The sequence below is a fragment of the Malus sylvestris genome, chromosome 1 (assembly GCF_916048215.2).
Source record: "Malus sylvestris chromosome 1, drMalSylv7.2, whole genome shotgun sequence".
Taxonomy (NCBI): domain Eukaryota; kingdom Viridiplantae; phylum Streptophyta; class Magnoliopsida; order Rosales; family Rosaceae; genus Malus; species Malus sylvestris.
The window spans coordinates 2684826-2829004 of record NC_062260.1 but is presented as its reverse complement, the minus strand read 5'-3'; the positions used below and the strand labels follow the sequence as shown (position 1 = coordinate 2829004).

Below are 144179 nucleotides of genomic sequence, written 5' to 3'. Positions count from 1 at the left end.
ATATATAGCTATCCTCGTTGCCTACACTCACCTCATCATATGTATATGGATTCCTCCTGAGTATAAGCATGCACTTTGTACTCCCCCATGATAGGGTGAAGCCGGTGTACAAGTCATAAACGATTGGATCCCACCACGGTGGAAGGCCACGAAGAGATATTCTAAACATCTCTCGCTTATCAACTTAATATTGGTTTGGTTGAGGGTTTTTAGGTCTCATCACATTTCAATATACATTTTAATCTCTATTAAAACAATTTTGGTCCTATTACAACTATTGGTCCATATGATTGTTTTAGTTGTACATAATACTCCCACTATACTTTTAAAACGGTTTTTAAAGCAAGAGTATATGTTACTACTAACATTAGGTTTGCATTCATTTGATGGACTATATAGTTGCCTTAGGGCCTTAGGATGACTATTAACCTTTGTTTAGATTCAACACGAGCCTTGTGTTGAATCTCGGTCTAGGGATGGAGATTGATTTTAGTTACGCGTTTAATCACATTAAGGCGTGTTGTCTTAGGGGCGTTGGACCCAATTACTTCATTTTCATGCATATCATATAAAGCAAGAAAGAAATACTTCAAAGTAAAGGATGAGCTTATGCTCATTACAACATTTGCATAAAACAAATTACCTTAAAGTAAAGAAGGACTTATGCCCTTTTACAACATTTGATCAAATCAAATTACAACTAAAATCTAATCTACACATTCCCATGGTTCAAACAAATTTGAAACGCCTTTCACATAGCTCAATTATATTAGGCTTAGGTTCATAATCATCCTTTAATTAATTAACGCTTTAACTAATTAATTGAATGCAACATTTTCATTTGGTTTTTGTATCCATAAAATTGATTTAAGTGGAGCTAAACAAAATGAAAATCCAATTCTCATTTAAAGAGACAAAACAATTTTGTTCTCATCCTATTTGGGCCATCATGCAATAACCACAACTTTTTGGGCCATATTGCGAAAACATAAACTTTTGGGGTCACTTTGTAAAAACACAAAAGTCACTACTTCATGTAAATACAACTAGAACCCAAAATTTAAATAAATTCAAAAACTTCATTAAAGGAGCAAAACAATTTGTCCTTTAGCGTTTTTAGGCCTTAACGTCAAAACGTAAACTTTCGGGTCAAAGTACAAATACACAAAAGTATCAAAACTTTATGTAATTGCATAAAAGCCCCAAAAATACCCTATTTTATTAGGGTGGCCGGTTTTTAGGGATAAAAAGGAGTGGTGGGTGTTTTGATTTATTAGTTTTGTCAAAAAACAATCAAGTAGTGCTTTCACCTTTCATAAAAATAATATATTTTTGATGATTGATATTTCTTTCATCATTTATACAAATATTTAACACTTTAAATACTTTCATAAAAATAATATATGTTTTGATGATTGATGTTTCCATCATCATTTATACAAATATTTAACACTTTAAATACATGATAAATCATTTGAAAAACATATATCATAAACTTTATGAAATAAATCAAAACTTTGAATCAAAACACAAACCTTTGTGTTCTTGGCAAGAACATCAAGAACATATGAAGAACATCCATGAAAACCCATAAGAGCTCCATGAATGTTTTCAAGCCAAAAAACTCAAATTTTCATCATTCAAAATGAGGCTAACATCCTAGGGTACTTAGGGGTTCCAAAAGTCACCTTAAAACCATTTTAACAAGACAAACATGAACCCAAAAAATCACCCTTTGGATTTGGCCGAAAATTCCCAAAATCATGGCACCAAATTTTAGCTCCAATATTCATGCTCATATGAACTACATCTACAACATTTGAGATGGCAAATTTTCAAACAAAATTTACATTCAAAGAAGCAAGAATAAAGCTTGTAACAATTACAACTTTTAAATCATAAACTTATGAACTACAAAACCCAAAAGGATTCACCAACTACTAGACCTAGGCTCTGATACCACTTGAAGGATTTATTTTGAAAAACATGTTCATTTGAGCAACATCATATAGCATGCAATTAACAATTAAAGGCGGAATCATGCTTGTATGCACTCAAAAACAAAACATGACCATGAAATTCAAAGCCTAGTAGATTGGTGAACCAATAATCAACTCAAAACAAAGTGAGTTGAAATTAATACCTTTGTAGATTCCTCTTTGCATAAGCAAAGGCTAATCACCCAAAGAGATAGGGCCTTCATTCCTTGCTTCTTAGATCCATGGATTTGGATGGAAGAATAGGTTCTCCAAGTTCCCAAAATTGAGAACCTCTAAGTCTCTTCACCAAGGTTAGATTGTAGAAGAAATGAGTGACCTTGGAGTAGTAGGATTGCTAGATGTACCCTCCAAGGTGTTGGCCTTTTTAGAGAGAAAATGGAGAGACAATTCTCACCAATTTTCCCCCAAAATAAACCCTTAATTTTTCCTTAATGAATTTTGGCTATAAAGTCATTTATATAGTCACTTCTTTAAGTAACCTAAACAACCAAAACCCTAATTCATCTAATATGGCCGGCCATTTAGGGATGTTTGGGCTTTTGGGCTTTAATGAATCTTTATTCATTAAATTGTCATACAATTTAAGTTAATGGGCTTGACGTTCGAAGCCCATTGGGCCTTAAGGTCCAAAACTATCCCGAAGTCTTTAACGAACTTATTCGTTTGATTAATTAACATATTAATTAATCCTTGCCATAATTAAATGATTAAACCATTTAATCATTCTTACTCATTTCCGTTTAATCTCCAATCTCTACCTTTTACGGTGTGCGATCCATTAGGTTCCTTTTAGCGAGGTAGTGGGCGATTAAAACCATTTTACATCGATTGTGAATTGAAACTATTTTCAATTCTCCCTTTAGTGATTACACACGTTTAGGGCTTCCACAAACCATGAGTGACACCTAGCAGCATATCATGGTTACCCAAGCTAATCAGAAGAGGTGGAGAACCTATTCAGTTCGGGATTACAAATGCAATACGGTCCTTCTCTAATCTAATACTCTTGACCACATTGTTTGGTATGATAGTTTATTTACTCATGTCTACTATCCAATGTGAATCGTTTGCTTATATGATTTCCTTGAATGTGATTTGGAACGCATTCCCCAATCTCATTCATACTCTGGCCAGAGATTCCAAATCATATCATAGAGTATTCTCCCTCAACTGTTTGAAGGTTAGAGATCCCTTGTTGCGCATTCACTTGTCTCCATAGCTAAGTGGCTTAACCCCAACGATGCCGTGACACCCCGAGGGGGTGAATTAGACATAATCAAAGATTAAGGACTTAACCATAAGACAACTGTGATGCCTCAGGTCAAAGGACTACTTTGCATTATCCCAACCATGAGTTCTCATGTGACATGGAATATATGAACTCTTCGTTGATCACGTTCAGTGAACTCATTCTCTTATTGAGCACCTACGTACTTGTCTTGATGTCACACACACCAATGACTCGAGACTAGTCACTCTCCCTGAGAGAAGACACAGTACGTACTGATCTTAACGGACTGTCAATGCCCAATTGGTAATCCTATGATCAGGAACATTTAGGATGTGTCTACGAAAGAATGGTCTCATTAATCTAACTTCATTAGATTGCATTCTCCCAATCACATATTCCTTGGACTTTATCGTTTAAGCATATAACATTTATATGAGATGGCTCAAACAATAATGTATGCCCTTTATATGTAAAACTAGATTAGTTTAACATGTGAAATGTCCGTAAAGTATCATCACATGATTGGCTTTAGGGCACATTTCCAACACCATTTGACCCGAAATAATGAAACCTTCATAAGCTAATTGGTAGCTTAAGGTAACTACAATCAAAAGGATGGTTGACTTTGTAGAAACCAATTTTGACGTAGTCTTGGTTTCAATTAATTCGAAGATAGCTAGCTACAACTAAATGGTGATTCAATGTTTGGACATAATATGGGTTTCCGAAACCATTATTAAGATAGTCTTAATAATATATGTCTAAAACTATGAATCACAAGACATATAAGTTGCAGAGATCCAACCATCATGAATCTTAGCAAGCTAGTGGGCTATATGCATCTTATGAGAGAAAGTTCAAATTGTTTGATTTCTCATAAAGATGTAAATGAATCTTTTGTTTACTAGGTTTACAAAAGATTAGTGGGAGTTAATCATGTTCCTAAAATTTAAATATATATATGACTTTGAAACATTATATGAAGATAGAATGTATATGGGAGATATAGTCTATATACATGGGATGGAAATCTATAATGATATATTTCATGATATAATTGGATTATATCAATCCCTAATAATAGACAATAGATGCTAGGAAGTTTCTCATATGATGATAAACTTCAATTAGAAGGACAGCTCTAGTGAGACTAAGAAGTTGCTCTTCTCAAAGAGAACGTACTCTTTGACTCCCAAAGAAATAATGCGTAAATAGAATCCTTTATGCATACATAAAAAGGTGATTTATGTATTTCATATTGTATGAAAAACATTGATATGAGTTGTACCTAGAACGGTACAAGACGATATCAGTGCAAGCCCAGGATCAGAACCATGGCAACTGTCAAGTGAATCCTTAAGTATTTAAAGAAATACTAAAGGATAGATTCCTCAAAGAATGAGGAAGAATTAGAGTAACGTAATGGAAGCGTAAATGTATTAGATTGTGAATCTAATCCATCATTGGATGTTTCTTCATTATGAATGAAGAGATAAACAGATATCTCTTTATTATGACTAAAGAGATATTTGGATGGAAACATTAAAGTAATGACTTTAGTGTGTTCCATTATGAATGCAAAATATATTGCCATATAGAAGCTTACAACAATGTTGTTTGGATGGGAAAGTTCATTTATGAACTCTCTATTCGGTTCCAACCAGAAAGTGTATCTAGTGTACTGACACTATGACACTAATGGGGCAATACCTCAAGCCAAGGAATCAAGGTCTCATCAAGGTCCGAACTCATATGAGAGACTGAACCACATGATTAAGAATCATGTAGAATGGTGACGTCGTTATTCTCAAGGTTGCTTCTATGGATAACATATAGATATCCATTGTCTAGGCCTACTATTCAGCCATTTATGAAATGACTACAGAAGAGGTATCATCACTGATGATCAAGCTGATTGGCTCTAGTGCAAGTGGGAGATTGTTGGAAATGTGCCCTAAAGCCAATCATATGATGATACTTTACGGACATTTCACATGTTAAACTAATCTAGTTTAATATCAAGGGCAAAGATTATTGTTTGAGCCGTCTCATATAAATGTTATATGCTTAAACGATAAAGTCCAAGGAATATGTGATTGGGAGAATATGATCTAAAGAAGTTAGATTCATGAGACCATTCTTTCGTATACACATCCTAAATGTTCTTGATCATAGGATTGCCAATTGGGCATTGATAGTCCGTTAAGATCAGTACGTACTGTGTCTTCTCTCAGGGAGAGTGACTAGTCTCGAGTCATTGGTATGTGTGACATCAAGTCAAGTACGTAGGTGCTCAATAGAAAATGAGTTCACTGAACACGATCAATGAAGAGTTCTCATATTCATGTCACATGAGAACTCATGGTTGGGATAATGCAAAGTAGTCATTTGAACTGAGGCATCACAGTTGTCTTGTGGTTAAGTCCTTGATCTTTGATTATGTCAAAGTCACCCCATCAGGGTGTCCACGGCATCATTGGGGTTAAGCCACTTAGTCATGGAGACAAGTGAATGCGCAACAAGGGATGTCTAACCTTCAAACCGTTTGAGGGAGAATACTCTATGATATGATTTAGAACCTCTAGCCAGAGTATGAATGAGATTTAGGAAAGCGTTCCAAATCACATTCAAGGTAATCATATAAGCACACGAATCACATTGGATAGTTGACATGAATAAATAAACTATCAAACCAAACAATGTGGTCAAGAGTATTGTATTAGAGAAAGACCGTATTGCATTTGTAATCCTAAACTGAATAGGTTCTCCACCTCTTCTGATTAGCTTGGGTAACCATGATATGCTGCTAGGTGTCACTCATGGTTTGTGGAAGCCCTAAACGTGTGTAATCACTAAAGGGAGAATTGAAAGTAAGTTTCAATTCACAATCGATGTAAAATGGTTTTAATCGCCCACTGCCTCGCTAAAAGGAACCTAATGGATTGTACACCGTGTAAGGTGGAGATTGATGAAACAATGGAGATGAGTAAGAATAATTAAATTGTTTAATTATTTATGGCAAGGATTAATTAATATGTTAATTAATCAAACGAATAAGTTCGTTAAAGACCTCGGGATAGTTTTGGACCTTAAGGCCCAATGGGCTTCGAACGTCAAGCCCATTGACTTAAGTTGTATGACAACTTAATGAATAATGATTCACAAAGGCCTAAAAGGCCCAAAGAAACCCCAAGGCCGGCCATGATGCTTTTGGAGTGGGTTTTGGACTTATTTACAAGTTTGCCACTCCAATGAATTAAGGTATAAATATGACTTTATAGCCAAAATTCATTTAGGGTTTGTTTTGGAGAAAATTGGAGAGAACATGTCTCTCCATTTCTCTCTAAAGAGGCCGGCCCCTTGGAGGGTGTATCTAGCCATACTACTACTCCAAGGTCACTCATTTTCTTCTCCAAACTCTCCTTGGTGTGGAGACTTAGAGGTTCTCAATTTTGGGAACTTGGAGAAACTTTTTCATCCATCCAAATCCATAGATTTTAGATGCAAGGAATGAAGGCCCTCTCTTTGGGTGATTAGCCTTTGCTTATGCAAAGAGGAATCTACAAAGGTACAATTTCAACTCACTTTGATTTGAGTTGAGTTTTGGTTCACCAATCTACTAGGCTTTGAATTTCTTGGTTAATGTTTTGTTTTGAAGTGCATGCAAGCATGGTTCCGCCTTTAATTGTTAATTGCATGCTTATAGATGTTGCTTAAATGAACATGTTTTCACAAAATAATCCTTCAAATACCATGGGGTTCCGATTAGTATTATTTTTGATCGGGATCCTAGGTTCACTTTTAAGTTTTGGGTGGCTTTTCAAGAAGCTCTTGGTTCGAGATTGCTTTATAGTATGATGAATCATCCGCAGACCGACGAGCAATTTGAGAGAACTATCCAGACGCTAGAAGATATGCTGAGATCTTTAGTACTGCAGTTTGGCGACGCTTGGCATAAGTGTTCGGATTTGATTGAGTTTGCCTACAATAACAGCTACCATTATAGCATCAGTATGTCACCTTTTGAGGCACTCTATGGTAAACCCTGTCGTACTCGTCTATGTTGGTCAGAAGTTGGCGAGAGGGTGTTAGTGGGCCCTAAGATTGTTGACCAAAATATTTAGGTAATTAAAGCTAACCTCAAAGTGGCCCAAGATCGACAAAAGAGCCTTGCCGGTAAACACACGACTAATAGAGTATATAAAGTTGGAGATTGGGTATTTTTGAAGCTATCTCCGTGGAAGGGCGTAGTACAGTTTGGTAAGAAAGGTAAGTTAAGTCCTTGCTACATTGGACCGCACCAGATCATTGAATGAATCGGTGAAGTCGCCTATAGACTTGAGTTACCTCCAGAGCTATCAAAGGTGAACGACGTTTTTCACGTCTTTATTCTTCGTCATTATGTCTCTATTCCATCACATGTAATACCTACTCAGCCACTAGAAATTAATCCAGACTTGACATATGACAAGGAGCCAGTGACGATCTTAGGTTGGAAGGATAAGGTTCTTCGAAACAAGACTGTGCGCATGGTGAAAGTTTTGTGGAGGAACCATTCAGTGGAGGAAGCCATTTAGGTGATAGAGGATTGTATGCAAGATTTGTCTCCACACCTATTTTTATAGATATTGATATGTTATTGTGCTCGAGTACAGAAATTTCAGGGATGAAATTTTCTTAAGGGGGTAGGTTGTGATAACCCGTCCCAAATTATTGTATATATTTCCTCCCTGAGAGTCTAAAGTGATGATAATGCCCTCGAGGTTTAGTGACGTGGATGTATGCATATAGTTTTAAATTATTTTTCTCACTAACGTAATTAAATTGTAAGCGTCGTCACGAGCGTGTTGACGCGAGTTAGGGCCGAATTAGGTTCGTAAAAAAACTGTTACGGATGAATAAGTGAGATTGGGTTGGTTTTATTCCTACTTGGACTCTTTTGTGTAAGCCCTATATTCTATAGCCCAATTAGGGCTTGAGACCATTTTAAATTGGCCAACCCATGACCACACACACACACATACACATGTGCAACCCTCACCTTCTCCTTTCTTCTCAAACTCTCTTTGTCCGTATGACTTGAGCCCTCCAACCTTCAAACATCATTTGTTAAGTGAGTTGATCTCGAAAACCTCAAAATTCAGAAACTCAGGCGAAGAGCTAAAATAGCTTCGACGTGATCGTGGGTGATTCACTTGGTTTTGAGGCTTAACAAGAGTTACCCGGTTTTTCAAATAATTTTTCCGACCGTTTTCTATCAGTTTTAGGACTTCAAATAGAATCTGGCGTTGCAGATGGAGGCTGGCGGCGGCTCAGGCGAAGACCACCGAAGAAGACAAAGAATATTTCGTCAACTTTTATGGAATATACTAACGGCGTCAGGTGAGACGTTTCCGGAGGACGATCGTAGCCAGGCAAGACTCGGGGGTTTCGACCCATCTACATACCAGTGAGTGGGCTTTTGTTTTCTATATATATGTATATATGCTTTACGATCCCAGAAACTACTTTTAATTGAATTTACGTTTTAAATGCCATGTGATGGATGCATTACATTTTAGTATTTGCTTTAGTATAGTTATGTATAATATTGAATGATGCTGCGAAGGCCTAGGTAAGCTTCAAGTGAGTATTGTATGATGGCAGTGGTTGCATTGTGTATGGTTATACGTAGATGCATTTAGAGCTCATTATCCTTCACCCTGGTGTTAGTGCTCTCGCTCAAGGCCAAGGCATAGCTTTCACGTGATCGTTCACCTCCCGCACCGTACACTCACCATGGATCCAAGTTTGGTGCCAGCCTGTCGTATAGACCATATTAGGTGGTTCCGACTCGTAGGTGACCCGCGATTCATCGCATAGCCTTCACATGATCGTAGCACTTAAGCGTACTTATTTACACCCAGCCTGTCGTACAGACCACATTAGGTGGTTCCGACTCGTGTGCAGGAATTGGTTTATGAGTTATGAGTTCAGCCGTATAGGTCACGTTAGGTGGCTCCAGCTGACATATCATTTTATATTGATTCACATCACCTGGCTTACATATTTATTACTGAGATACTTGACATGGCATATACTTGGTTTCATTGCTCTCAAGCATGATTTCTACATAGTATAAACTGGTTAGTTTGGTTTTTATTTACCCACATCTTCATATCACTATCACTTCCGCATTGCTCACATGGCTACGTCATCCTCACGTGATGGTCAGCACGCCTCAATTCAGGTCGGGGTGTGTCATGATAGCTTATGTGGTAATTTGACATTTTGTACAATATTTTGCTCCACCTGATATGTTAAATAAGAATGTCATTTAATAAATTTTTTTATCTTTGTGTGGAGTCCAATGATTAAGGCAACCAATCAAATATTTCAAAAATATAACAACATTTATTATATATTATATGAATTTATTAAAAAATAATTTAATGAATTTGAATGACTTAGCACCATGTAAGAAATTAAAGGTTCGGTTGGAGAGAATTTGCTGCCATTTTTTTTACTGTTGTATGCCTACGTGGCAATTTTGACATCTCCTTTGGAGATACTCTAAGTGACACACCCCGACCCGAATCAGGGCATGCTGGCCATCACGTGAGGGTGACGAAGCCATGTGCATAGTGCAAAAGCAATAATGATAATAGAGAATACGAATAAATGAAAACCAACTCATAAGAGTACTAGTTAAGACAAGTGCTAGAATATGTGTGAACACACAATCAGAGCGTAAGTAGCCTAAGTTCAGTCCAGAAAACAAGTACTAATTAAACGACACCCAAAGATGCCCTACATTTGTGGAAGTCTGTCAGAAGCTCCAATAAATCCTTGTGAGCCACCAACGAACAAGCTTATCTAAAACCTGGAGTGGCGCAAAACAGAAAGTGTGAGCGGGCAAAAACAAAGCTTTTCAAAACCATTTCATTTGTCAAATGCTCTAACTCCTTACCGTAAAACATGTATAATTTTCCCAGAAATAGAATATAAATGTATATATATATATATATATATTCAAATCATGCTTCACATATCCATATTCATAAATATGCCATGCCAAAAATATAAAACAGAATAAGTAACTCAGGTGAAAATAAATTCATGGAAAATAACATATTAGCCGAAACCCCTGCAGAGGTCTGTACGGTTGAATTCATAGCTCATTAGTCAATCTAGCCGGAGTCACCATAAGTGACCTATACGGCACTACATTGCACACGAGTCGGAACTACTGTAAGGATTTGTACGACAAGATTGGGTGTAATATAGTTATGCTCAATGCTACGCTCTCATGATAGCTGTGCGATAAATCCCTAGTCACCTACGAGTCGGAACCACCTATAATGGTCTATACGACAAGATTGTGCACCTAAATTGGATCCAATGTAAGCATATGGTGTGGGAGGTGACATCATAAACAGGCCTATACCATATCTCTGGCTAAATCACAATCACCCTGGTTGCAGGTTTATGAGCTCTCAATCACGTCTCCCATTATCAATATCTCATATAACAAAACATAACTCACCTGGTACTTACCTGAGCATCCACAACACCAATTCATATTATGCATCATATACTAATTCATATGTTGAATATAAATTTATATGCATGGCATTTCAAATCATACTTTCATTTAAACACATTTTCTAGGAAAATATCAAGTATATAAATATATACTGAAAACCAAAAGCCAACTCATTGGTATGTCGAAGGGTCATAGCCTTCGAGTCGCCCTTGACTGCGCTCATCCTCAGGATAGGTCTCACCTATATGCGAAATAACTGAATAAATGTTATTTAAAGCATATAGACAAAACTAGTTAATAACTTCGCATACATTGCTCAAATGGGATGTTTGAATATACCAACGTGATCTACACAACCTCATGAACATCCCCATATTTTTAGAAAAATTTTCCGACATCCCACGCGCCGGCAAGTGCATGGCAATATGCGCGGCAACGCACAGAGAATCCTAACAGAATCCCTAACCGCCATTAGGAATATTCTGTCAAAATAAAGGAATATTTCGTCCAAATTACCTAACGCCGTTACCCTCCGTTAGGAATATTCCCTCAATTTGATGGAATATTTTTCGTCTCTGACCTTGGGTCGCCGGAGCCGGCGCCGGTCACCGCTGTGTTTACCAGGAACTGGGAAAACACAAAAACCTTCATATCTCGTCCAATTCTTAACCAAAATCAGTAAAACTTGCACCAATTTGAAGCTTAGGACTAGTAGAACACAACCATACCTATTATGGGACCTATAATCCAACGAAATTTGTGGGAGAACCTTCGATAATCCAGCCAAACTTCAAATGCATTGATCTCGACTTCCCGACATCCAAATCATGTCATTTTTCTTCTCCGAGCTTCGTGGAGAGGTCCCTAAGCTCCCTATAAGCTTGAAATCCTCTAAAAACCATGCATTTACGACTGCATGAACAGTACTCTAATTGGAGATCTTTGGTTCTCGGGTTTTCCGAGCTTCCACGTCTAACCAAAGCTATGGTTGTGATCCAGAGCTTGCAAGGAATTTAAACCTGGTCTCATCCAGAGCTTGCAAGGAATTTAAACCTGGTCTCCAAAAGGTCGATTTGTGAAGAAAATTCTTAGTTGGATGTTTGTCCATACATTTGTACGGAAAAACTGAAAAATCCGAGAGAGAGTCAACGGGAGAGAGAGAGAAAGGGTATGGGTGTTTTTTGTGTGTGTGTGGTCCTAGTTAGTCACAAACCAAACAAAAACTAAGTCCTTTTTAGTTCCCTTAGTTCTAAAAACTTAGGAAAATAATGGATGGATCCAAAACCTAAGTACACAATACACACAACACACTTTAACGTCTAAGGGTATTTTAGTAACTTCCATGTTTGAGACCAATAATATTACAAAATTCCGAGACGGGCTGTCACACTAAGACCATCTTTAACCCTTGGGCTAAAAGCCAAATTTTTTAGCCTGGAAAATTTAGCTTTTAGCCCAGAAACAACTTTTCTGCTTCAATCATTTTGGCCTAAAACTTTAGCCCGGGATTATTAAAGCATGAACTTAGACCAATTTTTTTCTTAAATTAACTTTTTTTTTTAAAAAAAATTATGTAGACTATCATAAATTAATTTTATGAACATTTTAATCTAAAAATATTTAAATATTGAAAAATCACTAAATCTTTCCACAAAGCAAGCCTTCAACTTTCACCAAACTTTCAACTTTCACAAATCGTTCAACTTTCACCAAAAAAAAAATAGTGTAGATAATATTGTAGGAGAAATGGTAGAAAGAAAAATTGGAAGAATTGTAGGAGAAAAGCGAGTTTTGTGTGGATGTTTGAATAAATACATAGGTATTTATATAGTTTTTGGGTGAATTTTGAATTAAATACTTTTTTTAATTATTTTAGCCATTGGATTTAAATTTGGGCCATTAGATATATTTTTTTTTACCGTTAGATTTGAATCTTGACTGTTGGATCAACTAATGGTCCAAAAAGCCCAGTCGTTGGATGATAAAAAGAGCCGTTGGGTTGGGTTTGGTGGCCAACACACGCGCTGACAGCAGGGCCCACCTTGTCGGGCGCTGAAGGGCTTATCCCAAGTGGGGCGAGTTGGGCGCGTGATTGGGCTGAGAGTGGGCTGGGAAAGGGAGAGTCCACGCGCTTCTGGGCTATTTCTTTGGGGGAATTTGGCCCTCAATTGGCATTTGGCTTTTAGCCCAAAGATTTGGCCTGGTTGGGTTGGGTTGGGTTGGGTTTGGGGGGGGGAATAGGGGGAAATTTGGCATTTAGCCCAGGGTTGGAGAGAGTCTAAAAGGACCCTTTTAAGGTGAGACTCTTCATGGACTCTCTGCCACCTCATGTTTTTGGCATAATGTTTTATAATATTGATACGGAAATTAGTGTTAAACTATGATGTGGTTACTTAGTAGCTAAGATAGTTAGCTGCTATATATGGAAAGTTGTAATAGAAAGCTGATGTTGTTGTAAATGTTGAATATTGTAATAAATACATATTGTTACTGTTACACTGAGTAAAAAGTGAAGTAGGGGTTCTAACACGTTGTTTTAAAAACTTGTACACACCCTCCAAGGGATGAGACAAACATTATAGTATTTGTTTATATTTTGCTTATTTTTTTGAAAAAAACGATATTATTTATTTTAAATAAGTGGGGGAGTGAGTTAAGTCTCACAATGGACTAGTAATAAGGTGATTCAAATTTTCCTTTTGCTCATTTTAACAATTAAAAAGTATAATGTTGGAAATGTGCCATAAAACCAATCATATGATGATACTTTATGGACATTTCACAAGTTAAACTAACGTAGTTTAAATATAAAGGGCAAAGATTATTGTTTGAGCCGTCTCATATAAATGTTATATACTTAAACGATAAGTCCAAGGAATATGTGATTGGGAGAATGCAATCTAAAGAAGTTAGATTCATGAGACCATTCTTTCGTAGACACATCCTAAACGTTCCTAATCATAGGATTGCCAATTGGGCATTGACAGTCCGTTAAGATCAGTACGTGCTGTGTCTTCTCTCAGGGAGAATGACTAGTCTCGAGTCATTGGTGTGTGTGACATCAAGACAAGTACGTAGGTGCTCAATAGATAATGAGTTTACTGAACACGATCAACGAAGAGTTCTCATATTCATGTCACATGAGAACTCATGGTTGGGATAATGCAAAGTAGTCCTTTGACCTGAGGCATCATAGTTGTCTTGTGGTTAAGTCCTTGATCTTTGATTATGTCAAAGTCACTCCATCAGGAGGGTGTCCACGGCATAGTTGGGGTTAAGCCACTTAGTTATGGAGGCAAGTGAATGCGCAACAAGGGATCTCTAACCTTCAAATGGTTTGGGGGGGAATACTCTATGATATGATTGAAAATCTCTGATCAGAGTATGAATGAGATTTAGGAAGGCGTTCGAAATCACATTCAAGGTAATCATATAAGCACACGAATCACATTGGATAGTAGACATGAATAAACTATCAAACCAAACAATGTGGTCAAGAGTATTGTATTAGAGAAAGACCGTATTGCATTTGTAATCCTAAACTGAATAGGTTCTCCACCTCTTCTGATTAGCTTGGGTAACCATGATATGCTGCTAGGTGTCACTCATGGTTTGTGGAAGCCCTAAACGTGTATAATCACTAAAGGGAGAATTGAAAGTAAGTTTCAATTCACAATCGATTTGAAATGGTTTTAATCGCCCACTGCCTCACTAAAAGGAACCTAATGGATCGTACACCGTGTAAGGTGGAGATTGAAGAAACAATGGAGATGAGTAAGAATAATTAAATGGTTTAATTATTTAATAATTTATGGCAAGGACTAATTAATATGTTAATTAATCAAACGAATAAAGTTCGTTAAAAGACCAAGGGTTAGTTTTGGGCCTCAAGGCCCAATGGACTTCGAACGTCAAGCCCATTGACTTAAGTTGTATGACAACTTAATTCACAAAGGCCCAAAAGCCCAATAAAACCCTTATGGCCGGCCATGTTAGAGAGAATGGCTTTTTGGTTCTTTAGGTCACTTATTTGAAGGGACTATATAAAGGACTTTATAGCCTAAATTCATTAAAGGGTTTCTTTTGGAGAAAATTGGAGAGAACATGTCTCTCCCTTTCTCTCTAAAGAGGTCGGCCCCCTTGGAGGGATTAGCTAGCAATCCAACTCTTCCAAGGTCACTCATTTCTTCTCCAATCTAACCTTGGTGTAGAAACTTAGAGGTTCTCTATTTTGGGAACTTGGAGAATCCTATTCTTCCATCCAAATCCATAGATTTAAGAAGCAAGGAATGAAGGCCCTCTCTTTGGGTGATTAGCCTTTGCTTATGCAAAGAGGAATCTACAAAGGTATAAATCTCAACTCACTTTGTTTTGAGTTGAGTCTTGGTTCACCAATCTACTAGGCTTTGAATTTCATGGTTAATGTTTTGTTTTTAAGTGCATGCAAGCATGATTCGGCCTTTTAATTGTTAATAGCATGCTATATATGTTGCTTAAATGAACATGTTTTTACAAATATTTCCTTCATATAAAAGGTACGGGAGAGAGGGAGAGTGCAACATTTGTTTTTGACTACCCAATTCATTTCAATAAAAATCTTCTAGGCTTTTTTGCTTCAACAATTGCCTATTTCTTCAGATTAGTGTAAATTCGAATTTGCCGAAGCATTTGCCTAAGTTCCTAGTAAAAGAAAAATAAAATAAAGGATCATTTTGGTTCCAATCTCTAATTAACCTAATTGTTAGACTGAAACCTTATTTGTTTAAATATTTTGATCGAGGTCCTTAGCCTTGTTTAAGAGATTTAACTCATGCATTTATGCATTTAATGTCCCACAAATTATGAAATTTAAACAAATTCAAATAATATTTTTGAATATAATAAATACTTAAAAATCAATTTTACAGCAATATTGTTCTTCACAAAAACTTATAGCAAAAAAATAATGTACCCACATAATTATTAACATTGTAACGACCCGACCCTAAAAATTATAGTTTTATAAATTAAAAAATGAATTTACAAAAATGCCCTTCGAGGCAAATGCGTTGACTTTTGTTGACTGTCGTGTCGTGTCATGTAAGGATCATTTTCATGGCGTATTCTCGTAGCACACGTCACTATGAACTCGTGGGCGCAAACAGGGCCCAATTTGGAGTTATAACGGAAGAGTTATTAACATTTAAAGTTAGGGATAGTTTGCTAATTTTATTTAACTTGGAAGGCTCCAGATTTTTGGAGCAAAGATATGTGAAGCCATGTGTGTGGCTAGGATAAAAAGAAGAGGAGAGAAAAGCAGGGAAGAGGGATGGGATTGCCCAATCAGGAAGAAGGAAAGGAGGGGAAAGGAGAGAGGAAGAAAAGGAGAAAACGGGGCCGACTTGTATAACCTTCAGACCTTACCCGGATCTTCCCCTTCATGGCGATTTTTCGCCATTTTTCTGGCAATCTAAACCACCTAACCACCTAGGAAACACTCTAGGACCTTCCCTCTACCTATTCCACCCCAATTTTGAGGGAATTTAGCCTCGAAATAGTGTACACCCGTACGGGGTGCGATGGGCTCGTGGTGGCGATCCACCCAAATTCGAATGTAACTCTGATCACCACCACCACCAATAGGCTCCCCTCAACTCTAGGAACAAAGCCCAAGCAATGTTTGAGGCGTTGGAGTGAGATTGGATGTTGAATCGAACACACCCAAGTTTAGGGTTCTGTACGGTTCGAGCTAAATTGGGGTTTTTTCCGGCCAAATTGGCCTTAGTCATAGGTATGAAAGTTGCTCCACTCATTGAGATCTTCATTCCTGTAAAATTTGAGAATATTTATAAATAGTTGAATTTTTCAGCGAGTCGAGGCGGCCGACCGCCATCGGCGGGGCGCATGGCTGGTGGACCGCCGATGCTATTTTAAGCTAAATCGATATATTGATCTCATATTTGATATCCAAACTGATACACCCCGACCCGGAATGTCCACTAGGACTCCGAATCGAGCTGTGCTGGTCGACACCTGGAAGGTGACAAAGCCATAAAGTGTGATGATGTGTAAAATGTGAATAAATTTAAGCCTAAAAGTGCCTAAGTACACAAGTGCGTGGTGAGTGGGTATGGACCCATTTTACATGTGATTACAAAGCATAAGTAAAGTACAGTAAGGTAAGATAAGGATTATACCATCATAGGAAGCCACCTGTACTGGGATATGCCAAGAATCTACGTCGACACATAAACTTTGCTACTAGAACCTAGAGGGGTGCAAAACAGAAAACGTGAGTGGGCAAAAACAAAGATTTTTAAAACCATTTCTCTTTTCAAACATTATAACCCCTTACCGTAAAACCTGTATAATTTCCCAGAAAATAATCATACATATGTATATAGAAATCATGGTCGAAAGTAGTGAAAACCAAGTATATGCCATTTCAAGTATCTCAACAATGAACTAAGTAAGTCAGGTGAAATTAATCAATATAAAATGATATGTCAGCCAGAGTCACCTAACGTGACTTGTACGGCTAAGTCCATAGCTCATCAATCAAATCCTGCACACGAGTCAGAACCACCTAATGTGGTCTGTACGACAGGCTAGGTGTAAATAAATACTCTTAAGTGTTACGATCCCGTGAAGACTATGCGAAGTATCGCAAGTCACCTACGAGTCGGAACCACCTAATGTGGTCTGTAGAACAGGCTGGCATCTACCTTGGATCCATGGTGAACGTGTGGTGCGGGAGGTGAACGATCACGTGAAGGCTAGGCCCTAACCACAGGTGGAGCACTAACATTGGGGTGTAGGATATTAATCACTAAATTCAACTCATCATAATTATACACACTACCATCGCTACCATCACTATACTCACTTGAAGCTTACCTGAGCGTTCGTAGCATCATGCAACATTATGCATAATTACCCTAATACATATACAAAAATATAACGCAAGTATGAAATGGCATTTCAATCACATTTCATTTAAAACAGTTTCTCAGAAAAAACATAAAGCATACATACATATATATAGAAAACCAAAAGCTCACTCACCTGGAGTCCATGCTACAATTCCCTAGCACAAACTTCGAGACGTCACGAACAATCGGCGCCTAGAACAATTATCAAATCACATCTCAGAATCCTTACTGATAGAACACGTAATTTACATAAAACACATCCCTACGTAATTCGATCCGAAAGATCCGCATCACAGATTTCCGATCCCTTACTTCCAAAGATCCACATTATGCTTGTAGAACAATATCCTAAAGTTCCATTATGATCCAACAGTTGGATCTCCGCCAATTACAAATTCAAGTGGCGGCTAACGTTTTATTTTATGAACTTACAAATCCAATTTGGGAAGATCAATACGTCAGATTCCCGATCTGTAAGTTCCTATGATTCTCAAATATTACGTACTATAACATATTAAAGTTTGGTGACGATCCAACGGTTGGATCATCGATTCATATAATTATCAAGTAACGCACCATAATCAAACTAGGTTCACAATAATCAAATCACATCATATGTATATCGAATCTGAGATTAATATATCGATTTAGTGTAAAATAGCATCAGCGGTCCATTGGCCATGCACCGCCGCCGGTGGCGGTTGGCCGCCCCGACTCATTGGAAAATTTAACTATTTCTAAAAATTCTAAAATTTTACAAGAATGAAGATCTCAATGAGTGGACGAACTTTCATACCAGTGACTAAGGCCAATTTGTCTGGGAAAAGCCCCAATTTAGCTTGAACCGTACGGAACCCTAAACTTGGGTGTGTTCGATTCAACCTCCAAACTCACTCCAACGCCTCAAACATTTCTTGGGCATTGTTCTTGGAGTTGAGGGGAGCCTATTGATGGTGGTGGTGATCGGAGTTACATTCAAATTTGGTGGATTGCCACCACGAGCCCGTCGCACCTCGTACGGGTGCACACTATTTCGAGGTTAAATTCCTTCAAATTTGGGGTGGAATAGGTAGAGGGAAGGCCCTATAGTGTTTCCCAGGTGGTTTGGTGGTTTAGATTGCCAGAAAAATGGTGGAAAATCACCGAGAAGGGGAAGATCTGGGTTTGGTCCGAAGGTTATACGGGTCCGCCCTGCGTTTTCTCTTTTTCTTCCTCTCTCCTTTCCCCTCCTTTCCTTCTTCCTGATTGGGAAATTTCATCCCTCTTCCCTCCTTTTCTCTCCTCTTCTTTTTATCCTAGCCACACACATGGCTTCACATATCTTTGCTCCAAAAATCTGGAGCCTTCCAAGTTAAATAAAATTACGAAAATATCCCTAACTTTAAATGTTAATAACTATTCCGTCATAACTCCAAATCACGCCCTGTTTGCACCCACGCGTCCGTAGCGATGTGTACTACGAGGATACATCATGAAAATGATCCTTACATCACACGATACAACAGCCAACAAAATTCAACGCATTTGCCTCGAAGGGCATTTTCGTAAATTCATTTTTTAATTTATAAAAACTATAATTTTTAGGGACGGGTTGTAACATCCCACATCGCCCAGGGGAGTGATCCTTAAATGTATATTCTCATCCCTACCTAGCACGTGACCTTTTGGGAGCTCACTGGCTTCGGGTTCCGTCGGAACTTCGAAGTTAAGCGAGAAGGAGGTCAGAGCACTCCCAGGATGGGTGACCCACTAGGAAGTTGCTCATGAGTTCCCAAAAACAAAACCGTGAGGGAATGGTAAGCCCAAAGCGGACAATATCATGCTACGGTGGTGGAACGGGCCCGGGATGTGGTGGACCTGGGCCGAGATATGACAATGGTATCAAAGCCAATCACTGGCCGGAAGTATGCCGACGAGGACGTCGGGCCCCTAAGGGAGGTGGATTGTAACATCCCACATCACCTAGGGGAGTGATCCTTAAATGTATATTCTCATCCCTACCTAGCACGAGGCTTTTTGGGAGCTCATTGGCTTCGGGTTCCGTCAGAACTTCGAAGTTAAGCGAGAAGAAGGCCAGAGCACTCCCAGGATGGGTGACCCACTGGAAAGTTGCTCGTGAGTTCCCAAAAACAAAACCGTGAGGGAATGGTAAGCCCAAAGCGGACAATATCGTGCTACGGTGGTGGAACGGGCCCGGGATGTGGTGGACCCGGGTCGGGATGTGACACGGGTCGTTACAAACATATTTTAAGAAATAACTGTTGATATATTTTAAAACATAAATTAAATACATACAATTAGCATGGGTACATTTAGCAAAATAAAAAATGGGTACAAATACAAATAAGAGTTTAAAAAATATGGGTACAAAAATGAATTAATATATGGGTATAAATTAAAACTGAAAAGAAAATTAGTACAAATTAAAAAAATGGTTGCAAATTAAAAATGGATACAAACTAAAAGTAAAAATATATGATAAAAAATTTAGCCATGAATATAAATATAACAAATGTAACGTTTTTAATACCAAATGAATATATTTAGAAATAAAAATATTTTATTATTAAAATAATTAATAACGTTTATTAAAATCTAAGAACCTTGAGAAAAAAATTAAAAAGGAATAAAGTTTTAATCAATGAAGTTGGAAAAATAGGGATGCGAATCTAATTTTTCTGAAAATAAAATATAGGACCTAAAAATGAATACATTTATGATCTCTCAAGTTTCGAACCATATATATAATATAATACATGATGTATCAACTGAAATTTGCAAACCTAATCGACATTTATGTCAAACACATGCTATTTTAAGAAGCAAAATATCCACAAACAAATTAAAATAAGAAAAACCAACAAACAAACAAACAAACAATGACAGCCTAAAAGCTTTCCCCCATCCCTCTTTCGGGTAATGTTAGAGATACTAAATTTTGAAAATTAAACGATATAGAAGTTGATGATTAGTTTATTACTTAAGTATTGATAAACATGCTCATTTCTATTAGTGACACATTTTTAAGTTTGCAAATTTTATTTTAAAATTTAGTCTTTCTAACATTACCCACATCTTTTAGTTTGCAAATTTTATTTTAAAATTTAGACTCTCTCTCTCTCTCTCTCTCTCTCTCTCTCTCTCTCTCTCTCTCTCTCTCTCTCTCTCTCTCTCTCTCTGCGCCATGGACCATGCGCTTGGGGAGTACTAGGAAGCAGTGAACATCTCTTGTGCCGACTCTCTCTCACTGCCATGGACCATGCGCAATTTAGTCTTTCTAACATTACCCACATCTTTTAGTTTGCAAATTTTATTTTAAAATTTAGACTCTCTCTCTCTCTCTCTCTCTCTCTCTCTCTCTCTCTCTCTCTCTCTCTCTCTGCGCCATGGACCATGCGCTTGGGGAGTACTAGGAAGCAGTGAACATCTCTTGTGCCGACTCTCTCTCACTGCCATGGACCATGCGCAATTTAGTCTTTCTAACATTACCCACATCTTTTAGTTTGCAAATTTTATTTTAAAATTTAGACTCTCTCTCTCTCTCTCTCTCTCTCTCTCTCTCTCTCTCTCTCTCTCTCTCTCTCTCTCTCTCTCTCTCTCTCTCTCTCTCTCTCTCTCTCTCTGCGCCATGGACCATGCGCTTGGGGAGTACTAGGAAGCAGTGAACATCTCTTGTGCCGACTCTCTCTCACTGCCATGGACCATGCGCTTGAGGAGTACTAGGAAGCAGTGAACATCTCTTGTTCCGACGAGTCATTGGAAGATTCATGGCCACCGTGCTTGTTCACCAACTAATCCCAGCTTCCCATGCGATAACATTTCCACCAGTAGCTAGTCTTAGACCCACAAACATGTCGGCAGCTGCCCGTGTTTTGATCTCCACCGCGCATCAAAGCACGAGGTTTGGTGGGTTATGGCAGCCCACTTACACAGTGAGATCAGTTGCAGAAGAAAGTTCGAGCTCCAGCTCCAGCTTAGACGTTGGGGATGATGAGGTTATTAAGACAGAGCTTTTCCAAGCAATCAAGGGAATCAATAGAGGCATTTTCGGTGTCCCGTCTGCGAAGAAATCTCAGATTGAAGCTTTCGTCAACCAGTTCGAGTCTCGGAATCTTACTCCAGATCCTGTTCTTAATCTACAAAAGGTATCAAACAGAGTAGTTACTTCCGTATGAAGTTGCTAACTCTGTATTAAGTTGCTAACTCTGTATATAAATATATATTCTTTATTTTTGTATTTTGTTTAGGTTCAAAGAGGACAAGGCTGGGATTGAGGGACTTCATGTCCTTGGGTGATTTCTTCCAGAATATTAACATTGCTAAGGTACACACTACACAGAGTCTGTTAGTTCAAAAATTCAGATGGTCACAAACTAAGAAGCGATTTGAAAACCATTTCGTGTTATTTTATTTTATTTTTTATTTTTATTTTATTTTAATAACAAAAAACTTGTTTGGAAAACTACTTCGAATGCCAATTTAATAGTTTTCATGCTTTGGTTTTCATTAATTACTAATTGAGATTTTTGACACACCTCGACCCAGAATGTCCACTTGGACTCCGAACCGAGTCGTGCTAGCCAACACCTGGAAGGTGACGAAGCCATAAAGTGTAGTGATGTAGAAAATGTGTATAAAGTTAAACCTAAAAGTGCCTCAGTAATAGAGTGCATGATAAGTGGGAATGAACCATTTTCACATGTCTCGTAAGACTAAACTCATCATAAATATAAGTTAAGACATTAAGCTCATGAACCACAAATTTATACAAGTATTAAAATCACAATTCGATAAACACAATGACAAACTAACCCGTAAAAACAGTAGAGGAAGAAGCCAAAGCAGACTTCTAAACAGTGCACATTGTCCTCTATTACCAAACCAAAAGTACTCAAACTAACAATAGGTCTTAGTTCAATATTGAGCATATGTTTTGTAAGAGCAGTGGTCACTATTTATAATAGATTAATCCTAATAATTCACCTATTAGAATCACCATAGGATACCAACTATGAATCCAAACATTTATGAGTGCATCAGCAAAATAGACTTCCAGTCTCACAAGGGCTATGATAATCTGAATTAAATCCTACAAGAATTAGGATAGTTTTAAGCTTTCTAGCAAGACTGTTCAATGTCAATTGAAACACTACAACCGGCTATAATATTCAATTTCATACTCATATTCTAACATTATTCCACTTGAGTATGAAACATATTAATCACACAGCCTTTCATATTCATAGAAGTGATCACCAAATCTTTTGGATAACAAAAGCTTAACCTCACATACAACTTACCTATGTGCAACCTATATGCAAAATCAAAGAAACATTGTTGCAACCTATATGCAGATTCACATCACATACATTATATCTATACATTTCAAAATGCAGAATCAAAGAAACATTGCTGCAACCTATATGCAAACAGATTCCATGATCACATGCATCCGATTTGTATTTATAACAATGTGTTTTTACTTGACCAGAACAAACACATAAATTAGTTTGCTCCCACTATATTAAGTCAAGTTTAGTTCCAACCAATAGCACTAAACTTCTCATTACTTAAACTAAGTAAGTAATATAAATAATTCAACCAATTGCTTGAATAAAACCATAAATTGGTTTTCAAGCATCCAAATGAATTATAATGGCCGGCCTAAATACTCTTAGTCTTATGCTTACATTCGAACATATGATTCTCCCACATAAGCATAAGCAGAAAGTACTGCACAACCAATAAGAAACTAGAGATATGAACCAATTGGTTCCCGATTCCTCACTAGCATAATCTCAGTTTAGTCATATACACCTAAACCATTATGCAAATAGTCTATGTATCAAAAGATAGTCACAATCCATGCAGAAAAAAACTTATCTCACATAAACCCAAAATCACCAGTTTCAACAACGATCAAAATCAGAATCGCAAGCACAATATTTTTACATTCAATTTGATCCTAACCAGTTCAATATCTATTTAGCAAGATCAACCAAATCTTGATAATTTCTGGATATATATATCACAACAATATGTCTTGATTAAAACGAGATAATCAAGACCACTATTTCTTCTGGAGAACTCAAAATTCATCTTCCTCCCTATTTGCAATTTCAATCAAAACATAATAGTAGAAGCATGCATCATAAATGAAATCACAAATAAAACCCAAAATTACACCAATGTATACAGATCCACCATATATGCACAATAACGATTCTAGACAATTTCACACATATATATGTTCATTCATCTGTTCATATATTTTCTTGTATGCATGCATCAATATACAGAGAAACTTATGCAAGTTCTATTTGATATAGATATGTTGGAAGGTCTAGGTTATGTTTTGTTCTGTTTTGTTCTTTGTTTTGCTCGAGGACTAGCGAAAGCTAAGTGTGGGGGAATTTGATAGAAGCATATTTATGCGACTTAGTTAGCTTGTTTTCTTGCATTTATGTTGTTAGTTCTTACTTATTAGAGTGTTTTAAGCTATTTTCGTGTGTTTGTAGGTCCAAATGACAAAGTTGGCAAGAAAGTGCAATTTGGAGCATTTTGGAGCAGTTTTGGGCCAAGAATGGATAGCTTATGTGGGGAGCACTTTGGATGGACATTTTTGAAGTTCAAAAGGCGAGGAATATGCTAAAGAGATGAAGAAAATAAATTCCAGACAAAGAAGATAAGGAATCAGCTCAAAAGAAGGAACCAGAACCTTATCCAACCTTATCTTATCCAAACTAACCTTATCTTATCGTATCCTATCCTAATCTTATCATACCTTAAATCCAGCTGTAAGGGGACCTAAATATCTATTTCTAGAAGCATTCCCTTCTTGAAGTCCCAATTTCTGCCACAAAACATATTGCTTCTAGAAACCCTAAAAACATGGTGCCTCCTTCCTTCTAGAAGGCCTTTGCCTTGCCTTGCGCTCCATTCCCTTTCCTTCCAATTCCTGTTGCACCTCTTTACCCTTTTTCCCTCTTGGATTCTGATTTAATTAGCCTTTTTCCTTGTGGATTTGGATTGTGTAAAGCCCTTTTTCAGAAATTAATTAGGCTGTGAACCTTTTCTTGAGGCCCAAGCTTTGTGCCGCACCCTAAGGCCCTAATCCTTTGTTTATGCTGATTTCTAACCCTAGTCTGATTTCCCTAGGGTTTGCCGTGCCTATATATACATATTTTCAGCCACAATTTTGAACCACCATCTCCCACATAATTCTACACCACAATTCACACCAATTCCCCATAAATTCATCAAGTGCCGCAGCAAAGAAGGGAAGGAGAAGAGGAGATTTGTGCCGTGCCACCATCCAAGGGTTGTGCCGTAAGTCACCTGCAACCATTGGAGATTTTCAGAGTTCTTCCTTCCCTCGTTTCGTTTCCATGTTTATTTTACTTTGCTTTTCAATTATTATGAACATGTGGAACTAATTTCTTTTTAGTTAGAGGTGAATTCGAAGCCATGATTATATGTTTTATATGAATTGATTACATCCAGTTATTGTTTCTTGAGTCTTGAATGTGATTTGCTTATTTGAGTTATCAAAACTTGTTTATGTATGTTGATTGAGGATGCATACTTAATTTGCATGCATGAATTTGATGCTAGAGTATAATGGAGTTTCACCTAATCGTTATGAACTTATATTCACAAGTAGTAAAAGTCACTAGTCATGATTGTGTTAAGTAAATCCTAGGCAGGAGTATCATGCTTTTCATAGTTACAAATGCCTCGTCAATGGTTATGGTTTTCAAAGAACTTAATGACCTTTGATATGTCTTCCTATCATGCTTTTCATAGTTAGGGAACTTGATAAGGATAATTTGGTTGCGATGCGTATTCCATCCAATTCAATGAATTAAGGATAATCTGATGGTTAATTTGTGCTATCACGGTTAACTTGGGGTGTTGTCATTCATAGTCTAAAGGAATAATAATTGGAAATTGGTTTATGTTGCATATGTCATGTGTGGAGAAGGATCCTCTGGCTAAGCTTTCATAATTCAAATCACCTAATTTACTTTTGTTGATACACAAAATCAGTGAGGACTTTGGTACAATAGAAAATGTTAAGTTTGTGACCTTCGCTAGATTGCTTCGGTCACTAGTGTGCATAAGTATGTAAATGGATAGAGACAGGGAAGCAAACACAAGATGTATGTGGTTCACCCAGATTGGCTACGTCCACGGAGTAGAGGAGCTCTCATTAATTATGAAGGGTTTACACAAGTACATAGGTTCAAGCTCTCATTTAGTGAGTACAAGTGAATGATTTAGTGCAAATGACATTCGGAAATATTGTGAGAGAATGATCTCTATTTATAGAAGAGAGTTTCTAGTTTCACTCTGACATTGACACGTGTCGTGTTGTGATTGACTTCTGATGTTGACACGTGTCGCTCTATGATTGGCTTCTGATGTCGACATGTGTCCCGCTATGATTGGCCTCTTGGTTGGAGGGAAACTCTTCTGGGTCCTTGACGGTATAACGTTGACCGGTGCTCAGTAGTTTCGGGATTGGTCAAGTATGGTACAAACAGTGCTCCCCTAAGTTCCCGAGTGAGGGAAGCTCCTCAGTTGAGGACTTGCAAGATCCAAGCCATTGAGTAATCACGAAACTTCTAAGTACCGAAGTGTGGTATCATTTTCACTTTCCTTATCTGTCTCATACGTAGATTGGCATCTTCTCTGGAAGTACTTTTCTTCCATCCAGGGGTGGTATCTTTAACCGATGAAGATGCACAAGGTAACGTATCAATTTCACTTGAAGCTTACTTGTAGTTTCAGCTTGGTCAAATGCGATAAAAAACCCTATAGTAGGAGTCCCCTAAGTCGCTGAGCTAAGAGATTTGCCGAAAAAGGTAACAGACAAGGTAATCAATCAGACTTCCAAGCAAGCAACTTGGATCAGAGGTTCGACTTCGACTTCCGGTTGATTGTTCTCCTTCTCATTGTGTCGTAAACAGCAACAAGGATAAGGAGAAGCAAATGGAGAAGAGATGATATGAGCTACTTTTGCTTTTGAAGAAGTAACTTTCCATAGGCTTATTCTTGAACTGAGCTGGAGGGTTTTCTGGTTTCCTCCAGAGTATAAAGCCTACTCAAGAATTTAAGGGTTAAAACAAGTCTATCAAATCAAGAGTCCATTCGACCTTAATGATATGGGATACTTTTGCTATTGATGAAGTAATAGATGAATCGGCACGTGTTCTGTTGCGTTTGTCTCCACATGCTTCCTTGTATCCTTCTCACTTGCCCTATCTGTTCCTGAGGCAAATGTGGTATCTTTTTTGGAAGCATAAGATGTTGAAGATGAGTACTCAAGAGCAATGCCAGGTAAGTAATCAGGCAAGGGGTTCCAGGCAGTCAGTTTCTGACTGGAAGCTTGATTCCAAGTGCTGACTGATTGCTCTCTTTCTTATTATCTTGCAGGTAAGAACAAGGGAAAAGGAAAAGACAGGGAAAAAGCATGATATGGGATACTTTTGCTTTTGACCCTGATGACACGAGATACTTTTGCTCTGGTGTGGCTGGTTTGCATAGGTATTATTAGGGGGAAGAAAGATGAGTATTTTGAGAGGCTTCGTTGGGAGTGCCTTCTCAGATATAAGGAAGGGTTGAGCATTTTTGTAGGTCTGCCTGTCCGTGGAGGATGGAGGTCGACATATATAGTAGTCTCCCTAACAACAAGTAGTAATGTTATTCCTTTACCCTTCTTGGTCGTAGCAATGTAGTGGGAGCTGCAAGCTTCACGTGTTTTAACTTTGTCAGAGCGCTTTGAAAAAGTGGTATGTAGTATCTGGAACGCTGATGTTGCGTGTGAAGATTGCAGACAAGCTTTATCCAAGGAAATCTGACTCTCGAAGTTCGGAGAACGATGCCTCTTCGATTTTCGAACAAGCAATCCTGTCAGGGATCTGGCTCTCGAGATTCGGAGAACGGTGCCTCTTCGATTTTTGAGAAAGTAATCATGTTGGGAGTCTGCCTCTTGATATTCGGAGAGTGGTGCCTCTTCAATTTTTGAGAAAGTAATCCTGTTGGGAGTTTGGCTCTCGAGTTTCCAAGGGCGGTGCCTCTTCGATTTTTAAGCAAGTAATAATGCTATTCCTTTACCCTTCTTGGTCATGGTAATGTAGTGGGAGCTGTAACCTTCACATGTTTTAACTTTGTCAGAGCGCTTTGAAAAAGTGGTCTGTGGTATCTGGAAAGCTGTGTTACGTGTGAAGATTGCAGACAAGCTTTATCTAAGGAAATCTGGCTCTCGAAGTTCAGAGAGCGGTGCCTCTTCGATTTTCGAACAAGCAATCCTGTCGGGGATCTGGCTCTTGAGATTCAGAGAACGATGCCTCTTCGATTTTTGAGAAAGCAATCCTGTTGGAAGTCTGGTTCTTGAGATTCGGAGAGCAATGTCTCTTTGATTTTTTTAGAAAGTAATCCTGTTGGGAATTTGGCTCTCGAGATTCGGAGAGTGGTTCTTCTTTGATTTTTAAGCAAACAATATTGTTGGGAGTGTTTTCTTGAATGTTAGTAAAGGTTGGGCATTTTTACCAGTCTGCCTTACCATGAAGCACGGTGGTTGACACACATTGGGACTTTCTAGTTATCAAGCAATGGTGTTGTTCCTTTACCCTTGTGGGTAATAGTAAGGTAGCTGGACCTTCAAAATTTATGTGTCTAAACTTTGTCAGAGATCTTTGGCAAAGTTATCTGTGGTACCCAAGGAGTTGATGTTACGTGTGGAAAGTGGTGCCTCTTCGAAATCCGGAGAGTGGTGCCTCTTCGGAATTCGGATAGTGGTGCCTCTTCGATTTTTGAACCCAATGGCCCTGTTGCCCTTTCTTTTATAAGGGCACCAATTGTGTGCAAGGAGTACATTTAGAGAGTTATTGCTTGTAGGAATTTTCCCCTTACTTCAGAGATTTATTACACCTCATTTCTCCTTCATCATTTATGAGAATGTCTGGCCCATCCGACCGTCATTTTGACTTGAACTTTGGTGAAGAGGCAGCCATGCCTTCTCAAGATAACATACGGCGCCCATCCTTCTTATCCCCTACTGGTCCTCTTACTGTTGGGGACTCTGTGATGAAGAATGATATGACCGCTGCGGTGGTGGCTAGGAACCTTCTCACTCCCAAAGATAACAGACTACTTTCCAAACGGTCTGATGAGTTGGCTGTTAAGGATTCTCTGGCTCTCAGTGTTCAGTGTGCAGGTTCTTTGTCTAATATGGCCCAACGCCTATTTTCTCGAACCCGCCAAGTTGAATCATTGGCGGATGAGGTGATAAGTCTCAAACAGGATATCAGAAGGGCTCAACCATGAGAATAAACAGTTGCACAGGCTCGCACATGACTATGCTACAAAAATGAAGAGGAAGCTCGACCAGCTGCAGGAATCTGATGGTCAGATTTTACTTCATCATCAGAGGTTTATGGGTTTGTTCCAAAGGCATTTATTGCCTTCGTCTTCTGGGGCTATACCACATCATGAAGCTCCAAATGATCAACCTTCGGTGCCTCTTCCTTCTGGGGTTCTGCCTAGTATTGAGGCTCCGGATAATCACCCTGTGGTGCCTCCTCTTTTTGGGGCTCTACCGATTGCTGAGACTTCTCTTGAACAACCTTTGTGAAGGCTCCCTCTTGTTTGTTTATTTTGATTCATGTATATGTACATATTTGTAACTTATCGGAGATATCAATAAACAAGCTTTGCTTCATTTCAACGTATTGTGTTAAATACACCAAGGCCTTCTTCACTAAGTTCTTTGAATTTTTTCTTTTGTTGAAGCTTGTATGTTGAAGCTTTGTGAGTGAAGCGTGTAGGTTGAGGTAGTGCTCCCTTAATTTCCCGAGTGTGGAAAACTTCTTGTTTTAAGACTTGAAAAATCCAAGTCACTGAGTGGTCGTGAGACTTCCGAGTATCAAGGTGCAGTAGCATATGGTAGGAGTCGCTCAAGTCTCCGGTCGAGGGAGTTGACGAATGAGGCATTTCCTTTCTAAGTGGTAGCCCAAAACTCCTTCATATATATTTGTTATGAAAGTTGTTAGGCCCAAAGAAAAGGAGGCCTAGGCAATTTTTGTTTTTCAAAATTTTTTTTTTCAATTTGTTTTTTTTTTCCAATTTTTGAATTTTTGAATTTTCGAATTTCCGAAAACAAAAAAAAAAAAATATATATATATATGTTTTAAAGCTTTGTAGGTGAAGCTTTGAGCTTGAAGCTTTGTTGGGCACCATAAATTGATTTTGCTTCACACTATCTTGATCAAGATAGTGTGAAGCTTTTGTGTTGAAGCTTTGTAGGTGAAGTGATAGGAGCATATTTATGCGACTGAGTTAGCTTGTTCTCATGCATTTATGTTGTTATTTCTTAGTTAATTATGTATTTTAAGCTATTTTCGTGTGTTTGTAGGTCCATAGGCCTCATGAAGCAATAAGATGCATTTTGGAGCAGTTTTTGGCTTGGAATGAATAGCACATGCATGGAGCAAGGTGGATGGACGAAACTGAAGACTAAAGAGGCTAGGAATGTGTTAAAGAGAAAGAAGAATTAATGTAAAAAGGACAAAGAGCTCAGCCACAAAGGGGTGTCACTCCACCATTCACCTTTCCAACATTGCCATGCACCACCATTGCACTCCCTTTCAATTCCTATGTCGTGCATCATCGTCCATGTTCCCTCCATTGACTCATTTGTTGCATCATTCCACCTCCCTTTCCTTTCTCTACCATGTGCACAATCATTCATGTTCCCTAGCTGCAACACTACTCAATTTTACCCCCGTGCTTTGCATCATCACTTCACTTTCACCTTTGAATCATTTCAAACACCACTCATCGCACTCAATTGCTACACCATTGATGCGATGAAAGTTAAGCACTCAAATTAAACCCTTTTGTTGTCAAATTGTAGTATAAATGCAAGTAGGAATCGTTCTAAACCGGGGATTAGGAGGGCTTGCTAAACCTCTAAACATACTCAAAAACATAAAAACAAAGTTAAAAACGTTTGAATAGACTCAAGGGACTCAAAACAGATTCTAAAGACTCAAAACAACTTAAAAACACTCAAAACTGCCTAAAAACACAAACTGGGCAGATTTGACTGTAACACAACTTTGGACGAATTTAGTGTTTTGACTTAAATCAAAACACTCTAAAACACAAACAAAACATATTTTAAACACTTTGGAACAAGAAAGTAAAATGGGGGTTTTGATTTGGATGAATTTGAAATAAACAAGCAAGTTATAAAACTAGGCAGATTATAAAATGAATTTGAGAAATAAAATGATGGAGGGATTAGTTAGAGGTCCGTTCTTCACACAGGACACACTTGTACATGAATCGATTTCCAATTGCTTTTCAATAAACTATGATACTCAACACCCCAGATTAACCGTGATGCACAAATTAACCCTCAGATTTTCCTTTACTCATTGAATTGGATGAATGCATGCGACAACCCAAATCATTCTCTAAAAGTCCCCTATATGAATGCATAATAGAGATACAATCAGAGATCATTATGTTCAATGAAAATCATAAGTGTTGACGAGACAATTATAACTATGAATGCATGATACAATTGCCAAGAATTCAATTAACGCGATTGTGATAGACAACCTTCACTACTCATGAATATAAACTTGTAACGATTAAGTGAAACTCATTTATATTCTAGCATCTAATTCATGCATGAAAATTAAGTATGCATCCTTAATAAACATCCAAGAATCAGTTATGAATAAAATAGATAATTGAATTGCAATCACAACTTATCAAATCACAATTAGAAGAAATCAATTCAAATCTCAAGCATGTTCATGGCTTCAAACTTCCCCCTAACTAAATAGGGGTTTAGCCACTCATAATTGCAACAAAATTAGAAAATAAAAAGTAGACATTGAAAGCAAGAACGGAGTACACCTAAAACGCTCCAAAGTTCCAAGCTTGAAACGTCAAGGACCTTTGTTTTCACCACCTTGTTGTAGCACAAGTGTCTAGGATTGTATGGATATATGGATGGAATGGATTTGCACGGCTAAGAGATGAAAGTGTATGGATTGGTGAGATGTAGTATGGCTAGATGAATGGATGGAGGTCACGACAAGGAAAATGTGTTTGTGAATGAAGTTGTGAGATGTGAAATGTAGTGTCTTTGGATGATGGCCCCCAAATTATGGTGAAGGGTGGATGTATTTATAGGCTAGGGAGAGGAGTGTATGGAGTTGTAATGAGTGGATGTAATGGGTGTAGTGGGTGAGTGTTGTGGTAATAAGTGGATGTAATGGGTGTAGTGGGTGGATGTTTGGTAATGAGTGGATGTAATGGGTGTAGTGGATGAATGTTTGGTAATGAGTGGATGTAATGGGTGTAGTGGATGAGTGTTTGGTAATGAGTGGATGTAATGGGTGTAATGGGTTGTGGTAATGAGTGGATGTAATGGGTGTAGTGGATGGATGTTTGGAGAATGGATGTGTTGGGTGAAATGAGTGGATGTAGTGGTAGGTGAATGTGTTGGGTGAAATGAGTGGATGTAGTGGTAGGTGAATGGATGTGTTGGGTGAAATGAGTGTGCTAAAATGGTTATTTATAGGGAGAGAATGATGCACAAACTTCAAATTTCGTCCATTCCTTTTGCTCCAAGCATATGCTATCCATTCCATGCCCAAAAATGCTCCAAAATGCTCCAAAATACACTTCTTTGCCACATTAACCCTTTGGACCTACAAACACACGAAAATAGCTTAAAATACTAAAATAACTACGAACTAACAACATAAATTCCAAGAAACAAGCTAACTAAGTCGTATAAATATGCTCCTATCAACCATTCCTTGTTCCCTCCATCATTTCAGATTTCATGCATCATTACATTGAATCATTGCACTCAATTGCTACACCATTCCTTGTTCCCTCCATCATTTCAGATTCATGCATCATTACGTTGAATCATTTCACTCAATTGCTACACCATTCCTTGTTCCTTCCATCATTTCAGATTTCATGCATCATTACATTGAATCATTGCACTAAATTGCTACACCATTCCTTGTTCCCTCCATCATTTTAGATTTCATGCATCATTGCACTCAATTGCTACACCACATCATGTTCCCCTCCATTGCCATGCACTTCCTCTATAAAAGGAAGTGTGTGTAACATAAATTTAGTTCATACTCTTTAGATTTCACTCCCATTTCAACACAACCTTCATCCAAACACATCCATTCATCTTCACATCAATTCCTCCATACAAACAAACCTTCAAACACTCACTAACACCTTGTGCCGTAGCAAAGGAAGGGAAGGAAAGTGCTTGAACGTGCTTGCTATCCAACTTGGATCGTTGGAGCGTTTAGATGTTTTCTTTCTTTTGTTTCTAATGTTTAAATTCATTTCCTTTCGTTTTTTTGTAAATATGAGTGGCTAAACCCCTCTTGGCTAGGGGTGATTTCAAAGCCATGATTATGTGTGCAATATAATTTGATAAATTCAAGTTATGAACTCTTGAATCGTGAATGCAATTGGCTTAACTATTTGATTGATAACTTATTTGTATTTGTTAATTAAGGGTCGACACTTAATTGGCATGCATAAATCCGTTGCTAGAATATAAGGAAGTTTCACTTAATCGTTACAAACTTATATTCACATGTAGTGAAGGTCGCTTATAAACAATCGCGTTAAGTTCAATTCCTAGCATGAGTGACATGATGTCATAGTTGCAAGTGCTTTGTCAATGCTTATGATTTTCATTAAACGTAATGATCTTTGATTGTATCTCTATTATGATGTCATGTAGGGAACTTTAGAAGAACGTTTTGGGTTGTCGAATGATGTCATCCAATCCAATAAAACAAGGAAAATATGAGAGTTAACTAGTGATGTCATGGTTGATTTGGGTCATTGTGATTCATAATTCAATGAAGTAGTAATTGGAAATTGAGTTGTTTGCATACATATCATGTGTGGAGAAAAAGCCTCTAGCTATCCCATCCATCATCTTATTTCTCAATTTTGTTTTACAATCTGTCTAGTTTTTCATACTTGTTTGTTTGTTTCAACTTCGTCCAAAACTCAATCCCCCTTTACTTTAGTATGTCTAATTAGTTATAATCTGTTTTAATTTGTGTTTTTAAATGTTTTGATTCAAGTAAAAGTTTTTTTTCGTCCAAAGTCATTCCTAGTGTCTATTTTAAGTTTATTTGGTTGTTTTGAGCTGTTTTGAGTATTTTAAGTTTGCTTTGAGTCTTGTAAATCTTGTTAAGTGTTTTTAAGTTTTGTTTTATGTTTCTGAGTCAGTTTAGAGGTTATTAGCAAGCCCTCCTAATCCCCAGTCCAGAACGATCCCTACTTATACTTATACTACAATTGTCAAACGAGGGTTAAATTTGTGTGTTAAGTTAATTTTCGCACCAAATTTTTGGCACCGTTGCCCGGGATTAGCAACTTTGCTAATCCCTTATTATTTCTTTTTGTTTATTTTCATGTGTTTTTGTTCCTAGTTGCTGATTTTACTTGTTTTCTTGTTTTAGATGGTTTATGACTCGAAGTTCTCAACCTGTTCATAAGCACATCTTTGACTTTGACGACGATTTTGAATGAACTTTGAGACGAGCAAGGAATCAACAAGATCCCCAACCATCTCAACCTGCACCAGATCTTGAAGAAGACAAAGTAGAAGAGAAAGAGGAGGCCACAGCAAGGACTTTTGAAGAAGTCCAAGATATGGTAGTAGACAATCGAACAATCAAGGAGCTTTCCGCTTCGGGATTGGACAATGCTCTGCCTTTATGCATTCAATATCTAAGGGCGGCCCAAAACAAGACCGACGAGTTCGAATTAAAGTCCAATTTATTGCATCATATTCCTAAGTTCCATGGGTTGTCCATGGAAGATCCTAATAAACATTTGAAAGAGTTCGAGGTTGTTTGTTTGAGCATGACCCCTGTGAATGTTGATGGGAGCATTCTAAAAATGAAGGGTTTTCCCTTTTCTCTCTTGGAAAAGGCTAAAGATTGGTTGTACAAGCTAGCCCTCGGCACTGTCACATCATGGGAGAGTATGAAACGGGCATTTTTGGAGAAGTTTTTCCCAACTTCTCGAGTCATTCTACTACGCAAAAGGATTAGTGGCATTCAGCAAAACCAAGGTGAATCCTTTCCCACTTACTATGAGCGTTTTAAAACCCTTGTTGCTTCATGTCCACATCACCAGATGAAGGAAGAGCTTCTTCTTCAATATTTCTACGAAGGGCTTCTACCAATTGAACGCCAAATGTTAGACGCCTCAGCGGGAGGAGCTTTGGTGGACAAAATACCCATGGCTACCAAGACCTTAATTGCTAACCGAGCATTGAATGCCCAACAATATGAAGGCGTTGGTCAAAGAGACAATGCACGGCAGCAACAAGTTAATGAGGTAAGTGCTATTTCCAAACTTCAAAATCAAATGGCTAATCTTACTACTCTTCTTTCACAGGTGGTTGAAAAACCAAAAGAACAAAGTGTAGCTGCTTGTGGCGTGTGCTCAATGAATGGACATCTCACAGATAAGTGCCCTCAATTGATTGAGAACGGAGGGTGGGAATCTGCCAATGCCGTGGGTTTTGGGAGTCAAAACCAACCACGTAAAGATCCATTCTCGAATACATACAATCCAGGTTGGAGAGATCATGCAAATTTCAAATGGAGGAAGCTCTAACAAACCCAACAACAAAGTGCATTCAGACAGCAACCTCCAGGATTCTATCAAATGACGTATGCACCCGCACAACTCCAAACACAACCTGCCCAAAATAACTCAGGTTCATCTTTTGATAATGTTCAAGTTATTCAGTTACTAACTACATTGGCGAAGGGTCAGGAAAATCAAGCCAAAGATATGCACAATTACGCCAAGGAAGTGCAAAATCAAGCTCGAGAGGTGACTGAATTGAAAAGACAAATGGGACAAATGGCTGAGTTTATGGGGCAATTTAGTAGAGAACCAGGTAAGTTACCTAGTTCGACGGATGTGAATCCAAAGGGAGGCTTCGAATCTGCCAAAGCCATCACCTTGCAAAGTGGAAAAGAAGCTGGATCTGATCCCAGCCCATCTAAATCCAATTAAGAGAAGGACGAAAAGAGGCAATCTGAGGAGAAGGAACAAGGCCTGCCCTCGGCAAGGATTGAGCAATCTTTGCCGCAACCACCTACACACCCTAATTCGACCACCAAAGGTAAGTTGGGTTCAAATTCCATGACTTCTAATTCCATTCCAACCAATGCACCCTTTCCTCGCAGGTTTATGCAATCAAAGAAGGATGAGAGTGACAAAGACATCCTTGACACATTCAGAAAGGTGCAAGTCAACATTCCACTTATAGATGCAATTAAACAAGTCCCCAAGTATGCTAAGTTCCTGAAAGAGCTGTGCACTACAAGGAAGAGGGTTTCGAACAAAGAGGTGGTAAGGGTAAGTGAGAATGTCTCAGCTGTGTTGCAACGAAAATTACCTCCTAAGTGCAAAGATCCAGGCAGTTTTACAATTCCTTGTGTTATAGGAAATACTCGCTTTGAATCTGCCATGTTAGATCTAGGTACATCAAGAAATGTCATGCCTTATTCAATATATGCATCTATGAACTTGGGAGAATTAAAAAATGATGGAGTGATCATTCAACTGGCCGATAGATCTAATGCGTATCCAAAAGGTGTTTTGGAAGATGTTTTAGAATAGGTGAATCACCTAGTTTTTCCGGCGGGCTTCTACGTGCTTGAAATGGAAGACTTGAACCATTCCCCTCAATTACCAATATTACTTGGCCAACCATTCATGAAGACTGCCCCTACAAAGATAGATGTATTCAAGGGAACATTGACCATGGAATTTGATGGGGAAGTTATTGATTTCAATATTTCTGATGTTATGAGATATCCTCATGATGCTCACTTTTGTTTCTCTATTGATGTGATTAACTCTTGGGCGCAGGAATTCCTTGATGATTTGAGTGAGGATGCACTTGAAAAGACTCTCATGCAAAGCATTGGACTCAAAAACGAAGGGTTAGCACTTAGGCATGCACACGGCAACAACAAGGAACATCTTACCGTGCTTATTCAAGAAGAATTGGTGGAGATGGTTGCTACCCTAGAGTCAAATCCAAGGCATATTGGTAAGTCTGCAAACCTAATTTCAATTCCCAATTCGACTAACAAGTTGCTTCCTTCTGTAATCCAGCCCCATTCCCTAGAGCTTAAACCATTGCCGAGCTATTTGAAATATGTGTTTTTGGGAGAACAAGAGGCGTTGCCCCTCATCATCTCTTCTTCACTCACTGCACAAGAGGAGGACAAGTTGGTGAGGGTGCTTCGGGAATACAAAACTGCCATTGGTTAGACATTGGCCGATATCAAGGGAATTAGCCCTACCACTTGCATGCATCAATACTCTTGGAAGAAGGAGCCAAACCATCTAGAGAAGCACAACGTCGGCTCAATCCACCCATGATGGACGTTGTGAAAAAAGAAATCATCAAGCTACTAGATTGTGGAGTGATTTACCCAATTTCTAATAGCCATTGGGTCTCGCCAGTCCAAGTTGTTCCTAAGAAGTCTGGAGTCACTGTGGTAAAAAATGAAGATAATGAGCTTGTGCCCACTTGAATCCAAACTGGATGGCGAGTTTGTATTGACTATCAGAAGGTCAACGCAACGACAAGAAAATATCACTTCCCGTTGCCCTTTATTGATCAAATGCTGGAAAGGTTAGCCGGTCATTCATTTTATTGTTTTCTTAATGGCTATTCGGGTTATAATCAGATTATGATAGCTCCCGATGACCAAGAAAAGACGACCTTCACATGTCCCTTTGGTACCTTTGCTTATCGACGCATGCCATTTGGGCTATGCAACGCACCAGCCACATTCCAAAGGTGTATGGTAAGTATTTTCTCAGAATTTGTGGAAAAGATCATTGAAGTGTTTATGGATGACTTTAGTGTTTTTGGTGACTCATTTGATGCATGCTTGAATAATCTTACTCTGATCTTACAACGATGCATCGAAACTAATCTTGTCTTGAATTGGGAAAAGTGCCATTTTATGGTAAAACAAGGTATAGTTTTGGGGCATATCATATCAGAAAAAGGGATTGAGGTTGATAAATCTAAAATAGATCTTGTACGTCACTTACCCTCTCCCACTTCGGTGAGGGAGGTTCATTCTTTTCTTGGCCATGCAGGATTTTATAGGAGATTCATCAAGGATTTCTCAAAAATCGCCCAACCCCTTTGCCATTTACTCCAAAAGGAAGTAGCCTTCGAGTTCAACAAGGAGTGTTAGACCGCTTTCAGAACCCTCAAGGACAAGTTGACTTCGGCCCCCATCATCATGCCGCCAGATTGGAGCCTTCCATTTGAGCTAATGTGTGATGTATCCGATTATGCCATTGGTGTTGTTTTAGGCCAAAGGAGGAACAAACAGCCCCACGTCATCCATTACGCTTCCCGGACACTAAATGATGCTCAATTGAATTATTCTACCACTGAGAAAGAACTTCTTGCAGTTGTATTTGCTTTATATAAATTTTGTTCATACTTACTTGGCACTAAAGTGATTGTATATTCTGACCATGCAGCATTGAAGTACCTCCTCACCAAGAAAGAGGCCAAACCAAGGCTGATTCGTTGGATGCTCCTACTTCAAGAGTTCAACATTGAAATAAGAGACAAAAAGGGGAGTGAAAACGTGGTGGCTGACCACCTAAGCCATTTGGTGCACGAGGAGGACCCCTTACCCATTCTAGAGACCTTCCCTGACGAGCAATTGTTGTCCCTAGAGGTAAGTGAGCCCTGGTATGCTGATTTGGTCAATTATTTGGTCACAAAACAAGTTCCTAGCACTCTAGATAAATACAAGCGTGATAAACTCAGAAATGATGCACCATTTTATGTGTGGGATGATCCATATTTGTGGAAGTATTGTCCTGACCAGATTATTTGTAGATGTGTGCACAATTTCGAGTTTAATTCAATTCTTGCATTTTGCCATAGTTATGCATGTGAGGGTCATTTTGGCACCCAAAGGACAACCTTTAAGGTTTTAGAGAGTGGTTTCTATTGGCCTACATTGTTTAAGGATGCTAGAACATTTTGTATAACTTGTGATAGATGCTAAAGAACAGGTACAATCAGTGCCAAAGACCAAATGCCGCCAACCCCCATCTTTAATGTGGAGATCTTTGATGTATGTGGTATGGATTTCATAGGACCCTTTTCGCCCTCATATGGTTTTACTTTTATTTTGCTAGCCGTTGATTATGTGTTGAAATGGGTGGAAGCCAAAGCCACCCATACTAACGATTCTAGAGTGGTGGCAGATTTTATCAAGGCTAACATCTTTTCCAAATTTGGCATGCCGAGGGTGTTCATAAGCGATGGAGGCTCCCACTTTTGCAATCGCACCATTGAGGCGCTGTTTAAAAAGTACAATGTGAAACATCGGGTTTCCACGCCATACCACCCTCAAACAAGTGGCCAAGCCGAAGTCTCGAATAAAGAAATCAAGCAAATTTTGGAGAAGACTGTTGGGCCAAACCGGAATGATTGGAGCTTGCATTTAGATGGGCATATTGCATTGCCTACAAAACACCTCTAGGTATGTCTCCATTTCGACTAATCTACGGCAAGTCGTGTCACCTACCTGTGGAACTGGAGCACAAAGCGCATTGGGTTGTGAAAACATTCAATTTGGACTTAGATGCTGCTGAAATGAATAGGAAGCTACAACTGAATGAACTTGAGGAGATACGGAACGAAGCCTATGAGAATGCACGAATTTACAAGGAGAAAACAAAGGCGTTTCATGACAAAATGAGTCGGGGAAAAACATTCTCAATTGGACAGAAAGTGCTACTATTCAATTCCCGTCTACGATTGTTCCGTGGTAAGTTACGGTCTAAGTGGATTGGGCCATTTGTTGTCACTAATGTTTTTCCCCATGGTGCAGTCCAAGTTAACAGCTTAAGGAACGGCGACAAACTCAAAGTGAACTGGCATCGCCTGAAGCTATACTATGAGAGTGATGTAGGGCAGATTATGGAAGAAATCCCACTCAGTGCCGTGGGCCCTATCAAAGCTTAGAAGGAAGTTTCATCTGGCTGCAAGATGTTAAAGCAAGCACTTTTTGGGAGGCAACCCATGTTTTGCATTCCTAAAAACCTTCCATTTTCTGCAATTTTATTTTGCCATGATTGTCATTTTTATTTGTTGCTTGTTTAATTGTTTTTGTTGTGGGTTTATTTTTGAAACATTGACAGATATGCAAGGTATTTTACATTAAAATTCATTGAAAATGAACAGGAGGCAGAAAAATACAAGAGGGAGCCTTCACAAAGGCTACTTAGGAGAAGTCTTAGTAGTCGGCAGAGCATTCGCAGTTGGCGGAGCCACAGAAGGAGGAGGTATCAGAGGTTGATCATTTGGAGCTTCACAACGCGGCATAGCCCCAGAAGACAAAGGCAAATGTTGTTGGAACAAACCCACAAACCTCTGATGATCAAGTAAAATCTGACCAACAGATTCCTACATCTGGTCAATCTTCCTCTCTATGTTTGTAGCATAGTTATGTGCAAGCTTGTGCAACTGTTTATTCTCATGCTTGAGCCCTCTAATCTTCTATTTGAAATTCATCACTTCAGCCGCCAATGATTCAACTTGACGGGTTCAGGCAAATAGACGTTGGGATATATTAGACACAGAACCCGCACACTGCACACTGAGAGCCAAAGAATCCTTAATAGCCAACTCATCAGACCATTTGGAAAGTAGTCTGTTATCTTTGGGAGTGACAAGGTTCTGGGCCACCACCGCAGCGGTCATATCATTCTTCATCACTGAATCCCTAATGGTAAGAGGACTAGTAAAGGATATGAAGGATGGGCGCCATATGTTGTCTGGAGAAGACATGGATGCCTCTTCACCAAGGTTCAAGTCAAAATGACGATCGGAGGGGCCAGACATTTTCAAAGGTGTTGAAGAAAAAAGAGGTCGGACAAATCGAGATCTTAGAAGTGCAATAAAGGGAGTTTCTATGGGCAGAAATTCAAGTGTGCTTAGAAACGAACTGCTTATCCTCTATAAAAATCAGCACTTGACGGGATTTCAGAGATTGAAGAGGTGAGCTCAGAAATCGAAGAGGCCAATTCAAAAATCGAAGAGGCGTTAGCTTTCTCAAAAGCTGGGCTTGCTCAGAAACCACGGGCCATCCCCTTTTCCAGATTTGTCCGCATTTGTCACATGGAACCTCTGCACTCGACGGAGTTTAGAAATCGAAGAGACAAGCTCAGAAATCGGAGAGGCATTTTCTATTCCAAACGTGTCAGCATCTGTCACATGCACACTCAGCTTGCGGAAATCATGGGCAATTTGTCGAAGCGCCGATTTCAGATATCGAAGAGGCATTTGCTTTTCCAGACGCGTCAACATCTGTCACATGCACACTTAGCCTTGCGAAAATTACGGGCAATCTGTCGAAGATTTCTGGTGACGTAGGAAGCACGTGAAGATTACTATTCAATCATCCAACGGTTGCCGACAAGAGTGAAAGAATAGTATCGGTTATTAATTCATATAAATGTCGACCTTCACCCCCTATTGCAAGGCAGACATACATAACCCTTCTTCATCTCCAAGAATGCTTTCCCAACAAAGCCTCTCGAGTCACTCAATGTTCCTTATTCCCTGGGATACCTCTGCAAACAACCCATCAAAAGCAAAAGCATTTCATATCATGAAGGTTGAAAGCAAGAGTATCTCATATCATGCTTTCTCCCGGTCCTTCTCCTTGTCGTTGTTTTTCACCTTGCGGACAAGGAGAAAGAGAGCAATCAGCCAGCACTTGGTATCAATCTTCCGATCTGGAACCAACTGCCTGGAACCCCTTCCTGATTGCTTACTTAGCCTTGCTCTCGAGTACTCATTTTCAACATCTTATGCTTCCTCAAGCTACCACATCTGCCCGAGGAACAGATAAGGGAAGTGAAAATGATACCTCGAAGCATGTGGAGACAATGTGCTAATTCATCCTCAACTAGGGACAAGGAGAAAGAAAGCAAATGGTCGGCACTTGGAAAGATTGAAGAAAGAAACATACCATCACCTCTACCTCGTGCCTGCCTACCGTCCAGAAGAAACAAGCAGAGAAGAATGCAGATTGCACAACCAAGGAACTCTAATATTCCTCGCTCATAATTCCAAACCAGTTCGAGATCAAAGCTATGGAAAGTCAACAAGATCATATATCTCCAAAACCAGATTTGCGTTCTTAAACTCTACTCTGTCTGGTTTTTACTTCGCTATACTTGTCATGTTTATTCGTTGTTTGCTTGTTTGCTTGTTTTTGTGTGAGTTTATGCTTGAAACATTGAGGACAATGTTTGATTTAAGTGTGGGGGGGGGGGGTAATCAAGTTGTTTTGCATAAAATTCGTAGGAGTTTATCACCCATTACTTCTAGTGTTGTTCCTTGCTGTTTGTAAGTATTTTTAAGCTGTTTTGGAGTGTTTTAGTGTGTTTTGACATAAAAATCCGAAAATCTCATAAAAATTTGAAAAATTGTTTTGAAAAACCCAAAAAGAGTTGTTTTTGTGTGTTTATTTGTGTCTTAGGGTACCTTCCAACACAATGATGAGGATTTGGTTTTTAATTACATGACTGTTAAGGAGAGTTATAAACATGGATGAAAATTTGATTTACTCTTTGGTGTATGCTTGGTTGTGGTTATAATTTATGAATTCACATGCAATCATAAAGGAAAAATCAGTTTTTGTAACATGCTTGAAGGAAGGAACTCAAATGAATGCTACAACCTTGTGAGACTTGAGCCTAAACGTTTATTTGGAGAGTTAATAATCTGTGCATCATTTTTTTCTAAAGTCGTTTCATGATCTCATTATTCTTTGCTTGGTTGCTACTTAGAAGGCATTTCATCATTTAGTTCCAAATGCTAGAACTCATGCCTATTTCATTCAAAGTATGCTATTGATTTGCATAACACATATTCAAGATGAAAGTTGTGTCGTGACCACCAAAGCCAAATTGCCGTGCCCCTATTTCATTATGTGTTTAAGTTTAACCCCGTTGAGCCTTGTTAAGCCTATGTTCTTTGTTAATCCACACTATCCTTACCTAGCCTAGTTTTAGGACCATCCATACCCTTGTTCTTGAAGCATAGTAAAGCATGACTTAAAATGAACTCCTTTTTTTATCAATGTATTGCAAAAAGCAAGTGTGGGGGAAGTGATTCTTGTGTGTGTGAGTATGCCAAAGTCCTTAATAAGGCACAGGTAGAAAAGAAAAAGAAAAAAAAAAGAGTGAAAAGAAAAAAGTTTGTTAAAAAAGGGTCCAAAACATTGAATTCGGCCCTAAGTGTTGCACGAATCTTCCCTTTGTATTTAAAAGTTGATTCTGCATTCTAAAGTGAATTCCAAGTGTCTATTTCATTGCTTTGCTTGCTATCGCTTTAAGAACGTTTGTTATTCCTATCCTTTCTTTATTAGCCATTACCCCCAAGCCCTATTATAACCCTTTAGTTCAATCTTGAGTGTTGTGTGTTTCAATTTGTGGAGTTCGAAATTGGTATGCATATGGTGTCACTGGTTCTCGCATCTAAGTAGTAGCATTCCATTCATGAGATCATATCTAAACATGCTTAAGAACTCCATAAAATTGCTTTCTTTGTTATAACATATGTGAGTCCTAGTCTTTCATGTTTACATTAATCTTCTCACATATACTAGTGTAGGGTGTGTAGTTAGAAAATGTGTGTGAAAATAGAGAGTATCTTGTAAGAAATTGAGCAAATTCTCTAAGGCATGTTACTACATTCAAAACATCATTTTAATTGGTTAATTGTGAACTAGTAAGTGGTGACTGTGATTAAGTATGTGCTCAAGTGTAAAGATGACCAAAATCTGTGGGAATGATGATTTTTAACATGTCATGTTTCATTAAAAATCCCTGAGGCAAATGTTGGAAGGTCTAGGTTGTGTTTTGTTTGTCTAGTTTGTTTTGTTTTGCTCAAGGACTAGCAAAAGCTAAGTGTGGGGGAATTTGACAGGAGCATATTTATGCGACTGAGTTAGCTTGTTCTCATGCATTTATGTTGTTATTTCTTAGTTAATTATGTATTTTAAGCTATTTTTGTGTGTTTGTAGGTCCATAGGCCTTATGAAGCAATAAGATGCATTTTGGTGCATTTCGGAGCAGTTTTGGGCTTGGAATGAATAGCACATGCATGGAGCAAGATGGATGGACGAAATTGAAGACTAAAGAGGCTAGGAATGTGTTAAAGAGAAAGAAGAATTAATGTAAAAAGGACAAAGTGCTCAGCCATAAAGGGGTGTCACTCCACCATTCACCTTTCCATCATTGTCGTGCACCACCATTGCACTCCCTTTGGATTCCTATGCCGTGCATCATCATCCATGTTCCCTCCATTGACTCATTTGTTGCATCATTCCACCTCCCTTTCCTTTCTCTACCATGTGCACAATCATTCATGTTCCCTAGCTGCAACACTACTCCATTTTACCCCCATGCTTTGCATCATCACTTCACTTTCACCTTTGAATCATTTCAAACACCACTCATTGCACTCAATTGCTACACCATTCTTTGTTCCCTCCATCATTTCGGATTTCATGTATCATTACATTGAATCATTGCACTCAATTGCTACACCATTCCTTGTTCCCTCCATCATTTCAGATTCATGCATCATTACATTGAATCATTGCACTCAATTGCTACACCATTCCTTGTTCCCTCCATCATTTCAGATTTCATGCATCATTACATTGAATCATTGCACTAAATTGCTACACCATTCCTTGTTCCATCCATCATTGCACTCAATTGTTACACCACTCCATGTTCCCTTCCATTGCCATGCACTTCCTCTATAAAAGAAAGTGTGTGTAACATAAATTTAGTTCATACTTGGTTAGATTTCACTCCCAATTCAACACAACCTTCATCCAAACACATCCATTCATCTTCACATCAATTCCTCCATACAAACAAAACTTCAAACACTCACTAACACCTTGTGCCGTAGCAAAGGAAGGGAAGGAAAGTGCTTGAACCTTCAAGTTCTCCTTAGGTTATTGAATTGGATGGGAAAGCACATACAACAATTCAAGCATTCTTCAAAAGTCCTTTTCGTGAACAGCACAATAAAGATACAATCAAAGATCATTAAGCATTATGAAAACTATAAGTATTGACGAGGCATTCGTTACTATGATGAGCATGAAACTCCTGCCAAAAATTCATTTAGCGCGATCGTTTATAAGCGACCTCCACTACTTGTGAATATAAGTTTGTAACTATTAGGTGAAACTCCCTTATACTCTAGCATCATATTCATGCATGCAAATTAAGTGTGCACTCTTAATAAACATACACGAATAAGTTATCAATCAAGCAGTTAAACAAATTGAATTCACAACTTATGAAATCACAACTGAAGGTAATCAATTCATATTGCAAGTATGTTCATGGCTTTGAATTCCCCCCTAGCTAAGGGGGGTTTAATTCCTCATACTCACAAAGCAAAGATAAACAAATTTAGACATTGAAAACAAAAGAATGAAAACACCTAAAAACGCTCCAACAATTCAACTTGAATAGCAAGCACGTCCAAGGGTCCTCCTTCTTCCCTTTGTTGCGGCACAATGTGTGGTTTGATGGATGCATATGGATATATGGAAGGGAATGGCTGAATGTGTTTAGGTTGGATGGAGGTCACGGCAAGGAAAGGGAAATGAAGGTGCATGGAATTGTGTTTTTCTTGTGGGAATGTGTAGAATGGTTAAGAAGAAAAGACTCTGCCTTGCGGCAGAATGTGTCTTCCTGTCCTTCTCCCTAAACTGTCCCCCAAATGTGTCTTTGGATGGATATATTTATAGGCTAGGGAGAGGATGTAGTGGGTGGTGGTAATGAGTGGATGTAGTGGTAGGTGAATGTGTTGGGTGGTTGTAATGAGTGGATGTGTTGGGTGAAATGAGTGTGCTAAAATGGTTATTTATAGGGAGAGGATGATGCACAAACTTCAAATTTCGTCCATTCCTTTTGCTCCAAGCATATGCTCTCCATTCCATGCCCAAAAATGCTCCAAAATGCTCCAAAATGCACTTCTTTGCCACATTAACCCTTTGGACCTACAAACACACGAAAATAGCTTAAAATACTAAAATAACTACAAACTAACAACATAAATGCCAAGAAACAAGTCACATAAATATGCTCCTATCAAATTCCCCCACACTTACTTTTGCTAGTCCTCGAGCAAAACAAAACAAACAAAACACAACCTAGACCTTCCAACAATTGCCTCAGGGATTTTTAATGAAACATGACGTGTTAAAAATCACCATTCCCACAGATTTTGGTCATCCTTACACTTGAGCACATACTTAATCACAATCACCACTTACCAGTTCACAATTAACCAATTAAAACGATGTTTTGAATGTAGTAACATGCCTTAGAGAATTTGCTCAATTCCTTACAAGATACTCTCTATTTTCACACACATTTTCTGACTACACACCCTACACTAGTATATGTGAGAAGATTGATGTAAACACGAAAGATTAGGACTCACATATGTTATAACAAAGAAAGCAATTTTCTGGAGTTATTAAGCATGTTTAGATATGATCTCAAGAATGGAATGCTACTACTTAGATGTGAGAACTAGTGACACCATATGCTCATACCAATTTCGAACTCCACAAATTGAAACACACAACACTCAAGATTGAAGTCAAGGGTTGTAACAGGGCTTGGGGGTAATGGCTAACAAAGAAAGGATAGGGATAACAAACGTTCTTAAAGCGATAGCAAGCAAAGCAATGAAATAGACACTTGGAAATCACTTTAGAATGCAGAATCAACTTTTAATTACAAAGGGAAGATTTGTGCAATACTTAGGGCCAAATTCAATGTTTTGAACCCTTTCTTTAACAAACAACACTTTAGAGCTCTTTTTCATACTTTTTTTTTTCTTTTCTACCCATGCCTTATTAAGGACTTTGGCACACACACACACACAAGAATCACTTCCCCCACACTTGCTTTCTGCAATACATTGATCAAAAAAGAGTTCATTTTAAGTCATGCTTTACTATGCTTCAAGAACAAGGGTATGGATGGTCCTAACACTAGGCTAGGTAAGGATAGTGTGCGTTAACAAAGAACATAGGCTACACAAGGCTCAACGGGGTTAAACTTAAACAAATAATGAAATAGGGACACGGCAATTTGGCTTTGGTGGTCACTACACAACTTCATCTTGAATATGTGTTATGCAAATCAATAGCATGCTTTGAATGAAATAGGCATGAGTTCTAGCATTTGGAACTAAATGATGAAATGCCTTCTAAGTAGCAACCAAGCAAAGAATAATGAGATCATGCAACAACCTTAGAAAACAATGATGCACAGATTATTAACTTTCCAAATAAATGTTTAGCTCAAGTCTCACAAGGTTGTAGCATTCATTTGAGTTCCTTCTTTCAAGCATGTTACAAAAACTGATTTTTCTTTTATGATTGCATGTGAATTCATAAATTATAACCACAACCAAGCATACACCAAAGAGTAAATCAAATTTTCATCCACGTTTATAACTCTCTTTAACAGTCATGTAATTAAAAACCTAATCCTCATCATTGTGTTGGAAGGTACCCTAAGACACAAATAAACACACAAAAACAACTCTTTTTAGGTTTTTCAAAAAAAAATTTCAAAATTTTATGAGATTTTCGGATTTTTATGTCAAAACACACTAAAACACTGCAAAACAGCATAAAAACACTTAAAAACAACAAGGAACAACACTAGAAGTAATGGGTGATAAACTCCCACGAATTTCATGCAAAACAACTTGGTTACCCCCCCCCCCCCCACACTTCAATCGAACATTGTCCTCAATGTTTCAAGCATAAACTCACACAAACACAAGCAAACAATTAAACAAACAACGAATAAACATGACAAGTATGGCAAAGTAAAAACCAGACGGAGTAGAGTTTAAGAACGCAAATCTGGTTTTGGAGATAGATGATCTTGTTGTCTTTCCACAGCTTTGATCTCGAACTGGTTCAGAATTCTGAGTGAGAGTTCCTTGGTTTCAAATCAGACTCTTTCTGCTGGGTTGATTTGATTGTGCAGTCTGCATTCTTTTCTGCTTGTTTCTTCTGCATGGCAGGCAGGCACAAGGTAGAGGTGATGGTCTATTTCTTTCTTCAATATTTCCAAGTGCCCACCTCTTGCTTTCTTTCTCCTTGTCCCTAGCTGAGGATGAATTAGCACATTGTCTCCACATGCTTCGAGGTATCATTTTCACTTCCCTTATCTGTTCCCTAGGCAGATGTGGTAGACAAAGATGAAGCATATGATGTTTAAGATGAGTACTTGAGAGCAGGGCTAGGTAAGCAATCAGGAAGGGGTTCCAGGCAGTCGCTTCCAGATCGGAAGATTGATACCAAGTGCTGGCTGATTGCTCTCTTTCTCCTTGTCCCGCAGATGAAAACAATGACAAGGAGAAGGACATGGAGAAAGCATGATATGAGATACTCTTGCTTTCAACCTTTATGATATGAAATACTTTTGCTTTGGATGAGTTGTTTGCAGAGGTACCCCAAGGAATAAGGAACGTTGAGTGACTCGAGAGGCTTTGTTGGGAAGGCATTCTCAGATATGATGGAAGGTTATGTATGTCTTCCTTGCTATGGAGGGTGAAGGTTATGTATGTCTTCCTTTCTATGATGGAAGGAACATTATGTGACTCGAGAGGCTTCGTTGGATGATTGAACAGTAAACTTCACGTGCTTTCTACTTCACCAGAAATCTTCAACAGATTGCCCGTAATTTTCGCAAGGCTGAGTGTGTATGTGACAGATGCTGACACGTCTGGATAAAGCTGATGCCTCTTCGATATCTAGAATCGGCGCTTCGACAAACTGCCTGTGATTTCCGCAAAGCTGAGTGTGTATGTGACAGGCGCTAACACGTCTGGAAAAGCAGATGCCTCTCCGATTTCTGAGCTTGCCTCTTCGAGTTCTGAGCTCCGTCGAGTGCAGAGGTTGCATATGACAAGTGTAGACAAATATGGAAAAGAAGATTGGCCCGTGGTTTCTGAGCAAGCCCAGCTTTTGAGAAAGCTAGGGCCTCTTCGATTTTTGAATTGGCCTCTTCGATTTCTGAGCTCGCCTCTTCAATCTCTGAAATCTCGTCGAGTGCTGATTTTTATAGAGGTATGCAGTATGTTTCAAAGCACACTTGAATTTCTGCTTGTAGAAACTCCCTTCTTGCACTTCTACGATCTTGACTTGTCCGACCTCTTCTTTCTTCAACACCTTTGAAAATATCTGGCCCTTCCGACCGTTGTTTTGACTTGAACCTTGGTGAAGAGGCATCCATGCCTTCTCCAGACAACATATGGCGCCCATCCTTCATATCCCCTACTGGTCCTCTTACTGTTGGGGATTCGGTAATGAAGAATGATATGACCGCTGCGGTGGTGGCCTGGAACCTTATCACTCCCAAAGATAACAGACTACTTTCCAAACGATCTGATGAGTTGGCTGTTAAGGATTCTCTGGCTCTCAGTGTGCAGTGTGCAGGTTCTGTGTCCAATATGGCCCAACGCCTATTTGCTCGAACCTATCAAGTTGAATCATTGGCGGCTGAAGTGATGAGTCTCAAACAGGAGATTAGAGGGCTCAAGCATGAGAACAAATAGTTGCACAGGCTTGCACATAACTATGTTACAAACATGAAGAGGAAGATTGACCAGATGCAGGAATCTGATGGTCATATTTTACTTGATCATTAGAGGTTTGTGGGTTTGTTCCAACAGCATTTGCCTTCGTCTTCTAGGGCTGTACCGCATAATGAAGCTCCAAATGATCAACCTCTGATGCCTCCTCCTTCTGGGGCTCCACTGACTACTGAGGCTCTGCCGACTAATGAGACTTTTCCTAAGCAGCCTTTGTGAAGGCTTCCTCTTGTATTTTCTACTTAATGTTCCTTTTTTCTTTCATGAAAATGAACGTAAAAATACTTTGCATATCTATCAATGTTTCAAAAATAAACCCACACCCAAAAATAATTAAACAACAAAAATAAAAATGACAATCATGGCAAAATAAAAATGCAGAAATGGGAAGGTTTTTAGAAATGCAAAATTGATTGTGGAGCGATTCAAAAATCTTCCTTATTTGAATACATGGGTTGCCTCCCAAGAAGCGCTTGCTTTAACGTCTTCCAGCCGGACGACACCTCCATTTAAGCTTCAACAAGGCCCACGACATGGAGGGGTACATTCTCCACAACATGCTCCTCAAAGGCTTCATAATAGGGCTTCAAACGATGCCCATTCACTTTGAATTCTTGTTGCGTCTTCAAACTTTGTATTTGGATTGCACCATGAGGAAAAACATTAGTAATAACAAAAGGACCAATCCATTTGGAACGCAACTTACCCGAAAATAAACGAAGACTGGAATTGAAGAGTAACACTTTATGCCCTATAGAGAACGTCTTGCTACGAATCATCTTGTCATGGAATGCCTTCGTCTTCTCCTTGTAAATACGAGCATTCTTATAAGCTTCATTACTAATTTCCTCAAGCTCATTTAATTGAAGCTTTCTATGAAGACCGGCGGCATCAATGTCCATATTGAAAGTTTTGACGGCCCAATGTGCACAATGCTCTAACTCAACGGGAAGATGACATGGTTTCCCATAGATAAGCCGAAATGGTGACATCCCAATTGGTGTTTTGTAAGCAGTACGATACGCCCACAATGCATCATCTAAGCGAGCTCATTGTTTTTTTGCCCTTTCAGGATTTTACTGCAATTTATTTATGCTCTGACATCACTAGTGTGATAAGCGTTCAACCCCACTTATGTGCACTAGTTTAGGTTTAATTAGCTCGCACTTTCCACATCACCATCACTCCATGGCTTCGTCAGCTTCCAGTTGTCGGCCACCACAGCTCAATTCGGGTGTCCAGGTAGAGGTTCAGGGTTGGGGTGTATCACATTCATCGAGCATGTAATTTTTTGGTATTTTTTTTCTTTCTTTATATTACTTGCTTGGCGAAAAGTCGTCAGGCAAACTTTCCTTAGTTTTTTATTATTTCCGTAAAATACAACGTTAACCTACGAAAAGTTGTTATCGGGCACGCTATCTTCGACGAGCCAAGTTGGTCAATATCCAGCACACTATTTTCGATGAGCCAAGTTGGTCAATGTGCTTTGCTTGATGAAATTTTCGTCGGGCAAACACTATTCATCCAATGGATTCTAAAATTCGTCGGGCCAAACTTGAAGCGAAGATATTTGCACGACTAATTTTGCGTGACGAAGTTCCGTCGGGCTGCATTATAGGACACTAAATCTTATTTTTCCCAACAAAATGTTTTCCTCGGAAAATTGTTTTTCTTTTTTTATAGTGATTGAAATTATCTATTATAATTTTGTTCAAATGAGAGATTATTTGAATGTGGAAGAACATAGTAGTAGACGGGACTCAATTTGATGCCCGTTAGTTTCGAAGCGTTGATGATTGTGCTCTAGCTTTTTTTTAGTGTTAGTGTTATCAATATTGAAAACGTTAAGCCCTACCTTCCACAACAAAATGACTTTATCATCTTCTCTTCAATCATTTCCAAACAATTTTGAATTAGTTTCTATGAATCTCGGAGTTAGGAATTATTTGGTGGGTGGGCTAAACTAAAATTATTACTAGAAATCAAATGCTCTGTTTTTTTTTTTTTTTGTTGCCTATATAAAATTATATAATGGTAAACTCGAAAGTAAGAATTTGAAACAAAAAATTTATATTCTGCACAAATTAAGTTTCAACTAGATTTAACAAAAGTTGCAACCCGGCAATAGAAAGAAAACATGTATCATCAATCTTGTTCATAACAACTTAACAAGTAAAAAGAAAAAAAGTAATGCTAGGGAGACTAAATTTGTAGACTTATTTTGCAAACTAAATGATGTGTCAACAATAAGAAATAAGCATGTTTATCAACGTTCAAGTAATAATCCAATCATCTCTGTAGATCACTAGCTCTCTGGCAAAAAGTGTGGCTACTGTTCTACAGTCCTAGCTTTCAAAAAGGCAAAAGGTCTATAGGCAAGGAAATTATAATTGAGAGCCATGTGTCAATTGTCAAAAACAAAAGGGCATGGTTTGTTTTCTGAGCCTCTAGCCCTTAAAACTTTCAAATGAATATTCTTTATTTCTTAGTTTTTGTGTGGTATGAAAGTTTTAATTTAATATTATTTAAATTTCATTATTGGGTAAAACAAAAAAAATGTAAGATTCATACTATTAGATGTAAGTATTGGCTAATTTTATTTTATTTTCCATAAAAACAACTATAAGATTCATACTTTTCATTTTGCTAGGTGGGCTATGATAATTAAAAATCATAAATAACCCAAATAATTAATATTTTTAAGCTTAAATAACCAAAACTCTCTCTATACTATAGCCCATCAAAAACCTGTACTCAGCTTTGTCGGATTCTTCCAACAAATCAAACCCATGCCGCAATTTAGATGATCAGTTGAAAAGGTTAACGTCTAGAAAAAAGATGTAAGTGCATTGTTGTCTACTACTTTTGTACGTTGAAAAAGTAATAAACGACTTCAAACTATATATGTATGATGAATATTCTTGATTTCTTAGCACTAGTAGGAAAAACTACTTCCACGACAAAGCAAAATCAGTCGTGCAAGGACTCCTTGCGCAATGAAGAAAATATCTATGTCACACAAGGTTAGTCTACTTTGCGTGACGCAGAACTTTATCGCACAAAAACGTTTGCACGACGAAAAAAAGATGTTCATCATGCAAAGCCAGTAAGAAAACCACGAGTGTTTTTTTTTTTTTTGAACGAAAATAAATGCGCGACCAAGATCTTCTCGCGGAACCTTAGCGTGACAAAGGCTTCATCACGCAAAGCTTGTTCAGTTTCTAGGGCAGAGCATTCAACGCATAGGAAACCGAGGAACACTTGTGTGACAAGGGTTTCGTCGCGCAAGTTACAATTAGTTTTCAATTAGAGCATTCAGTGCATGTGAATCAATAGGAATCTACATTGTATTTAGTGTGGGTCTTTGCGGAACAAAGCCTTTGTCATGCAAAGGCCCTCACCTTTCTATAAATATGTGTTTCTGCTCTCCTTATTTTTCCCAATTTTGTTGTCCATATTCTTCACAATTCTGTTCGTGCTGGGATGGAGGATAAAAACAAGGATCAGAATGTGCCAGCCAACTCGAATGATTTGAGGAACCATGTGGAGTTCACGCATGCGATTGTTGTAACCATGGGGAATAATTGTCCTACTACTGAGTGGCGTTCTTGGACAGATGTGCCCGAGAATGTGAAGAAGACGGTGATGGATGAATTATTAGTAAGTATACTGTTGATGGATCAATAATTAATTTTGTGAAATTTTTTTATTATATGTTGGAATTAATTATTTGCATATATGTGTAACAGTGTAAGTATACTCTTGATGACGATACGAACAAAGAGTTGATGAAGTTGATGGAGGCAGCGTTGGAGGGAGGTTATAATTAACTTTAAATTTATGTTTTTTGGACAATAATTAACTTTAAGGTTTTTTTATAAGTTTTTGGACTTAATTAAACTTTAATTCCCGTTTGGTTTTTTAAATAATTGAATGGAATATAATATTAATTTTGCTTAAGGTTTTAATTATTTTTAGAATAAATATTATAACTGAAAATTTGTTTGTAATTATGAAGTTTACATAAACACAGATATCTATGTTTACATAAACTTCATAATTACAATCTATCACATTCGTCGCTAGAATGTTTGCACGACAAATCTTGTCGATGTGCAAAGCCTTGAGTGACAAAAGGATGTCGCTATGCAAAACCTTGCACGACAAAGCTTTCATCGCTCAAAAGGCATTCAATTTTAGGTCAGCGTATTTGGTGCATCTAAATCAGAGAAATCAATACTGTGTTTAGTACAGATGTTTGCGCGACAAAGTGTTCATAACGCAAAGTCCCTAACCTTCCTGTAAATGTGCGCTTCTGCTCTCCTTATTCTTCACAATTTGTTTCAAAAACGCTTACCTAGTCTGCAAAATATAATCAGTTCGTTCTTTGATTGTTGGTACAATGGCCGACAGTGGTGCGCATTCATCAAAGACAATGGATGGCAAAGGTTCCAAAAAAGGTGTGCGTTGTAAATTTTTCATTTTTTTTAAATTTTTTATTTAGATTATGTATTATGAAAATATATTTTGTGGATAGAAAAGAAGAAATTTGCTACGGTACGGGTCCGACAAAGTTATGGTCGTAGACGTTACCGAATCACTGCTGACGAAGTAATAGGGGTTGTGAAATCAGAACAGCATGCCAGCTTTTGGTCTAACATTGGAGCATTGGTGCGTACCAAATGTGATGTGGATTGGGAGTCTTGGAGAGCCATCCCCGAGGAGCTAAAGATGCACATGATTGATGAGTTAGCTATATGTGTTAATTTTATTAGTTAAATAATAATGTTTGTTAAATATAATATAATAGTGATCTTTTAATTTATTAATTTTTGCATGACAACATGTTCAAGTTGCGTTTCCGGGAGTGGAAGTTTGATAATCAATGCACAGCAAAACTACAACAAGAACCACAAGTACCGGCGGATGACTAGAATAGGGTTTTTTATTTCAATTCTAAAAAGTAATTAGATCTGAATTTTAAGTTTTTTTAGTATGAAGAGTTTTATTAAATATGTACTTAATGTTTAATATTAATAAAATTAATCCATTTTAATAAATATGTATATTAATTAATTATGCACAAATGGTATAACGATTTCAGTTCATGATTTAGTAAGTATTTATGTGTTTTGAAAAAAAATTGAAGAGTGAATGAAAAAAAAATTGAAAAAAGAAAGTTAAAAAAACAAACAACTCAATAAAATAAAATAAGGGAGTTTTAACGAAAAGCCTACGGTACTGTTCACCTTAACGAAAAACCACATTTTTACACTAAAAAGTCAAACATGGTACTATTCACTTTACCCTTTCTTTTGTCCTTATCATTAAAACTCAAAGTTTTCAAGCCCTTTTTATTAGTTTTCCTATAAAATAATGCACGATGAACTATGGTTCGTCGCACAATGTGTTTAAAAAACGTGGGAAATCGTAGTTGCCTGGCGCCAAAAAGTTGAAGCCCAATGTTTTGCACAACAATGCTTTCGTTGCACAAGGTCTTTCACTTTACTCAACTTAACCAGAATGCAGGAAGGCAGAAGCTGCAAAACAATTGCAGCAGCTGCCTTCCCCTGGTGGAATTTCCAACAATTGGAGGTATAATTTTTCTTAACTAACTTATTTAATTTCCATTAATTTAAATTGTGTTGTATGTAGTTTATAGGTGTTGTGAGTTTATGTATTTGTATGCAATCATTTTTATATGGATGTACAAAAAATGGTTTGTAATTTTCATACGAGCTTAGTTTCTCGTTTGAGAATTAGTTGGATTTCGCAAATGGATGTGAAAGCATGACTGCAGTCCAATTAATTCTTGATTTTTCCCAAAATCTTGGACAGTTTGAGAATGCACATTTGCATGTTGTATTTTACAGTTCACGCATTAGAGTTTGAACGTGGGCAATGTGGTAGCATTTATTTGCGTTCTTCGGGTGCATCGTAGTTTTTTGTATCTACGTTGTGCACTTGAAGAGCTGCAGGGAGATGCTGCCGAAATTTTCCCATGATCGAACTCTAATGTGTTGGAACTGTAAATTACAACACGTAACTGTGCATTCTCAAATGAGATAGGACCCATACCAGAGGCATAAGGTGGCATGTCATAATTGAAGTTGTTGTAACCCTTGTAAATATTTTTTGTTTGCAAGTGAAACGGACAAACAGTGGATACATAATCCTAACAAATGTGCTGATGATTATTTGGATGGAATAAATGAGTTCCTCGATTTTGCAATTGCAAACAACCACGGTTCAACTCAAATTCGGTGTCCTTGTAGAAAGTGTAACAACTTAATGATTGAATATTTTGAAATTGTTCGATACCATTTAGTCAAAAATGGGATGATGGAAACCTATACTATGTGGAATCATTTGCTTCTACAAAGAGAATAAAGCGTTGGATAAATGCCCTATATGTAATGAGTCACAGTTTAAAATGACCTCTCAGAATATAAGAACGAAGATTCCACAAAAAGTTAAGTGTTATTTCCTATTAAAGCAGTTGCAGCGATTGTATATGTTGACGCACACTGCAAGCGATATGAGGTGCCATAAGGACAGACGAGTGGATGACGATGCTATGAGACATCCTGCAGATGGAGAGGCCTGGAAAGAGTTTGATCAGTTGTACCCTGATTTTACATGTGAGCCCCAAAACGTTAGATTGGGAATTGTGACAGACAGGTTTAATCCATTCGGGGTTCTAAGCCAAAACAACATCACTTGGCCAATCTTCGCAATTCCATTTAATTTGCCACCTAGGAAGTGTATGAAAAAATAATATATGATAATGACGTTGTTGAAAACCGAAGATTTGGGCACGTTTATTGATGTGTTTTTACAACCATTGGTTGATGAACTAAAAGAATTATAGGAAAATGATGTTCCCACATACGATAATTCTACCAGGAAGATGTTCACTTTTAGAGCAGCCATGATGTGGACTATAAATTATTTTCCTGCGTACGCTATGATGTCTGGGTAGAGCACTAAGGGCTATTACACATACCCAGTTTGTAAAGAGAACACAATATCTAGTTCGCACGCTGACCTAAAGTGGGACCACGAGTGGTGTCAGAAAAAGACAGCCTTCTTCAACGGCACAGAGCATCGGCCAAGACCCAGAGAATGGTCCAACGATGAAATTTTGGCTCAAGTGAATCGATTGGATTTTGCTCCTTTGGGCAAATCTGTAAATAGGACAAGAACAAACACACATCTAAACTGGACACACAAGATGAGGTTGTTCGAACTCTCGTACTGTCCAAATTAAAATTGAGACACATCGATGTAATGCATGTTGAGAAAAATGTGTTTGATACACTGATCGGAACTATACTAGACATCGAGGGAAAAACAAAGGACACAATAAAAGCTAGGATCGATCTGGAAAAAATGGGCATTAGGCCAGGTTTATGGATGACGAGGGACAGAGACATATCCAGAAAGAAGCTCACATCATTTTTGGTGAAACCAGATAAGAGGAAAGAGTTTTTGCAGTTTCTATCTTTTGTAAAGTTTCCAGATGGGTATGCTTCAAACATCAGCCGTTGCGCAAACGTGGATGGAGGCAAATTTTCTGGCCTCAACATTTATGATTGTCATGTCATACTTCAACGCCTTTTCCCAGTGAGAATTCAAAACCTCTTGCCCGAAGACGTGGTGAAGTCGATTATGTTGTTGGCAAGATATTTTTCTCAATTAACTGCAATATCTTTGCGCAAGTCTGATATTAAATAGTTGTGCGACGATATTATTGAAGTGCTATGCAAGTTTGACCAAATATTTTCTCCAACTTTCCTCACAAGCATGATCCATGTGATGATTCACTTGCCAGATAAGGCACTTCTAGTCGGACCCGTCAACTATCGATGGATGTATCCAATAGAAAGGTATATACTCGCCATAAATAATTTAGTTCGTGATGTATGTACGATTTGACTAATTTTATACGATATTTTGTTTATTGATGCAGACTACTAGGTGAATCAAAAAAGAGTGTACGAAACAAGGCAAAGCCCGAATGATCAATCATGGAGGCATGGGTCGTATTTGAGTCGCTTACATTTTGTGCAATGTACCTACAAGACATTGAGACTACGTTCAACCGACAGCAACGCAATAATGACGGTGGTGTGAGAAGTGAAAAACTTTCTGTTTTTGCCCAAATTGCATAACCCTTTGGTGAACGAATCAGAGGTGAGTCGTTTGACAAAATGAAACTAGAGGTAGCACATTGGTTTGTACTTAACAATTGTAACGAGACAATTACCTATCTAGATGAGCATGAAGAGTTGATGAAGCGGGAACATCCTTCACATTCATATGCCAAAAAGCATCATGAATTGTTTCCTCAATGGTTTCGTGAAAATGTAAGTTGTTCGTGTTTTGGGTTATTTGCATAATTGTAAATGTTAAACTAGCACGACAACTTTTTCTCATTTATTTAGGTGAATTCACGAATAACTTACATTTACAATTATGCAAATATGCAACTTGGTTGTTAGGCCCCTAAGCGCAGAATTGTACTCCGATTGTCATGTAAATGGCATCAATTTTTTGGTAGCTAAGCGTGATGACAAGCTTTGTACACAAAATAGTGGGGTACATGTCTCGAGTACAGGCGACATTGCAGACATTGGTTTCTATGGAAAACTGGCAAGTGTTGTACAATTGCTTTATAAAGATTGGTGTCAAATTATCCTGTTTAAGTGTCGTTGGTTTGATACAAACCCACATAGGGTTGGAGGTGTTTAGTGAGACGATGGTTTGCTATCGGTCAACACTAACATATGTTGGTATAACAATGACCCTTACATTTTGGCGACGATGGCCAAATAAATTTTCTATATAGATGACCCTAAGGGCGCGAGGGGATGGAAGTAGTTCAGAAGATTTACCACAGAGGTCTATATGATATTTCCAACCGAGATCCTAATGCCGATGATGATTATGGTGACGTTGTTGACCAACAACTGGAGACTTCAATAGAACTTGGTGCAGATATACTACGGGATATGACTATTGTACAAGAACCATATCAGGTAGCCGGAGGTCCTGAAATTGAAATACCAATCGACTCATTATGATTAACCTCGGGGATCTACTGTGATACAATGCACCCGAGCGCGCGAACAATGATGTTGACGTGCCTACAGACGAAGAGGAATGGGAGTATGAATCTAACGATAGTGACGATATTTATTCTAGTTCAGACGAGGATTAATGAAAAATTGTGATGTAAATGTAATGATATCTATTGAATGGTATTTATTTTGTATACAAACAAAAGTTTCCTTTAACATTTGTAACAAAATTAATTAAAAATATTATTTATTTATTTAAACCAAAAAATAAATTAAATTTCCACATATGCACGACGACGTTTTATAAATGTTTGTCGCACAAATATTTAAAAATTCTTTTTTTAAACTATGGGTCCATGAAAGTTTAAACACCCTCATTGCGCAAACATGTAAAAATTTGATTGTTTTGCCAAAATTGGGCACCTTTTTATTTCAACGCCTTAACTCTCTCTCTCTCTCTCTCTCTCTCTCTCTCTCTCTCTATCTTAGACGCACTCAATCTCTCTCTCGATTCTGTCTGAACTCAAGCTCCCCTCTCTCTCTATTCTCTCACTCTCTTCTCTCCCTCACTCGCACTCTTTCTATCTTAGACTCACTATCTCAAGCTCCTCTCTCCTCTCTCGCACTCTCTCTATTTCTCTGTCTCTCTGTCACTCTCCCTATCGCATCTGCCGCACTCCTATGCCACACCCTATCGCTGCCGCCGCAACATTACTAGGTAAGCACCCAGTCTTCCTTAATTCATCTCCCTTAATTCAATTATTTATAAGTGCAATTTTCATTGATTTTTCTGTTGAATTGTTCTAATTACAACATTTAGGGATTTAAGGTTGGAATTGGGAATCCTGGGTAAGGGATTTAGGGTTGGAATTAGGACTCCTGGGTTATGGATTTAGAGTTCGAATTGGGGATCTAGGGTTATTGATTAATTTATTAATTAGTTTTGATTATAAATATGTATTTCTTTTTTGTTTCTAGATAATGAAAAATGTGTTTTACCGGGACAAAATCTTTTATTAGGACAGTTAGAAATTTGAAAGGATGAAAACACGAAACCCCCAACTTCATGAAAGCGCGCTCCTTGAACTCTCCAAGGTCTAATCTTTTTTCTCTCATTGTTTCTGAATAATTCGGTTCCTCTAAGTTTGATTAATCATTTTTAGCATGTTGGGTTTTTGTTTTTTTTTTGTTTTAGGGTTTATGGGGTTGAAGATTTGACGATAAAGTTTGGGTTTAGGGTTTGTGATTTGGGTTCTATTGAGTTTTGTTTTGTTTTAGCATCATTTCGTTGTTCTGTAATTATGTTTATTTGCTGAGAAAATCAAGGCAATTAGGGTAATGAGATGATTATTTTTGCGTGATATGTCTTTCGTGAGAAGAGGGGTTGCTTGTTCTTTTCTTATTATCAGAGTTGAGACTTCAAATTAGCATCTTTGTAGTCACAGCATGCATGTGGTACCCACCTTACTATAATTGTTCCTAAGGTAGGATCAAAATTGGATCTTGATGCATTTGTTTATGTTTCCGGTATGTCTCTATATCGATTATGTTTAACCAATTTTTGTGTTAGATGGAGTTTTGAACCTTTTCAGTTATTGGTTATGGAGAAGGTGTGTAGCTGCAATTTGTTTTATGTGTCTGGGTTTAAAATGGTGCAGTCGTTGTTTAGAGTATAAATCTTTACGTCGAGACTGCAAAGCCGTACACATAATTTTACATCACGTATCCAAGCACATAATCTAAGTGTCAAGCCCCAACAGCTACATGTGCTCTCATGTCATCCCATGTATGTGTTGTTCGCGCGCTTAGCTCCCTGTGTTTAGCTCAAGTTACTCTACACTACACATGAGGGTATTGTTGAGTGTGTTTATACACAATTGGAATGTGAAGTCTCTTATAGGAATATATTAATGATCTTGTGCCTCTCCACTCATTGTCAATTGGTCCTTGGTTGGGTGCTCTAACTTTATCAGTGGTATAGGAATGAAAGTGATATAACATACTAAATAGGCTGCATAATTTCTTAATTTGCTTTATTAGTTTGAAGTTTTCATTGACTACATTAGTAAAAGTTGCATATTAGATCTAGAAAGAAGTCAGTTCTTTCCATAAGAGCCTGACGATGCCTTCAAGCACTTACAAATACTATTTTGACCTAATTTGCTCTTTTATTTTTAAAGCTATAAGAAAAGAAAAAATGCCTTCATGCGATACAATGCTAAATTTGCCACCCCTATGTGAGCTATGCATATGTGTTCTTCATTGAGGAAATAAGTTCTTAGTCCTTACTGCAAAAAATGATGTGAGCAGTTAGTTACACTTCCAAAATAAAATGCTAACACATTATCTACTGCATTTTTCATTGTCAATATCAGGATACTCTGGATTATATTTTTGTTCCTCAATCTTATAATCACATACACATAAATAAAATAAAAGTCAGAGTCTTTCTCTGAGATTTTTACCTTCATTTCTGAGTTACTTCTTCCGTATGTACAATATCATCAATCCAACTACGGATTCTAACTACTAAAACCTCACTAAAATCTCACTAATTTTCACCATGCAAAATCTAACTACTACCTATTATTGATTTGATAATATGTTGGTTTTGACTTTGTAATGGCATGCATTTGATAATTAGTTGGAATTAATTTCATCATCTCATTTTAAGAATGCAAAACCTTGCTATAAGTTCTCATTTTATTTGTTTGCTGGGAATTGAGCTCCGTATTTAACTTTGTCATGTCATCCCATTCGCTCAAACATTGAGCTACTATATCACACATTCTACCCTCATTCACATTTGCATTACACATGGACATGGATGCAACAAGTTTTGTAACTATCATGGTACCAGTTGCTGTCAGTTTGTTCAAGTTTTGTAACTGTCTTCCATTCATAATTTGTACAAGTTTTGTAACTTAGGAATGTATTTGGAACTCTGTTTACGATTTCATTTATTTATTTCTAACTGTCAATGTTAAGATATGTTTTAGTATATCCAAACCATATTAAAGTAGTGAAATGTAACTTTTTAATTAATTGTTTTTGTAGATGTGGAACTTAATATCAAACCGACGGCCAGCTAGTAGGGGCAGTCAGATACCTTCTCCAGGAGGTAGTGCGATTGCCACCTCCACACCTGATGTGACCACGACGGCTGTCCCTCAAGTCATGCCTTTGGGGTCAACGGTGTATATGGCTCTTGCGTCATCAACTTCTTCGGTGATGCATCCTATACTAAGCGCCCAACAAACTCATCGACGGCCCTGGAGTTCTGAAGAGGCCCAGCAATCTGGTGAGGCTTCCTTTGTCCATGAAAAAGGGTCCCATACAGGTAAGCTTGCTCTATACATTTATAAGCTTGCTTCTAGTTTCATCTTTATTCATAGCCATAATGCTATGTTCCTTACAAATATACGAGTGCCACATGTGGTTTCTAATATTTTCTCAAGTTTTGGCTTGCAAATTGACTGTAAACAATAATTCAGAATAGTCTCCATTAATGGATACAAATGTTTTCCAGTCTTAAGCTACCTTGCAACTAGAGTATTTGTATTAGTTTGAACTGTTTGTCCCATGCGCGCGCACACACACACACACATGTATAACCATTTTTCCAACTAATTTTACTGAGAAAAATTAGTGTGGATTTTATTGGGTTGAACATTTTGATATGCAGCTGCAAAAGATTGTTATATTCTTTTGAATATGCTAAGCTAAATAGCAATCAACCTACTTTACATCTTTCTTTGTCAACGAGATGATCCCTTTTCTGCAGAGAATAACATGCATGCTTGCTAGTTAATTTGAATTGTGATTTTGACCTATATTAATTATTGTTAAGTAGCACTGAGTAAATTGTATATCAACAAGTTGTAAATTTTGTTTTAACGTCTCCAATTGGTATAAACTGTTTGAATTGTTAGGTAGATGTGTTGTTTTTGTTGTTATATTATCTGGAGGTTTTAGGAAATGTTATAGTTTTATGGGAGGTTCTGCCAAATTTTCGGTAGAAACCAGAATTCGTCTAATGTTTACTTTGTTTATTTGGTAGGTCAAAAAAAACCAAGGGCCCTTGTAGGCTACAAAAGACTTCTCAGACCACTCGTGCCACGACTGAGAAGATCATCATTACATGGGATCCTCGACATTGTGCGACTGCAACAAAGGAGCAGCACATTGCGTTGGGCACCGACTTTGGCTCGATTATCAGGAACCATTGCCCCCTTATATGGAAGTCATGGAGACCTGTCCCATAAGGAGTCAAGGAAGTAGTTCTTCATGAATTATCGGTAAGTATTTTCAACCTCAAATACTAAATTTTTATTAAAGTATACAAAGATTATAAATTTTAACTACTATTTATTTGTTGAGTATGAGTTTTCCAACCTCAATGCCAATCAAATGCAGTACATCAACAACCTTTGCTCTGGTAGGTTCACTCAATAGAAGAGTAACCTCTACAAGCATTATGAGCTATATGAAGATCCGAAGGTCACTCTAGAAGTTGGGTGCCCTATAGAGTTGGTGGACTATCAAGATGAATGGAAGTGGCTATGCGGCCATTTTCAAGATGAGAAATGTCACATCCCGGCCTGGGCACCCATCACATCTCGGGCCTCGCCTCCGCCGTAGCACGATATTGTCCGCTTTGGGCCCTGACCACAACCTCACGGTTTTGTTTCTGGGAACTCACACGAGAACTTCCCAGTGGGTCACCCATCATGGGATTGCACTTGCACGAACTCGCTTAACTTCAGAGTTCCGATGGAACCTGAAGCCAGTGAGCTCCCAAAAAGCCTTGTGCTAGGTAAAGATGGGAATATATACATATAAAGCTTACAAGATCCACTCCCCTGGGCGATGTGGGATGTTACAATCCACCCCCTTAGGGGCCCAACGTTCTCGTCGGCACACATCCGGCCAGGGATTGGCTCAGATACCAAATTGTCACATCCTGGCCCAGGCACCCATCACATCTCGGGCCCCGCCTCTGCCGTAACACGATATTGTCCTCTTTGGGCCTCAACCACGCTCTCACGGTTTTGTTTCTGGGAACTCACACGAGAACTTCCCAGTGGGTCACCCATCATGGGATTGCTCTCGCGCGAACTCGCTTAACTTCGGAGTTTCGATGCAACCTGAAGCCAGTGAGCTCCCAAAAAGCCTCGTCCTAGGTAGAGATGGGAATATACATATAAGGCTTACAAGATCCACTCCCTTGGACGATGTGGGATGTTACAAGAAATACCTAGTACGTATAATATATATTTCAATAATATATTAATAAAAAAAATTTACAATTTTCAATAAAATTTTCATTTTTTCATTCATTTGTTATAAATATCTAAACTAATATGTTTTTTTAATTCTGAAAAAAAAAAGTGAAGGCAAACTCGATCAATTGGTCAAAAAAGAAACTTCTTCACCGATTTGGCTCACAATGCTTCTCTTATAGGTTGGAGGAGCAATATAAGGCAACCGTATATTTATTTTAAGTTTTTAATCTTTTTACTCTTGATTACACAATTGGTAATCTATGTTAACACTTTTTAAATTTTTTTCAGGGGGGGTCAAAGTTTCCAGAAATTGACATGTTCAAGGAGATGTATGTTCGGCCCAGGGATGAGCTGACGGAGCAGCTTCATGTAAGTTATTTCAATTTTTTAATATTAAATTAGTATTAATATTAATTACATGTATATTCAAATTAAATTGTTTATTTCATTTTTCTAGTCCACCATGGTGGAGAAGGGCCAGACTGTTCTGGAGGAGATTGTGTCCTAATTCCCGTAGAGACCCCGATCGAGGAGGTGTTTCCCCTTGAGGACGCTGGTTTTCAAATCATGACAGACACACTCAATCGGACCCTTAATCGTCGACCTAGGAATGTTCACCGGGGGCTTGGGAAAACCCGCCTTCGAGACCTGTCTGCCTCATCTTCCAAGCAGAGAACTGTCAAAATGTTAACATCTGAAGTGGCAAACCTAAAGCAGTGGATTACCGCCCAGCAGTCTCAGATTGCAGCCCAAAACAATTTGATGAACCAGATTTGTCAGGCACTTCAAATCTCTAGCATTCACTTCCCCGACATTGAACCACCTCTAAAACGACCTTTCAGCCGCCCACCACACCAATTACAACCTCCCAGCCCCCCAACGCAGCAACAACACCACCAGCAGGCAAGTGTGATGTGAGTTATTGCCAGCAACAACATTTTGTGTGTTGATAAATATATTTTTTATATTTTTCAAATTTTTTTTTAATTTTTTTTTATGAGGTGAGTTATTGGCAACCATGACACGACGACTTAGATGGAGGCATGCTGGCCGTCACGTGGGAGTGACGTAACCATGTGCACAGTACGGAAGCAATAAAAATATAACGGAATTTCGAAGGAATAAAAACCAAACTACTAGCATAACTAGCTAAGATACAGTGCTAGTGCGAGATTAAGGGTGAAATACACAACCAGAGCATAAATATTCTAGATGCAGTCAAGCAGGACAAGTGCTAATTATACAACACCCAAGGGTGATCCGACATTTATGATGTTCTGTCAAAACCCCCGTTGAAATCCTCGTGATCCTCCAAAGCACTTCTACCTAAAACCTGGATGGGCGCAAAACAAAAAGTGTGACTGGGTAAAAACAAAGATTTTCAAAATCATTTCATTTCTCAAAATTCTAACCCCTTGCCGTAAAACCTGTATAATTGCCCAGAAAATAATAATAATAATAAGCTGTGTCAGAAATCATACTCAAGATGAAAATCCATAGAAGTATACCATGTTAAAGTATCTCAATGTAATGCTATCAGTAATCCAGGCAAAATATATCAATGTCAAATATCGCATCAGCCAAATCCCTCTAACTCAATCTGCACGGCTGTGTATATAGCTCATAACCAATCTCAATCATACCAAATCAAATCCTGCACACGAGTCGGAACCACCTAAAGTTGTTTGTAGCACAAGATTAGGTGTAAAGTAAATATGCTCTAGTGCTACGATCACGTGAAGGTTGTGCAAATAATCGCGGGTCACCTACAAGTCGAAACCACCTAAAGTGGTATGTACGACAAACCTGTGCACCTAACTTGGATCCAAGGTAAGCATATGGTGCGGGAGGTGAACATCACGTGAAGGACTGTGCCCTAACTCTGGGTGGGAGCATTAAAACCGGGGTGCAGGTTTATGAGCTCTCAATACATCACATCATATCTCACATAACTGAAGTAACCTCAAATCTTTAATTTATGAACTTACCTGGCACTTACATGTGCGTCCACAGCACCAATCATAATTATATGCAACTACTAATGCATAAATAAAATAGGCAGATACTTTGCATGGCATTTCAAAACGTATAATCATTCAAATTCATTTTCTGGGAAAAAATCTCAAGTATATAGGTATATACGGAAAACCAAAAGGCCACTCACTGATATGTTGAAAGGTCATAGCCCCATTGCCTCGATTGATGGCCCTCGTCCTCAGGATGATATGCAAAATAACTAAATAAACGTTATTTAAAGCACATACACAAAACTAGGATATAACTTCTCATACATTGCTCAAATGGGGTATTTGAATGTACCACCATGATCTACTCAACCTCAGGAACATCGCCACATTTTTAGAAAATTTTTCCAGAAGCGCCCCCACGCGCGGCCAAACCCTAACTGAAACTTAATTGCCATTAGGAATAAACGTTATTTAAAGCACATACACAAAACTAGGATATAACTTCTCATACATTGCTCAAATGGGGTATTTGAATATACCACGATGATCTACTCAACCTCAGGAACATCCCCAAATTTTTAGAAAAATTTTCCGACCACCCACACGCCGGCCAAGGCACGGTGTTATCTGATGCCGTTAGAGTATTCCGTCAGACTTGATGGAATATTCCCCTTCGTCTTCCTTAGATCGCCGGAGATCGTCACCAGCGTCGGTTTTTGGAAAAATAATCAAACCTTCATATCTTCTTCGATTTTCAACCAAAATTCATGAAATCTATACCAAATTAAAGCTTAGGATGAGAGGAACAAAACCTTACCACTCTGGGGACCTAAGACAAATGGAATCTCACCGGAGAAACTTTGATAATCCGGCCAAACTTGAAACTTATCAAACTCAACTTTCTGACATCCAAAACACTTCGTTTTTCTTCTCCGAACTTCGCGAAGATGTCCTAAAGCTCACTAGCATCTTAAAATCTCCTAAAAACTTTGAAATCACGAGTGCATGAACAGTAACCCAAAACTGGGTTCTCGGGTTCTCGGGAAAATGAGGTCTTCATGCCCAAATAATAGTATCAATGGGTTCTTGGGCTCACAAGGAACTTGAATATGGTCTCCATTGGTTCGATCTACAGACGGAAGTAAAGGTTCAAGGTTTGTCCGTACAATTGTACGGACATGGAAGAAAATACAAGAGGAATGAGAGAGAGTCAACAGGATAAGGTGAGGGTATGTATGTGTGTGGTCCAGTTTGCAGTCAATCAACCAAAACCATAGGCCTTTTGTTCTAATTGGTCCAAATAATAAGGAATAGAACCTATTGGTCCAAAACCTTAGTTTATACACACACACAACTCAATAATAAAAAGGGTATAATAGAAATTTCCACGCTCTCGAGGATAAATAATATGTACGTTCGGGACGGGCTGTCACAACCTATCCCCCTTAAGAAACTTTCGTCCTCGAAATTTACACAATAAATGCAACCCACTAATAATCATAAAACAAGCACGGATACATCTCTTTCATACGCTCCTCCGTCTCCCAAGTGGCTTCCTCCACCGAGTGATTTCTCCACGAAACCTTCACTAGGTGTACTGTCTTATTTCTCAGAACTTTATCCTTCCAATCCAAAATAGTCACTGACTCCTCATCATAAGTCAAATCTGAATTAATTTCCAGAGGTTATGGAGGTATCACATAAGAAGGATTTGAAACATAATGACGCAACATAGAGACATGAAAAACATCGTGCACTTTGGATAACTCTAAAGGCAACTCAAGTCTGTAAGCAACCTCACCGACTCGCTCGATGATCATATATGGTCCAATGTACCTAGGACTCAGCTTGCCTTTCTTTCTAAACCGCACAACACCTTTCCATGGTGATAGCTTCAGAAATACCCAATCACCTACATTATACATCCGATCAGTGGCATGTCGGTCTGCTAGACTCTTCTGTCGATCCTGGGCCGCTTTCAAGTTAGACTTAATCACCTGAATATTATGTGTAGTCTCCTCCACTATCTCAGGACCTACCAAAACTCTTTCACCAACTTCTGACCAACATAAGGGTGTTCGACAAGATTTACCATAAAGAACCTCGAAATGTGACATACCAATACTGGAATGGAAGCTGTTGTTGTAGGAAAATTCCATTAAATCCAACTGCTTATGCCAAGCGTCACCAAACTGCAACACTGAAGATCTCAACATATCTTCCAACATCTGAATAGTCATCTCTGATTGTCCATCTGTTTAAGGATGATATATTGTACTATAAAATAATCTCGAACCAAGAGCTTCTTGGAATGCTATCCAAAATTTGGAAGTAAATCTAGGATCACGATATGAGATAATACTAATTGGGACTCCATGGTCCTTCACAATCTTCGATACAAATAATTCAGCTAATCGGTTTAAAGAATAATTGTCCCTCACAGGAATAAAATGTGCTGACTTAGTATGCAGATTAACTATCACCCAAACGCCATCATCCCATTCTATGTACGAGGAAGCTTGTACACAAAATCCATAGTAATATTTTCCCATTTCCACTGTGGAACGGGAAGTGGCTGCATCAATCCAAAAGGTTTCTTTCTTTCTGCTTTGACTTGCTGACAAATGACATACCTACTCACATATTCAGCAATTTCTCTTTTCATACCCAGCCAATAATAAAATGGTCGAATGGTACGATACATTTTAGTACCTCCTGGATGCATTGCATAAGCTGAAATATGTGCTTCATCAAGAATTGCCTTCTTTAATTCCATATTATTTGGCACATACATTCTACTCTCCTACATAAGCATGCCATCAGTTTCTCGAATTCTGAAGTCTTTCTTCTTCCCCCGATTCCTTGCTTGAATTATTTCCTGGGTCTCTTCATCATCCCTCTGGGCTACGAGCACACAATCAATTAAAATTGGCCAGACTTGAAAATTTGCAAGTAAAGCTTCCTCCCGATATTCCACTCCTAACTCCACTCCAGTGGACCTCAAATCCGCGAGAAGAGGAACATGATAATCATTGATGGCATTAAGTCTAACTGGAGTCTTCCTACTAAGTGCATCTGCCACTACATTTGCACGACCAGGGTGATACTCAATCGTGCAATCATAATCACTAAGCAACTCAATCCACCTCCGCTGCCGAAGATTAAGATCCCTTTGAGTAAAAACATACTGAAGACTCTTATGATATGTGAAGATCTTACATTTCTCACCATAAAGATAATGTCTTCAAATCTTCAAAGCAAAGATGATAGCTGCTAACTCCAGATCATGAGTAGGGTAATTTTTCTTATAAGGCTTCAATTGTCGTGAAGCATAAGCAATCAGCCTACCATGATGTATCAACACACAACCTAGACCATTTAAGGAAGCATCACTGTAGACATCAAAATTACCACTATCATCTGGGAGTGCCAAAATAGGTGCATGAGTGAGATAATACTTTAATTGCTAAAAACTTTGCTCACAATTATCATCCCACTCAAACTTAACTTCTTTTCTAGTCAACCTTGTTAATGGCAAAGTAATGACTGAAAAATCCCTAACAAACCGTCTATAATAGCCTGCTAGGCTAAGAAAACTCTGTACCTCAGTGACGGTTCGACATTGCTCCCAATTCTCCATAGTTGCCACATTTTGAGAATCCACTTGAATACCTTGAGTAGAAATGAATGTCCCAAAAATGCCACTTGATTCAACCAAAATTGACATTTGCTAAACTTAGCATACAATTGATGTTCCCTTAATTTCTTCAACACACAAGTAAGATGTCGAACATGCTCTGCTTTAGACTTAGAGTATACCAAAATGTCATCAATAAAAACAATGACAAACCTGTCTATAAATGGCTGGAATACTCGATTCATCAAATCCATGAAAGCTGCTGGTGCATTCGTTCATCCGAATGGCATCACTAGAAACTCATAATGACCATAACGAGTTCTGAAAGCAGTCTTAGGGACATCCTCACTGCTGATCTTCAATTGGTAATAACCAGACCTTAAATCAATCTTTGAAAACATACAAGCACCTCGTAGTTGATCAAACAAATCGTCTATACGTGGCAACGGATAACGGTTTCTCGATTCAATTACCTATAATCAATACATAGCCTCAAAGTCCCGTCTTTCTTCCTTACAAACAAAACTGGAGCTCCCCGGGGTGAAGTACTAGGCTGAATAAAACCTTTATCAACTAATTCCTGCAACTGGACTTTCAATTCCCTCAATTTAGCAGGAGCCATTCTATACGGAGTCAAAGATATAGGATCCGTACCTGGAAGCAAATCAATACGGAGCCAAAGATATAGGATCCGTACCTCGATCTAGCGGTAATCCAAGTAAATCATCAGGGAATACATCAGGAAAATGTCTGACTACTCGAACATCCTCCACACTACTTGAAGCAACATCATTCAACACTACATGAGCTAAATATCCCTGGCAACCTTTCAATAACAACCTTTTTGCTCTTACAGTAGAAATAACACCATGCCTCACCCCACTACGTTCACCCATAAAAGTAACTTCAGGTAATCGAGGACGATGGAAAGTAACTGTTTTCCCATAGCAATCTATGTTGGCATGATTATAATGCAACCAATATGTGCCTAAAATCACATCAAAATCAACAATATCTAACGGGATAAGATTAGCTGGCATAACCACCTCCTTCATCATCACTGGACATCCTGGATATACACAATCAACATAACGTATCTCCCCTCTAGGCATAGCAAACTCTAAATCATACCCTAGAGGCATAGGATGAGGCTGTGTCACTTTAGCAAATGTATGAGAAATAACAGAATGCGTAGCACCACAATCAATTAAAACTCTAGCAAAGTGACCAAGAATGTTTAACCTACCCATGATCAAATCTGGATGATTCTGAGCATCTTGCATAGAGATATTATTAATACGTCCCTGGGTTTGTTGTCGTCCCCCATGACCTCTAATAGATTGATGATATGAAAATTAACTTGACACACAAATTAAACCCCTATTGTTGACAATTGTAGTAAAGATGTAAGTAGGGATTGTTCTAGACCGAGGATTAACTAGGGATGCTAATCAACATAAATAAGACTCAAAAAACAATAAACTGGACTCTATAAACTTAAAACTGACTTAAATGACTCAAAATAGCAACAAACAATAAAAAAGACTCAATTCTAGACCTAACAAGTGATTTTGACGAAAATAAACGTAACTTGACTCAAAAGATTAAAAGAAAATAGATTATGACTCAACTAACAAGACTTAATGAATGGGGGTTTGTTTTTGACGAATTTAAAACTTAAAACAGAAACTTTGCATAAAACACTTTATAAAAACGAATTTGGTGAATTGAAAAGGGTGAAAGGCTAGTTAGAGGGTCCTTCTCCACACATGACATATGCATACGAACCAATTTCCAGTTATTATTCCTTTAGACTATGAATGACTACACCCCAAGTTAACCGTGATAGCACAAATTAACCATCAGATTTTCCTTAAGTCATTGAATTGGATGGAATACGCGTCACAACCAAATTATCCTTATCAAGTTCCCTAACTATGAAAAGCATGATAGAAAGACATATCAAAGGTCATTAAGTTCTTTGAAAACCATAAGCATTGACGAAGCATTCGTAACTATGAAAAGCATGATACTCCTGTCAAGGATTCACTTAACACAATCATGATTAGTGACTTCCACTACTTGTGAATATAAGTTCATAACGATTAGGTGAAACTCCCTTATACTCTAGCATCGAATTCATGCATGCAAATTAAGCATGCATCCTCAATCAACATACATAAACAAGTTTTGATAACTCAGATAAGCAAATCACATTCAAGACTCAAGAAACAATAACTGGATGTAATCAATTCATATAAAACATATAATCATGGCTTCGAATTCACCTCCAACTATAAAGGAATTAGTTCCACATGTTTGCAGAAATTGACAACGAAATCAACATAATTGTAAAACTAAAACAATGATAGAAGACACCCCAAAGATGCTCCAACACTCCCAAAAGCTTGGGCATAGGCACGGCACAAAGGCTTCTCTTCTCCTTCCCTTCCTTGATGCGGCACTTGATGAGTTTCTGTGTATATGGTGTGAATTGTGGTGTAGAATTATATGGGGGTGGTGTGTGAATTATGCGGCAAAATCATGTATATATAGCTAGGGTTATGCACAATTTCTGAAGGGAAAAGGATTGCACAATCCTAGGGGAAAAGGTTAGGGTTTGGTAGAAACCAAAGGGAAAAAGAATTAGGAAATTTGGCCAAAGCTTTTAGAATGGAATATCTGGCAGATTTCTAGAAGAAAAGCAATAAAAGGTGCGGCACCAATCTAGGGCAGGTGATAAGGCTTCTAGAAAGGGGTATTTAGTCGATTGAATGTGTAATTGATCCCCCCTTGCAGCTGGAATTATGGTATGATAAGATTAGGATAAGATAAGATAAGATAAGGTTGGATAAGGTTTTAGATAATGTTCCTTCATTTTAGCTGATTCCTTATCTTCTTTGTCTTGAATTAATTTCTTCAACTCTTTAGCACATTCCTAGCCTCTCTTGAACTTTAAATTCGTCCATTCCTTGTGCTCCATATGTAAGCTATCCATTCTAGCCCAAAACTGCTCCAAAATGCTCCAAATTACACTTTCTTGCCAACTTTGTCATATGAACCTGAAAACACACGAAAATAGCTTAAAACACTATACTAAGTAAGAACTAACAACATAAATACAAGAAAACAAGCTAACTAAGTCGCATAAATATGCTCCTATCACTTGATTACCTTGCCCCTGCACACCTCGTCCCTGACTTGGCTGACCAGATTGCCTTGAAGATCCTGCACTACTGGAAGCAATCTCTACTTGCTGGAGTTGTCCTCCCTGATACCACCGAGATCCACCAGCTGGAATGGAAGGATACGGTGGATAACTTCCAGGATACTGAGAATACCCACTCTGGTAATAAGGGTCCTGCGAATACTGATACTGCCCTGAAGCATAAGGAGCGGCATCGCCTTGATAATGGTAAGCACCACCTCGACCCATCTGACTATAACTACCAGACCCTGGAACTTGCTGGATCGGCGCTGGTGGTGGTATAGAAGGCTGTTGGGGCCTCTGCTGATTATGGGGACAATTGATAGCTATGTCCCATCTGCCCACAAGTAAAACATCCACTGCTGCCTCTCCTACACTCCCCAAAATGCCAATTATTACATCTGCGACATAAATGAGCACTTCCTCTTCCAGCATCTCCCTGCCTCTGGAATCTAGGACCTCCTAAAAATCTACCACCTCTCCTCTGACCAGTGGCACTAAAACCTCCGCTAGAAGAGTTGGAACTAGTTCCACTTCTCTTAAAGCTCTAAGTCTTGCGAGGTCCTTGAGAAAACTGACCTTTACCTTTATCGTCTCACCTCTGATTCCCATTCTTTTCTTCTTCTTCTTCACTTTCACTGGGCATATTTTCTGAGTTCTCAATCCTTAACAAAATCTCATAAAACTCCTGGTAAGTGGCACAAGGAGTCGAGGTCACTATAAAACGCCATTTCTTCTTTGTACCCAATCTGAAGCGACGGAGCATCTCAACCGGATTAGCTGCAACCTCCAGATGATAACGAGACAAGTCAGTGAATCTCCTATAATACTCATTTGCCGTCATCTTCCCCTATTTTAATTGAGTAAACTCTTGCTTTTTGCAATCAATATACTTATGGGGAATAAACCTTTTTTGAAACAACTGTTTAAATACTTCCCAATCCTCAATTTCATCTAAGGTCAACTGATAAGACTCCTATCTCCACTAGGATGCAGGTTCCAAACACAAAAACCAAGTAGTCATTTCGACCCACCTATCAGAAGGAAGATTCCCCTAACTTTGCATTACATGGAAAGCCTTCTCAATATGATTGATCCTTTCTCCGCTCCTTCATGTCCTTCATTCCCTATAAAATGATTCAGCTTTAGATTATACACAGTCTCAAGAGGTTTCTTTTGGGGAGGACGACGCGAAGACTGAATAGCATTAGCTATAGCCTCCCCTAACTGAGCTATATAAGGGAAACTAGGCTCAACAGAAGGACGTGGATCTCTACGAGGTGGCATAGTTCTGACAGAAGACATCAAAATAATTAGAAACTCTCAAGATATGCAGGACTACAAACCTAATGCTCTAATACTAAACTGACACACCCCGACCTAGATCGAGGTATGCTGGCCGTCATGTGGGAGTGACGTAACCATGTGCATAGTACGAAAGCAATAAAGATATAAGGGAATTTCGAAGGAATAAAAACCAAACTACTAGCAGAACTAGTTAAGATAAAGTGCTAGTGCGAGATTAAGGGTGAAATACACAACCAGAGCATAAATATTCTAGATGTAGTCAAGCAGGACAAGTGCTAATTTTACAACACCCAAGGCTGATCTTACATTTATGATGTTCTATCAGAACCCCCTTCGAAATCTTCGTGATCCACCAAAGCACTTCTACCTAAAACCTGGAGGGGTGCAAAATAGAAAGTGTGAGTGGGCAAAAACAAAGCTTTTCAAAATCATTTCATTTCTGAAAAGTTCTAACCCCTCGCCATAAAACCTGTATAATTGCCCAGAAAATAATAATAATAATAAGCTTGTGTCAGAAATCATACTCAAGGTGAAAATCCATAGAAATATACCATGCTAAAGTATCTCAATGTAATGCTATAAGTAATCCAAGCAAAATATATCAATGTCAAATATCGCATCAGCCAAATCCCTCTAACTCAATCTGCACGGCTGAGTATATAGCTCATAACCAATCTCAATCATACCAAATCACATCTTGCACACGATTCGGAACCACCTAAAGTTGTCTGTAGCACAAGATTAGGTGTAAAGTAAATATGCTCTAGTGCTACGATCACGTGAAGGCTGTGCAAATAATCGCGGGTCACCTACAAGTTGAAACCACCTAAAGTGGTATGTATGACAAACCTGTGCACCTAACTTGGATCCAAGGTAAGCATATGGTGCGAGAGGTGAACATCACGTGAAGGACTGTGCCCTAACTCTAGGCGGGAGCACTAACACCGGGGTGCAGGTTTATGAGCTCTCAATACATCACATCATATCTCACATAACTGAAGTAACCTCAAATCTTTAATTTATGAACTTACCTAGCACTTACATGTGCGTTCGCAGCACCAATTATAATTATATGCAACGACTAATGCATAAATAAAATAGGCAGATACTTTGCATGGCATTTCAAAACGTATAATCATTCAAATTCATTTTCTGGGAAAAAATCTCAAGTATATAGGTATATACGGAAAACCAAAAGGCCACTCACTGATATGTTGAAAGGTCATAGCCCTATTGCCTCAAATGATGGCCCTCGTCCTCAGGATAGGTCTCACTATATGCAAAATAACTGAATAAACGTTATTTAAAGCACATACACAAAACTAGGATATAACTTCTCATACATTGCTCAAATGGGGTATTTGAATATACCACCATGATCTACTCAACCTCAGGAACATCGCCAAATTTTTAGAAAAAATTTCCAGACGCGCCCCCACACGCGACCAAACCCTAACTGAAACTTAATTGCCGTTAGGAATATTCCGTTAAAACCTTAACATAAATTAACGGCGTTACCTGGCGCCTTTAGAATATTCCATCAGACTTGATGGAATATTCGCCTGCGTCTTCCTTGGAACGTCGGAGATCGTCGCCGGTGCCGTTTTCTAGAAAAATAAGCAAACCTTCATATCTTCTTCGATTTTCAACCAAAATTCACAAAATCTATACCAAATTAAAGCTTAGGATGAGAGGAACAAAACCTTACAACTTTAGGGACCTAAGACCAACGGAATCTCGCCGGAGAAACTTTGATAATTCGGCCAAACTTGAAACTTATCAAACTCAACTTCCTGACGTCCAAAACACTTCGTTTTTCTTCTCCGAGCTTCGCGAAGATGTCCTAAGGCTCACTAGCAACTTAAAATTTCCTAAAAACTTCAAAATCACGAGTGCATTAACAGTAACCCAAAACTATGTTCTCAGGTTCTCGGGAAAATGAGGTCTTCACGCCCAAATAATAGTATCAATGGGTTCTTGGGCTCACAAGGAACATGAATATGGTCTCCATTGGTTTGATCTGAGGACGAAAGTGAATGTTCAAGGTTTGTCCGTACAATTGTATGGACATGGAAGAAAATGCGAGAGGGAGGAGAGAGAGTCAATGGGATAGGGTGAGGGTATGTGTGTGTGATCTAGTTTGCAGTCAATCAACCAAAACCTTAGGCCTTTTGTTCTAATTGGGTCCAAATAATAAGGAATAGAACCTATTGGTCCAAAACCTTAGTTTACACACACACACAACTCAATAATAAAAAGGGTATAATAGAAATTTCCATGCTCTCGAGGATAAATAATATATACGTTCGGGACGAGCTGTCACAAATCATCCCCAAAAAAAGGGGTTGACAATTAAGAAAGGGAGAGAGTGAGTTTAGAGAGTATTGATAAAGTGACATAACTATGAGATCTAGCCCCATTTTTTGGCTCATTAGAGATGAAATTTCTCACTAAGGCTTGAAATGTAGGAGCCTCATGGAGGATAAAGCCCCCATTGAAATGCTCTAAAAAGAGTTGTGTGGATAACACATCCTTATTTTTATTACTTTTTAGTATGATCAAGTACTTCTTCACCATGTCATCAAGTAGTGGATCCTATGAAGAAAAAAAAATTCCCCAGTGCCTAGGAGTAGACACATTTTAGCCTTTCTAGGGGCTGAAGTACACCCATTTTCAAAATGCCTGTTTGTTGGTACCGTTTTGTTTAATTTCGGAGCTTATATTGACCAAATGTCATTTGATTGGAGACGACCTAAAGGTTTGGGCTTGTAGTTTGACCTATACTAATAATTTTGCTTGTGGTTGGGCCTATAAACATATTTCTACAAAACCTGTTCAGTTCGGTTTATTTCGTTGTTGAAGAGTACAAAATTGAGAATTGTACCGAAACAGACCGGTTCGGTTCGGTTTTGTTACCTGTTTGACTGATTTGGTCAACTCGATGTTTTTTTTTTTCAATTTTTTCACTCAATTTTTCGGTTCATCTGTTGTTTTCCCCTCCCCTAGTGATTAACTCTGCTAAGACGTGACACCTAGAACTTGAATACATTAACCATAACATAATTTTCAATATGGCCACTTTGGTGCTAGTGGATTATGTCCATCACATCAACGTAAGGCGGTATCATGATTCATGACATTCATCAGCTACTATTCTCGGTTGGACTTGTGTGTATTTTACAACTAACAAATCTGATTCTGAATCATTTGCAAAACTTTACAAAGAATCTGATTCTGAATCATTTGCAAAACTTTACAAAGAATTCAAGAGTATAAGTAGATGAACAAAAGTGTAGGTCTCCTTAAATTCGATCATTGAACAAGAATACTTTAAAAGAATACGTTGAAAGCAACAAAGGAAAGTGACATCATAAAAGTACGGAGAAGAACGAAATCTAGTTCTATATGATTTGGACTCCATGAATTGCTCATAGAGTTACACCTCCTTAATGTAAACAATTTAAAGAGATGATCATTGTGACTACACTCAGCCTATGTATGACACTGACCAAAGGAAATGGTGTACCGTCATTGAACTCAATACGAGTTATGTTAGTACCAATTGTCTTGATTCTAGTTTATCAAGGAAATGGAATACTGTCATTGAACCCAATGAGTTATATTAGTACCAATCGTCTTGATTCTAGTTGACCCTTAATCTAGAAAAAAAATTCCTTAAGGTCCTAATTTTTAACCAAATTTAAGCCTTTGAATAGTCCCATTCAAATGAGGGAAACCTCAAATAACCTTATTTGAGAGACACCTTGTGGAGCTCGCTCGTAACTTTATTTCAATAATACAACCTTATTCGTTACAAAAAATCAGACTAATCAAACCCTTGGAGACATCCAATTGTAGCGAGGAAAATAAAAGAACACAATGCATTAGACTTATTATGACGCGTTTCTTTCTAAAATACAACATTATTAAAGACCGTATATCGAAAATAAATCCAAAAACAAAAACTGAAAAACAAAATAAAGAGGAAGTGGCAGGCCTCGCATACGATTGGTAAGTGCCTAGCCATATAAAACATTTGAGGCCTACGATTCCCTGACTAACAAAAAGCCAACAAAACAAACCTTCAAAGAAATAGCAAATGCAAGCACACAAGAGAAAAACAGATTCCTCTCAAGCTTTCAAGCCAGTATTTAAATATAAATTTGCATACCAGTTTTCGACCACAAACTGACGCTACAATAAACTTTCAGATACAATAAAAACTACTAATATTAATGTTCCCGGATGAAAAAAAACCCGTCAAATATAGAACAAAAGTGAAATAAAAGGAAGACGAAGAAAAGCATCCCAATCACTCTCCTGCTACAAACATCCTACCGAAAGAGATGGTTGAACCAAAGATTAGGCAAGGCGAGGATGGTTTTGGACTGATTTTCTGCCCACCACATATACATAGAACCATTTGCCATTGCAAGCAAAATCTCTCGCGTGGATGAGAAGTCAACATCTGAATCTACCCCATCCTCGAGTGACCCCACCTCAACACATATCGTTGCCAACCAAACTGACTTCACATGACACATGACACGAAAATCCAACTAAATTGAAAAATAGCTCACCATCAAAACCATTTGGAGAACTCAGAAGCACTTCCTGTGGACAATGGATGGACCTGACTCGTCGTACTCACCCTTGGAAATCCACATCTAATTCATTGAAAAGGAAAAGAATCTTATCAGTCTCAAGCAAAAAGAAAACGTACATACCACACAAATTCAAAATATCATTGACAAGGTTTAGAGATACGTTTACGATCATCACCTGTTGGAAGGTACTGAGGGATGCAAGGATGGACCCTCCAATCCAGACACTGTACTTTCTCTCTGGTGGAGCCACAACCTTGATTTTCATGCTGCTTGGAGCAAGAGCAGTGATCTCCCTGCTCATACGGTCTGCAATACCAGGGAACATAGTTGACCCACCACTGAGCACGATGTTTCCATATAGGTCTTTTCTGATATCCACATCACACTTCATGATAGAGTTGTAGGTAGTCTCATGAATGCCAGCAGCTTCCATTCCAATGAGAGATGGTTGGAAGAGCACTTCTGGGCACCGGAATCTCTCAGCTCCAATTGTGATGACTTGGCCATCGGGAAGCTCATAGTTCTTCTCAACTGACGAGCTGCTCTTGGCAGTCTCAAGTTCTTGCTCATAATCAAGGGCAACATATGCAAGCTTCTCCTTCATATCACGGACAATTTCCCGTTCAGCAGTAGTGGTGAACATGTACCCTCTTTCAGTGAGAATCTTCATCAAAGCATCTGTAAGGTCACGACCAGCAAGGTCCAGACGAAGGATGGCATGAGGGAGGGCATAACCTTCATAGATTGGGACAGTGTGACTCACACCATCACCTGAGTCCAGCACAATACCTGTACAAGGAGGAACTCAGTAAATGCCAGAATAATTGGAAAATATATTAAGAATCAAGCTCAGACAATCATTGTTTCGAACCTGTTGTACGACCACTGGCATAAAGTGAGAGAACAGCCTGGATGGCAACATACATGGCAGGCACATTGAAGGTCTCAAACATGATTTGGGTCATCTTTTCTCTGTTGGCCTTAGGATTGAGAGGAGCCTCTGTGAGCAGAACTGGGTGCTCTTCAGGAGCAACCCGAAGTTCATTGTAGAAAGTATGATGCCAGATCTTCTCCATGTCATCCCAGTTGCTCACTATACCGTGCTCAATGGGATACTTCAAGGTAAGGATACCTCTTTTCGACTGTGCTTCATCACCTACGTAGGCATCCTTCTGACCCATACCAACCATGACACCTGTGTGTCGTGGGCGACCAACAATACTAGGAAACACAGCCCTGGGAGCATCATCACCAGCAAATCCAGCCTACATACATAATAATACACAAAATGGTAGAACTAAAACTTCATTTCAGGCACAAGTACAATTAAAAATTTGATTTAACTTAAATTCAAAAGGGGCAAGGAAATGATGCAGTACCTTCACCATTCCAGTTCCATTGTCGCAAACGAGGGGTTGAATGTCCTCACCATCGGCCATCTTTAATAAACCTGAATCAAATGGATATACATAATCAATACAACATCCCACACTAGTTCACTAATCAGATAAACGTTCAAGTAATTTAGTTCCTATAAATATCAAAAAAAACACAAATAATTTTCGATATCAATTTATCCATGCATCCCGCTATTTAACTTCCTTTTTTTATTTCTTTCAGTCAATTTCTAAATCTTGCATTGACTTAAATCTCAACAATCATAGTTCAAATCCTTTTGCCAAACAAGTAACATAAGGACTTCCAATCATATCAAAGTTCTAATAATTATCTAATTTTTTATACAAAACTATGCAGATCTAAAAAAATCAGATCACCAACATTAGATCCTACAGATAAGGGCCAGATCAGACAACCACAAAAATCCCCAACACAAAGAAAATTCCAAAATCTCAATTCAACAGATCGATCAGTCAAAGAAATTACGGATCAGTAAGATCATTCAAGATCTAACTCCAACAATCACATAAACACCAGAATCGGCAACAAATTTTCAAGATCAGGTACAAATCAACTTTAATCTACTCATTTATTACAAATCAAACTCAATTTTACAAAAAAAAACAAAAATAAAAATGGAAATTCAAACGCAAAAAATTGAAAAAATAAAGTTGAAATTACCTTGAAGGGGAAGACGAAGACGATCGAAGACGGCGGCGACGGGAAGAAGTTCAAGCCGAAGAACAAGGCTTCGATGTCGCTGTGTTTCTTCAAGGCTGTCAGAGATGGTGGAAATTGAGCAGAATTAGGGTGAGCTAGAAATGTGAGAGGGTATATATAGCTCCGGATTTTGAAATGCACATGAAATTTGGACCAAATTACCAAGCACTTCAATATTTGCTTTCTTTTTTTCTTTCTTTTTTTAATTCTATTTGGGGTATTTTGTTTTCAAACACTATTTTAAAAATCACATCCTGGCCTGGGTCCGCACCAAATTCCGGACTCGACTCCACTGTAGCACGATATTAGTTTATGGGAACTTCCCAATAGGTTACCCATACTGGGAATGCTCTCGCCTAAACTCGCTTAACTTCGAAATTCTGATGGAACCCGAAGTCAGTGAGCTTCCAAAAGGCTTCGTGCTAGGTAAAGATGGGAATATACATATAAGGCTTAGAGGATCCACTTCCCTGGGCGATGTGGGATGTTACAATCCATCCCCTTTAGGGGCCCGACATCCTCGTCGACACACTTCCGCCCAGAGATTGGCTCTGATACCAAACTGTCACATCCGACCCGGGCCCGCATCACATCCCCAGCTCGACTCGACTATAGCACGATATTGTCTATTTTGGGCCCCGACCACTCCCTCACGGTTTTGTTTCTAGGAACTCACACGAAAACTTCCTAGTAGGTCACCCATCCTGGAAATGCTCTCGCCCGAATTCGCTTAACTTGGAAGTTCCAATGGAATCCGAAGCTAATGAGCTCCTAAAAGGCCTCATACTAAGTAGAGATGGAAATATACATATAAGGCTTAAAGGATCCACTTCCCTGGATGATGTGGAATGTTACATGCAGCCTAAGCCCCTTCTAAGCGCTACGCAGCTGGCCATCACACCGATTAATCACTAGGCATTTGAAAAATTAAAATATTACGCCTAGACCTACCTAGGCTCCTGACTAGTCTTCTTAGACCCGCCTATGTCACAACTCTCACTTAAACAGAAAATAGATAACTTTTATTTTACATTTTATTTTTTCAATAAATTGTGAAAGACTTGTTGAATACTTGGATGAACACTCATTATGTGTTTGTTCCTCATATTTTCAGTATGTTCTAATACTTTATAATCTATTTGAGATTTTATTTTGCAATTTGTTTATCTAATACAATTATGTATTTTTATATGTATAAGTAGACATTTATTAATATGTTATATAATAAATTAATTCAAATTATAAAATAAAAATAAAAATACAAAGATTTGGCCCCTGCTCGCCACCTAACTAGTGTCTAGCGCCTTCTAGAACTTTATTTTTAAAATAGGTCATCACTTTTCAATTTTAAGCGATGATTAGATATTCAAATAGACAAAATGACACACCCCAACCTAAATCGAGGCATGCTGGCTGTCATGTGAGAGTGACGTAGTTATGTGCGCAGTGCGGAAGAATAACGATATAAAGAAATGCTAATAAATAAAAACCAAACCAACTAGAGCACTAGATAAGATAAGGTGAAAGATGAGAATACGTGTGACTACACATAACCAGAGCGTAGGTATCCTAGGTGCAGTCTAGCAGGACAAATATTAATTATACAATACCAAAGATGGTCCTACATTTGTGATGATCTGTCAGAACCACCGAGAATTCCTCGTAAGCCACCAACAAGCACTCCTAACTAAAACCTGGAAGGGCGCAAAAACAAAGGTGTGAGTGGGCAAAAACAAAGCTTTTCAAAACCATTTCACTTATCAAAAGTAGTAACCCCTCGCCGTAAAACCTGTATAATTCCCAGAAAATAGCATACATGTTTATATCTCAAAATCATATTCAAAATAGCAATTCCACAAATATACCATGTCAAATCTCAGCAATAAATAAGTAAGCCAGGTGAAATAAACCAATATGAAATGGTATGCCAGCTGGAGTCACCTAACGTGACTTGTACGGTTGGATCTATAACTCATCAACTAGTCCTCTGCACATAAGTCGGAACCACCTAAAGTGGTCTGTACGACAAGCTGGGTGTAAATAAATACGCTCAAGCGCTACGGTCACGTGAAGGCTGTTCGAAGCATTGCAAGTTACCTACAAGTCAGAACCACCTAAAGTGGTCTATACGACAGGCTGGCACTTGCCTTGGATCCAAGGTGAGCGTGTGGTACGGGAGGTGAACGATCACGTGAAGGCTAGGCCCTGTCCTCGGGCGGAGCACTAACATCGGGGTGCAAGATAATAGGCTCGAAATATATCTAAGAATTATTATACTCGCTACCATCACTACCATTAATATACTCACCTGAAGCTTACCTGAGCTTCGACGGCATCGAGCAACATTATAAATAACCATACTAATGCACAATTAAACATAGAGAGCATTTGACATGGCATTTCAAAATATCAAACCATTTAATTAAGTTTTCTGGGAAAAATACCAAGTGTCTGTATATATATATACACACACATACTGAAAACCAAAAGCCCACTCACTGATATGTGGAAGGGTTGTAACCCCCGAGCTTTGCTTGACTGCACTCGTCCTCAGGATAGGTCTCACCTATATGTGAAACAACTATTTAAACGTTATTTTTAAGCACATAAACAAAACTAGGTAATAACTTTTCATACATTGCTCAATTGGGGTATTTGAATATACCATCATGGCCTACTCAACCCCACGAACATCCCCATATTTTTAGAAAAATTTTCTGATATCCCACGCGCCTGCCAAGGTATGGCCACACGTGCAGGCACGTGCCTGGCACGCTGGACGGAATCCCTAACGGCGTTAGGGAATATTTCGTTAAATAATGGAATATACCATTATTTTTACCTGACGCCGTTAACATATTCTGTCAAATTTGACGGAATATTCTCATCCGTCTTCGTTGGATCGCCGGAGTCCGGCGCCGGCCACCACTGCTATCGCCAATTTCTGGAAAAATTTCAAACCTTAATATCTCATCCATTTCTCAATCAAAATTCATAAAATTTGTACCAATTTGAAGCTTAGGACGAGAAGAACACATTCTTACCCCTTTTTGGACCTAAATCCATCGAAAATTCGCCGGAAAAAGTCACGATACTCCTGCCACCCTGCAACTCACTAAACCCGAGTGTCCCGACGTCCAAATCGCTCCAAAATTCTTCTATAAGCTTCATGAAGAAGTTTTAAGACCTCATATGACCTTAGAACTCGATGAAACCTCCATGATCATGATGGAGTCACAGTGCACCTCACTGGAGATTATGGTTCTCGGGTTTCCAAAATCCTCACGTCCAACCAAAGTTATAGCTTGACTCCTAAGCTTGCAAGGAGCATGAAAACGACTTCCACAACTTTGATCCATGAGTGATGAAGTTGGTTGAGAGGTTGTCTGTACAAGTGTACGGAAATGGAAGAAAAATTCGAGAGAAAGAGGTCAACAGGTTTGTATGGGTGTGTGTGTGGTCCAGGTTTAGGCAACCAACCAAAACAAATAAAATTTTAAGTTCCGATTGGGCCCAAAAAAGTTAGGAAGAAAATGGATTGGTCCAAAACCTATGTTCAAACACACCATCACAACTTAACGTTCAAGGGCAAAATCGTCATTCCACGCAATCGAAGACAAAATAGAATATTTTTCGGGACGGGCTATCACACAAAAGCTATAAATTAGTATAATCTTAAAATTTATAGTATAATGTGACAAAATTAAAATATCATACTTTATTTTGAAAATCGTCACAAACCTGTTGGGAAGAAATGCAAGACTTAATCATTGAGTCCATTGTGCATGAGATGATATGCGTGCTAAATAAGGAGATGAAACCTGACACTAGTGCATAAGGTTTAGTTCATGATATTTGGATGTTGAGTGAAGGCGTTCGATTCATGGAGTTTATGTTCTCGCCAAGAGAAGGAAATAAAGCGGCACACTTCGTGGTAGCGTTTATTCTTAAAAAAAGGAGGCTCGTTCGAGTGGGGTTGTATTGGTCCACTTTTTTTATTTAATATTTTAGCAGAAGATGTAAACCTTTCGATTCAAATTTAATATTATCTATCTCTTTGACAAAAAAATTAAAATTCGAAGGTTGAGAAAAAAAATATAAAACATAGTTAGCTCTTTTATTTATTTGTTTTTTTTTCTCGAATTTACTTTTTGTTGTTATAAACTTCTTGTCTAAGTGTGATTGTCTAAATCCTACATCAGATTTGATTCTAGTTATTCCTCCCTATTAGGACTTGTATTCCTTGGAGGAGAAGGATTTCCTCTCCCTCTTATTACTATAAATAAAGGCACTGTGTATGGGGAATAACAACATCCTCTACACAACCCTACAAATACATCTCTTTCTCTATTCTCTCTCTGTACTGACGCCCCCCATTCCCTTGTCAGTTAAATATAGGCCACAACACGTTATCAGCACGCCCATACCGCTATGCTTAGGAATCTAACGTGGAAGCTTTCTGCATCAAACCAGTTCACCAGTTCACCAATATCATCACGCAATCAGGTTCTTCCAAAACAACTATTTTTATCTCGATATTTTTGCAGCCCTTATAGCATGAACATTCACCATAATGCATGACCCAACTGTACATTTTTCGAATTTTAGATTCTACATAAATTGTGTATGCATTATATCCATAATTGTTGAATTATGTGAATTTGATATTTGTCACAGCCCGTCCCGAAATATTTTGTATCGACGGTGTGAACTGATTATTTTGCCCTTGGACGTTTTGTGTGTTTGTGTGGTTTAAATTGGGAGTGAACTAATTCCTTAAGTCCCTATTATTTGGAACTAATTAAGACTAAAAGTTGTTATGTTTTTGTGGTTGTTAGAAGTCAAAAACTTTGGACCACACACACACACCACAACTCTCTCTCTCTCTCCTCCCTCTCGAGTTTCTCCTGTTTTCGTCAACTTTGTACGAACGAACTCCAAGCATTCCATTTCAAGCACGGATCGAGGTTTTAAAGGTAACATTCAAACTCTTTGCATGTCTAGTGATGCGAAATATATAAGCACACAAATTAAACCCTCTTTTTATCAATTGTAGTAAAGTATGTAAGTAGGGATCGTTCTAAGCCGGGGATTAGGAGGGATTGCTAAATCACTTGGAAACTGACTTGAAAACATAAAAACAAAGTTTAAAACACTAACTAGACTCAAAGAATGCAAAACTATACTTTAAAACACTAAAACAAACCAAAAGACTCAAAACAGCCCCTAAACACTCAAAACTACCTTAGACACACAATCTGGGCAGTTTTGGGACTCTAACACAAACTTGGACGAATTTTGATTTTCTAATGAACTAAAACACTTAAAAACATAATCTAAGACAAGTTCTAATTAATGACTCAAAGAAATAAGATGGGGTTGATTTTGGACGAAAATAATTAAATTAAGACAAGAACAAAGTAAACAAATTCTTAGACAAATTTAAGTGAATCAAAACAGATTGTAAAATGAATTTGAATGAAACTTATGGATGGAAGGCTAGCTAGGAGGTTCTTCTCCACACATGTCACACTTGCATACAAAACGATTTCCAGTTGCTTTTCGATAAGCTATGAATACTCAACGCCCCAAATTAACCGTGAATTGCACTAATTAACCCTTAGTTTTTCCACAAGTTATTGGGTTGGATGATTGCATACGACAACCCAAAACATTCCCTACAAGTTCCCTACATGAATTGCATAATAGATATACAAGCAAGAATCATTAAGTTCTATGAAAAACATAAGCATTGACGAGGCACTCGTTACTATGATTTGCATGAAACTTATGCCAAGAATTTACTTAACGTGATTGTGACTAGCAACCTTCACTACTTGTGAATATAAGTTCATAACGATTAGGTGAAACTCCCTTATATTCTAGCGTTAAATTCATGCATGAAAATTAAGCGTGCACTCTCAACCAACATACACAAATCATTTCTTATACGATCGGATAAGTAAATTGAATTCACAACTTATGAATCACAACTGGATGTAATCAAATCATATTGCAAGTATGAACATGGTTTCGAATCACCCCCTAACTAAGAGGGATTTAGTTCCTCATACTCACAAAGCAAAGATACATAAAATTAGACATTAAAATCAAAGGAAAGAAAACACCTAAAATGCTCCAACTTGGGTAGCAAGTGCATCCAAGAATTCTCCTTTGCTTGCTTGCGGCAGATTGCTTTGTGGACGGATTTTTGGGTAGTTTTATGATGTAGAATGGATGGAGAATGGTATGGAAAGGTTTAGGGTAAGTGTGGAGGAGTGTTTGAGGGTTGGAGGGTGGTGGAGAACTAGGCAAAGAGGGTGGAAGAAGGTGGAGTGGCTGTTATGTTTTCTAGGCACTAGAATGGTGTTTTTGGGGTGTTTTGCTACCTAGAGGTTGTATGGACGAATTTTCTGTGATGAATGATGAATATGAGAGTGTGAACCCTTTGCCAAGGGGTGTAAACATGTATATATAGGCCCCAAAAACCTTAGAGAATCAGGTTAGGCTAGGGAGAATGCACGGCAAAGAGTGTATGTGGTGTGCAATGGTCCAAGGGTGAAAATGAAGTGATGATGCAAAGTGTGAAGGGTAAAATGGAGTGGTCTTGTAGCTAGGGGGCATGAATGATTGTGTACATTGCATAGAGATGGAAAGGGAGGTGAAAATGTGTCAATAAATGGGTCAAAGGTGCAGCAACATGTGGTACACAAGGCATGGGATTCCAAATGGAATTCTATGTTGTTTTGCATGGCAATGAAGGCAAGTTGGGGTGACAAATTTTTGGGCTGAGTTCTTCATCTTTTGGACCATAATTCTTCACATTCTTGGCCTCTTTAGTTCTCAAATTCGTCCATCCACTTTGGCCCAAATATGTGACATGCATTCCAAGCTCTATTTTGCTCCAAAATGCTCCAAAATGCATCTTCTTGCCTACTTTGTCCATAAAATCTGAAAACACACGAAAATGACTTTAAACATTAAAATAACTAAGGAAACACGACATAAATGCACAAGAACAAGCCAACTAAGTCGCATAAATATGCTCTTATCATCTAGGAGTTGATTTATACCTTTATTTGGACTTAAAACCTTCGAAAACCCGGGAAACTGAAATCCCAGTTTTAGGTACTGTTCATGCACTAATTATTGTGAGATTTTTTAGGAGTTTTTAAGGGCATATGAAGCTTTGAATCATCCTCATGATGCTCGGAGAAGAAAAATGAAGTGAGTTGGACGTTGGAAAGTTGAGTTTATGATGCGATGAAAGTTAAGCACTCAAATTAAACCCTCTTGTTGTCAAATTGTAGTATAAATGCAAGTAGGGATCGTTCTTAACCGGGGATTAGGAGGGCTTGCTAAAACCTCTAAACTTACTCAAAAACATAAAAATAAAGTTAAAAACGTTTGAATAGACTCAAGGGACTCAAAACAGATTCTAAAGACTCAAAACAACTTAAAAACACTCAAAACTGCCTAAAAACACAAACTGGGTAGATTTGACTCTAACACAACTTTGGACGAATTTAGTGTTTTGACTTAAATCAAAACACTCTAAAACACAAACAAAACAGATTTTAAACACTTTGGAACAAGAAAGTAAAATGGGGGTTTTGATTTGGATGAATTTGAAATAAACAAGCAAGTTATAAAACTAGGCAGATTATAAAATGAATTTGAGAAATAAAATGATGGATGGATTAGTTAGAGGTCCGTTCTTCACACTTGACACACTTGTACATGAATCGATTTCCAATTGCTTTTCAATAAACTATGATGCTCAACACCCTAGATTAACCGTGATGCACAAATTAACCCTCAGATTTTCTTTTACTCATTGAATTGGATAAATGCATGCGACAACCCAAATCATTCTCTAAAAGTCCCCTATATGAAAGCATAATAGAGATACAATCAGAGATCATTACGTTCAATGAAAATCATAAGTGTTGACGAGGCAATTATAACTATGAATGCATGATACAATTGCCAAGAATTCAATTAACGCAATTGTGATAAACAACCTTCACTACTCATGAATATAAACTTGTAACGATTAGGTGAAACTCATTTATATTCTAGCATCTAATTCATGCATGAAAACTAAGTATGCATCCTTAATAAACATACAAGAATCAGTTATGAAAAAAATAGATAATTGAATTGCAATCACAACTTATCAAATCACAATTGGAATAAATCAATTCAAATCTCAAGCATGTTCATGGCTTCAAACTTCCCCATAACTAAATAGAGGTTTAGCCACTCATAATTGCAACAAAATTAGAAAATAACAAAGTAGACATTGAAAGCAAGAACGAAGTACACCTAAAACGCTCCAAAGTTCCAAGCTTGAAACGCCAAGGACCTTTGTTTTCACCACCTTGTTGTAGCACAAGTGTCTATGATGTGTATGTATATATGGATGGAATGGATTTGCACGGCTAAGAGATGAAAGTGTATGGATTGGTGAGATGTAAAATGTAGTGTCTTTGGATGATGGCTTCCAAATTATGGTGAAGGGTGGATGTATTTATAGGCTAGGGAGAGGAGTGTATGGAGTTGTAATGAGTGGATGTAATGGGTGTAGTGGGTGAATGTTGTGGTAATGAGTGGATGTAATGGGTGTAGTGGGTGGATGTTTGGTAATGAGTGGATGTAATGGGTGTAGTGGATGAATGTTTGGTAATGAGTGGATGTAATGGGTGTAGTGGGTGGATGTTTTGTAATGAGTGGATGTAATGGGTGTAGTGGGTGAGTGTTGTGGTAATGAGTTGATGTAATGGGTGTAGTGGGTGGATGTTTGGTAATGAGTGGATGTAATGGGTGTAGTAGATGAGTGTTTGGTAATGAGTGGATGTAATGTGTGTAGTGGGTAGATGTTTGGTAATGAGTGGATGTAATGGGTGTAGTGGATGAGTGTTTGGTAATGAGTGGATGTAATGGGTGTAGTGGATGAGTGTTTGGTAATGAGTGGATGTAATGGGTGTAGTGGATGGATGTTTGGAGAATGGATGTGTTGGGTGAAATGAGTGGATGTAGTGGTAGGTGAATGTGTTGGGTGAAATGAGTGGATGTAGTGGTAGGTAAATGGATGTGTTGTGTGAAATGAGTGTACTAAAATGGTTATTTATAGGGAGAGGATGATGCACAAACTTCAAATTTCGTCCATGCCCAAAAATGCTCCAAAACGCTCCAAAATGCTCCAAAATGCACTTCTTTGCCACATTAACCCTTTGGACCTACAAACACACCAAAATAACTTAAAATACTAAAATAACTACGAACTAACAACATAAATGCCAAGAAACAAGCTAACTAAGTCGCATAAATATGCTCCTATCAAATTCCCCCACACTTAGCTTTTGCTAGTCCTCGAGCAAAACAAAACAAACAAAACAAAACAAAACAAAACACAACCTAAACCTTCCAACAATTGCCTCAGGGATTTTTAATGAAACATGACATGTTAAAAATCATCATTCCCACAGTTTTTGGTCATCCTTACACTTGAGCACATACTTAGAGTCACCACTTACTAGTTCACAATTAACCAATTAAAACGATGTTTTGAATGTAGTAACATGCCTTAGAGAATTTACTCAATTCCTTACAAGATACTCTCTATTTTCACACACATTTTCTGACTACACACCCTACACTAGTTATATGTGAGATGATTGATGTAAACATGAAAACGAACACTCTCATATATGTATAACAAAGAGGGCAATTTTCTGGAGTTATTTATCATGTTTAGATATGATCTCATGAATGGAATGCTACTACTTAGATGTAAGAACCAGTGACACCATATGCTCAAACCAATTCCAAACTCCACATATTGAAACGCATAACACTCAAGATAAAGTTAAGGGTTGTAAAGGGGTTTAAGGGTAATGGCTAACAAAGAAAGGATAAGGATAACAAACGTTCTGAAAGCAATAGCAAGCAAAGTAATGAAATAGACACTTGGAATTCACTTAATAATGCAGAAATTAACTTTTAAACACAAAGGGAAGATTCAAGCAACACTTAGGGCTGAATTCAATGTTTTGGACCTTTTCTTCAACAAACAACACTTTAGAGCTCTTTTTTCACATATTTTTCAACTCTTTTTCACTCTTTTCACAACTTTTCTTCTTTTCATTCTATTTTCCACGAATGTTTCTTTTTTTCTTTTTCTTTTTCTTTTCTACCCGTGCCTTATTAAGGACTTTGGCACACACACACATACACAAGAATCACTTCCCCCACACTTGTTTTTCTGCAAAAGTTCAACAAAAGGAATTCCTTCTAAATTATGTTTTACTATGCTTCAAGAACAAGGGTATGGATGGTCCTAATCTAGGCTAGGTGAGGATAGTGTGGGTTAACAAAGAACATAGGCTACAAAAGGCTCAACGGGGTTAAACTTAAACACATAATGAAATAGGGCACGACAATTTGGCTGTAGTGGTCACTACACAACTTCATCTTGAATATGTGTTATGCAAATCCATAGCATGCTTTGAATGAAATAGGCATGAGTTCTAGCATTTGGAACTAAATGATGAAACGCCTTCTAAGTAGCAACCAAGCAAAGAATAATGAGATCATGCAACGACTTTAGAAAACAATAGTGCACATATTATTAACTCTCCAAATAAACATTTAGGCTCAAGTCTCACAAGGTTGTAGCTTTCATTTGAGTTCCTTCCTTCAAGCATGTTACAAAAATTGATTTTTCCTTTATGATTGCATGTGAATTCATAAATTATAACCACCACCAAGCATACACCAAAGAGTCAATCAAATTTTCATCCATGTTTATAACTCTCTTTAATAGTCATGTAATTAAAAACCAAATCCTCATCATTGTGTTGGAAGGTAACCTAAGACACAAATAAACATACAAAAACAACTCTTTATGGGGTTTTCAAAACAATTTTTCAAATTTTTATGAGATTTTCGGATTTTTATGTCAAAACACACTGAAACACTCCAAAACAGCTTAAAAACACTTAAAACAGCAAGGAACAACATTAGAAGTAATGGGTGATAAACTCCTACGAATTTCATGCAAAACAATGGTTACCCCCCAACACTTAAATCAAACATTGTCATCAATGTTTCAAGCATAAACTCACACAAAAACAAGCAAATAAACAAACAACGAATAAACATGACAAGTATAGCAAAGTAAAAAAAAACAGACAGAGTAGAGTTTAAGAACGTAAATCTGGTTTTGGAGATAGATGATCTTGTTGACTTTCCACAGCTTTGATCTCGAACTGGTTTGGAATTTTGAGCGAGGAATATCATAGTTCCTTGGTTTCAAATCAGACTCCTTCTGCTGGGTTGATTTGATTGTGCAGTCTGCATTATTCTCTGCTTGTTTCTTCTGCACGGCAGGCAAACACGAGGTAGAGGTGTTGGTCTGTTTCTTTCTTCAATCTTTCCAAGTGCCCACCTCTTGCGTTCTTTCTCCTTGTCCCTATCTGAGGATGAATTGGCAAATTGTCTCCACATGCTTCGAGGTATCATTTTCACTTCCCTTATCTGTTCCCCAGGCAGATGTGGTAGACGAAGAGGAAGCATAAAATGATGAAGATGAGTACTCGAGAGCAAGGCTAGGTAAGCAATCAAGAAAAGGTTCCAGGCAGTCGGTTCCAGATCGGAAGATTGATACCAAGTGTTGGTTGATTGCTCTCTTTCTCCTTGTCCCAAAACAACGACAAGGAGAAGGACAGGGAGAAAGCATGATATGAGATACTCTTGCTTTCAACCTTTATGATATGAAATACTTTTTCTTTGGATGAGTTGTTTGCAGAGGTACCCCAAGGAATAAAGAACACTGAGTGACTCGAGAGGGTTTGTTGGAAATGCATTCTCGGAGAAGAAGAGACGAAGGGTGAGGGGTGACATTTATAGGAATTAATAACCGGTACTATTCTTTCACTCTTGTCAGCAACCGTTGGATGATTTAATAGTAAACTTCATGTGCTTTCTACTTCACAAGAGATCTTCGACAGATTGCCCGTAATTTCTGCAAAGCTGAGTGTGCATGTGACAGGCGCTGACACGTTTGGAAAAACAAATGCCTCTTCGATATCTGGAATCGGCACTTCGACAAACTGCTCGTGATTTCTGCAAAGCTGACTCTGCATGTGACAGATGCTGACACGTTTGAAAAAGCGCTTCGACAAACAGCCCGTGATTTCCGCAAAGCTGACTCTGCATGTGACAGATGCTGACACGTCTGGAAAAGCAGATGCCTATCTGATTTCTGAGCTTGCCTCTTCAATCTCTGAAATCTCGTCGAGTGCAGAGGTTGCATGTGATAAGTGCGGACAAATCTGGAAAAGAAGATTGGTCGTGGTTTCTGAGCAAGCCCAACTTTTGAGAAAGCTAGCGCCTCTTTGATTTTTGAGTTGGCCTCTTCGATTTATGAGCTCGCCTCTTCGATCTCTGAAATCCCATCGAGTGCTGATTTTTATAGAGGTACACAGGACGTTCAAAGCACACTTGAATTTCTGCCTGTAAAAACTCTCTTCTTGCACTTCTACGATCTTGACTTAACCGACCTCTTCTTTCTTTAACACCTCTGAAAATGTCTGGCCCCTCCGACCGTCATTTTGACTTGAACATTGGTGAAGAGGCAGCCCCGCCTTCTCCAAATAACATATGATGCCCATCCTTCATATCCCCTACTGGTCCTTTTACCGTTGGGGATTCGGTGATGAAGAATGATATGACAGATGCGGTGGTGGCCAGGAAACTTGTCACTCCCAAAGATAACAGACTACTTGCCAAACGGTCTAATGAGTTGGCTGTTAAGGATTCTCTGGCTCTCAGTGTGCAGTGCGCAGGTTCCGTGTCCAATATAGCCCAACGCCTATTTGCCCGAACCCATCAAGTTGAATCATTGGCGGCTGAAGTGATGAGTCTCAAGCAGGAGATTAGACGGCTTAAGCATAAGAATAAACAGTTGCACAGGCTCGCACATAACTATGCTACAAACATGAAGAGGAAGATTGACTAGATGCAGGAATCTGATAGTCAGATTTTACTTGATCATCAGAGATTTGTGGGTATGTTCCAACAACATTTGCCTTTGTCTTCTGGGGCTGTATCGCGTACTGAAGCTCCAAATGATCAACCTCCGATACCTTATTCTTCTGGGGCTCCGCCGAGTTCTGAGGCTCCACCGACTACTGAGACTTCTTCTAAGTAGCCTTTGTGAAGGCTCTCTCTCTTGTATTTTTCTGCCTCCTGTTCATTTTCAATGAATTTTAATATAAAAATACCTTACACATCTGTCAGTGTTTCAAAATCCACACCAAAAACAATTAAACAAGCAACAAATAAAAATGACAATCATGGAAAAATAACAGAAAAGGGAAGGTTTTTAGAAACGCAAAACTGATTGTGGAGCAATTCAAAAATCTTCCTTATTTGAAATCATGGGTTGCCTCTCAAGAAGCGCTTGCTTTAACGTCTTCCAGCCGGACGAAACTTTCTTCTAAACTTGGATAGGGCCCATAGCATGGAATTGATCCTTGAATGGAAGGTGATACTTGACGCGATCCGGCGGTGGTTTAAATTCTAGCGTAGGTGCCTGAATCATCAAAATTAGCAAGTTAGTATATAATAAAATCGAAATTGGAGAAGATGGCTTACTTGCTTGCTCCAACACAAACTCAATTACGAACACCACATCTTTGAAGGTTGTAGGGATATGGGACTTGGCCAAATTTGGTGTTTTGAGAGTTATGACTTTTCCCGTGTCATAAAATCCAACTTCTTTGGGAGTTTTCGTCTCAAGGGTATCTTCTTTGATGAATTGTAGACATTCCCCATCCACTTCTTGCTTTTGATTCTTTGGAAAGGTTCCGAAAATGCCTTTCTCACCTTCTTCTTCCTTGGATTGCATGATCCTGCAAGGAATAAGGACATTTGGTGAAACGGGGTCAGGACGAATTGAATTTAGGCTTACTTTGGTTGTTGTGGACGGCATAGAGGGCATATGGGGATGCGGCAATGGTGGTTCTTTCCTTGCCGTGGCCTTGTTACTCTCTTCTTCTTCGAGCATCAGATGTTCATCCATGTTTTGGCTTGGTTTGGACGTCTTGGGTTCACCTCCAACCTCCATAGCACTTCCCAAAGTGATAACATCATGAATTTCAAAATCTTCCTTCAAATTTTCAACAGTTTGAGTTGGAGAATTCACTTTTCTCTTAAATTTGTGCCGTGAACTCCATAATCTGCCCAAATTGCTTTTCCAATTCGCCCATCTTCTTGGCTTGAATTTGCACCTCTTTGTTTCGGTTTTCTACATCCTGGTTCAAAGAGGCGAGTAACTTATTAAAATATCATTATCTAAAGATGTACCTGAATTGAATTGGGCAGATTTTTGTGGTGGCTGTGATGGTTCATATGGCCAGTGATAGAACTCCTCTTCTTGCTGCCAATATCCATCTTGTTGGAATTGTTGTGGTTCTTCACACATGTAATCTGAATAATCTCTCCAATCCGAATTGTAAGCGTTGGAAAATATGTTGTCCCATGATTGGCTATGACTTTGATAACCCCAAGCATCTTCATTCACAGTGAATTGAGAACATTGATGAGTTGGATATCCTTGCCCATAAGACACACCACATGTAGGGACACTTTGCATTGTGGTCATTTCGGCATATTGTGACAATTGAGAAGAAAGTTTTGCCAATTGAGCTTGAATGGTAGCAAAATCCATGTCTTACTTCTCTAGTCCCTAAAATCAAGGAAACAAAACTAAATCAAATATCACAAGTAAAAATAAAAGACACAAACAGAAACAAAGTCAGTAACTAAAACAAAAGACATGAAAAAGAAACAACGGGGGATTAGCAAAGTTGCTAATCCCCGGCAACGGCGCCAAAATTTTATGCGATGAAAGTTAAGCACTCAAATTAAACCCTCTTGTTGTCAAATTGTAGTATAAATGCAAGTAGGGATCGTTCTTAACCGGGGATTAGGAGGGCTTGCTAAAACCTCTAAACTTACTCAAAAACATAAAAACAAAGTTAAAAACGTTTGAATAGACTCAAGGGACTCAAAACAGATTCTAAAGACTCAAAACAACTTAAAAACACTCAAAACTGCCTAAAAACACAAACTGGGCAGATTTGACTCTAACACAACTTTAGACGAATTTAGTGTTTTGACTTAAATCAAAACACTCTAAAACACAAACAAAACAAATTTTAAACACTTTGGAACAAGAAAATAAAATGGGGGTTTTGATTTGGATGAATTTGAAATAAACAAGCAAGTTATAAAACTAGGCAGATTATAAAATGAATTTGAGAAATAAAATGATGGATGGATTAGTTAGAGGTCCGCTCTTCACACATGACACACTTGTACATGAATCGATTTCCAATTGCTTTTCAATAAACTATGATGCTCAACACCCCAGATTAACCGTGATGCACAAATTAACCCTCAGATTTTCCTTTACTCATTGAATTGGATGAATGCATGCGACAACCCAAATCATTCTCTAAAAGTCCCCTATATGAATGCATAATAGAGATACAATCAGAGATCATTACATTCAATGAAAATCATAAGTGTTGACGAGGCAATTATAACTATGAATGCATGATACAATTGCCAAGAATTCAATTAACGTGATTGTGATAAACAACCTTCACTACTCATGAATATAAACTTGTAACGATTAGGTGAAACTCATTTATATTCTAGCATCTAATTAATGCATGAAAACTAAGTATGCATCCTTAATAAACATACAAGAATCAGTTATGAAAAAAATAGATAATTGAATTGCAATCACAACTTATCAAATCACAATTGGAAGAAATCAATTCAAATCTCAAGCATGTTCATGGCTTCAAACTTCCCCATAACTAAATAGGGGTTTAGCGACTCATAATTGCAACAAAATTAGAAAATAACAAAGTAGACATTGAAAGCAAGAACGAAGTACACCTAAAACGCTCCAAAGTTCCAAACTTGAAACGTCAAGGACCTTTGTTTTCACCACCTTGTTGTAGCACAAGTGTCTAGGATGTGTATGGATATATGGATGGAATGGATTTGCACGGCTAAGAGATGAAAGTGTATGGATTGGTGAGATGTAAAATGTAGTGTCTTTGGATGATGGCCTCCAAATTATGGTAAAGGGTGGATGTATTTATAGGCTAGGGAGAGGAGTGTATGGAGTTGTAATGAGTGGATGTAATGGGTGTAGTGGGTGAGTGTTGTGGTAATGAGTGGATGTAATGGGTGTAGTGGGTGGATGTTTGGTAATGAGTGGATGTAATGGGTGTAGTGGATGAGTGTTTGGTAATGAGTGGATGTAATGGGTGTAGTGGATGAGTGTTTGGTAATGAGTGGATGTAATGGGTGTAGTGGATGAGTGTTTGGTAATGAGTGAATGTAATAGGTGTAGTGGGTGGATGTTTGGTAATGAGTGGATGTAATGGGTGTAGTGGGTTGTGGTAATGAGTGGATGTAATGGGTGTAGTGGATGAGTGTTTGGTAATGAGTGGATGTAATGGGTGTAGTGGGTGAATGTAATGGGTGTAGTGGATGAGTGTTTGGTAATGAGTGGATGTAATGGGTGTAGTGGATGGATGTTTGGAGAATGGATGTGTTGGGTGAAATGAGTGGATGTAGTGGTAGGTGAATGTGTTAGGTGAAATGAGTGGATGTAGTGGTAGGTGAATGGATGTGTTGGGTGAAATGAGTGTGCTAAAATGGTTATTTATAGGGAGAGGATGATGCACAAACTTCGAATTTCGTCCATTCCTTTTGCTCCAAGCATATGCTATCCATTCCATGCCCAAAAATGCTCCAAAATGCTCCAAAATGCACTTCTTTGCCACATTAACCCTTTGAACCTTCAAACACACGAAAATAACTTAAAATACTAAAATAACTACGAACTAACAACATAAATGCCAAGAAACAAGCTAACTAAGTCGCATAAATATGCTCCTATCAGTTTCGGCGAGTTGCAGGTTTAGCTGGATTATTAAGGGATTTTCCTGCGAGTTCCGTGGATCTTAGGGCTCTTGAAAGGTATGGTTGTATTCTATTTGTGTCAAGCTTCAAATTGGTTTAAGTTTCATGAAATTTGACTGAGAAATGGACGAGAAATGAAGGTTTGAAAAATTCCCTGTTTTCCGACGAAGGCGACGGTCGCTGGTAGGGGATGACGGAATATTCCGTCAGCTTTGATGGAATATTCCTAACAGCGCTGGTTAGTTTAACGGATTCCGTTACTATTTAACGGAATATTCCACAAAATATTCCTAACAGGGTTAGGGGATTCCATTAGGGTCCTTGCGCGTGGCCGCGCATGTTGTCGTGCCTTTGTCGGCGCGTGGCAGCGCGTGGGACATCCAAAAATTATTCTAAAAATATGGGGATGTTCGTGAGGTTGTGTAGATCATGTTGGTATATTCAAACACCCCATTTGAGCATTGTATGAGAAGTTATTAGCTAGTAATGGTTAGGTGCTTTAAATTAACCTTTTTATAGTTGTTTCGCATATAGGGGAGGCTTATCTCGAGGACGAGCGCAGTCAAGGGCGATTCGAGGGCTACAACCCTTCAACATACTAGTGAGTGGGCTTTTGGTATTCAGTATATACTTGATATTTTCCCAGAAAATGCATTTAAATGAAAGTATGCCTTGAAATGCCATGCATATAAATTTATATTCCGTATATGAACTGGTGTATGATGCATATTATATAATTGTGGTGCTATGGACGCTCAGGTAAGCCCCGGTGAGTTATGAATTGTGATTGTGATTAAGGTTGTGATTGAGAAACATTGAGCTCATAAACCTGCACCTAGGGTGATTGTGATTTAGCTAGAAATATGGCACATGCCTGTTTATAATGTCACCTCCCGCACCATATGCTCACATTGGATCCAATTTAGGTGCACATTCTTGTTGTACAGACCATCATAGGTGGTTCCGACTCGTAGGTGACTAGTGATTTATCACCCAGCTATTATGCGAGCGTAGTATTGAGCATAATTATATTACACCCAGTCTTGTCGTACATAACCTTTTAGTGGTTCCAACTTATATGCAGTGTTGTTCCATATAAGTCATTGTATTGACTCCAGCTGTGCCATATAGGTCATTGTAGTGACTCTAACTAGATTGAATAATGAGCTATGAATTCAGTCATACAGACTTATGCAGGGGTTCCGGCTAATATGTTATTTTCCATGAATTTATTCTCACCTGAGTTATTTATTCTACTTTATGTTTTGGCATGGCATACTGATGAATATGATTATGTGAAGCATGATTTGAATTGAAATATACATATATATATATATATATATTTATGCATATGTTTATATTCTATTATGGGAAAATTATACATGTTTTACTGCGAGGGGTTAGAGCATTTTAATGATGAAATGGTTTTGAAAAACACTTGTTTTTGCCCACTCACATTTTCTGTTTGGGCCCCTTCAGGTGTTAGGTAGACTTGCTGTTGGCGGCTTTGAGGATCTCGGCGGTTCTGACAGAATAAAATAATCATAGGACATTTTGTGGTACTTTATAACTAATACTTGTCCTACTAGACTGCACCTAGACTTTCTATGCTTTGATTAGGGGTATTTACATTTGTATCTCACTCCTAGCACTTCCTGTTTATTAGTGCAGATTAGTAGTTTTCGGTTTTTATTTATTCGTATATTTCTTATCTTTATTGCTTCCGCACTGTGCACATGGCTACGTCGCCCTCACGTGATGGCCATCATGCTTCGATCTTGATCGGGGTGTGTCAGTTTGGTATCAGAGCCTACGTTAGCAGTCTTGTATATCTAGTGAATGATCTAATCCTTGTGATGTCTTCTATCATAACTATGCCGCTTTGTAGAGAGCCACATCACTTAGCTGAGCCTAGTTTCCCTGATATTGCTCAATTAGGGGAAGCTATAGTTAATGCCATTCAGTTTTCGTTTCGTCCTCCTCAAAGGACACCCTTTGAGAGTGTGTATAACCTAAAGCTAACTCATTTCATGGGAAATGAAGGACATAAGGGAGCAGAGAAGTGTCTTAATCATGTTGAGAAGACTTTCCTTGTGATGCAGAGTCAGGGGAATCTTCTTCCTGATAGGTGGGTCGAGACAACTACCTGGTTTTTGGGTCTGGAGCCTGCATCCTAGTGGAGACAAGAGTCATATCAGATGCCACCAGAGGTTGTTACAGATTGGGAAATGTTTAAACAGTTGTTTAGGAAAAGGTTTATTCCCCCTGAGTATATTGATCATAAGAAACAAGAATTTACGCATCTGAAACAAGGAAAGATGTCGGTGAATGAGTATTACAGGAAGTTCACTGATTTGTCTCGATATGGTCCAGAGGTTGCTGCTAATCCGGTCGAGATGCTCCGTTGCTTCAGGTTAGGTACTAAGAAGAAATTGCGTTCTATAGCGACATCGACTCCCTATGCCACTTACCAGGAGTTTTATGAGGTTTTAATGCGAAATGAGGACTCAGAGAACATGCCCAGTGAAAGTGAAGATGAAGAGGAAAATAATGGGAACCAGATACGATATGATAAAGGTAAAGGTTACTCATCTCAAGGACCTCGTAAGACCTAGAGCTTTAAGAGAAGCGGTGGCAGTTCCAGCTCTTTTAATGGAGGTTTGAGCTCTAATATGCATATGAGAGGTGGTAGATTTTCTAGGGGCCCAAGATTTCAGAGGCAAATGGACTTTGGTGGTTCAAGTGCTCCTTTATGCTGCAGATGTAATAATAGGCAATTTGGGGAGTGTAGGAGAGGCATCAGATGTATCATTATCAGGGTGACGCCACTCCTTATGCTACAGGGCAGTATCAATACTCGCATGATCCTCATTATCAGGGTGGTTACCTTCAATATCAGGGAGGTTTTGTGCCATATCAGCTACATTCATCTGGTGAATCCCAATGGTACCAAGGGGGACAGCCCCAGTAGGTAGAGATTGCTGCTAGCAGTGAGTCTGGTCAGCCAAGACAAGGACGAGGTATTCATGCTAGCAGAGGTCGTGGTGGATGATAGCAGAATCAGGGATGTATCCATAACATGACACTGCAAGATGCTCAGAACAATCTGAAGGGAAATAATGAGATTTATGTGGGATTTCTAGTGACTAGCATGCATATACAATTCAAAATTCATATACATACGCAACGGAAGCATGTTATCACATAATATCAAAGCTATAGTCATGCAAATCCCCTTCAAGAAGCATAGGTTTATATAAGATGCATCAAAACATTTTATTGGAGAACAAAGTGTAGGAGTAGATTTATACCTCTTGATCTAGACTTGAGACTAAGGATAGACCACCTCCAAGCCCTTTGTTGTTGGAACTCCTTGAGCCTAGCCTCCCTCCTTGCTTCCTCCACTTTGCTAGAATGAGTGCTCCTTGGTTCTCCTTTAGTCTCCAAGATTGAAGACCTCTAAAGATCCACACCCACTAGTGTAGTGAGATGGATGGAGGAATAACCAAAGGGAGATAAGATGATTAGCTAAGTCTCCCCTTTGGTGGCAGGCCTATTGTGTTTGAGAGAGAGAGATATGTTTTCTCCTTTTGTTAAATCAATACACAAAAAACCCTAATGAAACTTTTCACTATAAAGTTCCTTTTATAACATAAAGAAACAAGTCAACAACTTGACTTTCTCTCTCCCTCTCTTTGGCTGGCCCTTTGTGTTTTGTTTTGGGCTTTGGGCTTTTATCATTTCAAGTCATCCTATGCTTGAATAAAAGCCCAATGGGTTTAGGCTCAATGGGCCCAAATAAACCCGAACTTTTCTTTAAGCCCAAAACGATCTTTTATCGCTTTTATGATTTCTTTAGACTTTCTAATTAATCACAACACTTAAATTAATCCAATTAATTATTTCCATCATCCATTAGTTGTCTCACTACAAGAGTGTATCGGTGTACAATCATTTTAGGTTCTAATTAGCAAGGCAGTGAGGTGATTGGCACCAATCCAATTGATTATATTTAATCCAATCACTTAGTGAATTAAAACTTACTTTTAATTCTCCTTCTTCTTTGACGACTACTTATTTAATCATCTAGAAGAACTCACAAGCCATGAGTGACATCTAACCATATATCATGGCTACTCAAGCTAATGTAGAATTTGTTCGGAGAACCTATTCAGTTGGAATTACAATGTAATTCGATCCTTCTCTAAAACAATGCTCTCAATCACACTATTAGGGTATGGATATATTATGTCAAACCCCTAATGTGATTATTCCATGTTATATGATTCAATTGAGTCGTATAGGAACACTTTCCTTTATGATGCTCGATACTTCGGCCGAAGATTCCCGAATCATATCTTAGAGTATTCAACCTCTCATAACGAGGACCTCACGGCAGCAGTTCACTCAGCCTACCCGTGGGCTTTGGTCCAAATTTTTGGGCCCTGAGGTTTAATTGCCTATTTTTTTAGGTATTTTTGGGTTTTATAATTTTTCACCCACACTTTAAATTTGGTCCGAAGTCCAAATAATTAATTCCATTATAATTATAGACCTGAAGTTCTATTTGCATATTTTCTTGTTGGATATTTGTGTTTGTCTGCATGAACATATGAACCTGAAGTTCATAATTATTTCGAAACCTGAAGTTTCTCAAAACATGCCTTGTTTGAAAATCTGAAGTTTTTCTTAAAAACATCACCCATGAAAACTTGAAGCTTTTTCATGCAAATTTAAATCAATGCATGTCTATTAGAACCTGAATGTTCTACTTCTATGTGAATGGATTTATTTATTTTTTCTCTCCATTACACTAATCACATCTTGTCCATTTATTTTGTGATAAGAACACTTTACTGCTTTAGAGGTCTCTGGAAGAAACTACCTTAAATGGGTCCAAGATGTGAAGCTCCACCTCATTGCAAAGAATTTGCGTCCCGCCATTGAAGATGAGATAAACAACCTAGTTGACGAAGCTGAGAAAGCCACTGCCATGATCTTCATTCGAAGACATATTTATGATGCACTGCAAACTGAGTACCTTGCTGAGGAGGATCCACAAGCACTCTGGGTCACTTTAGCTAATTGCTTTGATCACCAAAAGGACATCTTCTTGCCTAAAGCAAGACATGACTGGTAGCATTTGTGCTTCCAAGACTTTAAGTCTGTGAATGAATATAATTATGAAGTTTGTCGAATCTGATCACTTCTTAAGTTTTATAACGAGACCTTGACCGAAGAAGATCTCCTGGAGAAGACCTATTCGACCTTTTATACCACTAATATTGTCCTGCAACAACAATATAGGGCTCAGAAGTTCACTAAGTTTTTGGATTTGATCTTTGTTTTACTTATCGCAAAAAAGCAGAAACAGCTGTTGATGAAAAATCATCAAGCTCGATCTACTGGGGTGACTATTGTGCCTGAAGCACACTATAACACAAACAAATGCCAAAATAGGCGTGGTAGGGGCGGCCAGAAGCCACCCCACCAAGGTCAACAGAGCCAAGGCCCATCTAAGGGAGGAAACTGAGCCCATAAGCGCCCTAACCTCGCTCCCAAGGCCCAAACTTCAAGAATAAGAGCAAAGCACCTGAAACCATGGATGCGAACATGTGCTATCATTGTGGTTCAAAGGACCATTGGTCATGTGTTTGCTGAGCTCCCCAGAAGGTTGTAGCTGAATATCATTCTTGTCATAAGAAGTTTGAATCAAACTTTGTGCAAGTAAATGAACCGAAAAGTACCAAGATGGAGGTTTCTAACTTTCAAGAGGCTATTACCCCTATGGAAGATTAGAATCTTAGGCATAAACTATTTTTTTAGTTGAAATTTAGACAATGGGGCCGAATTCCACCTAGTGGCCAAACCCCCCTTTGTTTTTTGTTTAATTTTTTGAGCAATTTTCCTTTATGTTTGGATTATTTGTTGGTGATTTGTTTTTTAGATATTAAGTTTTTATTAATTACCATCCTCGAATACTTCAATTATTTTGAATGGATATTTGTTTTTAGAACTTTTATGCATGTGACCGATTCAAATTAATTTTTATTCTTGGTATGACTAGTGGGAAAGTTGGTTGTCTGTCAGATAATGTAATCATGCACACCGTTTTGCATGAACACATATATTTCACTAACTTCATACCTAAGAATGCACCTCTAACAACCCTCTCAAGACCATCTGACCTGATTGAAGGATATGGTAAGGCATGTATAATGTTGTCCAATAGTACAATTTTGACCATTCATGAGACAATTTCTTCTCCGCGTTTCGGAAGAACGTTATTCAGTTTCAAGGACATTAGAGATAATAATTACCACGCTGAAACCTATGTAGAAAATGGAGTTTAATTTCTGTGCATAACTTCCTACAAATATGGCCATAAGTGTATTCTAGAGAAGATGGAGGATATCTCGAGTGGTCTGTATACTATGTCCATACGTCCTATAGAAAGCCACTATGTGGCCGGCCCTACCTCTAGGACTGTGTACGAAATTACACTTTGGCATGATCGCTTGGGTCACCTTGGACAAACGGCAATGTGCCGTATCCTCAAATCATCACACGAGCATCCACTAACCCAAAGTTTAGGTTCGATTCAAGGAATCACATGTCAAACTTGCTTCATGGGAAAGCTTATTATTAAGCCTTCTTATGACAAGATTCATTCGAATCCTCATATTTTTCTACAAAGGATTCAGGGGGACATTTGTGGACCGATTCACCCTGTCTGCAGACCATTTAGATATTTTATGGTTTTGGTTTACGCTTCTATACGTTGGTCACACGTGTGCTTGTTGTCCACAAAGAACGCTGCATTCTCCAAACTGTAAGCTCAGGGCTCACCACCCTGATTATCCGATCAAATATATTCGATTAGATAATGTTAGAGAATTCACATCTAAAACTTTTGATGACTATTGCATGTCGATTGGGGTTGAAGTTGAACATCTAGTACCCCATGTTTATACCCACAATGGACCGGCAAAGGCATTCATTAAGCGCTTACAAATGATTACTCGATCGTTGGTCATACGTACCAAGCTCCCGATTGCTGCTTGGGGCCATACAATATTGCACGCAGCCATGTTGGTCCGCTTGAGGCTTGTTGCAACCCAACCATATAGCGTTCTTCAGTTGGTTACCGGATACAAACATGACATATCACATCTGCGCATTTTTGGTTGTGCGGTCTATATGCCGATTTTGCCGCCCTTACTTACAAAAATGGGGCCTCAACTAAGGATGGGAATCTATGTCGGATTAAATTCTCTTTTGACTAGATCTCCAGAACATAGCTCAGAGCATGCTAGATGCTTTCACCAATCTAGCACGAGTGACAAGATCACATATTCCAACTGCGAATGTGCCTGCAAAGATAGATGTACCAAATGTATGATGGATTTCCTTCTTAAAGGCCCGGGACGCCACTTTGGCCAATCCACGTACATTAGCGACTAGCCAATCCTCTACCCCTACACAAAAGCGTGGCAGACCTCTTGGTTCAAAAGATTCACATCCCTGGAAAAGGAAACCCACGACACAGGCACCTGAAGGGCATACTGTAAATTCGACTGTTGCCTACACATTCTATCCAACTCATGAGGAAATTCTAGATTAGGGAAATGTCCTTAAAGAGATGAATCCACCTCCCAAGAATTGTGAGATTTCAATCCATTATGCTAGTTGGTTAATGTTTGGTGTAGAAATGAGATGATCGTCGACAATGCATTACCATATGTAGTAGCTACTGAGATCATGTTGAACGATGACATTGAACCCCGTTCCATTGATGAATGTCGATGTTGAACCGATTGGTTAAACTGGAAACAAGCAATCCAAGTCGTACTTGATTCACTTGCGAATCGTAAGGTGTTTGGACCTGTAGCTCCTACTCCTCCACATGTGAAGCCCGTTGGCTACAAGTGGGTTTTCGTTCGGAAGCGTAATGAGAAAAACAAAATTATGTGTTACAAAGCTCGTCTTGTTGAGCAAGGTTTCTCACAACGCCTCGAGATTGACTATGTCGAAACTTAATCACCTGTTATAGATGTGATTACTTTTCACTACCTTATCGGTTTGGTAGTTTCCAAAAAACTGAGCATGTAGCTGATGGATGTAGTAACTGCGTATCTCTATGGGGATCTTGATATGGAAATTTATATAAAAGTTCCTGAATGACTTACATTGACTGGATCAAATATTTTCAAACCCTGGAACACGCTCTTAATTCGATTGAGGAGTTCACTTTACCGTTTGAAGCAATCTGGAAGATGTGGTATAGCCGTCTGAGTGAGTATTTGACTAGTCAGGGATATATGAACAACAAACTATGCCCTTGTGTGTTCATTAAGAAGTCACATTTTAGTTTTGAGATAAATTGCAGTTTATGTTGACGACATAAACCTCACCGGAACTCTTGAAGAGTTCACGAAAATTACCGCACACCTGAAGTTGGAATTTGAGATGAAAAATCTAAAAAAGACTTGATACTATCTTGGTCTCGAGATAGAGCATCGTTCGGATGGAATCTTAGTACATCAAACGAACTACACCCAGAAGGTGTTGCGCTGCTTTAACGAGGATAAAGCGAAGCCTTCGAGTACTCTTATGGTCGTTCGATTGCTAGATGCAAAAAGAGATTCCTTTCGTCTGAAGGAAAATGATGAAGCTTGAAGTTCCTTATCTAAGTGTGATAGGGGCTTGATTGTACTTAGCTCAATGCACTAGACCCGACATCTTCTTCGCTATTAATCTTTTGGCAAGATACATTAATGCACCAACACGCAGACACTGGATTGGTGTTAAACACATTTTCCGCTACCTTAAGGGTACTACGGATCTGGGCTTGTTCTGTCCCTACGGATCCTCGAGTGATGTCGCACCCCCTTATCTCGAGTCTATTCTCACCTTGTTAATTATGCTGACGCATGATACTTACCTAATCTACACAAGGCGCGCTCTCAAATGGGTTATGTCTTTACAGTTGGTGGCACCGCAATCTCTTAAAGGTCAACTAAACAGACCTTAGTTGCCACTTTGTCTAACCATGTTGAAATTCTTGCCTTACACGAAGCAACTCGGGAATGCTTTTGGTTGAGAGTAATTGTGGGCCATATTCAAAGCTCCTGCAATCTTTATCCCATCGTTGATGTCCAGATGACGATCTATGAAGACAACGCAACATGCATCAAATATCTCAAGAAAGGTTACAACAAAAGAGACAAAACCAAGCACTTTGAGCAGAAGTTCTTCTTCTCACATCAACAATAAGAACATCAGAAGATTAAAGTCATGCAAATCCGTTCACAAGACAATTTGGCCGACCTCTTCACTAAATCACTACCGAAGGCGACGTTTTATAAGTTTGTTCAAGGAATTGGTATGCATAAACTTTATGAGTTGCAACATTGCTAGTTCTCTTTGGAATTATGTCAAACTCAGGGGGAGAATCCTAAAGTATACTAGCTTGATCTTAATGTACTATTTTTCCCTACGATTAGGAGCATTTTTCCCACTGGATTTTTGCTACCTAACGAGGTTTTGATGAGGTACCCACCTTGGGTTGATCATAACCCTAATGACGTCCCGTAAACGTTTCATTTGACTTTGCATTCCTCACACATTTTTCCTTAGACTATGGGTTTTGTCCCTACTCGAGTTTTTACCATAGCCATAGGATTTTTTGTGAAACTTAGTTCCTTATGAAAGTTCCTACCTTATTGAGAATAACGTGTTCCCATAATCAGTGCCGACGAGTCGTGAAACGCCCTGGCCCGAAATATTTATTTCGGGAAATAATATCGGTGATAGGCCTAAACTAAACTCTTGTTTAGTTAACTACCATTAATCACAATTCCATACTTCAATTCCTTAATTCCTCACTAAACTATATCCATATTTCAATTATCAAAACATACGATTAGATTATCAATTAAATCCCTAAATTCCTTTTATTAAAACAACTTCTCAAAAAAAATTAATTCTCAATTATTTAGGGTTGCATCTAATCCTTGTTAGACTCTCTACGTACCCTTGAGTGGGATCAAGCCCTTCGTAGTTCACCATTCAACTTTTTATCCATTTTTGAAAATATTCTAGAAATGAAATATTCACCATTATGCTTCCACAATTGAATCACATCACATAGGTACCTATTTGTACCATACTTAGGGCATCCGTATTTAGATCTCGTATAAATACTCGGGGGACTCAAATGTAATTATGCAATAAATGAAGGGGCTAATATGTAAAGAGGGGAGGAGCCCTTAGTCTATAAAAGGGCTTCCTCACCCTCACAATCGAAAGGCTCTCACCCTCGCAATCCTCTCACAAACAGAGAATTACAATATTAGTGTCGACATAGCCCAAACATTGGGGTAAACCACGATACATCTTGTGTTCTTTATTTTCTTGCAGATTCACGGTCGGATTTACGTTGTTCCAAGACCCTTCCGGTTTTGTGCATCAACATTTGGCGCCGTCTGTGAGAAACGACACGAAAAGCTATGTCTATTCTCTCTCAATTTCTCTCTAGATTGGTGGGTATTAAAATCTCAACCACTATTTTCAGATCTGTGGGTATTGAAATTCTAAAATCCAGCATTCGTTAGGTGGGTTGATACTGGGTGAATGGCTGCGGGTCTGATTTTCATAATTTTCCGAGATGAGCAATTCGATATCTTCAACATCTCAGAGGAATCACAGCAGCCATTGTACTTGGCACACACCGACCTCGCCATGCTATCTGTCCACTATATCCAAAAACCCTTCTCTCTGTGGCCAAATTCTCCAAGCAGCCTAGACACAAACCAACACAAACCTTCGGAGACTCCTCCCTCCTTGGGCTGTTCTAGAAAAACCATTGCTTTCTTCTCCACTTCATCTAAAATTCAAAGTTGAAGGAAAATTTTGTGAAAACATGTTCATTTAAGCAACATCAAATAGCATGCAATTAACAATTAAAGGCGGAATCATGCTAGCATGCACTTAAAAACAAAACATTAACCATGAAATTCAAAGCCTAGTAGATTGGTGAACCAAGAATCAACTCAAAACAAAGTGAGTTGAGATTTATACCTTTGTAGATTCCTCTTTGCATAAGCAAAGGCTAATCACCCAAAGAGAGGGTCTTCATTCCTTGCATCTTAAATCTATATTTTTGGATGGAAGAATAGGTTTCTCCAAGTTCCCAAAGTAGGGAACCTCTAAGTCTCTTCACCAAGGAGAGATTGGAGAAGAAATGAGTGACCTTGGAGTAGTGGGATTGCAAGATGCACCCCCCAAGGGGCCGGCCTCTTTAGAGAGAAATGGAGAGACATGTTCTCTCCAATTTTCTCCAAAACAAACCCTTAATGAATTTTAGCTATAAAGTCATATTTATACCTTTATTCATTTGAGTGGCAAACTTGTAAATAAATCCAAGTTCACTACCCTAAACATCATGGCCGGCCATTGGGATATTATTGGGCTATTATGCCCTTGTGAATCTTTATTCATTAAGTTGTCATACAACCTAAGTCAATGGGCTTGACGTTCGAAGCCCATTGGGCCTAAACGTCCAAAACTATCCCGAGGTCTTTTAACGAACTTATTCGTTTGATTAATTAACATATTAATTAATCCTTGCCATAAATAAATGATTAAACCATTTAATCATTCTTACTCATCTCCGTTTAATCTCCAATCTCCACCTCTTATGGTGTGCGATCCATTAGGTTCCTTTTAGCGAGGCAGTGGGCGATTAAAACCATTTCAAATCGATTGTGAATTGAAACTTACTTTCAATTCTCCCTTTAGTGTTTATACACGTTTAGGGCTTCCACAAACCATGAGTGACACCTTGCAGCATATCATGGTTACCCAAGCTAATCAGAAGAGGTAGAGAAAACCTATTCAGTTTGGGATTACAAATGCAATACGGTCTTTCTCTAATACAATACTCTTGACCACATTGTTTGGTTTGATAGTTTATTTATTCATGTCTACTATCCAATGTGATTCGTGTGCTTATATGATTTCCTTGAATGTGATTTAGAACGACTTTTCTAAATCTCATTCATACTCTGGCCAGAGATTCTAAATCATATCATAGAGTATTCTCCCTCAAACAGTTTGAAGGTTAGAGATCCCTTGTTGCGCATTCACTTGCCTCCATGGCTAAGTGGCTTAACCCCAACGATGCCGTGGACACCCCGATGGGGTGACTTTGACATAATCAAAGATCAAGGACTTAACCACAAGACAACTGTGATGCCTCAGGTCAAAGGACTAATTTGCATTATCCCAAACATGAGTTCTCATGTGACATGAGTATGAGAACTCTTCGTTGATCATGTTCAGTGAACTCATTCTCTACTGAGCACCTACGTACTTGTCTTGATGTCACACACACCAATGACTCGAGACTAGTCACTCTCCCTGAGAGAAGACATAGCACGTACCGATCTTGACGGACTGTCAATGCCCAATTGGCAATCCTATGATCAGGAACATTTAGGATGTGTCTACGAAAGAATGGTCTCATGAATCTAACTTCATTAGATTACATTCTTCCAATCACATATTCCTTGGACTTTATCGTTTAAGCATATAACATTTATATGAGACGGCTCAAACAATAATCTTTGCCCTTTATAGTTAAACTAGATAAGTTTAACATGTAAAATGTCCGTAAAGTATCATCATATGATTGGCTTTAGGGCACATTTCCAACAATCTCCCACTTGCACTAGAGCCAATCAGCTTAGTCATCAGTGATGATACCTCTTTTGTAGTCATTTCATAAATGGCTGAATAGTAGGCCTAGGCAATGGATATCTATATGTTATCCATAGAAGCAACCTTGAGAATAACGACGTCACCATTATACATGATTCTCAATCATGTGGTTCAGTCTCTCATATGAGTTCAGATCTTGATGAGACCTTGATTCCCAGGCTTGAGCTATCGCCCCATTAGTGTCATAGTGTCAGTACACTAGATACACTTTCTGGTTAGAACCGAATAGAGAGTTCACTAAATGAACTTTCCCATCCAAACAACATTGTTGCAAACTTCTATATGGCAATATATTTTGCATTCATAATGGAACACACTAAAGTCATTACTTTAATGTTTCCATCCAAATATCTCTTTAGTCATAATAAAGAGATATCCGTTTATCTCTTCATTCATAATGAAGAAACATCCAATGATGGATTAGATTCATAATCTAATACATTTACGCTTCCATTACGTTACTCTAATTCTTCCTCGATCTTTGAGGAATTTATCCTTTAGTATTTCTTAAATACTTAAGGACTCACTTGACAGTTGCCATGGTTCTGATCCTGGGCTTGCACTGATATCGTCTTGTACCTGTTCTAGGTACAACTCATATCAATGTTTTTCATACAATATGAAATACATAAATCACCTTTATGCGTATGCATAAAGGATTTTATTTACGCATTATTTCTTTGGGAGTCAAAGAGTACGTTCTCTTTGAGAAGAGCAACTTCTTAGTATCACTAGAGTTGTCCTTCTAATTGAAGTTTATCATCATATGAGAAACTTCCTAGCATCTATTGTCTATTATTAGGGATTGATATAAACCAATTATATCATGAAATATATCATTATAGATTTCCATCCCATGTATATAGACTATATCTCCCATATACATTCTATCGTTATAGAATGCTTAAAGTCATAACTTTAACGAAGAAATATTCTTTTCATTTCCAAAATTAATATATCATATATATATTCATATATATCACATATATATTTATTTATATATATATACAAATTTAGGAATATGATTAACTCCCACTAATCTTTTGTAAACCTAGTAAACAAAAGATTCATTTACATCTTTATGAGAAATCAAACGATTTGACCTTTCTCTCATAAGACGCTTATAGCTCCCACTAGCTTGCTAAGATCCATGATGGATGGATCTCTACAACTTACATGTCTTGTGATTCATAGTTTTAGACATATATTATCAAGACTATCTTAATAATGGTTTCGAAAACCTATATTATGTCCAAACATTGAATCACCATTTAGTTGTAGCTAGCAATCTTCGAATTAATTGAAACTAAGACTACGTCAAAAATGGTTCCTTCAAAGTCAACCATTCTCTTTGATTGTAGTCACCTTAAGCTACCAATTAGCTTATGAAGGTTTCATTATTTCGGGTCAAATGGTACTTTACCATTTCCTTGAGTATATATCGTATATGCACTCAATGTAGTCATAAGGATTTTCATTCTTATTTCTTTCGAATTAAGAGGTGCAACTCTATGACATAGTCATAAAGTTCAAACCATTCAACTGAGACGGTTTATAAATCCTTCTCGACTACCTTGGAGCTTTTGGTATAGGAACTAGGTTGTTATATTTGTTGATTATTATCTTGTCTCTCAAAGAACCATTCTTTGAGTTCTATCCCTCGTTCATTTGCTCTTAGGCAAATCACATTGTAAGATTACAATGAACTACCCAACAAAACAACATTTGTTAGTTGGTATATAGAAGCGATATCCAAAAGTTAATTTAAGGATATCCCACAAGATTGTTATCAAACAAATATTGCTTATTAGCACACAACCCCAAATCTTAACATGTTTTAAGATTTTGTCTTTCTTTCCAACTACATCTTATGGAGTCATGAAAATATTGGAAGATCTTCTAATTTACAATCATATTGTTTTAGAAGTATATATATCCTATATATGGGTAATTGATAATATCCAACGAACTAAATCTTATTTTAGTTCGTTCTTCTCCTAAAGGAGAAATTTATTATGTTATGATGCTATTTTCCTTGATATCTTTCAAGAAAACTATTCTAAAGTGTTACCATTCCTTGGATCAAATCTAAGGATGTAAATACTTTAGACGTCTTACTCATCAACTTACATTTCTTGAATTCTTTGAAACCTTTTGCAAAGTATTCGGACTTGTGTTTATTCAAAATAAACTATAGTCCAACCGAGAGTGATCTTCGGTGAATGTTATCCAACATGAGTAGTATTATGTTTGTGGACAAGTGCCACTAACATCTAAGTGAATTAACCTCAACAACTTTGTGATTCTTTCTTCTTTCCAAAAGAATAAAGATTCGAACATTTCGCCTCTATATAATTTTAACAAGAAGGTATTGGATCCGGATCTAACGATCCAAAGCGTCCATCTATGACCAACTCGTAATTTATGTTTTAGAGGTATCACAACTTTAGTTGGGATTAGTCACTACCTTGCAACCTTTTGGGTTTTAAGCATCATTATTTTCTAAACAGTTAACACTACCATATTATCTCTACTATAGAGATAATTAATTAGATTACCATAATCCAATCATTGATTAATAAAGAACATTGTTTTGTCAAACAAAACATTTATCCATTTCACATAGTGACGGAATTTAGTTCCTTAAAATTTGGAATATAAAGACAATCTTTGTTTTTCCAATTTCTTTGGTAGTTCATATGAGGAAGTAAGTACCATCTGCTTTCGCAGAGATCTACATTTGATTCACGTTTCGAATGTGAAGTACTTTCTCTTCTTTCATTAATCTTCTACTTCTTATTAGTCACACTTTTCCAACGATTGTAAAACATAGTTACTAATACGGAATCAAGCATTCAAGTAGAAGAACCAACTGTTTTGAACTATTCAAGAACAATTTACAACACCTTCGAAAGGTGTGTTCTTGACACTTACAAGACATTTCTTGTAAACACCCTTTCCAATGTCCATCCTTTCATAAAGAAAGTTTGTTCCCTTGGAGTTAATTTAATCTTCTTCATTTGACTTCTCCTTTGACTATAATAGTCATGGTCCCTAAACTCCCACTATCTCTCTTGAAACTTATTTCAATTGTGTTTATACACATCAAACATTTTGGAGAGCATGTGGTTATTGTTCATTTATATAGTTTACAATAAACTTAATGAACCATAAGGATAGGGACACAAAGGTGAAGTCCTTGCCTAGTTTCCGTCTCATTAAGTGGTTTATCACTTCAACACTTAATGATTCAAAATCATTATAAGTCCATGTTAATGGACTATTTTTGTCAACCAACCATTATGTTCTAAACATAATTACAAACCTTCAAGAGTTGTACAAGGCAACTCTCATTTCTTCATACAACAATTTGTAAGTGAAGAATCATGGCACATAAAGTGTCCATGCCTTTGTGCTTTCTTCTCAAGTTCTTTGTTCATTTAACAAAGAAACAAGCACTAGTGTTTGCATTGACTAAGGGTTGTTCAAAGCAACTATTATTTCTTCATACAACAATTTGTAAGTGAAGAACTAATAACACTAAAAGTGTCCTTGTCATTATGCTATTCTTCGTAAGTTCCTTTGTTCATTTAACAAAGGATTAAGCATTGGTTGTTTGTGTTGTCCTCTTCATGATAGACTTATCTAACATGTTCTTTCAATGATACATTACCAATAGAACAATTTTGAGGATGAGACTACTTAGGTACATATACAATCCATTTAAGACAATCTTTGGGATTGTGTTACCAAGTCCGGAAACTAAAGCATTCGGCTTTTCTTTGTCAAGTTTTGGATAGCGTTTGCAAATATATTGGTAAACAAATACATAACGAATATAAATTGATTGATTTTAAGCCATCTGATTCGGGTCTTTAAATCAAATAGCACCACCCACTATTTTTGGCAAATTCCATATCCCTCATTGGAATTCGAGAGTTTTGGAGGAAACTCTTAGTAGGTTATGGGAGGCTCACTATTACCAAGCCCACCTCAGAAGAACTCCATATTGGCTAGCAACAATAATAATGAGATAGTACGCTTACTCATTTGCAACTAATGCAAGTACCCATCTTATTTGGCCTCTAGAGAATGATGCCTCAGAAGAACTCCATATTGGCACCATTGCACTTAGTTAAGTCATTCCCACCATGCTAGTTCAAGTAGGGGTTCAAGAATGGCCTCAGAAGAACTCCATATTGGCCATACTCGTTGCCTACTTTCACTTCATCATATGTTTATAGGCTTCTCCTGAATGTAAGCACATACTTTGCAACCCCAGAACTGGACGAATACATTGTATGAGTCACAAACGATTGAAGCCTACCACGGTGGAAGGCCACGAAAGAATGTTCAAAGCACTCTCAGGCTTTTCAACTTAATATTGGTTTGGTTGAGGGTTTTAGGTCTCATCACATATAAATATTCATTTTAATCTCTATTAAAACTATTTTGGTCCTATTACAACTATTGGTCCATCTCATTGTTTTAGTTGTATATAATACTCCCACTATGCTTATAAAACGGTTTTTAAAGCAAGAGTATATGATACTACTAACATAACCTTTGCATTCATTTGATGGACTATATAGTTGCCTTAGGGCCTTAGGATGACTATGAACCTTTGTTTAGATTCAACACGAGCCTTGTGTTGAATCTCGGTCTAGGGATGGTGATTGATTTTAGTTACGCGTTTAATCACATTAAGGCGTGTTGTCTTAGGGGCGTTGGACCCAACTACTTCATTTTCATGCATATCAAATAAAGCAAGAAAGAAGTACTTCAAAGTAAAGGTGAGCTTATGCTCATTACAACATTTGCATAAAACAAATTACTTTAAAGTAAAGAAGAGCTTATGCCCTTTTACAACATTTGATCAAATCAAATTACAACCAAAATTAATCTACACATTCCCATGGTTCAAACAAATTTGAAACGGCCTATCACATAGCTCAATTATATTAGGCTTAGGTTCATAATCACCCTTTAATTAATTAACACTTTAACTAATTAAATTGAATGCAACATTTTCATTTGGTTTTTGTATCCATAAAATTGATTTAAATGGAGCTAAACAAAATGAAAATCCAATTCTCATTTAAAGAGACAAAACAATTTTGTTCTCTACTTAATTTGGGCCAATATGCAATAACCACAACTTTTGGGCCATAAAGCAATTAACCTCAACTTTTGGGCTATATTGCAAAACTTTTGGGGTCACTTTGTAAAGACACAAAAGTCCACTACTTCATGTAATTACATTAGAACCCAAAATTTAATCAATGCAAAAACTTCATTAAAGGATCAAAACAATTTGTCCTTTAGCGTTTTTGGACCTAAACGTAAAAACGTAAACTTTTGGGCCAAAGTGCAAATACACAAAAGTATCAAAACTTTATGTAATTGCATAAAAGCCCCAAAAGTACCCCACTTGCAAGGGTGGCCGGTTTTGGAAGAGGATAGAGTGATGTGTGTGTTGATTTGTGAGTTTTAGACATAAAGCATGCAAGTGGTGCAAGTGGTGTGTGTGAAAGGAAATTAATCCTTACACACCCATCACCATTTCCATCACCCTTCAAATAAATATCTTATGCAATAAATCATTTGAAAAACATAAAACACAAACTTTATGAAATAAATCAAAACTTTGAATCAAAACACAAACCTTTTTGTTCTTGGCAAAAATGTCAAGAACAATGAAGAACACTCATGAAAAAACTCAAAATTTTCCATGAACATTTTTCACCTAAAAACATTCCAAAACCATTCAAACTTTAGGGAAATAACATCTAACCAAACTAGGGTACATAGGGGTTCCAAAAGTCACTTGAAAACACTTTTAACAAGTCAAACAAGAACCCAAAAATCCACCCTTTGGATTTGGCCGAAAATCCCCAAAGTCATGGCACCAAATTTTAGCTCCAATATTCATGCTCATATGAACTACATCTACAACATTTGAGATGGCAAATTTTCTAACAAAATTTACATTCAAAGAAACAAGAATAAAGCTTGTAACATATTACAACTTTTAAATCACAAACTATGAACTACAAAACCCAAAAGGATTCACCAACTACTAGACCTCGGCTCTGATACCACTTGAAGGAAAATTTTGTGAAAACATGTTCATTTAAGCAACATCAAATAGCATGCAATTAACAATTAAAGGCGGAATCATGCTAGCATGCACTTAAAAACAAAACATTAACCATGAAATTCAAAGCCTAGTAGATTGGTGAACCAAGAATCAACTCAAAACAAAGTGAGTTGAGATTTATACCTTTGTAGATTCCTCTTTGCATAAGCAAAGGCTAATCACCCAAAGAGAGGGTCTTCATTCCTTGCATCTTAAATCTATATTTTTGGATGGAAGAATAGGTTTCTCCAAGTTCCCAAAGTAGGGAACCTCTAAGTCTCTTCACCAAGGAGAGATTGGAGAAGAAATGAGTGACCTTGGAGTAGTGGGATTGCAAGATGCACCCCCCAAGGGGCCGGCCTCTTTAGAGAGAAATGGAGAGACATGTTCTCTCCAATTTTCTCCAAAACAAACCCTTAATGAATTTTAGCTATAAAGTCATATTTATACCTTTATTCATTTGAGTGGCAAACTTGTAAATAAATCCAAGTTCACTACCCTAAACATCATGGCCGGCCATTGGGATATTATTGGGCTATTATGCCCTTGTGAATCTTTATTCATTAAGTTGTCATACAACCTAAGTCAATGGGCTTGACGTTCGAAGCCCATTGGGCCTAAACGTCCAAAACTATCCCGAGGTCTTTTAACGAACTTATTCGTTTGATTAATTAACATATTAATTAATCCTTGCCATAAATAAATGATTAAACCATTTAATCATTCTTACTCATCTCCGTTTAATCTCCAATCTCCACCTCTTATGGTGTGCGATCCATTAGGTTCCTTTTAGCGAGGCAGTGGGCGATTAAAACCATTTCAAATCGATTGTGAATTGAAACTTACTTTCAATTCTCCCTTTAGTGTTTATACACGTTTAGGGCTTCCACAAACCATGAGTGACACCTTGCAGCATATCATGGTTACCCAAGCTAATCAGAAGAGGTAGAGAAAACCTATTCAGTTTGGGATTACAAATGCAATACGGTCTTTCTCTAATACAATACTCTTGACCACATTGTTTGGTTTGATAGTTTATTTATTCATGTCTACTATCCAATGTGATTCGTGTGCTTATATGATTTCCTTGAATGTGATTTAGAACGACTTTTCTAAATCTCATTCATACTCTGGCCAGAGATTCTAAATCATATCATAGAGTATTCTCCCTCAAACAGTTTGAAGGTTAGAGATCCCTTGTTGCGCATTCACTTGCCTCCATGGCTAAGTGGCTTAACCCCAACGATGCCGTGGACACCCCGATGGGGTGACTTTGACATAATCAAAGATCAAGGACTTAACCACAAGACAACTGTGATGCCTCAGGTCAAAGGACTAATTTGCATTATCCCAAACATGAGTTCTCATGTGACATGAGTATGAGAACTCTTCGTTGATCATGTTCAGTGAACTCATTCTCTACTGAGCACCTACGTACTTGTCTTGATGTCACACACACCAATGACTCGAGACTAGTCACTCTCCCTGAGAGAAGACATAGCACGTACCGATCTTAACGGACTGTCAATGCCCAATTGGCAATCCTATGATCAGGAACATTTAGGATGTGTCTACGAAAGAATGGTCTCATGAATCTAACTTCATTAGATTACATTCTTCCAATCACATATTCCTTGGACTTTATCGTTTAAGCATATAACATTTATATGAGACGGCTCAAACAATAATCTTTGCCCTTTATAGTTAAACTAGATAAGTTTAACATGTAAAATGTCCGTAAAGTATCATCATATGATTGGCTTTAGGGCACATTTCCAACAAAAGTTTCCCTCCCGTTCTGGAAATCGACTCGGTCGTCACGGATTCGAGTCCCTGCAAATGGTGTTTGGGACACAACTCACCCCTCATTCTGACAACCACGATGACGAAGCCAAAATCGAAAACCCGACCGTCTCGGACCTGTTTTCAGCGCTGAGAGCGACGTCTCGGTTAGAGGATTTTAGCCGAGTTAAACAAGGATTATCGGCGAGATAAGCGAAATTAAGGTGAGAAATCGAGAAACAGAGGAACGAGAACGCGCTGCTCGACAAGAAGCACGAGTTCGAGTGGCTCAGAAGCTCAGAGCAGAGGAGGAGCTCAGGTTTAAGCTCTTATCGATCAAGGTGGAGACGATGAATGAAAAGAACCGTGGCGAGGGTGGAGAGGTAATTTTGGAGCTCTGGACGCAGAACGAGGAGCTGGAGCACCGCATTGAGTGGCTGGAGAAGAGCGATAAGACATCGAGGAAGAGGGGTTTTGAGTAACAACATCCAGAGAAGAAGGAGTGATCGGTTGGTTGCGATTGGTGGTGATACTGCTGCTAACAATGATAGCACTGAACACAATCATGATGTTAGAAAAAGAAAAAGGAGGATGGGCTAAACGTGGGCTGTACTAGTTGTTGAGTGAATATTTCAGAAAACGAAAAAGGGAAGAAATGAAAAGAAAAAGGTGCATAGACAGAACAATGTCATTCAGCGGCCGCTTTCGGTCATGATTGTGCTCACTGTCGCCTGGCAAGCCTTTGGGTTGGAATCAATCATAATGTTAGGAAAAAAAAAAGAGGGAGAAAAATAATAGAAAAAGAAAAAGGAGGAAGATAAAGAGAAATCATGACCAGGCTGCACATATTTGTGGATGAACTTTCCGGAAAAAATGGGTGCGGTAAAGGCAAGCCATCAGCAGATGCCATCAACTTTTGAAAAAGAAAACTTTCATCATGCATGTTCCCACTTTTCTGAATAAGCCACTGGAATACACACATGGAAAAAGATCTGCAACAACCCATTACGTAGTAGGTGCAATACACAACAACGATCTTGTTGGAAATGTGCCCTAAAACCAATCATATGATGATACTTTACGGACATTTCACAAAGTTAAACTAATGTAGTTTAAATATAAAGGGCAAAGATTATTGTTTGAGCCGTCTCATATAAATGTTATATGCTTAAACGATAAGTCCAAGGAATATGTGATTGGGAGAATGCAATCTAAAGAAGTTAGATTCATGAGACCATTTTTTCGTAGACACATCCTAAACGTTCCTGATCATAGGATTGCCAATTGGGCATTGACAGTCCGTTAAGATCAGTACGTGCTATGTCTTCTCTCAGGGAGAGTGACTAGTCTCGAGTCATTGGTGTGTGTGACATCAAGACAAGTACGTAGGTGCTCAATAGAGAATGAGTTCACTGAACACGATCAACGAAGAGTTCTCATATTCATGTCACATGAGAACTCATGGTTGGGATAATGCAAAGTAGTCCTTTGACCTAAGGCATCACAGTTGTCTTATGGTTAAGTCCTTGATCTTTGATTATGTCAAAGTCACCCCATCCGCGGGTGTCCACGACATCGTTGGAGTTAAGCCACTTAGCCATGGAGGCAATTGAATGCGCAACATGGGATCTCTAACCTTCAAATCGTTTGGGGGAGAATACTCTATGATATGATTGAAAATCTCTGATCAGAGTATGAATGAGATTTAGGAAGGCGTTCCAAATCACATTCAAGGTAATCATATAAGTAAACGAATCACATTGGATAGTAGACATGAATAAACTATCAAACCAAACAATGTGGTCAAGAGTATTGTATTAGAGAAAGACCGTATTGCATTTGTAATCTTAAACTGAATAGGTTCTCCACCTCTTCTGATTAGCTTGGGTAACCATGATATGCTGCTAGGTGTCACTCATGGTTTGTGGAAGCCCTAAACGTGTATAATCACTAAAGGGAGAATTGAAAGTAAGTTTCAATTCATAATCGATTTGAAAGAGTTCTAATCGCCCACTGCCTCGCTAAAAGGAACCTAATGGATCGTACACCGTGTAAGGTGGAGATTGAAGAAACAATGGAGATGAGTAAGAATAATTAAATGGTTTAATTATTTATGGCAAGGATTAATTAATATGTTAATTAATCAAACGAATAAGTTCGTTAAAGACCTCGGGATAGTTTTGGACCTTAAGGCCCAATGGGCTTCGAACGTCAAAGCCCATGGACTTAAGTTGTATGACAACTTAATGAATAAAGATTCACAAGGGCCCAAAAGCCCAAATCCCTTAAAGTGGCCGGCCATGTTAGAAGAATAGCTTTTTGGTTCTTTAGGTCACTTATTTGAAGGGACTATATAAAGGACTTTATAGCCTAAATTCATTAAGGGTTTCTTTTGGAGAAAATTGGAGAGAACATGTCTCTCCCTTTCTCTCTAAAGAGGCCGGCCCCCTTGGAGGGATTAGCTAGCAATACTACTCCTCCAAGGTCACTCATTTCTTATCCAATCTAACCTTGGTGAAGATACTTAGAGGTTCTCTATTTTGGGAACTTGGAGAAACCTATTCTTCCATCCAAATCCATAGATTTAAGAAGCAAGGAATGAAGGCCCTCTCTTTGGGTGATTAGCCTTTGCTTATGCAAAGAGGAATCTACAAAGGTATAAATTTCAACTCCCTTTGTTTTGAGTTGAGTCTTGGTTCACCAATCTACTAGGCTTTGAATTTCATGGTTGATGTTTTGTTTTTGAGTGCATGCAAGCATGATTCCGCCTTTAATTGTTAATTGCATGCTATATGATGTTGCTCAAATGAACATGTTTTCACAAAATCTTCCTTCAGATCTACAACTATCGAAACCTTTGTTTTGAATGATCTAATTTATTTGTATTATCTTTCGGAGACATCTGTATAACCCCATCAGAGGGTAAAAAAAAAAAAAAAAAAAACGGCAAGCCCAAAATAATGGGCTAGAATGTTATGTGGAGGGCGAAGGCACATATGCCCAAAAGAGTCAGGCCCTCTATTATCACCAACCAGGTGATCAAAAGTACGTCCAGTACTACAAAAAATTATTCGGCAACCTGCCCCTATTATCACCAACCAGGTGATCAAAAGTAAGTCCAGTACTTCAAAATTATTCGGTAGCCTGCTGCTATTATCACCAACCAGGTGATCAAAAGTACGTCCAGTACTACAAAAAATTATTCAGCAGCCTGCCGCGATTATCACCAACCAGGTGATCAAAAGTACATCCAGTACTCCAAAATTATTCGGCAGCCTGCCGCTATTATCACCAACCAGGTGATCAAAAGTACGTCCAGTACTCCAAAATTATACATGAGCATCACTCATGTCAATCATACATAAACTTGGGGGACTACTGTTTGTACCATACTTGAGCACCGCCTCATATCGAGTATTAGTTGAAGACGACATCTAGTTATTTCGGCCCACACATGGACTAAATTTGAAGTCTCTAGCCAAAAGACTCTCTTGACTGAAGACTTGGGAGACTACTGTTTGTACCATACTTAGGGCCTCCGTATTTAGATCTCGTATAAATACTCGGCGGACTCAAATGTAATTATGTAATAAATGAAGGGGCAAATATGTAAAATGGGGAGGAGCCCTTAGTTTATAAAAGGGCCTCCTCACCCTCACAATCGAAAGGCTCTCACCCTCATAATTCTCTCACAAACAGAGAAATACAATATCAGTGTGGACGTAGCCTAAACATTAGGGTGAACCACAATACATCTTGTGTTCTTTACTTTCTTGCAGATTTACGGTCGGATTTACGTTGTTCCAAGACCCCTCCAGTTTTGTGCATCATTAGAACCAAATACGGATTTAAAAATATCAAAATCTGCATGAAAAAAGCAACGTCGGCCCACTGGCCACACACTGCCGTAGGTGCCAGTTTCTGATGAACGGAAACCCAATTTTCTGACTAACTCTAAAAATTACCAAATTTTATAAGGTTGTAGAGTTAAATGAGAGGAACAACTTTCATACCTGGGCCGAAGTCCAATTCGGCCGAGAAAAGCCCCAAAATTTCACTCAATTCTGCCGGAACCCTAGAATTTGGGTGTCCTCAATTCGTCACCTTCGGTGGCCCACCGCCCAAACCAAGGCTTGGGACATGTTCCTGGGTGGTGGTCGACTATTGTGGCTTCACAAACAAGAGATCCAAACACAGACCCATCACAACCACCGGTGCGGGTTTCACTAAATTAAAGCATATTTCCATCGGAATTGGAATGGAATTGGTGAAGGGATCGAATGGTGTTGAAAGGAGGGTTATTTTAGCACCATTCTCGTCATCAATGGTGACCGAAATTGGAAACAATGGTTGGGTCGGGTCGACGGGTTGAAGGAAGGTCCGGTTCCTTCCTCTCTCCTCTTCTCTCCTTTCCCTCATTTCCTCCTTCCTCATTGGTCCATGTCTTTCCCTTTCTCTCCTTCCCTTTCCATCATAGCCACACACGTGGCTTCATAGATCCTTGCTCCAGCAAATCTAGAGTCTTCCAGATATTGGTCAAATGACCATTTTACCCTAAACTTCTATCGTTAATAACTTCTTCATTATTACTCCGTTTCACGAACGGTTTTCGCCTACACACTCGTAGGATCATCCTCTATCCAAATATGTCAAGAAATCTGATAAAATACATCCTCAAATAATTACGTTAATCTTTTGAACTTAACGATAAATTTCACAACATAATTTATAATAATTTCCTGAAACATGACTTTAAAAGTTCTCAATTCAATTTTTCATACCCATAAATCGATTTATTTTCGATTTTTCTCTGCAAATTCATATATTTAAATTTTCAGGGCATTACAAGTTGACTTCCTCAACCTCTACATGATACTGAATCTACTTGAGTATTTACACACTCAAGGGGAAGTGTTATAACCTTCTTGTTTAAGTGTGATTGTGTAAATCCTATATTAGATTTGATTCTAGTTATTCTTTCCTATTAGTACTTGTATTCCTTGGAGGAGAAGGATTTCTTCTCCCTCTTATTACTATAAATAAAGGCACATGGGGAATAACAAGATCCTCTACACAACCTTACAAACACATCTCCCTCTCTATTCTCTCTGTGCTGCCGACCCCCTTCCCCTATCAGTTAAATATAGGCCACAACATTTGTAAGTTTTTAAAATTTTATTATTTTTAAGTGAGGAATCATTTCAACCAAGACAAAAGATAGGGTGACCTGGCTGACAACCATTTCTCCAAGGATCGAAATCCTCCTAAAGATAGGTAATTTCAATTTTCATCCTTAAGGGGTGGATGTGAAAGTGAATTGAAACGTCAGGGATTAGGTAATGTTTCAACCCTGAGGGATTTTTGTGAAAAAACAAGAAACCTCAAGGGGTGTTAGTATAATTAACCCGATAATTTCCTAAAAATTACATATGGGCATCATATTGCAACCGCAATTCAAAGGCGCATACTCAGACGGAAACTAAGTAGCAAGCGACACCTAGTAAGAAGTGGAGAACAATTAGCTCATAAGACAATATCACAAGGTGCCCTTCAAAAGCAACACTGACACGAAAACCTTTCCTCATTCAATTTATCCGAACAGATCATTTTCCTTGGAACTCACTGTTTCTTATGAAGTAGAATAATTTATGCAAAGCACCTGAAGAAGGAACTGGATCTAAAAGTACAAATATCCGAAAAAGAACAAACTAATTTTGCTCCTTTGGTCAAGTAGAGGCCGAGGCCAGCTCTTTGTCTTAAGTAAAAAAAGGAATAGGTTTCGTTGGGGCTGGCAAGCGGCCAGAGCCATCAACTTCATCCTTCTGTTTCAGGGGAGGTCTAGCTGCTTTCGGCAATAACCTGCCTTTCTTATCAAACCACTCGGGTTTGAGCAATGCTCGGAAGCCCAACTTGTTGTAATACACTCTTCTAACAGACCCACCTGCAGCTTCAACAGCTTCCTTTGACCTTACAGTGACACGTGATACCTGTAAACCTCTCATAAGTCCATTTTCGAGTTGCATGCAACACAAAGAGGAATGAAACCCGAAGTCTGATCTATATGCATTTACTCCATATCCATGTGAAAAATAATTAGCATAGGAAAGTATCTGCCATCAGTAAATATTAATGGATTAATAGTTCATTTATAAACTAATTTCAGATTTCTATGCTAAAGTTAGTTATGTAATATTTGTTCAAAGATGTTTATTCGAAATAAGTACCTTGCTGACAGCATTTCGAGCCATCACTAAACTACCACTAATGAACATGATCAATATTTTCCAGTGTTTTTAATTGATAAAATTTAACGGAGATCAAAGGTAATGTTACTACACACTACAAAAACGAAGTAAATTATGACATCAGCAAACCATTGGACTAGCAGTAATGTACATATCATAGTTAACTGATATCGCCATTCCTTGGTCCAGAAAACAGAATTGAAGTGGTGAAACACTCTCATCCAGTGGTGATATCATCATATGATCCAGCTCTGAAGAGAAAAAAACATTTTTGAGGTGAAGGCAGCAATTTTAAATCTAGGACAGTGAAGGGGGTAAAGCAAGACAGGGGTACCCACATAACACATAAGTCCATGTCATGTACAATGCCTAGATGAATACACATACCTCCAGATGAATTGGCCATTGGATCTGTTCAGCACCCCGTCCCATCAATCGTGTGGATGCAAATTTTCTCCTCCTCGATCTTGGACGATTTTGCACCTACAAAACAACTAGCACCTTATGTTAAGGCCAAAAGCCTCACGCGTCCACGATGAATGAGGGGGGCTTTGGCCGAAGAACCTCCGATGCCAAAGTTAGAAATTTAGAGAGAAATAGTGTTTAGAGTATTTGGGATTTTTTGCAAGAGGTTTGGAATGAGTGTTTGGTAAAAATGGGTGACTATTTATAGGACTAGGTTTGTCCACTTTTCTAAGAAAGTGGCCGGCCACTTTGTCTATTTTTTGGTGAGTTTGTGGTTTAATTAGCCACTTTATTGGCTAATAAAATATGATAGAAATAAATGGGGAGTTACCAAATTGAATGACTAGCTTTATTTGGGTAATAAGGTGGAGAAAATCAGAAAAGGTATGGAGCAAAGGGAGGTGGCCGGTTTTGTCTACTAATTTGGGTCACTTTATTGACAATTAGGGGATTAATTGAGTTGATCCCCTAATTAATCAATTATTTATGATTTTAAGGGATGATTTTAGGAGATATGGGAAGAATATATTATTTAGATAATTAATTAACTAAATAATATATTAAAGAAATTAAGTTTCGGAAATAATTACCTAAAATGAGATAGTTTGGAATTGGTTACCTCTTTTGGAGCATTTTTTAATTGGTGGAGGATGATTACCCACTACTTGCGCGTAGGAATCCCGTTATACCTCAAGGGTATTTTTGTCTTCTTTTGTCCCAAAGTCCACGTGTCACTTTGTGATCGTTTTTGGCTCCACAAATCGCACTCCATCTTCAATCTGCTTCCCTATTGCCCCTGTATCCTATGGTAACAATAATTACCAGAATGAACAAACGTTGACGTAGGAAATAGTGCAATAGGCTGAGAAGAAATTTACTGAACCTTGAGCGTTTTCATTGTAATCAACTCAGACGAATCAATCTTTCCTGCGTTTATAAGTGTGGCAATTTTTCCTAATCCTACAGGCTGCCACGACGACATGTACACAGGTCAGAAAATAAATTGGAAATAAAAGTGATGTTTAATAGCCCCCAGAAATATAAAACAAAAGGCTTAAACAGATTAAAAGTCAATTAAAAGGAATGATAAAATCAGTTTGCTATGTATAACCAAAACAATCCGCCAAAGAAAATCTATAACCAAAACATACGAAGCATAATGGTTTCACGCATTGAGGAACCCTTATGCATGTATGTATGTACGTATAACAGTACACACTATTCAAGCATAGATTCATAACAATATCAGGGTATCATGAAACTCATAGACCTAGTTCATTTGCCCAATATTTTAGCAATGATTCAGAGCAAACTCCAAGGATTAAAAAAGCATAGAGACTCAAGAACCGCCAAGTCATTTCTACAAGAACTGAATTATTTCCCACTACTGATCTCTGCATTGCAAACCAAGTTAGGTTGGAAGTTGGAACAGAAACTTTATCCATCCACCTCACTTCAAGCAGAACATTCGGCAGTATGATTTGCGGTAGATATTTAGAATTTTGGATACGGATAGTTTATGGAATTTTCAATATCAATGGACACATGTTTTCTTAAAAATGAATATTAAAATGGTTAAATGGCAGGACAATTGAAAGGAGCAAACTGAATTGCAAACTGAATTGGTTTCGAATGAATTCAATTGATAAACTTTACAGTAATATATACATCAGTAGGTCAACCAATCAACCCTACATTAATACCTACAAAATAGCATCCCTATTTTGATGGGATTTGACATAAACCTTATTAGGTAAATATATTACATGATATTTCTCAATACTCCCCCTCAAGTTGGAGAGTGAATATTATGAACTCCCAACTTGTCACGTAGTGTCGCAAATTGATCTTTTCCCAAGGCTTTTGTAAATAAATTTGCTAACTGGAAACGAGTAGGCACATGTGAGGGAATAATCATTCCAGCTTGCAGTTTTTCTCGAACGATGTGACAATCAATTTCAATATGCTTTGTATGCTCGTGAAAAACAGGATTAGCTGCTATATGTAGGGCAGCTTGATTATCACAAAATAATGATGTGGGAGCCTTTTGCAGAACCTTTAAATCCTGCAATATATAGCGTAGCCAAGTTAACTCTAAACATGTGTTGGCCATAGCTCGATATTCGGCTTCTGCAGATGATCGAGAAACATTGTCTTGTTTCTTGGATTTCCATGAGATGAGAGAATTTCCAAGAAAAACACAATATCCTGTAACTGACCTTCTTGTGGCATGACAAGCTCCCCAATTGGAATCACAAAAAGCTTTTAACTCAAGATTGTCAGAGACAGGAAATAATAAAACTTGACCAGGAGTACCTTTGATGTACCTTAGAATTCGTAAAGCTGCATCCCAATGAGGCTTGCGAGGCTCATGCATGAATTGACTCAACGCGCGAACTGAAAAGACTATGTCAGGCCTAGTGACAGTAAGATAAATCAATCGTCCGACTAGTCTTCTGTACTTGGTGGGATCATCTAACAATGCTCCGTCAATGGGAGTGAGTTTCAAATTTTGTTCTATTGGAAACTTGTCTGGGCGTGCTCCCATAAGTCCAGAATCCTGCAAAATGTCTAGTGCATATTTTCTTTGAAACATGAAAATGCCTTTCTGACAACGAGAAAATTCAATGCCCAAAAAATATTTCAAATCACCAAGATCTTTGATGCGGAAGCGTGTGAGAAGAAATGTTTTCAGACGTTCCATCTCTTGTAGATCATTCCCTATAAGAAGTATGTCATCCACATAGATAAGGACTGCAGTAAATGAAGTACCTTGAGCCTTGGTAAAAAGAGAATAATCAGCTTTTGACTGTTGGTAACCTGCTTTCTGAATGGTAACTGAAAAAGTCGAAAACCAGTTTCTAGAGGCCTGCTTGAGTCCATATAGAGATTTGTTGAGCTGATGGACGGGAAGGTGTACAAGCTGGCGGTAAGGGTGGGCTATCAGCAAGACCGGGCAAGTGGGGGTGTAGGAAGGGCCCCCCGTTGTCATGTATGGGAAGGGTCAGAGGTGATGAAGGTAGAGACTGGAAAGGGAAGATATTTTCAGTAAATTTGACGTCACGGTTGACAAAGAATTTTTTAGTGTCTAAATCACATAGTTTATAACCTTTTTGACCAGTGGGGTACCCAACAAAGACACATTGTTTTGCACGAGGATCGAATTTATGAGTAGGGTGAACAACAGTAGCAAAACACAAACAACCAAAAACTTTCAAGTGGTCAAAAGATGGCGGACGGTTATATAATAACTCAAAAGGGGATTTATTAGATAACAAAGGAGATGGTAATCGGTTAATAAGATAGACAGCGGTGGATACACACTCACCCCAAAATGAAAGGGGTACCTGAGATTGGAAACGTAAGCTACGTGCAACGGTGAGAATGTGATGATGCTTACGTTCGACAACGCCATTTTGTTGTGGAGTGTAAACACATGTGCGTTGATATTCAATGCCATTGGTTTGAAAAAAATCTTTCATGGACAAAAATTCAGACCCATTGTCAACTCTTACTACTTTGATGTTTGCATGAAATTGTGTATGAGCAAAAGTAACAAAAGATTTTAAAAGGTGTTGAGTTTCAGGTTTATGTTGCATCAAAAAAACCCATGTGCACCTGGTAAAATCATTGACAATGGTAAGAAAAAAATGAGCTCCCGAATGTGTGGGAACTTTATGAGGACCCCATATATCACAATGTAACAAATCAAAAGGAGCATGAGTCGATATAGAACTTAAAGGAAATGGAAGTCTAGTTTGTTTAGTTATAGGACAAACATTACAATTATTATCAAAAGAAAAATTATTTGAAGGCAAGGAAGGAAATATTAATTTAAGGCGAGAAGGTGAAGGATGTCCAAGGCGCAGATGCCACAAATTGGAGGGATGAGAAACTTGACAGGAAAGAGGCGTTCGTTGCAACGGGGACATGTAATAAAGACCATCACGTTGCTTACCCGATCCAATCATCTTCCCCGTAGCCAAGTCCTGCAAGACACAGAAAGTGGGAAACAAAATGGCACAACAATTTAGAGAATCAGTGACTTGACTGGCAGACATGAGATTTAAGTGAAAAGAAGGAACACATAAAACATTATCTAAAGTAATATCTGAATTGAATGGTACGGTTCCTGTAGAAGTGATTTTAGCCAAAGAGCCGGTGGGTAATTTAACAGTGGCTAGTGGTGAAGATGTGCTTTTGGAAAAAAATGAAGAATCTGAAATGATATGATTGGTAGCCCCGCTATCCAAAATCCAAGGTTTAGTATATACATAATTAATGGATGCAACAGTAAAAGGAGACAGACCTGCTGCATTCGCATAAGCACTGCTATTACCAGAGGTGTTATTTAAATTCATCATTGACACAACGTGAGCCAATTGTTGAAGTTGGTCAGCCAAAAGACCTTGCAACGGGTTCGGTGAAGGCTGCGTTTGCATTTGTGTCTGAGGGGTGACATGTGAAGATGGCTGTGGCTGAGGTATAACGTGCGCTGCATTTGCAGCAGTCATGATGTGACTTGTCGCTGCATTGGCAGCAGGAGAAGAAGCAAGGGCAGCACATAGGAGGCTGCTGCCTTGGAGACGCTGCTGTGCCTTGTGATTTCCTCCATTCGTGCCATTTTTAAATCGGCATCTGTCTTTAGTGTGGCCTCTTTTATCACAGAACTTGCAATGATATTTTCGAGTCCTACAATTATCAATTGTATGTCTGTCTTTATCACAGTATTCATAACGGATATTTTTGGAATTGTTGAAGGAATGGTTTGAGCAACTCTGAACAGCTGCAGCAATGGTAAAATTTTCATTCAATCCCGAAGACATTTTGTTAGAACCAATCAAATGTTACTTATATAATATATATAAAATTTGCACAGTTTATTGCAAATAGCAAATTCAACAAAGATGTAATATATTAAAATGTTAACACTTAACGAAATTGCATGTAAATCACAAATAACTGACTTGATCGTTGCAGATAGAGGCTTACAGAGCAATCTCCTAAGACAGAAATACGTCCCTACACCAGTGCAGTAGTTCAAAGGACGTCTATCTTGCAGGATACAACTATCTAATCCAAGTTCTTGCACACGAACTTGGATTCTTGACGAATCGGTAGTATTGTTCTCTGTAAGGAGTAAAATGAGCGATTGGATTGATCTCTTTCTCGTTTTTGAGCGGACTGCCATATATATAATGGCTTAACTTGAACAAACGCAACCGTTCGTCCTTATCAGTTACAAAACTGACGTAACTGTTCCCTTAGTTTTATCCTTTCGGAAAAACTGAATCCAAAAATTCAAAACGAAAAAATAAAACTTGTGTTTTTCGTCAATCCGAGCCCAAGAGCCCCAAGGCCCAAGGCCCATCTTTGACATTTAATATATACACCCAAACCTCCATTTGTAAGGCCCAAGATCCATAGCTTTGGCCCAATTCTTTTCAAACCATAAAGGAGAGAAAAGACTTATAAAGTGGACTTCTTGAAAGTGTTTGGGCGATGTGGGACTAAGTCCCACTCACAAGTTCCAACAAAAGTTCCAACAATACCCCACATTTTCTATTCAAACGCTAGCAACACATTTGAATAGAAAATAAGATACTAACTAAATCAGTAACATTGTTCCAGAGAACTGAGATATGATATGCATCGGGATAGGTGTCTTTTGGACTTGAACCTTCTCGAGTGAGTACTTATCGGATTTACCTAATGAAGCAGTGAGTTTAATATCTTGAATTGATCATTGTAAGTAGTAAATCGAAACAAGAAGTATCACACAGATCACATCTTGACACACTTCAATTCATACGGTTGTGTTCATTTTGGTCGTGAACATATCCTGATTTCATGAGACCTTTAGAGAATTGTAGCCATATCAAATCTCAAAGATGCGACCCCACATCAATCTCATATAGGTAATGCTAACTAAGAATAGCCTGTTCTATTCATCTCAACTATAAGATGTTAGCATTATTAAGAATAATGATTCACCCTTTACGTCGTACAGGTAACACACTGTTTGCCATCATAGGAATAAGTAAGGATTGTCTGTTTCTTACCTTGACATTTAATATATACACCCAAACCTCCATTTGTAAAGCCCAAGATCCATAGCTTTGGCCCAATTCTTTTCAAACCATAAAGGAGAGAAAAGACTTATAAAGTGGACTTCTTGAAAGTGTTTGGGCGATGTGGGACTAAGTCCCACTCACAAGTTCCAACAAAAGTTCCAACACATTTGTCTCTGTGTTTCGTCCTGAATAACAAGTGAGTAGGCTTGACGAACTTTAGGCAAAGGTGCCATCATGAGAATATTACTTCGAACTCCACTATAGATATCATTGAGACCCATGAGAAATTGCATCATTCGATCTTCTTCTATTTGTTCATTGTGTGCCTTTGTTTGGTCGCAGATGAGAAAAGGTTGATAAGTCTCTAACTCATCCCAAAGGCCTTTAAGTTTTGTAAAATAAGCCGAAACTGTCATGGAACCTTGAGAGAGGGATGCGATGGATTTCTGGATTTGATAAATTGTTGGTGCATTCTTTTGTGAGAACTAATCTTTAAAATCTTCCCATACCTGTTCAACACTTTTGGCATGAACAACTCCTTTGGATAAATCAGGCTCCATAGATTGAGCAAGCCACGTTAAAATCATACTATTACATTGATTCCAGAGAGCGTATTCTTTTGGTTGATCCTTTGCTGATGGGGGCTGAATGGAGCCATCAACAAAACCAATTTTGTTTTTGGCTGTGAGAGCATGAATCATGGATTTGCTCCAAGATGGATGGTTGGATCCATTCAATTTTTCTGGGACGAGCATATGACCAGGACTTTCTGAATGATGGACATAGACGGGGTTTGATGAATCCATACCGACCTTGCTATGGGTTTGACTGGTTTGTGGTAGTGATTGAAGTTCTGTATCTGACATGATGTTTGGAAAAATAAAAAGGGTTGAAAAAGAAGGCAATCAAAGTACCAGGACTTTATGCTCTGGATACCATCTTAAAAATGAATATTAAAATGGTTAAATGGCAGGACAATTGAAAGGAGCAAACTGAATTGCAAACTGAATTGGTTTCGAATGAATTCCATTGATAAACTTTACAGTAATATATACATCAGTAGGTCAACCAATCAACCCTACATTAATACCTACAAAATAGCATCCCTATTTTGATGGGATTTGAAACATGTCAATGTCAGAATGAAACTAGAAACTCTCTTCTATAAATAGAGATCACTCTCTCACAATATTTCCGAATGTCATTTGTACTAAATCATTCACTAGTACTCATTAAAGGAGAGCTTGAACCTATGTACTTGTGTAAACCCTTCATAATTAACGAGAACTCCTCTGCTTCGTGGACGTAGCCAATCTGGGTGAACCACGTACATCTTGTGTTTGCTTCCCTGTCACTATCCATTTACATGCTTATCCACACTAGTGATCGGAGCAATCTAGCGAAGGTCACAAACTTAACACTTTCTGTGGTACCAAAATCCTCGCTGATTTTGTGCATCAACATATGGCGCCGTCTGTGGGAACGACACTTACTCCCACTCTTTTCAGCTTTGTCAAGCTGGTTTCCACCATTCGTACACTCTCTTTTGACCAGGCATCCTTCTCCAACATGGGGAGCGAAAGAAGCCACAACACACAGAATTACACCCCTTTTGTACCTAGTGCGAAGCAACGAAAGAATGAAGGAAATAGGGTTGCTCTTCAAGCTAAAGTCGATGAGTTAAAAGCTCAGAACAACAAGATAGCAATGAAGAATGAGGTCCTCCAGGAGCAGTATGAGAAGCTCTTTGAGACGCTCCACGAAACTAGGCGTACTCAAACACGCGAGCTCGTTACCCCTGTGGACATCAATCATCATCTAGGTGCCCCCCAACACGGAGGGTCGCCTTCCTTCGACATGGGTATCCCTGATGAGGAGCGAGCTAATCATCAAAACATTGATTAACATGAGACTTCTCTTAACCCAGCTGCTTCGACCCGAAGTAGGAGAAGTGGAAGAAGACACCTCCTTACAGAAAGAGTGGAAGGATCGAAAGCCGTCTTTCGCGACTGTCGAGATTTCCTAAAGCAACGTCGAGACAATCCTATCCATGTAAGCTCGAATATCAATGACCCATGGGCCTCTGAAAGACTCGATTCCCTCCCATGTCCCAGGCCGGCTACCAATTTGGGGAAGGGGCAACAAGTCCTAGAGAAACATGAAGGTATAGGGGACTCAGAGATGTTCCGACAGACATACCTTGGAAGTCAGTATGGCAAGTGCAGGGAAAAATCACATGCCCTTGATCAAATCTTCATACTTCTAAGAGGATATGGAGATTTATGAAAGAAAGCTCAAGTGGTACATGACTCCATTCAAGACCCTCTTGTCCTACAGCTTCTTAAGGAAGTAAACAAGTTGAAGGCCGAACAACAAGCTAAGATACTTGATTGGAACCAGCCTAGGCCTGGCCCTCTTACAAGGAGGATCCTCGACACCCCCTTCAAGTAAAGACAAATCAAAAGCTTGGTTTACAACTCTATACTGAAAGAGAGGACCCAATTGAACACCTTAACCTCTTTGAGTCCACCATGGCATATCGGATGCACACCGACGAAAAGCGATGCCTTCTCTTCCCCTTCACCCTCTCTGGAAGAGCTCTAAACTAGTATTGCCATCTTCCACCTGAAACAGTAGACTCATTTAAGGAACTAAGGAAACTGTTTGTTTCTCAACATATCTTCCAGACCGATCGCTTGCATTCTGCAGATGACTTGTACACTATTCGCTAGAAGCCGGACGAGTGACTACGAGAGTATGCCGGTCGTTTCAGCCATGAGTATTCTCGCTGCGCTGAGGCAGATGACAAGACTGCCTTCAAGGCCTTCACAGCAGGCCTACGTGATTATTTCTTCAAGTACATGATCAATGCCAACACTTGGAAAACTTACTCTGAGGCAATGGCACATGCTTACAACCATGCCTCCGCCGAGGTAAGGACATATCAAGGGAAACCCCCCACAACCACCCTTTATCAGCAAGTAGGGAGTGGAAGCCAGATCCAACCAAATGAGAAGACTTTGACCTTCCAAACGGCAGCAGTGCCTTCCCTTGCCTTACTTAATACTTTGCCAAGTCAGCAAACATATCAATCTCAGGGCAAAAGGAAAGATTTCCATCCTCACCATTCTCATTTTAGTAAAAGGAGTAAGGGACACTACTGCGATAACCAAGGGTATCGCTATGATAATCCCGGACCCCAGGCAGTCAACACAGTGGGTCAAACATGTGTCAGGACAGCCCCTACCCTGAGGTATGAGGCATACGCAGCTTTGAACGCCACATGCGTGGCCATTTACCCCAGCATAACACACCTGATACCGAAGCCAAAGCCGAGGCACCCAGATTATATGCCCACGAAGAACACTAGCACGTTTTGCTGCTACCACGAGCATAATGGCCATGACAGCGAGAAGTGTATCACCCTTCGTGATCATATTGAAGCTTTAGCACGTGAAGGAAAAATTGATCAATTCCTCCTTCACCCTCCAAGGGGTAACCGTAACCAATGCCAAGTGAATGTGATATATTCCATAAGTGGTGGCACACCCATATCTAAATCTTCCAATAGGGCCATGAAAAATAGTGAACGAGCTTTAAGGTCTGGCCACCAAGTGTTTCACGTGGAAGACATCCGGGAAGACAAGTATCAAAAGCCTAATTGGGATCCAATATGTTTCTACCTTGAGGAAGAAAAAGTTATCATCTACCCTCACAACGACCCATTGATTGTGGAAGCTCACATAACCAACTTTGAAGTATAACGAATCCTGGTAGACACGGGGCTTCGGTCAATATCATGTTTGTTGAAGCTTTCAAGGCACTTAATTTAGCTGAACACTTGCTCGATTGCTCGATTTCTCCTCTGATAAGCTTCTCTGGTGATATCGTTCAACCTTTGGGGAGCATACACTTACCTTTCACCATTGGTACAGGCCCCTACACAGCTACCATTACCACTAACTTCCTGGTGGTTGATTGCCAAACGGCATACAATGTCATCTTGGGACGCACATACCTTAATGATCTTAAGGCCATGGTATCCATACATATGTTATTGATGAAATTTCCAACCCCCTATGGCAATGGTTACATTAGAGGAGATCAACTTAGTGCATGATCATGTTACAACACTTCGGTCAAGCAACAACACTTGCATGTGCCCAAGGAAACCCTTTCTATACATGACCAAGTTATAAAGACCAGCCTAGACGAAGCCAACTTGGATCTTCACGGTGGCAACAGTCAACCCGACGATCCTCGAGATTACTCTTTCACCCAGCAAGCACAACCCGCTGAAGAGTTGGAGAATGTCTCTATCTCAAAAGATTATCCGGATCGCATGGTGAAGATTGGCACCACCTTGTCACCACCAATTCAGTTGGCATTGATCTCTTTTTTGAAATAGAACATTGAGGTTTTCGCCTGGTCATACGAGGACATGCCAGACATCTCTCCCGATATCATCTGTCATCGCTTAAGTATTGACCCTAAGACCAAGCCAGTGAGACAAAAGCAAAGATCATATGACGCTAAGCGGTACGAGACAATAAAGTCAATTATCCAACGTGGGTAGTAAATGTTGTCATTGTTAAGAAGAATCCAACCAAGGAAAGTCTCATGCTCCAAAAGGTCTTGTGGAGAATGTGTGTCGATTACACCGACCTAAACAAAGGATGCCCGAATGATAGCTTTCCTCTTCCTCTCATTGACAGACTTATAGACCTTATGGCAAGGTGTGAACTCCTGAGCTTTATGGATGCTTACTCAGGATACAACCAAATCCTCATGAACCCTCCGGACCAAGAACACATAGCCTTCATTACTGACAGGGGACTATACTGCTATAGGCCTAAATAATGCAGGAGCGACTTATCAGAGACTGGTCAATTCAATGTTCACCGAACAGATTGGGAAGAGCATGAAAGTTTACGTTGATGATATGCTAATCACGAGCAAACATGCTGACCAACACATCACCAACCTATCTGAAACTTTCATCATTCTAAAGAGGTATCAAATGAGGTTGAACCTTAACAAATGTGCCTTCAACGTAGGCTTTGGCAAATTCTTAGGCTTCATGATAAGCTAACGAGGCATTGAGGCGGCTAATCCCGAGAAGATCAAAGCAATCCTCGACATGAAGGAACCAGTAACTTCAAAAGACATCCAAAGCCTTACTGGCAAGGTGGCAGCCTTAACTAGGTTCATCTCTAAGGCTACAGATAGATGTGCTCTTTTCTTCAAAGCACTTAAGGGAAGTAAGAAGTACATTACATGGACTGATAAATGTGCTGAGGCATTCAAGAACCTCAAAGACTACATGAGTAAAGCCCATCTGCTTTCCAAACCTGAGGTTGGTGACACTCTCATAATCTATCTGTCGGTATCGGCTTCAGCAATAAGTTCTGTTCTCATTAGAAAGGATGGTAATGTTGAGAGACCTGTCTACTACGCTAGCAAGGCCTTACAAGATGCAGAGACATGATACTCCAACATTGAGAAATTCGCTCTAGCATTGGTCATGTCTGCTCGAAAACTTCACCCTTACTTCCAAGCACACTCTATTATCGTGCTTACCAATCATCCTCTTCGACAGATACTCCAAAGTCTTGACACTTTGGGGTGAATGATAAAATGGGCGTTAGCATTAGGTGAGTTTGACATCTCCTACCAACCAAAGCCAGTTGAGAAGGGCCAAGCAGTGGCAAACTTCATCGCCGACTTCACATATCCTGTTGACATTGTTTCTACGCCTAAAGAAGTGGTTTCATTACCTTCGGAAGCTCAGAAAATAGAACCAACAGCCCTAGCATGGAGTCTATATGTTGATGGCTTGTCCAACCAACATGGTTGTAGAGCAGGACTAGTCCTTACGACCCCTGACAAAGTGGCGATAGAGTATCCTCTTCGTTTTAAATTCAAGGCGTCGAACAATGAGGCCTAATATGAAGCCCTCATAGCAGGTTTACGTTTGGCCCAACACCTTAGGGTTAAATGAATTGATATCGTCAGTAACTCCCAATTGGTGGTTAACCAGGTCACCAACAACTTTGACGCTAAGGATAGCTCCATGGCAGCATATCTGACACAAACACAATTGTTGCTCCAGCACTTCCACTAGCAGATCACCCAAATTCCTCGAGCGGTAAACAGTCATGCAGATACTTTGGCTCACCTCGCCTCATCAGTGGAAGACAAGATTGGGAGAAAAATTCATGTCGAATTGTTGGTAACACCAAGCACCATGGCTGCGGAAGTGTGCAACTTACAACAGGGGGATAGTTGGATTACCCCGATTTATAGATTCCTTGCTCATGGCACCCTTCCAAATGACAAAGTCCAAGCTAAGCACATTCAATACAAGGCTACCCGTTACTTGATCATTAATGACCAACTCTACAAATGGGGTTTTAACCTACCATACCTAAGATGCCTTACGCCCGTAGAGGCGGAAACTGTCATTCGGGAAATACATGAAGGAGTCTGCAGAGATCATGCTGGATCTTGATCCCTAGCACACAAGGCTTTTCGCTAAGGATATTATTGGCCAACACTCCACCAAGATGCCATCAGAGTATCCCGCTCATGTGATAAGTGTCAATGTTACGTAACTATTCCTCACTCCCCTCCCGAGCCACTCACTCCTATGATTAGCCCTTGGCCCTTCGCCAAATGGGGACTTGATTTGATCGGCCCAATGCCTGCAGGGAAGGGCAAGGTCCGCTATGAAATCGTTGCAGTTGACAACTTCACAAAGTGGGTCGAAGTATAACCCTTGGCAACCCTTACTGAGGTAAAAATAAAAGACTTCGTATGGAAGAACATCCTTTGCATATTCAGCATTCCCAATGCGATAGTCATTGACAACGGACGACAGTTTGACAACAATAAGTTCAGGATGTTCTGCTCTAAGTTCAACAGCAACTTATGTTTTGCCTCCCCAGCTCTTCCCCAGTCTAATAGACAAGTTAAAGCCATCAACAAAATAATCAAGTGAACTTTGAAAACCAGCTTGGACAAGGCTAAAGGTTGTTGGCCAAAATTTGTACCCCAAGTTCTTTGGTCATACCGCACTTCGTATCAGACATCAACTGGAGAAACCCCATTCTCACTTGCCTTTGGTATAGAGGCAGTTGTCCCAGTTGAGCTTGAGCAAGCAATGTTCTGAGTCCAGAACTACATGCAAAGCGAAAATGATAAACAACTTACCCTAAACTTAGATCTAGTCGAGGAACACAGAAACCAGGCTCACTTGAGGAATGTCGCCTACAAGTAGTGTATCTCCAACTATTATGATTCAAGGGTCAAACCTTGTTCTTTCAAAGTGGGGGATTAGGTATTGAAGAAAAGATTACTCTGCAACAGAGTCCCGAATGAATGAACATTTAGTCCAAACTGGGATGGACCGTTTGAAGTTGTTGGCATCAGTCGCCCTGGCTCCTACAAGCTTAGAAGCTCCGATGGTAAGACCTTTAGCCATCCATGGAACGCTGATCACTTGAAGTACTATTACAAGTAAACCCACATTATACAAGTGTTAAGCTTCAGCCGTTCGACATCCTATGTAACGAAGACTATTTGGCATGAATTTAATAAAGAGGTGATTTAGACAACTCAATCCTAATCCTCTTATATTCCTAGCAATGAAACACTCGGGTTCAAAGCTTGAACATGAATGATTCCAACATGGAACAAAGTCTAAGTATATGTCAACAAGACTATACAAATAAACGAACAGCTTCACAGTATATTCGTTCAATCATACATTCCAACACATTCATACATAAGCCAATTGTGCTTTGAAAGGGTTCAACATACTTTGTGTCATTCGACACTTGCTACAATGTGCCAAGACACCTTGCCCTTATTCTCACCAACCAGGTGATGAAATGTACAACCCGTACTCTCCTTCATGCCATCAACCAGGTGATAAAATGTATAACCCGTACTCTAATATCATTTGGCAACTTGCCACTCATGCCACCAACCAGGTGAAGAAGGAACTCATATTCATACCACCAACCAGGTGATGAAATGTACAACCCGTACTCTCCTTCGTGCCACCAACTAGGTGATGAAATGTACAACCCGTACTCTAATATCATTTGGCAACTTGCCATTCATGCCACTAACCAGGGGAAGAAGAAACTCATCCTCGTGCCACCAACCAGGTGATGAAATATACAACCTGTACTCTCTTCCATGCCACCAACTAGGTGATGAAATGTACAACCTGTACTCTAATATCATTTGACAACTTGCCATTCATGCCACCAACCAGGGGAAGAAGGAACTCATCCTCGTGCCACCAACCAGGTGATGAAATGTGATGAAAGGTGATGAAAGAACTCACCTTCGTACCACTAACCAAGTGATGAAAGCAACTCACCATTCATCCCACCTACCAAAAGACGAGTGGTACAAATTGTACATGTGAACTCCTAGTAATCATAAATAATCAAAAACCCTCAAGCTTGACAACTCAACTAGGGGACCACTTATGCCCAATAAGAGTTATAGTCACCAACAAAGTCTTATTGCAAGCCAACAACAACTTCAGTACATGGCATACGAAGATCAAGCTATTCAGCCTTCTTGCATCTGCTTTAAACATTTCCCCTCTGTAACAATGCAAACACTACAACTCGTAGAAAGTTTCACACACTCTTGATCAAGATAGTGTGAAGCAAAACCAATTTATGGTGCCAACAAGAGCTTCATCAATGGAGAGAAACCACAATTCTCAAAAGCTTCACACACTTTTGATTAAAACAGTGTGAAGCAAAACCAATTTATGGTGCCAACAAGAGCTTCATCAAAGGAGTTCAACCACAATTCTCAAAAGCTTCACACACTCTTGATCAAGCCAGTGTGAAGCAAAACCAATTTATGGTGCCAACAAAAGCTTCATCAATGGAAGGCAACCACAATTCTCAGAAGCTTCACACACTCTTGATCAAGACAGTGTGAAGCAAAACCAATTTATGGTGCCAACAAAAGCTTCATCAAAGGAGTTCAACCACAATTCTCAAAAGCTTCACACACTCTTGATCAAGACAGTGTGAAGCAAAACCAATTTATGGTGCCAACAAAAGCTTCATCAATAAAGGGCAACTACAATTCTCAAACCTTCGAAGCAAATTCAAGACTGTTCGAAGCAAATTCAATTTATATGGTTCATCCAAACCTTCGACTACTATAAGGTGTGGCTTGCATCACAATCTCTTGCTCAACAGTGTGGAAGCAAAATTTGTATATGTTGTCTCTCCCACATTTTCAAATTTCTAGTTTCCCAAAAAAAAAAAAAAAAGGGGAAATTCAACAAAGCTTCATCAACGGAGGACAACTACAAATTCTCAAAAGCTTCACACTATCTTGATCAAGATAGTGTGAAGCAAAATCAATTCGTGATACCCAACAAAGCATCACCACAAAAGCTTCACCAACAAAAGCTTCATCAATGGAGGACAACTACAAATTCTCAAAAGCTTCACACTATCTTGATCAAGATAGTGTGAAGCAAAATCAATTCATGGTACCCAACAAAAGTTTCACCCATAAAAGCTTCACCAACAAAAGCTTCAACTCCAAAGCTTCACCAACAAAAGCTTCATCAATGGAGGACAACTACAAATTCTCAAAAGCTTCACACTATCTTGATCAAGATAGTGTGAAGCAAAATCAATTCATGGTACCCAACAAAAGCTTCAACTCCAAAGCTTCATCTACCAAGCTTCACCCACAAAAGCTTCACCCATAAAAGCTTCACCAACAAAAGCTTCCCCCACAAAAGCTTCACCCACCACAAAAGCTTCACCCACCTTAAAAGCTTCACCTACAAAAGCTTCACCCATAAAAGCTTCACCAACAAAAGCTTCACCCACCACAAAAGCTTTTCCTACAAAAGCTTCACCCATAAAAGCTTCACCCACAAAAGCTTCACCCACCACAAAAGCTTCACCTACAAAAGCTTCACCCATAAAAGCTTCACCAACAAAAGCTTCACCCACAAAAGCTTCCCCACGACAAAAGCTTCACCCACAAAAGCTTCCCCTACCACAAAAGCTTCACCCACAAAAGCTTCACCCATAAAAGTTTCACCAACAAAAGCTTCACCCACCACAAAAGCTTCACCTACAAAGCTTCACCTACAAAAGCTTCACACTATTTTGATCAAGATTGTGTGAAGCAAAATCAATTCATAGTACCCAACAAAGCTTCAACCTCAAAGCTTTACCTACAAAGCTTCAACACCAAAACTTCACCTACAAAGCTTTAAAATATATATATATTTTTTCGGAAATTCGAAAATTCAAAAATTCGAAAAAAAAAAATTTGAAAAACAAATTGCCTAGGCCTCCTCTTCTTTGGGCCAAACAACTTTCATAACAAATATATATGAAGGAGTTTTGGGCTACCACTTAGAAAGGAAATGCCTCATTCGTTAACTCTCTCGACCGGAGACTTGGGGGACTCCTACCATATGCTACTGCACCTTGATACTCGGAAGTCTCAGAACCACTTAGTGACTTGGATTTTTCAAGTCTCCAAAAGAGAAGTTTTCCTCACTCGGGAAATTAAGGGAACACTACCTCAACCTACATGCTTCACTCACAAAGCTTCAACATACAAGCTTCAACAAAAGGAAAAATTCAAAGAACTTAGTGAAGAAGGCCTTGGTGTATTTAACACAATACGTTAAAATGAAGCAAAGCTTGTTTATTGATATCTCCGATAAGTTTCAAATATGTACATATACATGAATCAAAATAAACAAACAAGAGGGAGCCTTCACAAAGGTTGCTCAGGAGAAGTCTCAGCAGTCGGCAGAGCCCCAGAAAGAAGAGGCACCAGAGGGTAATTATTCGGAGCCTCAATACAAGGTAGAACCCCAGAAGGAGGAGGCACCGAAAGTTGATCATTTGGAGCTTCATTACGCGGTACCGCCCCAGAAGACGAAGGTAATAAATGCCTTTGGAACAAACCTACAAACCTCTGATGATCAAGTAAAATCTGACCATCAGATTCTTGTAGCTGGTTGAGCTTCCTCTTCATGTTTGTAGCATAGTCATGTGCAAGCCTGTGCAACTGTTTATTCTCTTGCTTGAGCCCTCTTATCTCCTGTTTGAGACTTATCACTTCAGCCGCCAATGATTCAACTTGGCAGGTTTGAGCAAATAGGCGTTGGGCCATATTAAACACAGAACCTACACACTGAACACTGAGAGCCAGAGAATCCTTAACAGCCAATGGAAAGTAGTATGTTATCTTTGGGAGTGAGAAGGTTCCTGGCCACCACCGCAGTGGTCATATCATTCTTCATCACAGAGTCCCCAACAGTAAGAGGACCAGTAAGGGATAAGAATGATGGGCGCCATATGTTTTCTTGAGAAGGCATGGCTACCTCTTCACCAAAGTTCAAGTCAAAACGACGGTCAGATGGGCTAGACATTCTCGGAAATGATGAAGGAGAAATGAGATGCAATAAATCTCTGAAGTAAGGGGAAAATTCCTATAAGCAATAACTTTCTGAATGTACTTCTTGCACACAATTGGTGCCCTTATAAAAGAAAGGGCAACAGGGCCGTTGGTTCAAAAATCGAAGAGGCACCACTCTCTAGATTCCGAAGAGGCACCACTTTCCACACCAACATCAGCTCCTTGGGTACCACAGATAACTTTGCCAAAGATCTTTGACAAAGTTTAAACACATAAATTTTGAAGGTCCAACTACCCTGCTATTACCCACAAAGGTAAAGGAACATCACCACTGCTTGATAACTAGAAAGTCCCAATCTGTGTCAACCTCCGTGCCCCATGGCAAGGCAGACTGGAAAAAATGCCCAACCTTTACTCACATTCGAGAAAACACTCCCAACAAGATTGCTTGCTCAAAAATCGAAGAGGCACCGCTCTCCGAATCTCGAGAGCCAGACTTCCAACAGGATTATGTGCTCAAAAATCGAAGAGGCACCGCCCTCCGAATCTCAAGAGCCAGACTCCCAATAGGATTACTTTCTCAAACATCGAAGAGACACTACTCTTCGAATCTCAAGAGTCAGACTCCCAACAAGATTGGTTTCTCAAAAATTGAAGAGGCACCGCCCTCCGAATCTCGAGAGCCAGACTCCCAACATGATTACTTTCTCAAAAATTGAAGAAACACTGCTCTCCGAATCTCAAGAGTCAGACTCCCAATAGGATTGCTTTCTCAAAAATCAAAGAGGCACCGCCTTCCTAATCTTGAGAGCCAGATTCCTAACAGGATTACTTTCTCAAAAATTGAAGAGACACTGCTCTCCGAATCTCAAGAGTCAGATTTCCTTGGATAAAACTTGTCTGCAATCTTCACACGCAACATCAGCTTTCCAGATACCACATACCACTTTTTCAAAGTGCTCTGACAAAGTTAAAAATCGTGAAGCTTGCAGCTCCCACTACATTGATATGACCAAGAAGGGTAAAAGAATAGCACTACTACTTGTTATTAGGGAGACTCCTATATATATCGACCTCCATCCTCCACAGCCAGGCAGACCTGCAAATAAATAAAAAATGCTCAACTTTTCTTCACATCTGAGAGGGCACTCTCAGCAGAGTCTCTCGAAATACTCAGCCTCTTTTCCTCCCGATAATACCTCTGCAAACAAGCCACACCAGAGCAAGAGTATCTCATATCATCAGGGTTAAAAGCAAAAGTATCCTATATCATGCTTTTTCCCTGTCTTTTCCTTTGGCCTTGTTCTTACCTACAAGACAAGGAGAAAAAGAGCAATCAGTCAACACTTGGAATCAAGCTTCTAGTCAGGAAATTACTTTCTGGAACCCCTTGCCTGATTACTTACCTAGCATTGCTCTTGAGTACTCATCTTCAACATTTTATGCTTCCAGAGAAGATACCATATCTGCATGAGGAACAAATAGGGCAAGTGAGAAGGATACAAGGAAGCAT

General features: G+C 38.6%; 3 protein-coding genes and 3 long non-coding RNA genes across 10 annotated transcripts; 3 read left to right on the top strand and 3 right to left on the bottom strand.

The window, feature by feature from the left end:
* The first annotated feature begins 21434 nt into the window (after positions 1-21434).
* On the top strand, positions 21435-22753 carry LOC126629315 (fibrillin-5, chloroplastic-like). Its single transcript, XM_050299327.1, has 3 exons — positions 21435-21814; positions 21868-21991; positions 22658-22753. Exons 1-3 carry the CDS (start codon positions 21435-21437, stop codon positions 22751-22753), a joined length of 600 nt encoding a protein of 199 aa, XP_050155284.1.
* Positions 22754-31977: 9224 nt separating this feature from the next.
* Positions 31978-97531, top strand: LOC126634585 (uncharacterized). 4 transcript variants are annotated; one of them, XR_007609174.1, is made up of 3 exons: positions 31978-32060; positions 89600-89806; positions 97433-97531. It is a non-coding gene; the product is annotated as an uncharacterized LOC126634585 (long non-coding RNA). The 4 variants fall into 4 exon arrangements; XR_007609179.1 differs by lacking the exon at positions 31978-32060 and adding an exon at positions 89337-89434 and having other exon boundaries at positions 89681-89806; XR_007627408.1 differs by lacking the exon at positions 31978-32060 and adding an exon at positions 89345-89478.
* LOC126581904 (uncharacterized) lies at positions 59081-64843 on the top strand. Its single transcript, XR_007609206.1, has 5 exons — positions 59081-59308; positions 61648-61930; positions 62651-62888; positions 64164-64244; positions 64333-64843. It is a non-coding gene; the product is annotated as an uncharacterized LOC126581904 (long non-coding RNA).
* On the bottom strand, positions 78121-80844 carry LOC126634332 (actin-7). The gene is made up of 5 exons (XM_050304867.1): positions 80682-80844; positions 79982-80052; positions 79474-79867; positions 78778-79391; positions 78121-78662 (listed from the first exon to the last, which is right to left on the bottom strand). Exons 2-5 carry the CDS (start codon positions 80039-80041, stop codon positions 78597-78599), a joined length of 1134 nt encoding a protein of 377 aa, XP_050160824.1. The 5' UTR covers positions 80042-80052; positions 80682-80844; the 3' UTR covers positions 78121-78596.
* Positions 86652-96881, bottom strand: LOC126634491 (uncharacterized). 2 transcript variants are annotated; one of them, XR_007627385.1, is made up of 3 exons: positions 96754-96881; positions 87794-89103; positions 86652-87671 (listed from the first exon to the last, which is right to left on the bottom strand). It is a non-coding gene; the product is annotated as an uncharacterized LOC126634491 (long non-coding RNA). The 2 variants fall into 2 exon arrangements; XR_007627376.1 differs by having other exon boundaries at positions 86652-89103; positions 96754-96877.
* Positions 97532-124196: 26665 nt separating the features above from the next.
* Positions 124197-128142, bottom strand: LOC126629308 (uncharacterized mitochondrial protein AtMg00810-like). Its single transcript, XM_050299312.1, has 5 exons — positions 127207-128142; positions 126034-126117; positions 125916-125953; positions 125073-125124; positions 124197-124427 (listed from the first exon to the last, which is right to left on the bottom strand). Exons 1-5 carry the CDS (start codon positions 128140-128142, stop codon positions 124197-124199), a joined length of 1341 nt encoding a protein of 446 aa, XP_050155269.1.
* Positions 128143-144179: the final 16037 nt, after the last annotated feature.

What these genes read in the sequence shown, in the direction of transcription:
- LOC126629315 (XM_050299327.1), top strand. Translation starts at nt 21,435, where the DNA reads ATGGCCACCGTGCTTGTTCACCAACTAATCCCAGCTTCCCATGCGATA. An exon ending in GTTCTTAATCTACAAAAGGT is followed by an intron (nt 21,815 to 21,867) that starts ATCAAACAGAGT and finishes GTATTAAGTTGC; the next exon opens with TAACTCTGTATATAAATATA. An exon ending in AGAATATTAACATTGCTAAG is followed by an intron (nt 21,992 to 22,657) that starts GTACACACTACA and finishes TTCACCTATTAG; the next exon opens with AATCACCATAGGATACCAAC.
- LOC126634332 (XM_050304867.1), bottom strand. Translation starts at nt 80,041, where the DNA reads ATGGCCGATGGTGAGGACATTCAACCCCTCGTTTGCGACAATGGAACT. An exon ending in TGCCAGTGGTCGTACAACAG is followed by an intron (nt 79,392 to 79,473) that starts GTTCGAAACAAT and finishes CTCCTTGTACAG; the next exon opens with GTATTGTGCTGGACTCAGGT. An exon ending in CCCTCAGTACCTTCCAACAG is followed by an intron (nt 78,663 to 78,777) that starts GTGATGATCGTA and finishes TCAATGAATTAG; the next exon opens with ATGTGGATTTCCAAGGGTGA.
- LOC126629308 (XM_050299312.1), bottom strand. Translation starts at nt 128,142, where the DNA reads ATGACAACGGGGGGCCCTTCCTACACCCCCACTTGCCCGGTCTTGCTG. An exon ending in ATATATTGCAGGATTTAAAG is followed by an intron (nt 126,118 to 127,206) that starts GTTCTGCAAAAG and finishes TCGTCGTGGCAG; the next exon opens with CCTGTAGGATTAGGAAAAAT. An exon ending in AATGGCCAATTCATCTGGAG is followed by an intron (nt 124,428 to 125,072) that starts GTATGTGTATTC and finishes AGAGGTTTACAG; the next exon opens with GTATCACGTGTCACTGTAAG.